We start from the raw sequence: 144,179 nt of genomic DNA, 5'->3' as shown, positions 1-144,179 counted from the left end.
TAAATTTGTATCGGTATACAAAAATCCATACGAATGTAAAATACTTGAGACTAGTGTTTGTTCAAAAGTAGACTCAATAAACTACCCTTTTATCCCATCATTTCTATACTATATTGTTAGAATATTTTCCTAATGTGAGCTCTCCACCATTGCAAATTCCCAATCAAGCCAAATCAAAATAAGCCAAATTAAAAAATATCCAGATTTAATGAGAGTTCTGCACTCTTGGGTGGCCTTGAGGGGAAACCAGGAAGCTGCAGGAATGCGACTACCAGGAGAAAGAAAAGGAGACCACGTGTACCTCTTTTAGAAGTTCACTTAAATATTCTTGGGCGTGGTCCTCACCTTCCCCCCAGGGAGGGGTCAGGATCTGGCCTGCTGGGATTTGGAGTCCAGAGTTCTTACTCTCAGGGTCAGGGGGCTAGGACAGATGCAAGGGGCTGGGGCCTAAGCTCCCAACTTAACATATATCCCCTCTTTTTCCTCTCAGAAAGAGATCCTTGAATCTAATCTCCTTTGTTTAGCTTTTTCCCTGACCATGACAAACAAAAAATTGTAACCAACCCCCCTAAATGATGACAAACATCCATAACCAGCCAAATGGCAAAACCATCCACCTCACCTCCTGGAAATATGGGCATTATGTTCTCTAGACTACTTCCTGTTGTCTATGGACAATGGCATCTTTAGGGAACTTGAAAAAAACTTTGAGATAATGGTTAAGTCCTGGAAAACATAGCCATAATGTTTGTTACCCAGTCTCTGTGCAATGGGAAGGCACAAGGCTTACTTGTAGTCCTGCCTAGAATAGTCTGTGAGGCTGGACCATCTCAGCCAGCACCTTGAAGATGTTATGAGAAAACTGCAACTGATGCCCTCTGAGAGGCTGGATCATCTGGGCCACCCATTTTCATCAATGTCTGGACCCCTTACACTGAAAACACACAAATTTTCAAAGGTAATCTACCTATCTTCTTTATCACAAGTATGGACTATGCATTGTATACAAGCCAGCCAAAAATAATTTTTTTTGTTTTATGTTTGAGAGGGTGAAATATATGTCACATGTCTTAGAGTCTAAATTTATTTCTTTATGTCTGTAACCAGGATTTTCAGTGGGGGGGTCTCCCTAAGTCAAATCTGATCTCCATCCTCCTTGAAGAAATCCACAGCCTTTCGCTTTCTGTGGTAACAAAAGTATAACCACTTCTCCAACACAATGCATTTTTTACTTCCATTTTAAAATAAAAGCATTCCTAAAGTATTTAGGCTGGTTTAATTCATCAGTCCTTGTTACAATCCCATATCTCAGCAACTGTCATTGGCTCATCAACACTCAAAAAATTCAAAGTCAATACAACACCATACAGGATCCAGACTTGTCTTTATGTGGCTTATCCTTTGTATATTATTTTATCCTCTCTTTAAAGACTTTATCTTATTGTTTATAAGCTACTTATTTTTTTCTATGAACTATCTATACCAATTTTCTTTTTAAGTCTATGTACATTTTTAAACATATTGTAACCTGTTTAGAAGTTTTGATTTTTTCCTCTGGATCTGTCTTTACTGAGCACCTGTAGCATTCTTTGACTACATGAGACAAATATTTTTCTTCTTCTTCTTCTTTATTCTTATTCTTGTTGTTGTTGTTGTTTGCGGGGGAGAAACAGGGTTTTTCTGTGTAACAGTCCTGGCTGTCCTGTAACTAGCTTTTGGTATAGGAAGTCATTCTGTTCATGTGTTGCTTTCATTGGTTAATCAATAAAGAAACTGCTTGGCCTGATAGGGCAGAACTTAGGTAGGCAGAGAAGACAGAACTGAATTCTGGGAGGAAGAAAATCAGAGTCAGAGAACAGCCATGGAGCTGCTAGAATCAGACATGCTGAATCTTTCCTGGTGAGCCATGACCTTGTGGTGATAAACAGATTAGTAGAAATGGGTTACATCCCAGATGTGAAAGTTAGCCAATAAGAGGCTAGAGATAATGGGCCAGGCAGTGATTTAATTAATTGGTTTTGTATGGTTATTTTGGGTATAAGCTAGCCAGGTAGCCGAGACGGAACAAGGGCCCTACTCTCCATGCAACAAGCTTTGTAGACCAGGCTGGCCTCAAACTCAGAGATCTGTCTGCCTCTGCCACCCAAGTGCTGGGATTAAAGTTATGTACCACATACCCCATCATGAGACAAATTATAAACTGCTATATGAGTTGCCATGTGGCTCAGCTTAGCACTTGATGCTGGTGGCTGGTTCCAGCCCACAGGTAGCAGCAGCTGGAAGCCTCCTTAGTATGTCACTGAGTACCAGCCCACCTGAGAGACTTCAGAACTAGAAAGCCACATCCAGCCCCTTGTCTAGAACTTTTCTTAGATTTTTAAGGCTCTATATTTGGATAGTTGAGCCCCACATTGGATACCATATGTAGCAGGCTTTCTCTGTACTTCCAGCTCCCAAATAACAACATGGAGGCATCTTGTTAATTATGAAAGCTCAGTCTTAGTTTAGGGTTATTTCTAATTAACTCTTATAACTTAAAGTAATCAATTTCTGCTAATCTACATGCTGCTGTGTGGCTTTTGGTTTTTACCTCTCTTCCTGCATGTCTTGCTTCCTTTCCATCTCCTCCAGCATCTTCCCTATGCTTGGTTTATCTTTTATGTTCTCTCTCCTCAGAAGTTCTGCCTCATCTCTTCCTGTCTAGCTCTTGGCTATTCAGCTCCTTATTACACCAATTGAAATGTGCCTTTCCAAAGACCTATCTTCACAGTGTACAAAAAGAGTATAAGAGTATTTCACTACAGTAATGCATTAATAGTTTTAATATATCTAAAATTGACATTTTCATTGCCTATCTGCTGTGTCTAGGGTCCAGTGGAATTTTACATATCCTCCTAGAATTTTTGTTCAAAAATAGAGGGGAAAATGAAGTTTCATTTTATGCCAATATGTGATAATTATTCTTGATCCTCAACATTATTGGATTGGAAAATGCTCCTCAGAAGGTACTGACAGGAGTGTTTCCTTTTTTTTCTTTCTTTTTTTTTTTTTTTTTGCTTTGTTTTGGTTTGGTTTGGTTGGTTGGTTGGTTGGTTGGTTGGTTGGTTGGTTGGTTTGATCTGGTTTGGTTTTTGTTTTTATTTTCTTTTGTTTTTTGATAAAATGTTTCTCTATGTAGCCCTGACTGTCCTGGAACTCACTCTGTAGACCAGAGATTTGCCTGCCTCTGCCTCCTAAGTACTGGGATTAAAGGTCTGTGCCATCACCTGGCTGTTGACAGGAGAATAAAACAAGGCAGGATGACTTATTGGAATGTGGTAGCCTCATCCCATAGGCTGAGGTTCAGTTGGAATAGCATAGGAAAAGAAGAAAAAACCAGCAGGCTTAAGGGCTTTCTCTGTTTCCCAACAGACATGATGTAAACTGCTGTGTCACACTGTGACCTCCTCACCATGAAACACTATGATCTTTGAAACTAAACCTCCCTTTTAGTTTTGTCAAGCATTCTGGAGTTGCAACACAAAGTATTAAGATCCTCATGTTAAATATAAGGTGTAATTTTATAGATCTCAGCATTCCAAACCTTTGAAGGTAGAGGAGAAGCATGAGCCAGAAACTACCAAGTCTTACAGATTTGTGATAAGGCATTTCTATTATTCTTTAATTTAAAATAGAAAGAAAATTAGACATTTAATGATCATATTGATGGTGTCTTCTCTGTGATAAAGGCTCAATAATTACATTCAAAACCCATTCTGGGGCTGGGAGATGGCTCAGCCGTTAAGAGCGCTGGCTGTTCTTCCAGAGGTCCTGAGTTCAATTCCCAGCAACCACATGGTGGCTTACAACCATCTGTACTGAGATCTGGCGCCTTCTTCTGGCCTGCAGGGACACATTCAAGCAAAACACTTATACATAATAAATAAATAAATCTTTAAAAAAAATGCCTTCTACTTTAAAAATAAATAAATAAAAAGAAAAGAAAATTTCAGTATCACAAATGCAGAATAACTAACCCTCAACTGCATGATTGCTGACATTATCCACATTTGCCAGCATATTTTTCTAGGCTTTAATTTATTTATTCCCTGTGATATTTAATAGAAAATAACTGGATAGATTATATCATTATCAAATACTTCCTTACATGGTTCTCGCAGATAAGGGATTTATTTTTAGAATAATTATACTGTGGTATCTAACAAAATTAACAATTTCTTAATGCTATGGAATATTTTACATTCAATTTGTCTTAATTGTCTTAAGAATATACTTTTACATTTTGTTTATTCTGAATGAGATTATTAAAAAGTCATATCAAGCATTTTGTTGATATATCTCTTAGGTTTCTTGTCTACAATGACTTTCACCTATTTTTTGAGATGCAATTTGTTTTTTTAAAAGTTACAGTTATTTTACCTGTCTTATGTGCCAAAACCATGTTATATTTAGTGCAATAATTATTTATGATCACAAAATATAGTAGAGAAAGCATGGTGTTTAGAATAAAATAATCCTATGTGTATGGTCCAGCTTAGCCACATGATAGTATATTCTTAAATTGATTTTCTCACTTTTCATTGGTAAAACTACTGGTGTTGGACTAGACTTTGCTGTGGGATAATGTACACTGTAAAGATCTGTTACTCACATTCGTTTAATAAAACACTGATTGGCCAGTAGCCAGGCAGGAAATATAGGCAGGGTAACCAAACTAGGAGAATTCTTGGAAGAGAAAAGGTCACCAGCCAGATGCAGAACAAGCAAGATGAGAATGCCTTACTGAGAAAAAGTACCAAGTCACATGGCTAAACACAGAAAAGAATTATGGGTTAATTTAAATTGTAAGAGCTAGTTAATAATAAGCCTGAGCTAATAGACCAAACAGTTTATAATTAATATAAACCTCTGTGTGTTTCTTTGGGAATGAATGGATGGGACAGAGAGTTCATCTACAAGACTTCCTGTGCAGTACCTTTTCATTGTTAAGGAATTCCAGCCCTAAATCCCACTTCTTGTTTTAGAATGGAATTATTAAAAGAAAAAAAAGTGAGGCCTGGAAGTGAAGAACTGTATCCCTAGCTACTTGGGAGGCAGAAGTATTGTCAAACTTGCTTGGATTACAGAGTGAGTTTGGGACTAGCCTGAATTACAAGTCCATTCAAAGTTAGCCTGAGAAATTTAGCAAGACCCCTGCTCAAAAAATAAATAAATAAATAAAAAGGGCAAGGAAGACTGGAGACCTATTATAATGGTGAGTCATTTTTCTAGTATATGGAAGGCCCTAGATTCAGTTCCCATTATGACAAAAATAAATAGATGGTAGATAGAATGATAGATAGATAGATAGATAGATAGATAGATAGATAGATAGATAGATAGATAGATAGATAGACAGACAGTAGGATTACTATAAAGTACAGTAATTCACAGTTCAAGCTTTCCCAACAAATGCTTTAATCCTGGCTGGGTGGTGGTGGTTCATGCCTTTAATCCCAGCACTTGGGAGACAGAGGCAGATGGATCTCTGTGAGTTCGAGGCCAGCCTGGTCTACAAGAGCTAGTTCTAGGACAGGCTCCAAAGCTACAGAGAAACCCTGTCTAGAAAAAACAAAAACAAAAACAACACAGAAACAAATGCTTTAATCCTGATATATTATTTAAAATTTTACCTTTTAACATTTATTATCACTGACTTTTAAGATTGAAGAATTGTTTTCCTAGGTCTCAGTTCTTAAAGAGAACCAGATGCATGTGACAATACCTAAAACTCTTAGAAGAAAATGTAATAACTTTGAGATGTTATTTTTAGCAAGAACCTTAGTAACAAATGTCATTCTCAACATAATCTATTTTCATCCTGTAACTGCATCCACTTCTAAATTGCCTCAATATGAGTCAACATTATAACGCTGAGTGTAGCTAAGGAGACAGGAACAGTTCGGATCAGGCTTTCTTCACAAGCAGCCGTATTAATCAGAATAACAAAGGTTGTTTGCTTTGCTGTGTAAACATTATGGATCTTGCCAGCTTTTTGGGAATCTTGCTTTCATGTGTGTGTTGACAGCTCATTTGAAAAAAAAAGTTCCAACACCCCTTTGAGATGAGTTAAATCATGACCCCCTCCATGGATTCTGCAACTATCTCTGAGAATCTTTTCAAGCTGCTGAGGTCGGAGTAAGCAGATAGTACTGGCACCTTGAAGTGATTATCATCTCTGTTACAGCTGTCCTTTGGAATTAAAACAACCCCTGACAAAACTCACAGTGTATGTATTATTTGTAGCTTTTTTGAACACACTTTTAATGACCTCAAATGGGCATTAATGCTTCAGCTGTTAGCTCGGTCCTGTTAGCTTTAGGAACAGAGCTTTGACCTGATTAATTAGTGCAAGCAAGATAAATTAGGTAATTCCAAATGTTTTATAAATAACAAAATATTTCTCCATCTAAGAAAAAAAGACCTTTAAAGCCTTGCCAGAGAACTTGGTTTTTCAAATGAAACTATGGTATTTGAGGGTTTTTAATTCTCAAGACTTAGGGCTCGTAAAATTAAATTGTATTAGTAGCTGTCTTAAAGCTTTCATTAATGAATGTTTCACAGACCATTCTAAAAATACTGTTATGTTTAAGGTAATATGAGACTATCTGTCAAACCAATCTGAAGTTCCCGGATTACCTGGGTGTAATGTTTCTTTGTTCTAAATGCATTCGTTCCTTTATGGTGCTGATGGGCGGGCTCCTGAGTGTGTTCACTGGACACTGGTGGCCGAGGAGGAGAGAGGCAGGTGTTGCCCTTTTCCTTCTTATCACTCAGAATGGTAGCACCTGCTGAAAAAGCCCAGCCCTTCCCTGAAGACAGGAAAGCCTTCTGTATTTAGTACTCTCGTAGTAGGTACAGGGTGGCTGTAGAGAGGGTTAGCAGCAGAAAAGAGATTGGATTCAAGTCCACATTCATAAAAGAAAAAAAAAAGAGGGCCAATATCTAAACAGATGAGTGGAGTGCACTCTCAGACGGAATATAGCTAAGAAGGCAGGGAAATTCCTTGTTTAACTGACTTAAGATTTTCTGCTGCCGGGCGGTGGTGGCGCACGCCTTTAATCCCAGCACTTGGGAGGCAGAGGCAGGCGATCTCTGTGAGTTCGAGACCAGCCTGGTCTACAAGAGCTAGTTCCAGGACAAGCTCCAAAACCACAGAGAAACCCTGTCTCGAAAAAGAAAAAAAAAAAAAAAAAAAAAAGATTTTCTGCTGAAGAAAGTCATGTGATCAGATACTACCTAGAAGAGAGGGAGTGGAGGGCAAGGAATTTGATTAGATATCGGGGTTGAAAATTCTTGCTACAACTGGCCTCCTAAGGACATGCCCAAAGGTGAGGCCCAGCTGTACTTTGATAAGCTAAACTAGAATTACATTTTTTTTTAAAAAAAGTCTTTATTACATTCTAGCTGAAGACTCAGGCAAGCATATAAGACAATGCTGGGAGGGGGTGCTGCATGGAAAATGGAAGCTGAGTTGATAAACACGAGAGAAGGGGAAGAAAAAGGCCAGGAACACAGCATTTGAGAATCGTGTAGAGGAAGACTTGTGTGAAGGAAGGCACCTCACAGATGTTACGATAAATTCATCTCAGACAGAAGGAACGCCAGGTGCTCAGTACACACGGCCTACCAGAGGGCCAGCAAGAAAACAGGGTGGTGTCTACAACGGAGAGTGTGGAGGAGTTCACACTTGGAAGTGATGCTTCCAGAGACTTTTATAATAGGAGAATGACATGATGAAAATCACCGATGTGGCAGGCGGTGGCGGCGCACACCTTTAATCCCAGCACTCAGAAAGCAGAGGCAGCAGGATCTCTGTGAGTTCGAGGTCAGCCTGGTCTACAGAGGAAGTTTAGGACAGTCAGGGCTACACAGAAAAAGTCAGTCCTTGCTAAGGGAGTGGTGGGGGCACTTTCTGAAAAATAAGAAGGGAATGGAAATCGTTGGATGAGAAATTAATATCTGCTTTGACTGTGGTGAGTTCATAATGCCTAAAGGACTCCAGCAAGCTTTGCCAAGTAAGTGGTTGACCACAAAAGGGTGAACTTGGGGGAAAAGGTCTAGTCTCCAAATCTAAGGTGTGGGCTGCTTTTCTCATTGCCCTGACAAGACACCCGATAATGTCAGCTTAAGGAAGCAAAGGTTGGTTTTGACTCACAGTTGGGGATACAGTCCATGGTGCTGCAGAACTGCGAGGCCATCACACTGCACCCGATCAGGAGATAGAGTGGGGTGAATGCCATCCCCATTTCCCCTTTTTATTCAGTCCGGGACAGCAGTCCATGTGATACCCACATTTAGGGTCAGTCTTCGCACTTCAATTAACAAATAAGCCCAGATGTGTGTCTCCTTGGTGATTCTAGATCCTGTGAAGTAGACAATATTAACCATCCCAGTGAGTGTTCCAGAATCATCCAGATGTATACGCGAGATTGAAGATCAGCCTTGGATTTACTTAGGGAGTGAATATAGAGAGCAAAGAATGAGATAGCAGGACTTACGTATTTCAAATTTAGAGGCATGTAAAAGAAGAGGTACCATCAAAGGTCTCTAAGAAAGGGATACCCACTGAATTAGGCGGAAACTTATGAAGGATTGCCAGTCATTGCAAGACTTTATTATCTACTGCATCCAAAGTTAAGAGGTCAAGGCGAGAAGAGAGATTGTTAATAGGCTTGATGACTTTGACAAATGACTGCATAGAGTAAGATAAAAATGTAAATGAAATTAGTTTCTGGAAAAAAGAAGCGTGAAGAAATGTATCTATTAAGCTTGCTATAAAAGGGAGCAGAAACATATTTGAGGTGTGTGTGTGCGTGTGTGTGTGTGTACATGTTCTCTGTACTCATTTGTGCATGCCATAGTGCATGTGTGGAAGTGTGGAGATCACAGGAGTGTTGATCCTTACCCTCCATCTTGTTTGAGGCAAGGTCTCTGTTGTTTTCCCATCACCTATACCAGGCTGGCTAGTTCATGAGCTTCTGGGGCTTCTTCTCTTATCTCAGCCTTTTGTCTCCCTGCAGCAGTGCTGGGATTACAGATGTTTGTACTTTGCATCTGGCTATTTTTAAAAGGTAGGGTCTGGGACTTCAAACTTTGTACCCAGCGAGCCATCTCCCTAGCCTCACACATTTGAATTTAGCTATGAAGGTAGTAGCAGGAGCAAATGAATACATGGAAATGAAAGTCGTTTTTGTTTTGTTTTGTTTTTAGGATGAAGAAAAAGTTAGCTTGTTGGAACACTGATGGGAATGCCCACATAGAAAAGGAAAATCAGATGGTGTGGAGGAGAAGGAGTAACCTGAGACCTTTTAGCAATCATCTCAATTTGACAGCCCTTCCAGGACTTTATCTATCCACTTTCCAGAAAATTACACTCCCGTGCAAACCGCGTATATTTAGTAAATCTGAAAGCTGTGCACTGAGGGATGTGACAAGTTCATGGGGAGGACTGAGGGCACAGAGCAGAACGGTAAGCTGGAGGCTTTTGTATCCAATCAGGCATCAAATGATAAGGCCCCATAGCACTGGAGGCCCCTATAGCGAAGGAGGTAAGAAGGATGGATTTGAGAAATACACAGAATAAATAGGATCTGATGACTATGAGTTAAGAGAAAAATGACTTTCTGGCACAATCTGGCAGATGCTCACAAGAGGCGCATTTTGAAGCTTATCATTCCCCTCTCTCCCCAACAGTGTTCAAAGAGTTCACATTACCTAATAATTAACATTTAAAGCCAGATAGCCTAGCCTAGGGAACTCTAAAATCAGTCATTGGGGGGTTCTTTACTTTTTTTTTTACATACTCCCTTATAACTCAAAAACAAACAAACAAACAAACAAAACAAAACAAAACAAAAAACAAAACCCATAGTGGCATCCAGTTTGAAAAGAGAATCACTCAATCAGGCAGTGGTGGCACATGCCTTTAATTCCAGCACTTGGGAGGCAGAGGCAGAAGGATCTCAGTGAGTTTAAGGCCAGCCTGGTCTGCAGAGTGAGTTCCAGGACCTCCAGGGTTGTTACACAGAGAGTCCCTGTCTCAAACAAAAACAGAAAAGAAAATCACCACTCTACAAAATAATTTTCAGTTTTAAGTCCGAATTTACGGTTTGTTATGATATATGGTCTCTGTCAACCTAGACTCTTGCCTTGTTTTTCCTTCTCAATAGTTCTAATGTTCTATGTTTTTCATAATTAATAACTGTTTTCTGAGTTTTCTGTCCTGCCCAGTTCCCGCAATCATTCAGTCCCAAAGAAATCACTCAGAGGTCTACATTAGTTATAAACTGATTGGCCTAGTATCTCAGGCTTCTTACTAACTCTTACAACTTATATTAGCCCATTATTCTTATCTATGTCAGCCACATGGCTGGGTACCTAATTTGGCGAGGCAGTCACATCTGGCTTCTTCTGTGGCTGGGACAGGGTTGCGGACTAAGCTTTCCTATTCCCAGAATTCTCCTGTTCTCATTGACCTGCCTTTACTTCCTGTCTGGTTGTTCCACTTATACTTCCTGCCTGGATACTGACCAATCAGCCGGCCTTTCCCCACTCTTGCTCCCACTATAGAATTCCCTTAGTCTAGCCGGGCGGTGGTGGCGCACGCCTTTAATCCCAGCACTCGGGAGGCAGAGGCAGGCAGATCTCTGTGAGCTAGTTCCAGGACAGGCTCCAAAACCACAGAGAAACCCTGTCTTGAAAAACCAAAAAAAAAAAAAAAAAAAAAAAAAAAAAAAAAAAAAAAAAGAAAAGAAAAGAAAAGAAAAAAAGAAAAAGAAAAAGAAAAAAGAATTCCCTTAGTCTTTTGTGCTTGTCACAGCTGGATTCACAGATATCACCATCTCTCTCAAAGCTCACCTCCCTCGTGGATCCTTTTCTTGCACTCCCACACACAGCCAATCAGCCTGTCTCTAACAACACCATCTGCGAGTATAGTTTTAATTAAACCCACCATTGGCTCTGCCTGTTCCAAGTCCAGTCACCATCTGTCAGTCTTTTGAGAGCAAGCACAATAAACGTAGTTAGTCCTTCATCCATAGGAGTTGAATAAATGACTGGCAAATATTAAAATCTCACCTCAGGCATGGCTTTATCTTAATTTTTCTGCCCTTTTCTTCCTTTTTAATCTAGTATTTCAGCAATAAATAGTGCTATAATATTATGTTTATTCTATCATATTCTCCTCCTTGTCTTCTTCCTCCTCCTCCTCTTCTTCTTCTGCTTCAGATATATGTGTCCTCTGCCCAAAATATTCACAGGCATGTCTTGTATCCTGGTTATTTTATGTCTCTGGCATCAAGCTACTCAATAAATGTTCTAACAGTGAGTTGTTTAATAACTAAGGGGTGACTTTACTTTTTTCAGGACATCATGCAATCATGACCATCTTCTCACCCTCACAGAGAACATCTTAATTACTCCTGGCTGAGATTAACCTTGGTCCTGTGGAGAAACATGCATGTCACTTTTGTTATTATCCTTTCCTAGAGCAGTCCTTGATTTAGATTGGCTATAAAAGCCTAATGACACACACAAAAGCAACCTTTCTCATTGTATGCCCGTGCACTTGGCACACGTCTACTCCTTCCCACTGACAGAGCTATAAAAGCTTCACTCTGATGTTTTGATATATTTTTTCTGTCAGACAACGAATAAGCTATTGCATTTACACTACTAATGTTTATAGCAGCCTCTTGTCCTGCTGAGAATGGTGATATTATAATCATTCTTTATTTTCATGCTCAAGTGAAAGGCTGTGCCTCTTATGCAAAATGAGTTCATTCATCTAATTTATCACTGTTCACATCCAAGAATAATTTATTTGTATAGAGTAGTAGATATTGTCCTTCATGAACTAAATTCGAAGTCAAATGATAATTTTATATTTTAAATTATTTTTCTACCTTAAGCCTATGCTAGCTTTGGCAGCAAACAGAAATGTGGCAGGAGCTAGTTTCTCCTGAGGTTTGATGAAGTTCTGCTTTCTCTGCCCTCTGCAGAACCCAGTGACCCCTACTTATCAGCATGCCATGTTTCTTGGGACCACTTGTCCATTTAGCGCCCTCTGTTGGTATCATGAACTTTGATGGACTTGAGGCATTTTCTCTGCCTTGGTGGTACCTGAAACTGTAACAATGAGAAAGGTCACTTTGTTTCTTTATTTTGACAGCCCTTTACAATGCAGAACCTGATACAAATTTTCCAAGCAATGAATTGAGCCACCCTCAAGGTGTCATTTGCATGCAGTGGTATCATCATCATTGCTAGCCAAAGAGTAGCACCAGTCTAGTACATGGTTCTTTTCTTACCACCTGGGACATTTTTATTATCATCCCAGGAAAAAGGGGAACATCTTCCACATTCCTAAGGACTGGAGGGTAATTTTCCTCCTTCCACTTTTCTCGTCACTCGTGTTACCACTCTAGCGCCGGGACAGGGGAGGGGCGAGCATAGGAGGTGGAAGTCCTCATGCAATGTGACATTTTGGTCTTTTCAGCCTTGGTTCTCCTTGAGAAATCTCACTGGATGACATCCCTGCTGCAGCCCTGCTTTGTTTTTGTTTTAAAGTATTTTTTCATTATTGAATCCATTTGATGATTCACAGCTATTACTGGACAAAAATATAGCACTTCTGGCACACCAGATTATAGATAGAGACCAGGAAGATGCTAACAATGACTGTATAGTGAGAAACTCATTGCTGCTTGAGCTTTTTCAAAAACAAACAACAGAGGTCAAAGCTGTCTTCAACAATAGTCTCAAAAACATACCTTCAACATTTCCTCATGAAGACTAGAGAGATCATTCTTAAATATCTTTGTTGTGTTGTTGCTTGGGGTTTTAGTGGTGTGTCTGTGCGTGCGCATGTGCTGTATGTGAGTGTGTGTGCTGTACATGAGAGTGTGTGTGAATGTGTGTGTATGAGTATCTGTGCTATATGTGAGTGTGTGCGTATGTGTGTATGTTAGTGTGTATGTAAGTGTGTCAGTGAATGTGTGTATGAGTGTGTGTGTGCTGTATGTGAGTGTGTGTGTGTGTGAGTGAGTGTGTGTGTGTTTAAAACCTTTGAGATTTTGTTTGGGGAACAATGAAAACAATAGATTTGGAAGGTTCTTACTCCATTTTCTGGTTCATATTCATTTTCATGGAACTTAGGTCTACTTCTTCCGATGCAGTTATTAGAAGACCCATCCCATGACTCACATTCTCAGGACTTCTCCTGAGACACACACCTATGAAGTAATTTTAAAAATGAATTACTAATTCTATCCTTCTTGGCAGATCTCTTTCAGTTATTCAGGAAAGAACTCTCTTGATTTTTACTTCCTAATTTCACTGACTGTGACAAATTCCCTTGATAAACAGACTTGCAAACAATGACTGTCCACAATTCTACTGGATGCTTTCCCATTCTATAATCTAGCAGTAACTTCATGATGCACATAGATAAAAGGCTAAATTGGGTAGTTGCTCAATGAATCAACCTGTAAGACAAAGACTGGTTTTCGAGATAGAACTACCCAAACTTGCCTTGAATGAAGTGTACATATTTAACTGCTTCCCAGCAACCTAACTAATTCCCAACGCTGGGCTGTATTACTCAGATTCAAACTCATCTTCCACTCCGAGTACTTGCCACATGAGTCCTCTGCATTGGTCTCTCTCTCTCTCTCTCTCTCTCTCTCTCTCTCTCTCTCTCTCTCTCTCTCTCTCTCTCCTGTATTTTGCCTATTAGTTAGCTACTGAAGTCCACTTTGCATTTTTGTAGTCTGCCTCTTTCCCATTGCATCTCTATCCAAAATCTAAGACACATCCTGATCATTTCACAAGTGTAAAATTTATTTCACAAAGTTCAGATTCATCTCGAAAATTCCAAGCTTTTCTCATGAAAAGGTTGCCACAGTGACAAAGAAACAGGGAACACACCACTCCGCAACTCCAACCACTGACAGCATTCTTCTCAACACTGAAGAAAGAATGCTCTTTTCTCTACCCATGAGAGAGAGTGGCATAAACATTTAATTGTGGGTTTGCATTAAAGACTTGAAAGTATTGAGAGGTATCAGAGGAGTAGCTGTTCCCACTGGCAGTAGAGAAAATGAGTAGCTTTTATGAATTGGAAAAAATGAATTCCTAGTTTGGTTAAAAGTGCGTTCTACACCTCATTTCCTGTTCAGTCGCTGCAGTATTTTTGTGGAACTAAGCCAAAGCGTTTATGAATACTCCTTTACTTTTCTCCATCTGTTAGGAAAAATTTTTTTCAAATATAAATTAAAAATAAATCCCCTACAAAAATGTGTATGTTCTCACTCTGCTGCTGGGAGCTCAGTGTTCCAGCCTTTTGACGTGTGTCTTAGTTGAGTTTGTCTGTGCTAGAATACTCCTAATAGAGACGATCTACAAACTAAACAACTTGCTCTTATAGTATTGCAAATATTTCTCAGCATTAAACCAATACTTTCCAAGATTTCAACTGTTAGCTACTGGGGAAGGGTTGAGACAGTGTCTTGCTATATAACCCTGGCTAGTCCAGCACTTACTATATTCCAGGCTAGATTTGAATTTAAAGCAATCCACCTGCCTTAGCTTTCTGAGTATTAGGATTATAGCACATACCACCATGCCTGCTGTGGTATGAGATAAGTACCATTAAATATTTTTAATTACTCTGTTTCTCTGATGATATATCTAAGATCCTTAATTAAAATCATCTTGACTGGTAAGGGATGGCTCACTCAATCTGAAGAACCTATGTGAAAAATGCCAGGGATATGGGTTGTTCTTTGATTATAATTCCAGCACCAAGAAAGCAGAGATGAAAGGATCCCTGAGGCTTGATGACCAGCCAGTCTAGGCTAACTGATGAGCTCCAGGCCAAGAGGTCCCCTCTCTTATAAGAGGTAGATAGCAATCCTGAGAATGGTACCCAGGTCGTCTTCATGTCTCCACATGCAACCACATGAATGAACATAGAACACACACAAGAACTCACACACACACCCACACACACACACATCAAAATACTCATCACAAGTTGTTACTTCATGAGACAAGTCATGTGGGTTTTGGATAATTAATTTAGTATACACTGTTATTTTCACAGTTTTGCAAATCAGAAAAACTAAACAGCAACAAATCCTGGACTAAGAGATGACATCCATCTGAATCTTCAAAAGTTAGCATAAACAATTAAGTTTCCTGTATTAAGACAGCACAGCATGTAAAATTCATGAGTGAAATCTGTATTCCTTGAGAGTAGCTACATTAAAATAATATTTGCTGTGTAATCTATCTAAAACCAGCAGCAGAATTGGAAGGCTGTGGCCTAGGAAAGCAAGGGGAATTGCAGAGAGGACGCCTCAATATTATTTCTGGATGACTTGCGAAGATGCAATTTTGTAGAAACTACTTCATTACTTCGCTGTGAAGTTTAAATCATGAAAATGCCCAATTGAGCCAAGCGAGTTCAGCAATCATTTTATAGATATTGAAATGTTTATTATATGTTGAGTGGTAATAGAAACCAGTTTGCAGCCTACCATTTCCATTTTCATTTTTTTTTTTTTTTGGAATTATATCAGCTCTCCCATTCCTTTATATTACTATTTGCTCTTTACCGTGACGGCGCTGCCTTACACAGCCTGTTGGCAATCTTTTTAACAGCGCTACTGGGATAACAGTTCTCCTGATAAGTTCATAAACACACAATGCCGGTCTCCAAAGCCTTCCACCATAAACAAATCACAAAAGATATAAATGTGAGAAGAATCAGCCTCAGAAGTTGATGGTCATCAGCAGAGTAGGAAATGAATAGGGAATATATCGCTGAGATAGTTCCAAATGTAGAAAAACCCTTTTGCGTGGATTGTGCGCTTGCTGTCTCTGCATTTATCTGCAAGAAAATTGTGTATAACAAAGAGAAAAGTGTTTATCTTCACTCGTTTAAAATAAAATAACGTTGCTGATATTATAAAGCTGCTTAACAAGGAGGAGGTTTCCACTTCAGTCCTGGCTTGATTTCTTCAAGTCCTGTGACCAATGTGTACCGTGTCTTCAGCAATAGGGCCTTGACATCCAGTCGATGGGAAATCAAGATAATGACAATAGCCTTCATTGTTCTCATGGATTCCTCCCCCTACCTTGCCTAACCTACATTTTGAGGGCAGGTGTCTTATACCTGGCATCAGGCTTTTTCTTTATTGACCTTTGGTTTCTGGAAAGATCCTTTTCCTACATACAAGGGAACCCCATTTAAACATGTGTGTGTGCGTGCGTGTGTGTGTGTGTGTTTGTAAACAGTGGACTTCCATCAGGATTTTTTTTTTTAATACGTCTTAATGGTAGTTATCCCTTCCTCTTTCCTACCAAGCTGATTGGGGAGAAAAATCCATGAACAGTCTTACTAGTTGTTACCCCTGGTGCTACGGTAACAATTTCATAGGCCCATGGTTGCAATAATGATGCAGGTGTCATGGAGGTGACTGTTAAGAATAAGAGCAGCTCCACCGGTGCAAGAAATCCAATTAGGTCCAATCAAACCAAATCAAAATGTCCATCGTTTTATTAAGGATGACTCTCTCAGGTGGCTGAGTGCATGGCGGGGAGACAGGACAGCAAGGAGCCCATGCAGACCAGAAAACCACGCATTCCTCCTCTAGGAGGCCCCTTAAATACCCTGTGGGACTGGTCCTCACCCCCCACCCCCAGAGAAGGGTCAGGACCTTACATGCTGGGATTTGGAGTCCAGAGCAAAGCAACTCCCAGGCCAGGAACTGGGGCTACGCCCCCAACTTAACAGTAACCAACTACTTTCTGATTGAATTTAAGGCCATTCCACAGGAGGAAGCTCATGCCTTGTATTATAAATCTGGCTAAGAACCCATGGATTAGAAGTTCACAGTATTATTTTGACAGACAGACGTCAAACTCTCTTGTAAATATGTATCTCTACACTCACAGATTAGCCACTCTCAGTCTTCATCAAAGAAGCATGATGATTCAAAGACTCACAACCCATCAAAGCACAGAGGATAAGTATCTCTGATTGCTTAGCCATAAATGAGACATCATTGTCACATCCCACTTTCTCAAGATTCTGAGACTATCAGCAAAGAGGGAGGCATAAAGACTGTAAGAGTCAGAGGTCAGAGAGAGCAGAGATGAAACAGTATCTATCAGACAATGACAGAATTATCACACACAGGAACTCAGTACTGGTGTGATTGCTTGCACAAGACCTCTGTGAGATTAATCTGTCCATGGTTTTGCCATGGAGGGAAGAGAGTCCCAAAAATCCATACCCAAGCTCATGAGCTGTTGACAGTTGATAGCTGCCTGGGGGAAGAGGGGAAAATCAGGGCTTTTTTAGGGATGTAGTGTGCAAAGTCCTTCTGTATATGTGTTGCTTTTATTGGTTAATGAATAAAGCAGCTTTTGGCCAATGGCTTAGCAGAGTAAATCCAGGTGAGAAATCCAAACAAAGAGGTAGAGAGTAGGCTGAGTCAAGGAGTCAGGCAGTCATGTAGCTGCCGCTGAAGGAGACAGACTTCTGAGAACTTTACTGGTAAACCATGAACCTCGTGATAAAATATAAAATAATGGAAATGGGTTAAGATATAAGAACTAGCTAGCAATACACTTATGCTATTGGCCAAATAGTATTGTAATTAATATAGTTTCTGTGGTGATTATTTCTGGTCTGGGACGCCAGGAAATGAATGAGCAGCCTCTGTCTACAGAATCATGCCACTGTCTGGGGAATGGATCCACAAAAGACCTTAAAAAAGCTTTTTTAAAAAATAGGACTTCTAGATCCAGAAAAACAGGAGCCAAGCATGGCTTCTTAATAGCTGAACTTTTTCAGATAGGCTATTTGCTGGCGGTGAGCAGAGGCACTGCAACTCCTTTAAGAGGGGTCTTCCTGATTCAGCATTAGCAACAAAAAACTATGAGGTTTTGAAACAAAGGCTTTCTCAAAATAAATTTTAAATGTATTTGTAAATAACTGAAGGATGTAAAAATATGTAAAGTCTCAGGTAGAAGAAGATAGGGAAGAGAATGGGGAAAAAGTTAGCTTTCCTGTATTACAAGATGAAAATAAACATATTTAACTAAAATACTAATAAATAACACTAAAACATAGCACTATGTTTTGTATTAGTTATTCACAAGCTTATTAAACTGTTTAACAAGCTATTGCTGAGTGCAGAGATTTCATAGGTTCCAAATACATACTCGTAAGAGAAAACAGCTCTATCTTTAGAAATAAATAACCAGAAAGAATAATGACAAATTAAATGGTAGGAGTTATCCCAAGCAGTGAAAGAAGCCTCCAAAAGGATAAAGAAACTTTCATTTTATTTGTTGTTAGGTATAAAATTACTGTATCCAAATTCTTTCTCTAAGCTTCCTGTATGATTCCTTTACAAGGTAATAAAGACGTTTAAAATTTTTCCTTCAATTTATACTTTTATTATTTAATTATTCTTATTAGTTTGGACTATGTAGCCACAATAACTTGTATATTTTTTTCAGCTTTTTACTCTCCTACCCATTTCCCACACCATTTGAGAAACGCATTACTACATTAAAGGAGGGCTTGTCCGTGTGACTTTCTTTGGCCAATAGAATGTGAGTGGACTCTCACATGGATTTGAATATGTGTCCCTGATTTGACTTGATCTAAAACTCCAGGCCTTTGCCCAAAGAAGTTTTTTCCAGACATCCCTTCATTTGGATCTTCTCTTGCTATGTTCACTGCATATAAAATAGATACTTGGCTCTCTCAATGTCGTATCTCTGTTCTACAACTGATTATAATGTTGAAGATGTGCATGCGAGTGGGAAAAATACAACCACGCAAACACCAGTGATGTCACTTTCTGTGTGAGCGGTTTTTACGGTCCCTAAATCATGCAGCCACGAGAATTTGTTGTAAGTTATGAAATGCTTTATAAGCACCATGTGGAATGGGCTTCCCTTCCCCAAAACGCGTCTCTGCTCATCCTTCAACGCTTTGACATTTGTCATTTAAACCAAAATTATTTTTACAGCCAATTTTATGCAATAGTTTTTTTATTGTACCCTGTAGATGTGTTTTATTACATTGACAATTTATTATAAATGATCCCATTCCATGTAAAACTTACTACATTTCTCCCTTAAGAGGAAGTAGGGATTAATTTCAATCAGAGGAAGCATTTATAATAGCCCCTCCAGGAATCCCTTGTAGGTCTTTACTAGCTTGAGCCTGAATACCGGGGGCTGGGAGATACAATCCTCCAAACTATAAACAAAAATATTTTTACAAAGTTTCCTGAAGAAAAAGAAAAATATGTTTGGGACACACTACAGATTTTTTTTTTTTTTTTAATTTCCTGGCCTGTTCCAAGAAAAGCTTCAGCCAGACAAATGCAACTGGCGCTCACGCAGCTGGAGACTCATTGCTTTTTGCTTTATAAAAAAGGAGAGCGCAGGTGACTGAGGCAGTTGGTCTGAATTTGCACTTAGAGTAAACAGGTAATGAATTGCTTCCTCTGCTCTCCCTGGGCGCTGAATAGAGGCATTATCGCGAATCCAGCAAATTCTGAATGTATGAGGCTGAATACCGAAGAAAAAAAATGCCTTTTTGAGAGGTATTTTATCCACCCATGCCATGGCTCATTCCTTTGCCCTTTCCTTCCTTTATTTATTTATTCGGTTAATGATAAATATTTATGGAGCTCTTCCCATGAAGCAGGCCTTATGCTAAGTTCTGGGAGTACAGGGGTAAATAAACAGACACAGGCGGGGCTCCAAAGACAGACCCAGATCCTCCTCAAATCCACTCATCCATTTATTAATGTTTATTTCCAATACAAAGTACAATGGACAGACTGCAGCAGGCATGGACTTAAATCATCCTTCGCAGCTGGGAGATCTGGGGCCAGTTGCTTACACCCTCTGAGCATCAATTTTCACGTCTCCTCTCTATCTCAAAGAACATTAGAGTGCCTTGCAAAGATCCACATCAAGCTTCTCGACGTTTTGTTCTCCCCTACCCCAGCTCATGTCTCGCTTTCCCTGGAGCCCAGAAGTATAGACTGAGTAGGAGACATTTTCTAGCATTCTACTTCGCTGGGACTAAGAATACAGAGAAATAGAAAATATTACCCCTGCCTTCTGGAAAATTAAATTTTGAATGGTAATGGCGAACATTTAATCTCTACCAAGCACTGAGTGTTGTACGGGCGTGAGCTCATCCTCAAAATAATCTTCAAGGCATGAATGACAGCTATCCTCTTGGCTGGTGAAAAAATGGATACAGATGTTTAAATTAGTTTGCCAAAATCAGAGAAAATAGTGAGCAACGAGGTAGAAATCAAACCCATTGATGAGTGTGTGTGTGTGTGTGTGTGTGGCGGGGAGGGGGAGGACCACAACAATTGGTTCTCTCCTGCCACCTAGTCGAGGGTTCCAAGGACCAAACCCATGTCACCAGACTTGTGCAGCAAGTGCTTTTATCTGCTAAGTCATCTCACTGGCTCTGAACCTGTGTCTTTAACCACTCTGTTATACCACCTCTCAAAAAGAGTCTACTACCTGACAAAAGACAGAATTTTTTGCATGCATATATAACAAGATGCCTATTAATTCCCATTTTCAATTCCTCTCAATGCTACAAAATTACCTAAGCTAATCTATATGAAAGTGTCCAGGAAGGTTTGAAGTTGGGTATACACTACCTTAATGTTATCGTCTCTCAGTCCCTTATGCACAGCCTTCTCTGTATGGTAACTCTGCAAATGCTACCTCATCAAATTCTAGCCTGATTTTCAAGATGAAGATTCCCACTTTATTTAAAATTCCCTACTCTGGTCTCCTTTTGGTGCTCTTCATGATCCCTGCATTGCATAATTTTTCTCTCATTTGTCTTGGCTATGATGACAAGCTTCCAAGTGAAGTTCATTTTATGAAATGCATTTTCTGTATGAAAATAGATTCTGTTCAAACTGTCATATAAAAATGCACCAGCTGTTCTAAAGACACTCTGGAGAGAAAAGGGGACTTCAGGAAAGATGTGAGGGGCTTGCTCATCTGTCACGTGACCTGTCACTAAGGCGCCCTAAGCCCTGTTTCCAGGCGTGAACAGGGTCTAGGGGTCAGACTCCCCTGCAGCCGTGGTGGGTGGCTGCTCACGGTTGGGGGGGGGGCAAATGAAAATGTGTAGGAAGAGTAGAGCGGGAAGGGGTAGAACACCCTGAAACCAGGTCTTCACTCCTAAAATCCATTCTGCTACCAGAAACCAGGTAAAGCAGCCCTTCTCAAAATAAAGCATGGAGCACAAGCTATTGGATTAGGAGCAGTTTGTGATATGTTTTTAAAAATAGAACAGCAACACTCAGAGTCCATGACACTCCTTGGCCCTGCTCTAACTTCAAACTTGTTCCACACAGAAGCCTGAACTGTTGCTTTGGCTTGTGGGTGTATGTAGTTTGTCAGCCTAGCGTGGTGGAGGAGAGGCAGATGCCAGTGTCTTTAGATCCTCCTCCAGGGTGCATCTCCTGCCTCTCAGGAAGCTTTGCTGTGTAAAGCCTCCAAGCACCCTGCACTAGAACGATGTCTAGTCCTTCTCCCAGATGCCCCAACAAAGCTCCCATAGTTCTGAGTTGGAATCGTTTCAACTCCCTCCTCTGCCTTCCACCCATCTCCTCCAATCCCAGGGCTTCATTTGTGTCATGCTGCTTTTGAACCATACTAGGTGTGGACACTAAGTCACGTGCAATCCAGAAGCACAGGGGGTCAACGGATTATATTTCGTTTTGTTTGTGAAGCAGGGACCCAGGACATTGGCCAAGCTGGCCTGAAACATGCTTAACATACAACCCTTCTGTCTTAGTCTCCAGAATCACAATGCCCAGTCCTTCCACACTCTCGTAGCTGATGGATGGAATTTTCTCCACCCCCTCCACGCTTAAGCGAACGGTCTTGAGGTGAAGCACATTATGAGGATTAGGAACACCATCTCTGACTCCAGCAAGGTGTCACTTGGCGGCAGCTACCTGTAGCTCTCAGCCGATCCTTCCTGAACCGTCTTGATCCTGAACTCTTCTTCCCTGGGGTTTCTCTCTCCAATAAAGCACAAGCTCTCATCTTTACGCTCTGCTTTCAGGAGTTCCGGCCCAAGACACAAGGAAAGCGGAGAGCTGAAGTCAGCTAATTCGGTCCTATCTCTTTCCGAGATCAATCTGGATTGATTTACAACAGGATGTTAAGTTCATACGCCGCCTGCCTTTCCTCTTCTAGCTCACTTCCCTCCTCCGAGCTATTGATTTCACAGTCTCTTTCCTCACAGGTCCTCCCCCCATCCCTAGCCCCTTCAAATGATGACCTCTCTTCAAAGTTAATTGAGAAAGGAGAAGGCAGCAGGCGGGCCAGCCCTCCCAATCTCACCATGGGATCAACAGATGTACCTGCACCTGCTGAATCCACCCCCGCCCCCAGCTCTCCTATTTCATCTGGCAAGTGTCCCTGGTTATTTATTTATTTCTGTGAGTCATTTAGTTTCTATAACAGGTTGTGGTCTCTAAAGTGCTAACCCAGGGCTAAAGAGACAGCTCAGCAGTTAGAAGCCTTTGCTGCCTGTTCAGTTCCCAGCACCAACCATCAGGTGATTAACAACTCCCTGGGAATTCAGCTCCGCAGGACCTTGTTGCCATCTTTTAGGCTCCTTCAGCAAGCGCATGTGTAGCGCGCATTCACACAGACATACACATAAAGAAAAACAGTAACAATTCTTAAAAATTAAGATGCTTTACATGAGCCAAACAGTTCTACCTTCCTTGTGCTGGAGGAAGCTGCCAGAGCATGGCTGAAGTAGGACGCCCCTAGGGAGGAACAATGAGACTCCTCAGCCAGCTTGGGGACCTCTTCTGGAGAGGTCTCTCAATAGCCCCAATGCACAGGCTGCTCCTCCCCCACCGCTGCTGCTGCTGCTGCTGCTGCTGCTGCTTCTTCTTCTTCTTCTTCTTCTTCTTCTTCTTCTTCTTCTTCTTCTTCTCCTCCTCCTCCTCCTCCTCCTCCTCCTCCTCCTCCTCCTCCTTCTCCTGCTTCTCCTCCTTCTCCTTCTCCTCCTCCTTCTTATACGTATTTACTTATTTTTCATGTATGTATGCATGTGCACACGTGTGCCACAGTGGTGCTTGTGTGAAGCTCAGAGCACAACTTATAGGAAGCAGTCTTCCTTTGCCTTCCTTTGCCTGCTGAGCTATCTCGCCAGCAGAAGCACTGCCTCTTGAAGACTTGAGTGAGTATCTATAGGCCTTGGCGATTCCAAACTGAGCCACTGGCGGGGGCCATGAAGTTGTGTTGTGCACAGTGCTATCTATAGCCTTGTACTGGTGCCGGAAGGCCAGGAAGGCACCATCGAGGATATATTGGGACTGGATATGCAGTACAATGGTCAGATCCCTCGGGTCCTTAAGGATAATGAAATTTGTGTCCCAGTGGATGCCATATGGAAACTCTGTAAGCATCAAGAACGCTAGAGCTGGTAGGGCTTCTAGCTCCACCTTCTGTAACTGTACCAGGCTGCCACTAGTGTATCCAAGAGCATATTCTCCAGGTCCACTTGTGTCTAGACATCAGGGAAGTATCCCAGAAGCAAGATGCCCAGGCTCTGGGGGAGATCTGCATTGCTTCTGGATAGGACCCTTCATCAGCACCATGACCTGGGACTCAGGGGCAGGCCCTTGTGGGGGATCCTCCGGAACACATAAACAGAAAATTGTGTTCTGTCTGCTCCAATGTCACCAGGACGATGTTGCCAGGAGTAGGGTACTGGGGATGAGTTGGGAAAAGCCAGAGATGGAGAAGGGACATCGCTGTGATCCTTGGGCTCTCCTACAGTGTACCAGTAGATCATGACAGAGATGAAGAAAGTGAACTTGAAGCTGACAAAATAGGGTATGTATCCATTGCCTATGGATGTCTGAGCAGCTGCAGCAAGCAGTCCAGGGCTTGGATGTGGCTGCCCTCTTGTCTCTTATAGTAGCACAGGCTCCCAATGGGAACTCGCTGCTGTGCAAGAGAAGAGCACCAGCATCCAGGAAGGCAAACAGGCTGTGGGCAGGCTGGATGCTCAAGAAAGACATGTCCAAAGCCAGAAGCGACAACTTCCCAAAGCCCAGGGGCCCCAAGGCCCAACAGGCTTGGGCTATACCCTAGCCAGCTGGCTGCTCATCTATAAAGCGTCAGCCCTTAGACTACACAGAGCAGGGTTCCTTTCGCTCTCTGTAGCAAACCTCTGGGTGCCCAAAGTCTGGGCCAGTGTCCCCACAGCTGATGACTTGTCGATCCCTTACAAGCACCCTATAGGGGTTAATACTCAGTCTTGGGTTGCAGACCAGGCAGAACCCACACACCGCTCTATCCCACAGCCTATAAACAGGGGTGAGGAACAGCTATGCTCCTGCTGTTACTTCATATGGACTCTACCCTGGGAGGGAGCTGGTATCACGATGCTGTAGGGATATTTCATTTTATTTTAATAAATGAAGCTTGCCTGAAGACCAGAAAGCAAAACAGCCACACTAGTCAGCCGTACAGGCCAGGCAGTGGTGGCACCCACCTTTGATCCCAACAATCACACTAATTAGCCATAGAGGCCGGGAGATGGTGGTGCATGACTTTAATCCCAGCACTAGAGAGGAATATAAGGCGGGAGGAAACAGGAGCTCACTCTCTTTACAATTTGAGGATTTCTTTGAGGTAAGAACTCTCTAGTAGCTTGGCTTCTTTGCTTTCCTGATCTTTGAGTTGAATCCCAGTATCTGCCTCTGGGTTTTTATTATTCATGCTACACGAAGGTTCCTTGTACATCAGAGGAATTTACTGCCATGACCAGAGGGACATTTGCTATTAATAGAAATCCTTGCCTACTGTGTGTGCTAGGCTGCTGCATTCACACACCGCTGGCCCTTGGCCATCCCAGGGGATGGTTGCATTGCTTCTACTTTTAGAGGTCAACTAGGCACAGCTGAGTGCTAAGGGAACTTGAGAGCCGATTTCCTCCCAGGACAGTTGGGGCAGCTGTCCCACAGCAGGGACACCGGGGCTCGAGCCATCTCACTGAACTCTTCTAGGCTGAAAGGCAAAAGACCAGCCTGGGTGGCACATGGCAGAGAGGTGTGATCCAGGCACCCAAGAATCCCCTGGAGAGATGTGGTGGCTCCGCAGCTGGTCCTCTCTTCCAGTAGGAACCATAGCACAAGACCAGCCTGGGTAGCACACGGCAGAGAGGTGTGATCCAGGAGCCCAAGAATTCCCTGGAGAGGAGTCATGGCTCCGCAGCTGGTCCTCTCTGCCAGCAGGAATCTTTTTGTCATGCTCAGGCCTGCCAGCGCATGCTCTGAGAGGGTTTTGCCTATCATGGCAGGGAAGGGATGGTGGAGTTTATGGCCTGTGCTTGCAACTGGAACTACTCACATCTTACTCTAGGAAACCAAGAGGCAGAGAAAGGAGTGTGCCGACATTCTCCGTTCTTGCTTTTATAGCAGCCAGCTTTGCCATGCAGACCTAACTCTCCCAGGCCCTTCCAAGCTGAGCTCCTTGTCATTCTCCCTCTTTCAGCCCAGTCTGTCACTCAACTGTCATTCTATCTGCATGCCAAATACTCTTCCATCTTTAAAAGGCCTGAACCTCACCTCATCCTCCAGAGAGTTCTTCAGCCCAGCTTCCTTTTCCCACCACGCTTCTCTGAGAAGTGTGTCCCCATTCCTCCCCCTTCCCCTGTTCACACGACTGATTATACTCAGGATTTCTTTTTTTTTTTTTTTTTTTGGTTTTTCGAGACAGGGTTTCTCTGTGGCTTTGGAGTCTGTCCTGGAACTAGCTCTTGTAGACCAGGCTGGTCTCAAACTCACAGAGATTCACCTGTCTCTGCCTCCCAAGTGCTGGGATTAAAGGCGTGCGCCACCACCGCCCGGTTTGTACTCAGGATTCATCTCCACTTCTTCACCGGCTCTTTCCTGATTGAAGACTGTTGCCCAGTGTGCTGGCTGATCTTACGTCGACTTGGTACACAGAGTTATCTGAAAGGAGGGAATCTTAATTGAGAAAATGCCTCCATAACTTCTGGCAGTAAGGCATTTTCTTAATGGAAGGGTCAAGTCTATTGTGGGTGGTTCCATTCCTAGGCTGTTGGTCCTGGGTTCTATAAGGAAGCAGGCTAAACAAGCCATGGGAAGCAAGCCAGAAAGCAGCAACCTCTCCATGGCCTCTGCTTCTGCTCCTGCCTCCAGGTCCTGCCCTTTTTGAGTTCCTGTCCTGACTTTCTTCAGTGATGAGCAGTGATATGGAAGTGTAAGCCAAATAAGCCCTTTCCTCCCCAACTTGTTTTTTGGTCACGGTGTTTCATCACTCCAGTGGAACCCCTAATTAAGACTCACAGTTTAAGGGTCATCGTTATGGTTCCCTTTCAACTCAATCTCAAGTAACAACAAACACACAAAAAAAATTCTCTTTCTTCACTACCTTCCCTGCTCTCCTTTGAGCTCCACCCAGAGGCTGCTTCTTCCTGGTTCTGTGCCCTCTTCCTCCTCTGGCTCTGCAGGCTGTCAACCTGACCTCTCCTCCCCTTGTTACATAACGAGGTATTCTCATGTCTGCCCATGATTTCAAGTGAAATCACTTGGAGGTGACTCACACCCACATACCATCAACAGACACCTCTTCTCCGCCCTTGTCTTCCATCTGGTACTAACTTACCTTGGAATTTCAATTATACCTGTGCCTTTAGCCTGACCCCCAGATCGGCACATTGTTTCCACTCGAATCCTCCACACTCTTGAACCAAAAGACTTTCTGTGTTTCCTGTTCCGGGGATTGTAATAATGCCCGTCAATCATAGATGCAGAAGGATGAGAATGGGAACACCCCTGCAATGACCCCTTCATTAGTTACCATCCTAAATATATTTAAATATTTAAGTTTATTACATTTATTTTTTCAACAATTTTATTAGCATTGTTTTCATTGTGGAAAACAGATTTCATAATTTAATATTAAATCTACCTGAGGCTATGTCTTCAGGATACCTGCTTTGCCACATCACTGCTGCCTGAGTGTACCAGCATCCATCTCTCTTGTTCAGACAGCACGTTTTTGTTCACCCTACAGCTAGCATGATGTTTCCCATCCCCTAATCTGCTTGCGTTTTCTTGTTGTTTAGATTCTTCCAGTAGACTCTATACATTTGAATACAAGGAAGAATGCTTACTCTTGCCTTCAAACGCTGCACATTTTAGATTCTTCCTACCGAAACCACTGTTTTCGCATTCTTGTGGAAAAAAAAAAAAACACCCAAGAGAAACAACTTACAGGAAGGACGATCTTTCCTGGCTTGGGATTCGGAAGCATTGCATGGCCCATGCAGCAGGGACGGAGGCAGCTGGCGGTGTCGTGTGGGCAGCAGTCAGGAAACAGAGGTCAGGCCAACACAAAAGAGGCTGCAACCATTCAGCCCAGCTCACAGGGACCCACTTCCTCCAGCTCGGCTCCACTTCTGAAAGACCCCGCAGCCTCCCCAAACAGTGTCACAAGCTGGGGACCAAGTGTTCAAACATGGAGCCAATTAGGGAGTACTTCACTCCTAGCCCAACACCACCTCTGCAGCTTGTTTTCTTTGGCTCGGTGCGCTAAACCCACGGAGTTTTTGTTTTTGTTTTGTTTGGGCTTCTCCCATTCTTCCCACACAACAGAACCTTAGGTTAGCTTTGCCCCTTCTGTAGAATGTTCTTGATCCACTTAGTGTCTCTTCAGCCCTCAGAAACAAACTTAGGAATACTTTTTTTTTTTGCATGAATTTCCAAGACAGGCAAATTTTTATTTCATATTCTTTCCTGTGCGCTAAGACAGTGATAACAAGTGTATGTAAGAAAACACATCCAAAAATGGTTCACGAGGTCGTGACTTAACGTAGCGATTTTAGGAATTAAAAGTCAGAAGTCAATTTGAAATTTAATGAGGAGACAAATGCAGTTATGAGATAAGAGTTATTTTAATTTCATGTCCACATCAGTGGTGGCAGAGAGTAGAAGGAGACCCCTAAGGGTCTAGCAGACGTCCACAGAGGAAGGTGGCAAATGGAAGGAGGGAAGGAAATACATTGACAAGGGCCAGTTCCGGTGAAGACCCACCAAAGTTGCTGAGTTTGACTTAGCAACTATACATTTAAAATAAGCCAGCTGACAGAAGAAGACTGACAAGAATTCGATGTAGTTAACAGCAGATCAGGAGACCACGTTTTCCTACAGTGCATTTGTTTAACAGAATATTAAGCAGTGGGAGGAGGAGATGTAGTAAATGTAGAGGCATTTAGAGTACTGACTGCTCTCGCAGAAAACCTGGCTTCAGGTCCCACTACCCATACGGCATCTCACAATCGTTTGTAGCTCCAGTTCCAGGGACTCCAAAGCCCTCGTCTAGCTTCTGCTGGCACCAGACATGCATACGAAACACATATATACATGCAGACAAGACTCGAATTATTATGTCATAGCTTTCTCTGAGACTGAAACATTCTATCCAGAAAGGAAGCTCCCTAAGTAGGAAAGGAAACAACTCAAAATAGTTTCAGGAAGTCCCTGAAACCGCACAGATTCACTAGGCCCCTCCCTGCAGAGTAAATAATAGATGCCGAGTCTCTCTCCAGTGGAAGGAGACCGAGCTGGAAAAAAAAAGTAATCACAATAAAACTCATTGGTTTACCAAGTTGGACTTTGGTGGTATCCGTACTTTGATCTATCATGGGATTCCTATCTGGGGTGAGTAGATGTGTGTGTTGTGTCTCCCCAGGAAAAGTTTTGTCACAGAGCACTAATACACATAAAATAAATAGAAATTTAAAAAATAATTTTTTGATTGATTCTTTGGAAATTTTATATCATGCACCTCAGTCCCACTCCTTTCTCCATTCTTCCATGCCCACCCTCCACCCTTGTGGCCTCCTCCCCAAGAGAAAAGAAAAGGGAAATCATTTTGCTCCTCCATCTTTCCTGCCTATCCATCATATATTCTTTTGTCGTAGTGACCTTGGGAGCTTCAGTGTGTTGCTTAGTTTAGCTTTTTGCTCAACAGTTTTACTCACAATTGTTCATTGCGATGAGTTGTTGGTTGTGGTCAAGGCATCTGGCTTCTGGAACACCATCAATATTGGACCCTCACCAAAACTTCTCTGGGATATCCCACTGTTACCACAAGTCATGAGGATCTAGCGGTTATGATTCCACAAGACAGGTCCTTTCAAGTGCTCCAGCAGGTCATAGATGGGGTAGACATTGGGGTGGGCCAATTCAGAGCCCTGGATGTGGGCCTGGGAGGTAGCTGAGTTGGTCAGTCCCAGCCTCCACTGGGACTGGGATGGGGCCAGGTCTCCTGTATGCATAGTGAGGGGCAGAGCCAGCTCTCCCTCTAGGCCAGCTCTCCAGCTGGGGGAGGCTGGTGAGGAGCTAAATCAGTTCTCTGGGGTCCAGGCCACTGGGGCCAGCCCTCCCATGGTCCCAGTGCTAACACAGGCCATGAACATCATCACAGACCCTGGATGTAGTTGGGTCATGAACCCAGACATGGCCCTTGGCCTCAACAGAAGCTTGGACATCATATGGCCCCAAGTGGTAGCCTTGGCCACCCATAACAGTCTGTTCCTCGCTGCCATGGAGTCTTTAGCTCTGCCTTTCTCCACAGCATGCACAAACTGCTCCATTTCTCCTTTTCTCCCATTTTCCCACCACACACCTCTTCATCGTAGTGCCGCCTGCCCACCTGGGCTGGGGTGCTGTGCAGTGTTTGTGTGTGTGTGTTTGTGTATGTATACATTTGATATACATTAATGTATATCAAAGAAAGAGAGGTGATAATTCAGATATCAGTACGCATATATTAGTAAGTATATATAATTTTTAAAAAGCAGGTTTACTTCCCACTCTACCAAACAAATAACCATGACAACGACAGTCTAAACAGCAAACCCAAACCACAGAATAACAAGCCAACAGTATTGTTAATGCTTATCAATACAGAGAAGGGATTAGACTACAGTAAGGATCTGAGGATCTTTGGAGCAAAGATTAAAAGTCCCAATTGGACATAAGCGGCCAGATTGTAGTTCACTGAGTCAGTCTGCTCAGGTTAGAGTTCGATATGAATTTGCTGGGCAGGGCACTAACATTCAGTTTGTAACATGCGCTGTTATAGGGGCTGGATTGAGTTTGCCTCAAATAGGCAAAATCTATAATATAAAACCAAAGTGAAGCCGGGCGGTGGTGGCGCACGCCTTTAAATCCCAGCACTCGGGAGGCAGAGGCAGGCGGATCTCTGTGAGTTCGAGACCAGCCTGGTCTACAAGCGCTAGTTCCAGGATAGGCTCCAAAACCACAGAGAAACCCTGTCTCGAAAAACCAAAAAAAAAAACAAAAAACAAAGTGAATCTCAAAAAACTAGAAATGAAGGCTGCCAATTGACTTTCTTCTTTGTAACTGAAGCCGAACCCCAAGTTCTTTCTTGAGTGATGTAGAGGTGCGTCTCTGTGGCATCTCCACTCTTGCCTTTTTCTGTGCAGTTCGTGTCTCTCAGTGAGTATTTCTTCCAGGGTTTAACACCATTGGCACAAGACACCTAATCATGCAATTTTCTTCTACCTCTGTTTTTGCTGGCGCATGATCGCCTGTATGATATTTCCGTCTTATGAGGAACTCGTACTAGAAATGCCAGTTCTCTGACGTGATGGGCCTAACATAGCCCAGGTCGTGATGGACTTGCTGCTGTCATGGGATGGCGATTGGTGGGATTTGCTGTTGTCATGGGATGGCGATTGGTGGGATTTGCTGTTGTCGTGGGATGGCGATTGGGGGTTCAAGCCACAGCGTGCACAGGGGAGTCAGAGGACAGCCTGTGGGTATGGATTTCTCTGTCTATCATGTAGGGTCTGGGGATGGAATTCAGGTTGTCAGTCACTATAGGGGCCATCATGGTGCCAGTGAGTTGGCTCAGTCATTGTCACAAAATCTGATGACCTTTCTCACAGTACTAGAAAACAAACTAGAATGCCTGGAGTTACCATGACACTCACTTCAATATATCTGTATTAAATTCTCAGGAGAACGAATACCAACAGGCTATATGGGGTGTGTGTGTGTGTGTGTGTGCATGTAGAGAGAGAAATTTAAGAGATTGTCCCATGGGATAGCAGAACCTAGCAATTCCAGAGACACCCTGTAAAATGAATACTGTATTTCAAGCCCACAGACAATCTGAAGACCTATCTTTTATATTAAACCCTTTGATTGAGGAGGATAATCTGTGTCACCAAATGCCTACTAATTCTAATTGTATTTCTATCTAACATGCTTCCACAGCGACATCTGGATTGTGGTTTGATCATACACCCAACACACCATAGCCTGACCAAATTGGCATGAAGTTAACCACCCAAGTATGAATGTCAAATGTCAGACTCTGATCCAAGAGTTTTGAAAGCGTGTTGGAATTTGCCTTCTCCAGGAGGTAATTATACATGTGAATGGCCTCTTTGGGACATACCTGGGAATTTGAGTATATTTGCATGATATTTCAGGGTCCTTTTCCCAGGGGAAAGACTGCCTCTTCCTCCAACCATATGCTAGTAATGGATACCTTTGTTACCTTTCAGCTCCAAATGTACCCATCAATACTTTCTGCATGGTGATGTGTGGAATCTCATGACCTATTTCCATAGCAACAAGAGACTGAGCTTTCCCAGGGCAGGATGCTAGAAGAAGGCTCTAAGAGGAAGGAGCCTTTTCTGCTCTAGGTGACTATGCTATTGCTCAGAAATGTGTTCAGTTGTGTTTCACCCCAGCTCAGCCTGATAACCATTACCCCAAGGCCTTTTAGCGCAGGCCTTGGGCCTTCTGGTCCTCTTGTCCATACCAGCACTTTTCTCTGCCCTCTGCCATGAGGTCTGAGCCCTGATCCAGAGATAATGCCTCCTTTACAAATCTGTCTTTCCTTAGGAATCCCCTCACTGCTAGGGTAGTCTTGTATTTTATAGCTACTCTTTATGATAGATTAATTGTTCTTCATATTGAACGTCCCATTTTTATGTCCTTGCATGGCTTCTATGTCCTGATTGGACCTGAACTGGTAGAGAATAGGAATGGTCCCAGAATACTGTTTTGTTGTTTGAACGAGAACTCCATAGGCTTGGTCCTATAGGTGGCGCTGTTAGGGTGGAGATTATGGGACTTTTAGGTCTTGCTGGAAGAAGGATGTCCTTAGAAGCAGGTGTTGAGAGTTTACAGTCTCACTCCACTTCCTGTTCTTTCTCTGTGTAAGCTCCAACTTTGGAGGCCCTGTCCCTGTGCCCGCCAAGCTTTAACCCCTCCCCAGAGAAGGGTCAGGATGAGCCAGCCAAAATCTTAACCACTCCCTGCCCCTCCCCCCATCACGTTTGTGGCTTCCCCGTTTCCCCTCGGGGCCACCCGAGAGCGCAGGAATCCCATTAAACCCGGATATTTTTTAATTTGGCTTGTTGTGATTTGCCTTGATTGGGATTTTTGCATCGGCAGAGAGCTTGGGTTAGGAAAATTTTTAACACTCTCTGCTTCCTGTGCGTGAATGAAATGTAACCAGCCAGCTTCCTGCTCATATTAGCATGGCTTTCTCACAATTATGGACTCTAGTCCTCTGGAACCACAAACTAAATGAAATCTTTCATCCTTAAGTTGCTTTTGGTGATGGTATTTTACGTGCTACAGGAAAATAACTACTATATATGCCTAGAAGTCAAGGTCATGATCTGGATTGGTTTGGCCACATCCCTGGGCTTGCACGCAGTGCTGTGATCCTGCTAGTGGGAAGTAGGATGCTAGAAATCTGTGGCATGTGATGGTGTGATAACTAGTCAGTTTGTACCTGACCATGATAAAGCACAAGGTGAAATACATGTTTTGGAAACACAGTTGTCTGGTGCATTTGACCAGTGTGTCAGAACCATATGTATCCAAACTACTTTCAGGAATAAAGTACGAAAGTGCAACATTCTGATCCATAACTTTCAGTTCTCTTCTCTGTGAAAGTAGCTTTCTTTTATACCCTTTGCATATAAAAATACTTAGTGGCCTGGGTCCCAGATAATTGTCCAGCCCTGGCCTAGACACTAGAGGGTCTCTCTGATAGTCCAGTGGGCTCTGCTATGCTTTCACCAGTGAGGGCTGCAGCCTATCCCTCCGGAGTGCTCGGCCATAGCCCTGTGCAACCGTTTCTTTCTCTGCTCAGATCATTGGTAATTCTGTATCCTGAGCTTTTGTGTTTAAATCACCGCGTGCTTTCTGGGGCCTGGTTGGACTTAGGCTGAAACGAAGCCTCCGTCTGATATTTGGCACAGGGATGGCTATGAAAACCATATAGCAGTGAGAAATGTGGCACTTGTAGTATGTTACGTGAAAAAGGCAGACTATAATGTTTGTATATATATTATGAGAGGATATTAGAAGGGAATGCATAAAAATACAATTGAGCTAATAATAGAAGGTATTGTAGAAAATGAATAATGAGTCCTCTTTTATGTTCAAGATAATTTGTACTTAAATACTTCTTTAAAATGGTCTTAAGAAATATGCTAATAGCTCAGTACTTTTATTGCCTCCTCTGAAAGGTGGAATTTTTTCTAATATTTTTATAACACCTATCTTTATTGTGAGAATAAAATGGTATTTAAGCCTTTAGGCAAACGATGTCTGAACATGGTCAGTGTGTCTGTTATTTTTGTAAGGTGTCACTTATGCGTGATCATTTATTTTCCTGTGCTGCATGATATTCCTGTCTTTAATCAACCCCCGTCACAGCTAGTGACCACCCACGCATACAAACCAATGTACGCATTTACAGACCTTTTGGGTTGAAAACTACATGTGAGGATGAGAAGGACCTGGAGTCGGTGTGCGAAAGCCAAGCTTCCCTTTCCTCACATGTTTGTTGACGCAGAGTCTTTCACGTGAAGACAAAACTGAATATGTGCTATGTTGGAAAGTGGAACAGACTAGGAATGAGATCTGAGATTCCTTTTCTCTACCTTAATCAAACCCCTCAGTTTCTCTGAATGAGTTCCCAGAAACTGGTCCAGGATGTCATCACAGTCTTGACAGTTCTAAGAGTTGATGGGTTTTGTGCATTAAAGGGATAGTGTGGGAGATGACTCAGGAGTTAAGAGCACTGGCCGCTCTTCCAGAGAACCCTGGTTCAGTTCCCGGCACCTACGTGGTCCACACACAACCATCTGTAACTCCAGTCCTACGAAAGCTGGTGCCCTTTTGTGATGTCTGTGGGCACTAGGCACACAAGTGGTACACATGCCTACAAGTAGGCAAAATATTCATCCACGTAAAATAAATAAAGATTTAAAGGAATAATTTTGCTGAGATGTCTTTTTTCCATGCCAAAGGTGGACACTCAGAAGTCTGGATTCTATTTCCTGTCCTTCACTGCAGAGACAATCAAATAATCCAGCATCGAGGTAACACAGCCCCCTAGGGGTTTATATAGCATCATCCTTGGCATCCCTAATGGAGACCATTTTTGTTGTTGTTGGCTGACAATGGACTCTCAATCACATTTTAAACTCTAGACCTTTGTTATGCATATGCTCGCCTGATTTAAAATACTATTGCATGCCTTTCCTCTTTTGTTTATGTCTTAGAAATCTGAGCATTTCAATGATCAAACATGAAGACTACGTCCGTTACAGAACGCAAGTTGCACTGTGATGCCAAAGTACAAGAATGCTTTCCTAATGGTGACATTGACATAGCAGGACCCACTCTTCCGCTTAGTTCAGAGAGAAAACGCGGGAACAAGGGGTGACTTAACCTACCCATGATTACAGCTGTTACCTGTCTCTGAGCTAAAGCAACATCAAGGTGAATCAAATCAGTGACTAAGTTAAGCTAAGGACATGCACTCTCTTCCAAAGAGAACTCAGAAATATGCCCATTAAAAGCTAAGACATATCCTTAAACATGGGCCTGGGGACTTTTTTCCCTATGATTCCTGTTGTTAGTTAGAGAAAGTGGACCACATGCTGGAACCTGAATTATTACTGTTTATTCCTAAAGAACAATCTAGAAAAAAGGGTACAGGGCAGAAATTAACTTTTATATATTAACTTTGGAATATGTATTTTCACTTCCATGCCAGTCTATAGGCTAGGGAATTAGATAAAATATTTTCCATGTGGCCGGGCGATGGTGGCGCACGCCTTTAATCCCAGCACTTGGGAGGCAGAGGCAGGCGGATCTCTGTGAGTTCGAGACCAGCCTGGTCTACAGAGCTAGTTCCAGGACAGGCTCCAAAGCCACAGAGAAACCCTGTCTCGAAAAAACCAAAAAAAAAAAAATATTTTCCATGTGTTCAACTAAAAATAGTCACGTATTGCAGCGACATATAATCAATAAATGAAAAAAATAGATTTACATTTTGTAATAAAGAATCTTTTCTTCCTTCCTCCCTTCCTTTTCTCTCTTTCTATCTTTCTTTCTTTCTTTCTTTTGTTATGGATAAATCAACATTTCATTCTTCTACGAGATTGGAGGACATCTGGGTTGGCCTGTATGACCTTTCTCTTTTATTGCTGTCTTTAATGCTCCCAATCTTTCCCAGTAGAGTCATCAGGCTAACCGAGTGCAGTTTCCCCCATAGTCCTGGACAGAGTCTCTTCCTCGTCCCCTGCTGTTGTTGCTCCATGTGTCCCTTGTTTCTCTGCTCTTGCTGGCCTCTTCTGTCTTTGGTGTCATCCGTTATAACTGATGACAGAAACAGGGTCTTCCTGCGGCTGTCATGCATTTGTTTTGAGTTTCTCCTTCTTCTTCCCTTCTCCTTCTCCCCCTCCTTCTTCCTCTACTGCTGCTGATGCTTTTTTTTGGGGGGGGGGTGTTGAGACAAGGTTTCTCTGTGTAGCCCTGGCTTTTCTAGAACTCACTCTGTAGACCAGGCTGGCCTCTAATTCAGAGATCCACCTGCCTCTTCCTCTCGAGTACTGGGATTAAAGGTGTGTGCCACCACTGCCTGACCTGCTTTCACATGGCGGGAATGAAGCACATTTGACAGTGAATCAATGAACTTGCAACAGTTCCTGTCAGATGACCCATTGAGTCACAAACGGACTCATGTGCCTTCTCATCTCCCCCCTCCAGGCCAGGTGAGAATGACCCTTTGCCTGTCTACCCTTTTGTTTTAAACACCCTTCTGCTATATTTTGCATAATCATATTTAAAGTTGACTTTCTGTTTTGCCTCAGCACTAAGACCCTTAATGAATATCAATGAGTCTTTCACAGAACAGACCTTTGTTCATAAACCTTAATATAGAACACATGTTCAATTATACAAATGAGTGGATCTATCAATGAAACACAATTTTAAAGACCACATGTAATGACTATAATCCCAGCTACTAGGGTGGGTGTCTTAGGTAGCAGGATGACAAGTTCAAGATCTGCACTGGCAATTTAAGAAAACCTAATCTCAAAATTAAAAATTAAAAGAGAACATGGAATGTGCCTTAGTGGTAGAATTCTGGCCCAGCATGCACAGCTCTAGGTCCACTCTTCATTACCATAAAAATATATAATAAATAATGTCAATATTCACTAGTAATTTTTATACTTTATGAGTTATTTGTTGAGATGAATCATTTTTCACTTTATCTGTTTTAAAGTACTCAGGTTAGGGTTAGGTTGTGGGGAGATATGAGATGTCTGTTATTGACAATAAACTGACTTGAACTCTTAGAACTTGTAAAGATGTGTGTGATACAATCACTGGCTTCAGAAAAACACAACCTCAAAGTTCACACATAACCACATCCAGCAGACGGAACATTAGAAATCTCTCGTCAGAAGTATGGATGCCACGTTATGAAGGACTAGGGAAGGAAAACAGTGGCAACATAATATAAATTTTTGTTTACCTCGAATATTTCTTGTGTAATAAGAGGATAAAGAATTCTTTGTTGTTTAAAGAGAATCAGGGATATGTAGCACACTTTCTGTTTTCATGGTTTGGTGAGTTAAGAGAAGACAGAAATCTGTCTAAGCCTAGCAAAAAGCCAAGGAAATGATGCCATCTGGGAAATCTAGTTTCCACTGCAATAAGCCATTCGAAGGATTTTTCAAGACTGTGGGAGGATTTTGGCTACCATTCTGCATGATCCTCCATTTTAAAGTTGAAGAAGCTGAGGCAGAGATGAGCACTATGTGGTGAGTGCCCAGCCTCACCTTATCTGTGGAATAGCCTCCATAACTACACAGCTTTAACCAATGACTGGCAACACACAGAACTCGGCCCAGGGCAAAGGTATTACACGATTCTATGAGATGTCTACATTGGCACCTTATACATAGCAGACAGTCTCTAATGACTCGCTGAATGGGTTAAAAAAAAAACACAGTAGTAAAACTAGCTGTTTGATGTTATCAAGAATAATTAAGTGATATCTGTAATATAGATCCAGTTATCTACTTGGCATCTTGTCACTCAACTGTCTAAGAGATTATTCCAGATTCAGCATGTCCAAACAGTTCCAGCCTTCCCCTCCCCAGACCAGCTCCACTTCAAAGGAATCCTTCCCCTTCTTGTTGACGGCAACACCTTCAACATTCTGATTACTTGGGATAAAATTCTGAGAATTACCTTTGATGTGTTCTGTTGTTTCTACTTTCAAAATATACCCAGAAATTAACCCCCCCACACACACCAACTTGCTCTTCCTCCTTAACTCTATTCACAGCCATCTTCCTCTTCATCCAGAACCCCTGTTTGTGCCTGTGCTTAGATTCTCAAAAAACCAAACAAAGAGTGAGTCTCTTAATGTAAGTCAGAACAACACTCTTTTGGCCCATCTAAAGTAGACCTGCATTTCACATGGAGGAAGGGCTAACAGCATTGTTCAAAATACTCAAGAAGTGGAAAGAAACAATCTAAAAATCTCCATGTGAGTGTATGAACAAAAGCATGTATTTGTTTGGATGAATGCTATATCACGATGAGAAAAAGGAATGTGCTGTCTGTCATATGTGACAACTTGGATGGACAGTGAAAACATTATCCTAATGGAAAGAGGCAATGGTGACAGGCCAGTTATAGGAAGTTGGGAACAGGCAAATCCACACAGAAAGTACGCTAGTGATTACCGAAGACTGGAGGGGAAGACGGAGTGACAGCTAGTTGGCTCAAGTATTAGTTAGAGATGGCAAAAATATTCTAAAATTGACTATGGTATGGTAGACTTCGCTGTGAGCACACTAAAGCCAATCAATTATACATCATAAACAGGTATATTTATAAAATGTGCATTTTCTCTCTCTCTCTCTTCTCTTCTTTCTCTTTCTTTCTTTCTTTCTTTCTTTCTTTCTTTTTCTTTCTTTCTTTTTGAGACAAGGTTTTTTTGTGTAGCTTTGGATCCTGTCCTGGAATTCTGCAGACCAGACTGGCCTCAAATTCATAGAGATCAGCCTGCCTCTTCCTCCTGAGAGTTGGGATTATAGGCAAGCTTTTCTATAAGTCTTTTTTTTTTTTAAGGAAGAGTTGGATAATGGAAAAAGAATAAACAGAGAAAAAAGGAACATAAAGAGAATTTTGAAAAGCCTCAAGTTGGGAAGAAACATTTTTTTAAATTTATTTTTATTTCATGTGCATTGATGTTTTGCCTGCATGTATGTCTGTGTGAGGTGTTAGATCCTCTGGGACTGGAGTTATAGACAGTTGTGAACTGACATGTGGGTGCTGGGAATTGAACCCAGGTCTCCTGGAAGAGCAGCCCGTGCTGTTAACCACTGAACCATCTCTCAACCCTATGGGAAGGAGCTTAATATAAAGAGAAAATTTCATCATGTTTCATAGAGGAAGACTGGGAGGGAATGAAGACAGTGAAATAATGGAATTTCCATCTCAAGGTCATTCTCCCCGGCTGGTTCGTGGATAGTGAACAGTGGGCTAGTCCTGATGCCAGAAAGACAGTTAAGAGCATAGTACAGTGGAGGAGGAGGGAAGGGTGGTTGAGTTTAGGATGGAGCCAGAGATGGGCTTTTGGATCCACTGGACAGAAGTCAATGAATGCCGGTGACTTGGGTGGATGGAGGCTATGAAGGGTGTGGGTAGGTAAACTCTGAACACTGATGCATTTGGCCATGGTATAGTTCTGAAGCTACTGAATTTCTCTCTCTCTCTCTCTCTCTCTCTCTCTCTCTCTCTCTCTCTCTCTCTCTCTCACACACACACACACACACACACACACACATACGGATTTATGAAAATGATGTACAGGTTACAGTTCAGCAATGACTAGCTGTGACTACAAAGTCCAGGAATCCAGTAACTTCTCAGCCCCACAGGCTGGGTGTCTCAGCTGGTCTCCTGTATGTGCTGGAGTCCCGAAGAAGTAGACTCCAATGTCAGGGAAGGAATGGATGTGCTGGCAAGGCAAGGTGAAGGAGAAACACACCCACTTCCTTCTCCCACCATCCTCCCAGCAGAAGGTGTGGCCCAGATTCAAGGTGTGCTTTCCAGCCTCATGGTCTGGATTAAAGGTGTGTGTCATCCAGCCTCAGAATCCGGACTCAAGGTATGTTGTCTTCTTGCCTCAAGGTCTGGATCACAAGCGTGCCCTCCATTTCTGGATAATAGTTTATTCCAGATACAGTGATACAGTCACGTTGACGGCCAAGAATATCATCAAGAATGTGCCCCTGTAATCTTGCATCCCACTTTCTGTCATCCAAGACTGAGGAAATAAAAGAGTGGACTGGGGAAGATAATTATGTTTAGTCACTCAAGAGAAATGTGTGGCCTTGCCTTTCTGGAGGCAAAACATCCTAGATTCCTTCAAGGGTCTTTTAGAAAGATGCAGCTGCTCATCTCTCACAGCTTCCGGTAGTGGATCTACATTACTGACCATATGGCTCCCATCTCTGCCTCTCTTATTGTGAATTTTTGTGTGTGTGTGTGCTTATGTCTTTACTTTGTTATTGCCCCCTCCCACACCATGCCTGGGGATCAAACCCAGGGTCTTGTAAGTCCTAGGTAAGTGTTCCACTACCGAGCTACATCCCTAGCTCCTCCTCTGTCTCTTGCAAAAACACAATCATTGGCTTTAGGGCTCCCTTGGTCAGCGTAGGAAAAATTTAGCACAAGATTCTTAATCCAGTTATGTCTGAAACGATCACGCCTTCTGTCTTGTCTTTTCCAAATAAGGTAATTTCACAGGCTTTGGCTATTAAGAACATTGAACTTACCTTTCTTAGAGGCTACCTTTCCGTGTGTTATAGTCAATTAAAGAATACGAAGTTTGGACCAGAGAGATGGCTCAGCAGTTAACAGCATCTACTGCTCTTGAGGAGGGAGTAGTTTCGGTTCCCAGCACCCATGCAGCAGCTCACTCTTGTGCATAACCTAATTTCAGGGGATTTAACGATCTCTTTGCTGTGGAATAACCCTTCCGTACACTGTGTGAATATATGCCACTATGGTTGGTTTAATAAACGAGCTGATTGGCCAACAGCTGAACAGGATAAAGTTAGGTGGGGAAAGCCAAACTGAGAATGATGGGATGAGCAAGGGTGGAGCCAGAGAAGAGATGCCAGCCAGCCGCCAAGGAAGCAGGGCATGAAGAAAACATGGTAACAAGCCATGAGCCACATGGCAAAGCATAGATAAGAAATATGGGTTAATATAAATGTAAGAGTTAGGTAGTAATAAGCCTGAGCTTTCTGCTGAGCACATAAGAAAATAAATGAATCTTCTAAAATACGGAGTTCTCCTTTGTTTTTTATTAGAAACTTTCTCATACTCATATTTTTTCTTCTAGGTTAAAAGATTTCCTTTTAGAAGTGTGTGTGTGTGTGTGTGTGAGAGAGAGAGAGAGAGAGAGAGAGAGAGAGAGAGAGAGAGAATTCAGGGTCTATATAGAACTAAAGTTACCTAAGGTAGAGATGTTCATGTAACCATAGCAATCATTTGTTGTGGGATAATCTTTTTGCCCACTGTGAAGATGTGTCTCTGTCAAGGCATCTGATTCATTTAATATGTAGCTGAATGGCCAATAGCTAGGCAGGAGAGGACAGGCAGGACTTCTGGGCAGAGATAAGAACTCTGGGAAGAATCTGACAGGAGGGGAATTCACCGTGAGATATGGGGGGTGGGGTGGGGGAGGTGGTCAGACATACAATATGGAAGAGAGGTAATGAGCCATGTGACAGAATGTAGATTAATATAAATGGGTTAGTTTAAGTTTTAAGAGCTAGTTGGGAACAAGCTTAAGCTAATACCAAGCTTTCATACTTAATAAGAAGTCTCTGTGCAATTATTTGGGAACTGGTGGTTCAAAGAAAGTCTGACTATATTTATTAATATGATCCAAGGCCATGATTAGTTTAACATTTATTATGTAATTGCAATGACAAACTAGATTAATTTTCAGAATAATTATTTTCTGTTGAATTGGTACATCAAATTGGCAAATGTAATCAATGCTAACACTCTGGAAAATTGGGAAATTTTTTCCACTTAGCCCTTTTTCCCATACAAATCATATATAGCTCTGTTGCACAACAAGGTTAAATGAGTAGTCGTTGGGTCAAAGACTAGAAGAAATTTGATTCAGCATAAGTGTCATGATATCTTGTTTGCGTTCTAACATAAATAAGCAAAGCTTGCCTGAAGATCAGAGTAGAGCTAAGCCACCAGGTGCCAGGTAGTGGTGGCACACATCTTTAATCCCAAGACTTAGGAGATGTTGACACACAGACCTCTATTAGTTCAAGGCTACCCTGGGTTACATGATTGATCCAGTCTCAAAGAGAAACAGAGCCAGGCAGTGTTGGCCCACACCTTTAATCCCAGTACATAGGAGTCAGATGCCTTTAATCCTAGCACTAAGGAAGACAAGAAGAGATATGGGTGAGTGGAGAGAGAAATATAAAGCAGGGAGAGACAAGAGCTCAAGAGTAGTCTGAGGACAGGATCATCCTTTTGTTCTGAGGATTTGATAGAGGTAAAAGGTCTCTCTAGTGACTGGCTGCCCTGCTTCTCTGATCTCTAAGATTTCACTCCCTAATATCTGACTCTGGATTTTTATTAAGAACAACTAGAGGGGCTGGAGAGATGGCTCAGAGGTTAAGGGCACTGATTGTTCTTCCAGAAGCCCTGACTTCAATTCCCAGCAGCCACATGGTGGCTCACAACCATCTGTAATGAGATCTGGTGCCCTCTTCTGGCCTGCAGGCATACATGCAGACAGAACATTGTAAACAAAACAAATAAATAAATAAAACTTAAAAAGGGGAACAATTAGAATTCATGCTACACATAGGACCATAGGGAAAGGGCCAGAGTGCACACATGTCATAGTTGCAAAAGGTGTGCAATCATTTGAGAATATCAAAACAGAAATACTGATCTCCAATCCACGTGTCACTCAAAACTCAATCCTAGAGGGATCATGGATAGCAACAAAATGGATAAAATACCATTAGCAGGATAAAATGGAGGAGTTATAGTCATTACACTTGCAGTAGGCAGAGATTTCTTATATAGGAACAAAAACATTAATGATAAAAAGAGTTGGATAAATTGGGATTAATTGAAATGAAGAGTTTATGTTTATAAAATATATTGAAGCTTGCCAAGTTATGAACTATCAGCCAAATCGAGCCTGCCGCATTCCATCCAGTAGCTTGGGAAGTAAGAATAGTTTTTCTATTTTTATATAGATGAAAGAACTCAGAAGATAAAATTTTGTAATATGTGAGATATATATGAAATTCAAACTTTAGTATCTATAAATAAATTTGATTGAAACATAGCCAAGTTCACTCATCAGCCTTACTCACTGGTAGATTCTGTAGTTGCTGTGGTAGTACAATGGCAGGGTTGGTTAGTTGCCATGGAGACCACACACCCTGCAAAGCCTAAAGTAGCTACAATATACTGCAGAGTTCTATAATGTAGAATCAAGAAAGTATAAAGAAAAGCTACAGATATAGGAAATATATTTTCTATAGAGAAGACAGATAATCCTGTAAAGACATTTAAGGGAGGGACAAGCACCCTGAACATGTACCCCCACTTAGTAATAGACACCGCAGGTGGAGTTTTCCTGTCCTGGGAGCAGCTCCCAAATAACTGACATGGAGACTTAATACTAATTAGAAATGATTGGCCAGTTGCTCAGGCTTGTCACTAGCTAACTCCTACATTTAAATAAACCTATATTTCTTATCCATGCTTTGCCACGTTCCTTGGTACCTTTTCTCAGTATGGCATACCCAACTTGCTTCTCCCTGTTTCTGCTGGCAACTCTTCTGACTCTTCCCTTCTTCCTCCCAGTATTCTCTCTGTGTCAGGCTGTCTTGTCCAATCTCCTCCTGTCCGGCTATTGGCCAAATGGCTTTTTATTAACAATGAGAGTAATACATATTTACAGTGTACAAAAATTGGTCAATAGTGATATACAAATGTCCAGTAAACACATTACACAGTGCCCATTAAAGAAATGCCTATTAAAACCACATTGAAATACCCATGTATAACCACCAGAATAGCTAAACCCCAAAGGCTTGACAATATCAAGTGTTGAAGGCATGGCCAGTTAGAATGTAGCCTGGTGCCGCTATCCTGGAACACTCTTTTTTCTTTAATATTTATTTATTTATTTATTTATTTATTTATTTATTATACAATATTCTGACTGTGCGTATGTCTGCAGGCCAGAAGAGGGCACCAGACCTCATTACAGATGGTTGTGAGCCACCATGTGGTTGCTGGGAATTGAACTCAGGACCTTTGGAAGAGCCGGCAATGCTCTTAACCACTGAGCCATCTCTCCGGCCCCCTGGAACACTCTTGAAGAGTATTTACTACATGGAAACATAACCACCCTGTGGTTAAGTATGCCTAACAAAATGAGAATATCCCACTGCAAGACCTGTACAAGAGAAGGCTCCCGAGCTGCTTGATCCATGACAGATCACAAACAGAAACAGCACAATTTAGAACAACTAAGTTATGACGTATCAGGAAGTGGGGTGACGTACAGTAAGTGAAAAAGAATGACATATAGGGGCTAGTGAGATGGCTCAGAGGTTAAGAGCATTGCCTGCTCTTTCAAAGGTCCTGAGTTCAATTCTCAGCAACCACATAGTGACTCACAACCATCTGTAATGGGGTCTGGTGCCCTCTTCTGGCCTGCAGGCATACACACAGACAGAATATTGTATACATTTAAAAAAAAAAAGAATGACATATAGCTACACAAGAGAACTTGGACGGTCCCTTCAGACATCATATTGACCAAGGAAACATATGGATGCCGGGGACTTAACCGAAGGCCCCACGCATACTGGATACTGGTTGTAAGAAGTTCAACAATGATTTGGGTATAGTTCGTGGTCAAACACACATTTATATAAAAGTTAATAGTGTAAGGTTAACAAGTGAACACGAAGGTTCACAACTATAACTTGTATAGTATAGTGCATGTGCATTAGTCTACAGCCAAAACCTTAAAAGCGGGAAAAGATGAGCAAGGATGTTTGTGGGGCAGAGACTGGTGCTTTTGCTTCTGGGCACTTACGTTGCCACACACCGTTTCAGCTGTGTTTACAGCCATGCCTTGTATGCGCTGTAGGCCTTTCTCTGGGGCCCTAGGGTGAATCATAAATCTCTTCTAGTCGTGGCTGCTGCTTGAAACCTTGTCCTGTAACATGGGAAGCACACACTTGGACTGGTGTCTGAGATGATAGTCTTTCTGAAAAAAGCAACTAACACTGCTGAAGTAAGCAATCCTAAGCTCTAATTTGGTCATCCCCCAGTCGTAGTGGAAATCCTGGCAGAGCATGTGTGCTCAGAAAAACCAGGTGAGTGATTCAATGTCAAATAAATGCATGTATGTGTATAGCGAGTAATTGTGCACATAGAAATGAAGTGAATGAGTATACAGGACATGTATATTTGTGAATTCATTAAACATATAGGTGCGTGCACGCACACACACACACACACACACACACACACACTGTCCATCACTTCCTCTCGGACAAACACAATTAACCAGCCACTTCAGAAACACTTATCTTTTTCCTCCTGTTAGACAGAGGGCAAAGTTTATTCACTGCTAATTAACGATTAAAATCTTGATGTCTCGGGGCTGGAGAGATGGCTCAGTGGTTAAGAGCATTGCCTGCTCTTCCAAAGGCCCTGAGCTCAATTCCCGGCAACCACATGGTGGCTCACAACCATCTGTAAAGAGGTCTGGTGCCGTCTTCCGGCCTGCAGGCATACACACAGACAGAATATTGTATACCTAATAAATAAATAAAATAAATATTTAAAATCTTGATGTCTCCTCTTATTCTGGGTTCAAGTCTGGAACTTAGCCCTTATCAGCCAGTCACCTCCAACCAGTTTCTTCACCTTCCTGTGCTTAGGAACCTCATCTTTAACGTGGAAAAGACTCACTCCCATGGTTGTTTAGAATTTAAGATGAGCTCATGATTATAATAACTTAAAGACGCTTAAAGGCTTCTGGAGGGGAGGAGTTAGCTTGTTCGTTTGCTTGTTTCGTCTGTTTGTTTCTAGAAGTGTTGGGCGCATACATAGTAGACACCCACTAAAGAGTTGCCAAATAAACGACCAGTATCCTGATCTTCAAAATCTACCTACTCTGCCTATTGTTTTATGCATCACGTAAGAGTTACAGCCATTCCTGAGCCTCCACTTACTCCCTCCGATAGTCGGAGCATTTTTCTGAAGTGTCACAAGGTGGCAGCATGAGCCTTTCCTTTTGAATGAGTGGCGTGCTAATTTTCCTTGTCTAGAGCAGGCCCTGCAGCAGCTTCTCAAGCCTGCCCATTCCCGGGGCTTTTGGGTTTGCCCCATCGGTATTAACTGCACTCTTTGCAGCTCTACCATTGAGCTAAAGAGAAGAGTTATGCTTGTAGAGAGGTTAAAAAAAAAAAAAAAAGCTGATGTGACTACAAGGTTGGCTCCCAGCAGCCCTGTTTAGTATTCCTGAAGCTCTCTTTCTCTAACAAGGCAATCTCTTGTCTCAGAGACATGATGTCAAATGACATTGTCATCTTCCCATCCTGTAAGAAACAACAAACCAATTAAAACTTTGTCTTCTAAGAAAAACAAAGCAAGGCCAGTTCTACAAGGGAGCAGGAAGACCTTCTGGAGGAACCGTGCAAGGCCTTTTGGGGAACCACTGGGAGGACGTGGATGCCTTTGAGTATCTTCCAGAACAAGGCCTTGTGGAATGAAGACAGTCTTGATTTAGAAATGAACAAATCTGGCTTCTAGCAGGGCTTTGGGAATTTCCTCCCCTTCCAACCTAAGCCAAGCTCTCGACTTGGTTTGGGCCTTTCTGAAGTGAGCATAACAATAAGTCTCCTGCGTTCTGGGGGAAGGGGAGAATTGTTCTGTAAATCACCCAGCAGGGCAGACTTTGTGCAGCATGAGCCACTTTAAGAATCCCCTTCACCTTCCCTGTAGGAAACCAGTTCCACCCCGCTGAAGAGGCTTGCCTAGCCAGTCTCCTTGGTGAAAAGGGACTAGTGAATACCGAAGTTGCATGTGTTGTAGGAACAGTAATCATTAATGCATTCTTTTTTTTAATCTTTGCAGCTCTGGGGACCAAATTCAAGACTTCTTAACATTGACCTGTCTATTGTGTCCCAGGTGATTTCAGGTGGTCTTTCATTTTTCAAACCTTTTGAGTCGTCCACAGAAGAAAATGCCAGCCTCCTTCAACAGTTTTGAGGAGAGTGAAGATGGGGCTGATTCCTCAGTTTGCCTCAGGCCAAACAGCAGAGAGCAGAGCTTCTGACCTAAATCCCCCGCTCCATCCTGCAGTGACTAAGGGGGATAAGTGTGGCGTTACCCAGACTATCCCATTCTGTGTTCACAGTAGCAAGTCAGCCAGCTTTGTTAAGTCTGGACCAGAGGGGGAGTGCTTTTAACTAATTAGATGTCTTCTGAATTATCACAACTTTTCACAACATGGGACTCTGACTTTTTGCGTACACAAGTTCATATAGACGGGCTCTGCCGCCTTTTCCCTCAAATGCATGCCTGTTTTTCAAAATAAATAAATAAATAAATAAATAAATAAATAAATACAATGATTAATTACCTATCCGGAGTTAAAAATGGTCAAGTAGATACTAGGGGTTAAAAGAGAAAGATGGACAGGAAGAAAGTTATGGGGAGGTCCTAGAAATGAGGGCTATTAAACCACTTGGGAGGGAGGTTATTTAAGAATGACGCTGTTGTTGCCACGCGTAGTAAGAAACTCTTAAAAAGACATTCAGCCCCGCTGATGTGATAGCTTTTACACAGCCATGCCAGTGAACTGGCTGTCATTTTAATACGTGAGTTTGGGTAAGCTATGTTTACCAGGAATTTTAATTACTTAATGACTTTGAAATGACACCACTGTAAGCTATCATCAAGTTGGTTTCACTGTGTTTTATTTGTGGTGGTGAGATGGTTCAACTGTCAGGTTTAAAGCTGTGGAGACGGAGGACAAGTGGGGGAAGGGATGAAAGAGAATGAGAAAAAAGTAAAGTCCAGAGGCCTTCAGATTTATATATCTGGCTAGGCATATTTGTATCGAATTACCTAAAGAATTAGATTGACACTATATTTTATGACTTGTTCAAGTCAATTTTAATGAGTGTTTCAAAGATTCTGTTCCCCCGAGAGCTATCCAAATAGAATCTTGTTTGCATAGAACTGCACGCATCAATTAGCACCACGATCTTTTAGTTAGGAAAAGTAATGGCTCAAAAGCCCTGTAAATGGAAGTAGAGAGCTTTTACTTAAACACCCATGTATCATCTTTTTCATCTGCTTTTGGGATAACAGATTTTTATCTTTCTTAATAAGTCATCGAGCTTAAGTCAGAGAACCTCAACATGAAATAGGTTCCTTGAACCGAAGCTGGTGTGGACTGAAGTTATCAATCTGAGTAATTTGCAGAAACAGCAATGTTGTCCTAGCAATTATTCCACCGAACAATGAGAGAAGTTTGGCTTTGAAAAGGCGTTTGTTCTCAATGCGACTCATCTTCCAGATGGAGGAGTAGGTCGGGGGTATAAAGGAGGATAACCCGACTTCACTGAGTTCTTAGGAGCGGTGGCTATCAACACTGCTTCTTCAGCTCTTCAAGACAGGCCTCAGGGTCCGGGCCTTGGAGAAGCAAACTGTGCCCCCTCCTGAAAAGTTAAATAAGATAGGCTGCATAATGGGGGCCCAGATCCTTTGGGGGCCCAAGCAGGGGGGGAAGGTTAGAGAAGGCTGCAGAAGGTTTGCAGAAGCGGCCTTTCTTTTCAGATTGGAATTCCCAGGTGTGGCGACTTTGGGTTTCAAGGAGGGCTAAGGCTGTGGGGAGGTTTGAGTGGGCAGGGAAAAGACACTGGTGCCCCGAATTCCTTTTAGAATGCTATAAATTATGACAGCATCATTGCTGCTGTTTTAGCAGGTTAGAGACTATGCTGCTTCATCTGAAAGGGGAGTTAAAAGAACTTTTCTTAGCTGCCAGGGGCTTTTGCCTGCTCTCCTTTGAATGGGGATATTGCCTCTGATTGGCCGCTGACATGTCTGCTCCCAAGGTTCCTTGGTGCAGCTTGCTCTCGCTAGTCTCACAGTTAACCAGTACCAATCTGAGGTTCATTCAGCATGCCTCAAACCTTGGCCACTAAAGAGAGTCAGTGAGGATAGTACTTTATATAAAAGACTAGTTTTTGGTAACAGATGCCAAATTATACTGAGGTGAGTTTTACAAGGTGACCTAAACAAAATATTGATGGTGAAATTAATTCTGTGCAAGAATCAAGCCAGGGCACAGAGAGGAGGTGAAAGGTCAGGGTGCACAGCGGAGGGACAGTTTGTTCGTTAGGGGGGAGGAAGGTCTACAGTGTAGGCAGAGGCATAGGACAGCGGGGCGGTGTGTTGAAAGGAATATTCAAGATGGCTGGAGATGATATATAGATAGGCTTATGGAATGGTTCAGTAAGGTGGTCAACCAACGATTCGTACTATGTATCCAAAAGCTTGAACCCAGAGCTAGAGAGATGGCTCAGTGATTAAGAGCAATGAGTGTTCTTGTTGAGGACCCCAGTTGGGTTCCCAGCCCCCACAGTGCTTCACATTCACCTGTAGCTCCAGTTCTAGGGACACCTCTGATGCCCTCTGTGGGTGCTGCGTGCATGCAGGGAAAACACTAATGCATACAGAATAAATAAATCTTTTTAAAAAGCTAAAACCAACGGCATATGGTTGCCTTTAATCCTAGCTCTCGGGAGGAAGGTGCAGTGAGTTCAAATGACCGGCTCCAGGATAACCAAGGTTATGTGAGGAGACCCTATTTCAAAAGAAAAAAAAAAAAAGCTAGAACCATTTCTATGTGTGAATTATTAAGACCCCTGGAAGAAATGTACATTTGCACACTGTGTGCTATGGAAGACGTAAGGGAAGGCGAAACAATGCACCATCAATATTAGGAGAGCATCCAAGGGAAAACATTAGATTCCTTGAAAGTCAAGGCCAAGAATACCCTTACTGCTCTGGAGTTCCCCAGGATGGGACAGGTACACTAAAGGCTAGCTGGACTAGCAAAGGGGTGCACCGATGGACCTGGATTTGCTATTCCCACATTCAGGTATAAAAGTATCTGCGGCTCAATTTATGGAGCTCTTCTGAGGTACAAGTGCTATTCTAGAAGCGTGTGTGGATTAGTCAATTATATCGCCACCGTGGCTGCTTGGGGAGAGACACTTAGTGTTCGCAGTTTACTCCCCGGGAAACTGAGGCACAGAGATAAAGCGGGGGTCTAGAGCAGGGGGTCTGACTCCGGAGTCTTTTACACCATATTATCTTATGAACCTAGCACAATTATCCGGTGCTGAGTGTTAAAACCAAAACAACAAACCCAGCTTTCCTTGAAAATTGTATTTTTAGGATAATCCCATTCAAGACTGAAACTCGTAAATAAATAAAAATGCATTTTGGTATTATAGACCTCCCACTGCGCCCCCTACCTAATCCAAGGCCAGCAAGAAAATATTTCTTTTTATTTATATATATTTTCCTTTTGTGACACTTTGGAGTTTCTGAACGCTAGGGGCTCCCGGATTCTCTGGTTTGAGAGCAACTTTTTCTTTTGGTTTTTTTTTTTTTTTTGGAAAGGGGGTGGGGGAAATGTGGCCTTAATTATCCTACGTTTTAGGCAGCTTAAGGAAGGGGCTGTGCTTTCAGAATCCTGTCGAAGCCAAGTAAGGAGGTCCTTCTCCCCCCTCCCCCCCCCCCTCGCTTTTTAAAGGAGCTCGTGAAATATAAGCTCAGAAAACAAACCGAGCGATCACAGCGGCAGCCCGGGCGGCGGCAGCAGGAGCAGGAGGAGGAGCAGGAGGAGGAGGCAGAGTTGGAGTTGGGCAGACGCTGCCGAGAGCTGCAGGACGCGGCGGAGTTGCAGGACTCCGCGCCGCTCCATTCATTAAGTAGCTGCGGAGGACGGTGGCGGGACGCCGACGCTGCCCACTCGCAAACTTCAGCACGCAGACGCACGCCAGCCGTGAGCGTCTCGGGCAGCGCAGCGCTGCAAAAGTTCCTGCTCGGGATTTGGCTCTCTTCCCTTTGGACTAGCGAACAGTTTGGGCTTGAGAGGAAAGCAGAGGCGCCCAGAGGGGAAACCTATCCGCGCCTGCAGTTGGAACTACTCGGCCGCCGCGTCCCGAGCCCGCAGTTCCGCTCCTGAGCAGCGGCGGCCCGCAGCGTCCCGGGAGGCTCTCCGCTGCCAGCACCATGCAAAACTACAAGTACGACAAGGCGATCGTCCCCGAGAGTAAGAACGGCGGCAGCCCCGCGCTCAACAACAACCCGAGGAAGGGCGGCAGCAAGCGGGTGTTGCTCATCTGCCTCGACCTTTTCTGCCTCTTCATGGGTGAGCGCAGCCCCACTGGTCACCCCCCCTCCTAGTCCGGGGCCCCGCCGCGCTGTCAGCCCCGGAGGCCCGCAGCCATCCTCCGGGCGCCGTGCTAGCCGCGAGCTCCCCGCCCTCCCGGACCCCCAATCCCAGACCTGCGAACACAAGTTGGGGCGTGCTTGTGCATTCGCGGCAGCTGGAAAGTGCTCCTTAGGGTTAATCTCCAGTTGGGAGCCGGACACAGTCCCTCGGAAGGTGTGAGCTCGAGCTCCACGATCTGGAGGCAGCCTTCGGCTCTCCTCCCTGCATCCGAGTCTGTGCGAGACCTATCTGAGTCTCTAGGCGAGCCGGGCTCCTATGGTAGTGGCACTGCTGGTCCCGGCTGCATGTAAACATCCACCCCTTCCGTCGCTCTGCCTTGCAGGGCCAGTCTCACAAGCTGGCCGTGTCACTCGCTGCTCGCTAGACTGAAAGCCCCCGGGGAGGGAGGGCGTCCGGACTGGGCTCTTCCCAGCCGGGTCTTGGGCACCGAGGAGCGCATCACTTGTTGAACGCCTACTGTATGCCAGGTGGTAGGTAGCTTCGCGGGCATCAGTTTTAAACCAGCTCACTCCCTGATTTGTGCAAGCAGGGGCTAGGAGTCGGGTTCACCCAGAAGGCCACTGAGGGAAAGCTAGCCATGGTCTTGCTTGGGGATTAAAGTTGAACTGCACTCCCTCAAAGTTGAGGCGCTAGCTCAAGTCTGTTTCTGCAGAACAGATGTAAGCTCCAGCTGGAAGGGTGGTGGGATTCAAAGGAGGTGGGGGGGGGATTTATTGAACCAGGCTCGGGGAAAGAGAAACGACGCGAATCCAAGGTTGAAGTAAAAATAAGACTTTCTTTTCTTTTAAGCGAATTTTGATGTAAACCAAAGTGTGCAAAACTTGTCACCAAAACCTTGCCCCTCTGCCTCCAGATGGATGTGCCCCCTTGGCCTCAGTTTTCTCCTTGGTTGAATGAGTGGGTTCAAGTAGATGGTCTGTGAGGCCCCTTCCTGCATTAAGAACTCGGATACCGTCCAGGAGCTGTTCTGCCAACACTGCTAACTGAAGAAACATCTGTGTTCCCCGTCCAGCTCCCCACAAATAGAACTCCTGCTCGGAGGCTCCAGTCCCCTTGGAAGGGGTTATTCCGCAGATTGTGCCACCCTGGGTTTGCTGCCTTGTCTAGGACTCCTAGGCACTGACTTCTTGCTCTTGCCCAACTACCCTCCGAGAATTTTGTGAGCCGGTGGCTTTCTTAGAATTTAAAATTAAGTATGGCCCTCTTCAGACTGAGGCGGTTGAAAGTAAGATTGCAATCCGTGAAAGAGAAGGGAGCTTGTAGTTCCTGTGGATCCCATTCCCCCCTCAGTGATGCTAAGTAAAGTTGCTGTCACGGGCTGGCCTACCTTCCTGGTGGCAAACAGGCTTATTAGCATGCAGAGGGACAGAGATGAGTTGTTGAGTTTTTAGGATCCTCCCAGGTTGGGGGGGGGGCTGTGCCGGGGAGAGGGGATAATATGGCCAAAGTACTGAAAAGGTTGAAGGTGTCTGTGTGCAACCAACTTGTCTGAGTTCCCTCGGGGTTTGAGTGTATCCTTGGTAGGTGGGATTAGCGCTTTCTCTGTTGCAGCAGGAGGAAAGTCCCCTGCCTCTGCTTTAGCATTAGGAAAGCTAGATCCCCTCCCGCCATGTGTTCCTTGCTCTAGCTTCTACACACTCTTCTGGTTGGGGGGGGGGGGTTGCTCTCAGAGATGCTGCATTCTTAGAAAAACCAGTGTTGGGCAATGTGCAGGGAGCAATACCTGTCAACTATAGTGTAAGCAGGGGCAATGACACCCCGATATGTTTTCCTGTGTGTTCAGGGTGGAATGAAAGGGTGTGGTGTATGTGCACGTCTCTCCAGAGAGAAAATCCCAAACCAGTTGTCCAACTTAAGCATACGCACCAACTATATTACAGCATCACTGGTTAAATAGCTCCTAACACCTTTCATTGGAAAAACTATCTAAAAGATTACCACGTATCTTGAGGTGGTTATGCAACATAACTCTGGCTTCCAAAAGAAGACTTAATAATACAACATGTGATTTTAATATTCTACACACTGCAATCCTTAAAAAAAATGTTTCTACTTGGTTCAGTTTTTGCCCAAGACTGTCAGTATGATTTAATTTTTCTACAGCTTATTGATCATATGGTCTGCATTACAGGGTACTAATATATTAGGAAGAAAGACAGTTTTCTGTTTATTCTCCCATAGGAATATTGACCAAGCTTCGTCTCCTAGTATCTGGAAAAACTAAAAGCTGATGTGCTCTGTGCCTGTTGTGCAAGTGGAAATATGCTAGGCGTTTAACTTGCTTCAGATACCTTTTCAGAATGTTAAATTCTGGGTGAAAACCAAAAAGTCCGCTCTTGTTTGAAGGTCAAAGGAATGTGGCAGAGAACCCCTGCCGGGAGCTTACACCCATCAACAGTTACCTTTGTCCATTGATTGCTTTTAAATACAATTGCAAATCTTTGCGTGGTAGATTTTCTAAAGTCTCTTGCTTTTGTTTCAATTAAGCACCCCCTTATCACCTTTTTTTTCTCCTTCACGTTAGTTCTGGTGTATGGAGTTCCATGAGAACCACAGAGATTTCCTGTTGTCTAAGTTTTTTGTTAGTCTCTTTTAAAAACATAAATCATTTAATATGCTTTTCACTGTACCACCTAGAAAGCCATCTCCGTGGTATAGACCAGAAAAAGTTCCTATCACGGTAGGAAGAGCAGATTGTCAAAGATTAGATCGTCCCCGATTCTCAGTTGGCGGAAGTGGAGTCCTTTATCCCATTTGGAGATTGCTGAAATTCAGACCCTATGAAAATCTTCTAGCTCGGTTGCAGAGCAGCCTGCCTCTTATCCTCTTTCTGTTCCCCAGGTATCCTTTTGGACCAAAGCAGGAGGATAAATGATGTCTAACTCTTCGGTCAGCAATACAGAACGGGGTGGTCAACAACCACACCATTCAATCTGGCTATTCTAAAATGTTGACAGTTTTGATTTGCAATAAGAACTTATTGATAAGAACCTTAGAGCTGGTTCCATACGTGGTATACATAGTTTCATTGTTACTGTTCTCATAGTATTCATGATTACTGTTGCACTGTTGATGATGAGAGGGGCAGTGGGGTGTAGAGAACAGAATGGAACCCTGCCACATAGAAGCCAAGGTTTCTTATGTGGTGGCTGGCTGATCCCAAATCTAGTTGCATGTTGGTGGACACATTGATTTTTCATGAACTTTACATTTTTTCCCCCCTGCAAAATGTCTTGTTAAGTGGGATTGTGTCTAAATTCCCAGGTCACCATTGAATAATCTGGGATCCAAATCTCACAGAGAGGAAAAACAGATGGTTTTTCGAGACAGGGTTTCTCTGTGTTGCTCACTTTGTTGCCTGCCCTGGAACTAGCTCTTGTAGACCAGGCTGGCCTTGAACTCAGAGATCCTCCTGTTTCTGCCTCCCGAGTGCTGGGATTAAAGGTGTGTGCCACCACCGCCCGGCTTCACATTTTGGCATTTTCTAAGGACTGTTGCAAAAAATAAAATTTAAAAAATAAATAAAAAAATAAATAAGGAGCCCAGAGGTCTGAGGTTCCGATCTTGTATTAACTTGTCACTGTGTGGTTTGGGCAAATTCACTTGAACTTTCTGTGTAAGGATTTCTTTATATGGCAGCAAAGGAGAGAGGCTAGGTCATCTTAAACTAACTCTTCACAGTTTTGTGAATATGCCGACAGATAGCCTGGAAGACCCTCAGATCTGACCGAAGAAATAATGAAGAAAATTAGCCTAACTTGGTATTAACTGGAAGGTTCCCCTCCTCTTGGCTGCATGGGTCCTTTGACCTGCTTTCTGGAATTCATAGTAATCAAAAGCACACAAGTAAACAAGCCCAGCCCAGGCCTCTCGTGTTCTTGTGGCTCTGTTATTGTGTTTACTGCCGTTTGAAATAACTCAATGAAGCAGTCTTGGTTTTGATAACTTAATGTACCATGGAGCCACAGAATATAGGAACAAATTTTCACGAATCCGCTGTTGAGCCACCTAGCCAACTATCCTGCATGCATTGTAACAAACATGAGGGTAGCCTGCGCTTCGTCAGCTAGACACTGCTGGCTTTTCTAGGACGGTGGAAAACCTATGTCCTTATTGTCCAAAATTGCCGCCCCACTTATAGTTCCTTAAAGTTTTCTTAAGAGACACCTTGGAGGTAGCTGCCTGGGTGGGAGATCTCCAAAATGGGAGTTGGTGGCCCTTCTATTTATAGCCCTTTGCACGCCTGTCAATTTGAGATTTGTCCCTTCCTCTGCAGTTGTCTTGGTTGGCAAAGCCCAGTTGGTCACAGCGTGATGCTGATGACACCGTAGTCAAGGGCTTCCTTTCTGTGTAGGTAAGTAATATTTTGGGAGAAGCCCCACCTCTCTAGTCAGTTTGGCTCTGTACAGTCTCGAGAGGAATCTTTAGTGTGTGGGTAGGGTCCCTTATGTCCATGTTTAATGAACTCACCTGATGTGAGAACCATCTGGTGTGAGATACAAATTCTACATTTCCCCAGGGGCTTTGGGCAGGCCCTGGGATCCTGTATTTTTATAAAATCCTAGGCTGATTTTTATCAGGCCACTTTTAGAATCACTGTGTTGTATAACAACTCGATGTCTTAAGGGCAATTGAATTATGCAGTGGGCTTTTTTGTCCCTGCACTGAATGTTCCAGCACTTTCTGCATTGTTAGGCTGTGTTTGGGGTTTGTTGTTGACCATGCCTCTGTCTGTTCTTAGATGTGGAGTTGGTGAGTGAGGGAAAGGTGAACCAGGCATACATGAGATTGCTAAGTAGAGGCTCAAGTAGAGCCAAGTTAATTTGAAAGAGTCTTGGGAAAACAGTGCAGGTTACAGAGTCCCTGGGATTGGGACTGGGGGGGGGGGCTAAAGCTTACACCCGTAGGTGTGATTTGGACAAATGTCACTTGACCTCCCCAGGCTTCAGGTTCCTCCTGTGTAAAGTCAGCAAAAGGGGGGGGGTGTCAGGCCTGTGTCCTGAAGCTGAGGTGTGCAAAGTTAGAAAGTGTGTTCTTAACTTCAGGGACCCTGCTGCCATGGTCTGTGTTAGTGATGATAGCATTTTCAACTCCTCCTCTTTCCTTATCCCTCCAGGGTTCTGTGGCAAGCCCACCCCACTTCTTGTTTTTGCAAAGTTTCCTGAAACTTATTAAAGGGAAAAGGTCTGAGGAAGAGAAGTTGGCAGAATGGACATGAATGGTTTCCATTAGCTGAAGAAACAGTGGCAGGTTTCTGACCTGTCTGGAAAGGTCAAAGGGCAGGCACCTCAGTCACCTTTGGTGGCTGATATTCTCTTCCTTTGTAAAAGATAACATCTGAGGGAAAAAAAAAAAAACACAACTCTTTTAGGAAGGGCGGAGAGGATGGGAACAAATGACCCATTTGGGGTCTTTTACTTCTTTTTGTCTTGTGGCAGTACAGGGGAAGCTGACTGGAAGTTCCAAGAACCCCAGTCTTTGGGAAATGAATAAATAAAATGCTTGCTCCCTGGGGGGCTCTTTGTTAAGGAAAGGGGTACCAAGCTACTTATCTGGGCCAATCACATGATTAGATAGTGGTGCTAAGCTGGAGAAGCCTCAGGCCAGAGTGGTACCTGCTGCTGGTGGTCACCATACCCTCTTGGAACTTTGTCCTTCCTCACCTCCCACTTTTCAGGACAGCCCAAGGAAGATGTGCTCCAAAGTCCAAATATGTGTGACCTGTTCTACAGGGCTGTGAACAGGCTGCAGGAACCTTAAAGACCTTGACAGTAGAGTTGCTGGCACTCGTACCTAACCGACTGTGTATCTGTTTAAGGCGGACTCAGCCTCTCTATGGCCATGATAATAAACCACTGGGACAGTTCTCCATTTCCTAGATTCACGGAATCTTTAAAATTTTGTTGTCTTGTCAACAATACCAAGATTATTAGTATATTTTTAATCTCAATCATGAAAACACAGGTCTTTCTGGGGGGATGAATGAATGAATGGTGGAGAGCCTGAGAAGAGAAAGCCAAGCTTTATAGTCACAGAGCCCAGGTGCGCCCTTTTTTTGTTTGTTTGTTTTTGTTTGACAGGGTTTCTCTGTGGCTTTGGAGCCTCTCCTGGAACTAGCCTTGTAGACCAGGCTGGCCTCGAACTCACAGAGATCCGCCTGCCTCTGCCAACCGATTCTGGGATTAAAGGCGTGCGCCACCACCGCCTGGCTCTCCAGGTGTGCTCTTAAGCTCGCTCGCTCGCTCGCTCTCTGTCTCTGTCTCTCTCCCTCTCCCCCCTCCCCCCCCCCTCTCAATGACAGCTCCGTTATACTATGTGATTTAACCCCACTGAGGCCTCTTTTCACATGGCAGCACAATGCCCTGCTCACCTGAGGCCTGGACTAGTAATTGCCAAGGGGTTGTGAAGGAGTAGGAGGAGAAACAAGGTCTTGCCTTTCTGATACTCCGGTGTTTGAAATTGGATACCTTTCATGTGGCTCAGCTCTGAGAGTCTTCCATTATTTCCCTTGCTGTGTGTCAGTCAAAAGAGGAACGAGACAAACAGGTTTCACTTTTAGTCCACTTCGCTGTGTGAGGCCGGAGGCTCCTGGGGTGAGTTTGGAGGACTAGGCATTTTTTAATATATTCCTTTTCTTCCAACTGGTACTTGTTCTAGAAGGTGCCTCAGCTCGCTGCTGACTGATTGGAGCTTGAACAGGCACGGCAGTTTTACAATGTATCCCAGGAGAAAAGAAAAGAAGCTCAATGTTTCCAAAGATTGGGCTTTTTAAAATGTTCCTGAACAATTCTTGTGGTAAAACTTATTCTCATCTTCTCAAGGATGAAACTGAGTCTGGAACTAAACAATTTGCTGAAGATCATATGTTGACTGAACATGCTAACATTCAAAAACAAGGGCAGCCTCCTTATCTTTGAATGCATCTTAGTACTCTTTTTTACTTAGGTCCGGGTAAATTTATAAGTTATGATCTGCATTAAAATCTCCAAGCGTCAACCTTACCAAACAATGAGGGCAAGAGCCGTGCCCACGGGCAAGCCTTTGAAAGACCCAGTTGATTTCTGTGTGCTTTCAAAGTCCATATTATAATCAGGGTATTGATGGTTGTGTTTTTGAGGTTTGTCACAAATTAACAAAATTATATGCCTGGAGAGTTTTGCAGAGAAATGCAAATCAGGATAAGTGCCTTGTCATAATAAGCAGTGTGTGCTGGTTCCTGTGTATGTATCCCTGAAGTGCATAATACACAATTACCCTGGCATGAAGGAGCCACGCTTATTGATGTCGTCTTTATACCTCCCCCCACCTCCAATTAGTTTGCGGAGTCAATCTGTATAATTTCTAGAGAGGGATTTGACCAAGTCTGTGTTTGCACCTGCCTTTCAAGTCTTGCCATCTACGGATGTTCCCGGAGTACCTACTGGGGACATGGGGTCCTAGGTTACCCCAAAGGAATTTCCAAGCTAGGGGAGGGAAAACAGCCTTTGGTTGATAATGACAGGGGAGCCTTAAAGGAGAGCCTGCAGAAACACAGCGGGGGATGATGGTGCTGATGTCACCAAACTGGGTGCTGGAGGAGATGGGAGGGAGAGGCTGGGATGTCACATGGTCCATTTGCATGGGAGGACCAGGGAGAGAGTGGGCCTGTGGTGTGGCTAGAAAAGAGGTTAATGACAGACTGAAAAAAGGGGCTGGAAATGACCATCAGCTGGGGACCTTGGTCATTATTTGAGAGGACCAGTAGAGTAATGGGAGTTTTATCTTGGTCATTTGTTTTCTTTTTATTGTGGGAATTTTCCTGCAGTTACCAATGGTAATCTTGCAGCTCTGCTAGGTTCTATAGTAGCTCCACATTTGGGGGAGGAATTTCCATGTTGTTTTGAGGTGACTACAGTGTTCCACAAATCTAAGGTTCCTTTACAGTGGGAGAGGAAGTTAGAAAAGTTTTACAGAGGTCTTTGAAATTAGTATAATTGTGAGCCGGGCGGTGGTGGCGCACGCCTTTAATCCCAGCACTTGGGAGGCAGAGGCAGGCGGATCTCTGTGAGTTTGAGACCAGCCTGGTCTACAGAGCTAGGTCCAGGACAGGCTCCAAAACCACAGAGAAACCCTGTCTCGAAAAACCAAAAAAAAATAAAATAATAATAATAAAAAAATAAAATAAAAAAAAATAAAAAGTATAATTGTGAAAAGTTCTGAAAAGAGGATTAGTCTATCATAATCTAACTCAGGTTGGGGAGACAGATCTCTGGCTTGGAGACTTGGGGGGACTTGAGGCAAGTGAGAGCTGAGCCTAGGGCCGTGGGGACACAAGGGAGAAGGATGTGGCAAAGACAGCACAGGTATCCCCCGGGGCTTCTGGTTGGGAGCCTGGAAACTGAGGTGAGCTCAGCCTCCTGTTCTGCACTCGACCTATGGCACCTACAGAAGAAAGCCTTGTGGTATGACTAGTGGATGTTTCTCTGTGTGTCGCCCCACAGCAGAACTAAGACTGCAAGTCACCTACTTGTTCCGCCCTGGACATCAGATTTTCTCAAACGCCCCTTGACAGGAACAAACCGGAAACCCTCCTGGTTTTGTGGAAGGGTTTTTCTCATGTTATAATGATATTTAAGAAACAGTTTTGTTGAGATGTTATTCACAACACCATGTGATGCAGCCATTTAAGACTTAAGGCACACAATCCATGGGTTTTATTGTCGTCGCCAAATTAGACAGTTATTCCCATAACCAACTGCAGAGTTTATCTCTGTAGAAAGAGATTGATCTTTACTAATCCTTCCCCATTCCTGTGCACCTCTCCCAGGTCTTAACAACCACTAATCACTTTTTTTCTCCCATAGATTTGTTTATTCTGAATATCTCACATAAGTCAACAGTATGCTCTGAGGTCTTCTGTAATTGGCTTCTTTCATTTAATGTTTTATTTATTTATTTTTCATTTAATGTTTTAAAGTCCCATCCATATCATAGCATGTATCAGTAATGCTTCATTTGTTTTTATTGCCAGATAATCATTTATGTACATACCATGTTTAGTTTGTATACTTATTATTTGATGTCTCTACTGGTTATTCCCATTTGGGGTTTTTATGAATAAAAAGAGCAGGCTTATGTTTTCAGTTCTCATAGATCTATAGATTGAAGAGTGGGATTGCTTGATCAGATTATCAGATGTTTAACTTTTTGAGGAACTGCCAAATTACTTCCATCATGTCTGCACCACTTTCGATTAATTAACTTTTGTAAAAAGAAAAAAAAAGAGTTTTACTAGAGCTCTTGGGGATTAGGATAGTTGCGAAATCACACCTCAGCATCGTTTTTGTTCTTGAGGGCATTTTCCCACGAAGAAACAGACTTTTTAATCCTTTAAATTGCTGGGTTTAAGACCAGTGAGCAGAGACCAGTATTCTGACTGAGATATAGAGGGTGGGTGGTCTGACCCACCCCCCTGCTGAGTAACACCTTTAAGTTCAGTTTACCGACTGAACTTTCCAAGTGAAACACAAAACAAAGCAGTAATAACAAAAGGACCCACTCCAGAGTTTCTTGAAAACTGTGTGGAAGTTCAAATATTAAAACCTTTCTATTCCTAGAACGTAGTTGATACAGTCTTCAGACTGCACCGTACAAATCCTTCTGTTTGGCCTAGTTCTTCCCCTCCCCCACTGGATAGACCTATAATCACCATCTCAGAACTGGGTGGCTTCCTATCACTTAGACTCACGTGCTGGATTATCAGGAGATATTGAAGAAGATAAGGCAATCACAAGACCTCAGGAATCCGATGACGTCGCGTCATGGTAAAAAATGCCCTAAGCATCAAGCGTTAAAATGTGGCGCGTGAAAGAGCAGATATTTAAAGAGGGTGAAGGAGAGATAATCTTCGTGATTGTTAGCTGCTTCCCGTGTTTCCACAATCAGAATGAAGCAAATGCTGACCATTGGCTCCTCTTCCCAGAGAGGGCAAGGGACTTGCTGAGGCTCACTCGGCTTGTGTTTACGGGGACTTGAGCTGAAGTCTGACTAAATAATGACAGTTGCTTATGTGTATTGGGTCTTTGCTGTGGGCTTCTTACCAGATCAAGTGCTATGTGTACATCCTGATTTGGTTCTCCAAGGAGCCTATAAAATGCCAATCACGTTTAGCTCCATTTTATAGAAGTTCAGAGAGGTTGAACTAACTCCCCTCTGGTGCAGTCTGAGTGTTTCAGGACCGGGCTGATAAGTCTGACTGGTGAGGCTGTTTTTCACCACTTGGCTTTCCTGCTTATGTTTTCAGAGTGTGTGTGAAGCCCTGGCTTCCCACTTCTACCCCCAGCCTGCTTTTCTATCAGTCTGTGGAGGCCAAATTGTCCAAAAGTGAGTTAAATTTGTGATTCTCACCCTGAGGTTTTTGGACCCATTAAGGTCAGGTTAAGGCAACCATGGGACGTCCTATGACTGGGATAACTCAGAAAGAGCTAATGTACACTGTATTTTACTAACAACTAACTTGCAAAGACTGACTTGGAGAGAGAGTGCCTTGTTTAAGAGCTCTGGCAGCTCTTGTAGAGAACCTAGGTTCAATGTCTAGCACCCACATAATGGCTCACTGACCTCTAGTCTTGGGCAGTGGCGGCAGGGGTGGTGGTGGGTGCTCCAGTGCCCTCTTCTGGCCTCTGTGGGCACTTCACACACATGGTACACAAATACCAAATAAAATAATATAAAATAAGTGTTTTTTTTAAGCCCTAGCATCTGCCTAGACTAGTCCATGCCTCGGCGTTCTAAACGTCATTTGAGTGACACCTGCCAGTTCACTATTCACTATGGGTCTGCTCCTTATTTTTGTCCATGAGGAGATGCAGTTGGTTCCCTTCATGCTTTGCCTAACAAAAGTAGAGAATGATTGACAATATTTCTAGATGTAATGGGGGAGAGGACAAGAAGAAGCTTCCAGGGATCTTCACTGCAGGAAATGCTGGTACCTGGAAAGAAGTAAAAGCTCTGAATTAAGAAGGGAAGCGTACAGGCTCCTGGAGCCCTATGGGAAGGCTTCCTGAGGGGTGGGAGGGCCTTGAACTAGAGCCCCTTTGGAGCTCACACCAGGCAGCAGTAATGGGTCACTCTGCTAGTGACCCTTTTTGTGCCGCGGGTTCTGTCCGCTGTCGCGGTAAGTTTTGAGCTTCTCTGGTTAGTGTCTGCGGATGCAGCTCGCTCATTAAACGGAGTAAATAGAACTTCTCCTCTTGGCCTCTTCCCCACAAATGACCCACATTGTTATAAAGTTAGCAACCACCAACAGGAAGTGGCAGAAATGTTTCTCAGCCGCACAGCCCATTTCATTAGACAGTTGCCCAAAGGGGCTGTTTTGGTCAATTTGGCCTCCATAGGCTTCTAGGGAGGAACAGCCTAACACATCGTTCCTCATCTTAGCATTTTGCTGACATCCCGCCCTCCGTGGCTGTTGTGATTAAAGGCCTAGTGCTTTGTTCTGCAGCAACTGCTTAGTCTGTGCTCCTGAGGGGGAACTTCTAGAAAGCTGAGATTTTAACAATGTTTCCCGAGGTGTAACCAACTTACCAGAGAGTCTTTTGTTCAGGGGCTTCTCATTGAAATCTATTCAGAGAGCAGTTCCACTGGCCTGGCAGGGGGGGGGGGGGATAGTGGGCTCCTCGCTCCTTTGTGACTGGCTCGGAAAGGCCTGAACTTGAGGCATTGTCTGAATGCAGAGCTCCTCCGGACTGACTGGGAAAATAAAATATACATCTCGGGTCAAAGCATTCACAGTCCAGGGCTTTTCACCCCTGGGGGAAATGCGCTGTCATGAATATTAGATGTAATTTTCCTGAATCCGTGGCTGGCGTTGAGAAACTCCGCTGTGAGTTTGCCTTAAACTGATGGTTCGCAGTTGTGCTTGCCCCCACTGTGAAACTGAGGATTTATTATCAATTAATAATCTTTCACTGAAGAATTCTTCCAAATGACGTGCTATACGTCTGAGAGTTTGTTTGGGTTTAGGTATTCTGTCTTGCTTCAATTAGTTTTCCTCACTGTAGATCCCTCTAGCTCCCCCTCCCCCCAGAGCTAACAAACACACACACTCCTCCCCCAACCCCGTCATGACACATGACACCTGGGGTAGCATTGTCTTCAGTCAGCTGGAAAAGGCTGGGAAGTGGATGTTTGAACACTTCCCTGTAGTCAGGTGCATCTCCTCTCATCAGCTCTCACAGCCCTGAAGGACCCACAGTCCTCTAATTGATGCTATGGATGAAGTGGCTGCTGTTCAGGGAGACTGAGTGACAGGTCTCGGGACAGAAAATGGCAGCACTCTCGGGCCTGAACCAACCAACCAATACCTACATTCTTTCTCCAACAGTGAAGAGTGGCATTTGGACTGGCGTTGTCACTAACAAGCATATGACTAAAACGAACTAGTCAGAATGTCTTGAAAGCCTCTGTAATGTATGTAAGTTTGACTTGGGGTTTAAAGCCCTCTGTCCATGTTAGTATTTCCTGTTCCTGTGTAAGTTCTCAAGAGAATAGCGGTGAGACTCTGAACTTCAGACTAGAAGGGCAGGGGCTTCACTGAGTCCCAATTTGTGGCGAGCTGTGCACTAAGACACTTCATGCATTATTAACTTACTTGAATTTCACGACAGCCCTGTGCGGGAGGAGACCAGCATTCATTTCACTTCTTTTTCTTTTTCTTTTTTTTCCCAGAAAGCTGATCAACAGGGTGGGTCTCAGCTCCTATTGGTGGCTGGTGACACACTGCATTAATAATTCAGCTAGTTAATCTCTAGCAGAGGTCATTTACTGAGATTCCCAGGAAAGTGCAGGTTTTGGATCTCCCTTGAGCTGGTCACCGGACCCTATGTCCACTTCCGTTACATGTATACTGAAGAAAACGGGAGCTTCCGATAGATCTGTTTAGAAGAAACGGTGAGAGAGCCCCCACAAGTTTTGTGCAGGAGTGGGGTTACTTTTCTGCCGAGGAATAACAGTTTCTGATTCCAGTGTTGATGCCCCTTCTTATCCATCTTCTCCAGAGGAGTTAAAAAGCCAGGGAGTGGAATGCTTTGACTGAAGCAGCCTGCGCTTTGGAAAAGACCACCGAGTGTTTCCGAGGCTATTGTGGGGCTCCTATTCAGCGGGGATTTCAATGGAGCTCTGATTAGCATGAGACCAAGTGTATAAAGTAGGCCTTTTTACCCTCCTAAAAGAAGTTCTGTGGTATTTCTTTCCGAGGGGGTTGGCAGAGAGCTTTGACAAACACAGACCCATGGAGAAGCTAAACAGGGCCGAGAGCAGTCCCATTTTGCACACATCCCTCACACTTAGAATGCAGAGCAGAATCGCTACAGATGCGCATCTTAGGAACCATAGCGAGGCTCTTCCTGCCCTGCTCATGATGAACAGGAAGTGCCCAGAAGGCAACTGGGAAAGGGGATCCCTGGCTGTCTCTGTGTCCGAAAGCCACCATAGAGAACATTCCCAAGTGTGGCTGGCCAGCTTCTCTTTTCCCTTAGTTTAGTATACAGTGCCTTGGGGAAGACGCAGAGAAGTCCACTAAGGGTGGAGCCTGCTCTGAAGGAGCAAGCGGGAACACGAGAAGATAGTTACACGGCAGTTGGTGAACCCAGCCAGGTGTTTGGATCTGATACTTTAATGAAATGATAAAAGTTAAAGGTCTATGTGGCAGCCTGTTGCTGCCCCGGCTCGATATTTGAGGTCTTCGTTGGGGATCTCGGGCAAATTGCTGCCATTTGGTGAGGGGTAAAATGAGGATGAGCTGTTGAGACAGTGTGCCACGGGAACAGGAAGTGCTTTGAAACTCTAAATTCATATTGGTGACGTGAATGCAGTTCTTTCTGAAATGCGCTCTCTTCTCTGTTGTCCCCTTTTCTGAAAAATGTCCTTGCAGATTGTATTTCTTGGTGGCAATCCATAGTCATCCTTGGGCCAAGGTTGTGCTTCTGGACAGCCATTCTGAACACCCAGGCGCTTCTCCTCGGAGCAGAGTTCCGTGGCTGGAAAGTGCATCTGTCAGTACGCTTGAGAACCTTCAGAACTGGTCTCCACCTTGCCCTCTGTCTGCCACCCCTCCTGCTCCTCCCTTCCTTCTCATCTCTGCCCTCCTTCACTGCACACTTGTGCTTCAGGTGTGTGAATTGGATGGCTTTCCCAGCCTTCCCCGTACCTCCTCATTCTTCGTCCCTATGAGGGAGGAATGTGCTGCCCAGTTCTTGGTAGTCAAGTTCGCAACTGTGTCCTCTGGGCAGACTTCACCTTATTGTGGGTCTTGGTATTCATCTTTCTTTATTTTATTTTATTTGTGTGTGTGTGTGTTGATCTTTCTAATGTAAAAAAAAATAAAATTTAAAGAATGGGTTTGCCTTATACTTTGGTGCCATCTTTCTAAATTTGAAGTTTCTTTTACTAAACAGCTCTCAAATTTTATTGAAAACTATATAAATAAAAGCAGCATTCTAGACAGTAAGGACATAAAGCAGAGGGGACAATACACTTTTTGTTTTCGTATAATTTACAATCTCAAGGTAGCCACCGACACAATACCTGTTTTTCCCCCCATAAAGAGCTACACTATTAAGTGTAATTATAAACTAAGTACTGCTTCATACCTGCTTCCTGTAAGTCACCGTGATGAAATGGAAAGACACGTCACTGGCTAGAGCTGGTGACAGCCTATACTAGCCTAAGGAACTTAAGAGACTGTGAGTGTTCACCTAACTTAAGAAAACTTAGGCTTTTAAATTTAGCTTTTATATTATCGTATGATGTGGTAAATTTGGTCAGCTAAAATGAATTTGTGCTAACCATGATGGCTTCTTTAAGAAAAAAAAAGTTTAACCTACTTCACTCTAGCCTTACCTTGTAGCGGGTTTTGAACAGGAAAAGAAAAATGAGAGAGAATGAATGAGTGAGTGATTGACTTTTTTGTGCTGCCAGGAATGGAACCCAGGTCCTCAAACATGATGGGCCAGCCCTCTACCCTTGAGTTACATTACCGGTTGCCAAAACCACTATTAGAGAAATGATGCCCAAGCTGGAAGCACAAAAATTATCTCCACTTATGTCCTGGCTTTGGCTAACTCACTCACTGGGCTGTGCTCGCCAAATCACTTGCCCTTGCTGCGTGGTGACTCTTGTTCTGTTACTTTAAACAGTGTCCACTTCCTTGCTTTCTTACCTCCTGGAAAGCCATTAAAATGATTGAGAGTACAAGGCCAGCCTGAGCTACACTGAGACACCCTGGATCAAAGAACCCAGGCACCACCACTGCCACCGCGGTGACCGTGGAGGGTGGATCCTCGTCACATTTGCCTTTTAGCTGCTTATCTGCGTCAGTCCTGTGTCTCATGGTTCTGAGGGGGCTGAGATCAAAGAAAGAAGCGTGGACAGTGTCGAGCCTGCACTGCCTTCCAGGGTTTGTTCTTTTGTTCAGGTACATGGTATCCACATGGAAATGGCATGTCTTTCTAGATGCTAAGACAGACAGAAAGATGGCACAAGAGGTCAGGTGTTAGGAATTAACCTTGGATCTGTGCTTCTTGTTCCAAAGCTATTATTCGGTTAGTCCTCCCGCTGCTCTGTCAGCGAGTACACAGCCCGTCCACTTAATTCCCCCATTAATATCAAACTTTCTGTTCAAAAGATCACGTTAATATAAAATCAGTCTTCTTATCGTTTTAACCCAGTACTGTTTGGTACATTGTAGGGAAGTAATTGTTATCATAATATTCATCGTATCAATTTGTGTATAATTTTAAGAATCTTTGTGAATTGTGGTGACTATTCAGGGAGTATGTCTGGACTTACATTAGCTCTGCAGATTTAATGATCTCATGAAGAACAAGACGTGGTCCCTGCCCTGGGTAGGTTTGGTGGCATGAATGTGCCATGTACTTCATGCAGAAGTAGCAGGCTCGAGGGGTTATTAGCCGTATACTGGGAAGGGGGTTGAAGGAAGAATGCTAAAGGCCATAAGTAATATTCCCACTGTTTGTCAAGGGAGGGGTGCACCGGCGAAGCCATCTTGGCAGAGTGTTGCCTCTGATAGCAGTATCAATGACCACTCTTTAATCTTCGAATGCCTAACATAGAGGACTCAAGCATCAACACGTCTCCCATTCAACCCTTATTTTATAGGTGGGAAAACTATACTTGGAGAAATTAGATGTCCCAGAAAATGAGTAGACTCCAGAGGGAAGAAGATCAAATCCATAGAGGAGACCATGTTTAAGCATCTCTGTAACTGCGAGATTTGGTTATTCTGTTAAATTAGCTGTAATCTCGGGTGTCAGTGGTCTACAAAGCCCTGGAAACCTTAATGGCATCCCAAAGCACAGTAATATTGTTAAAGAGAGGAGTGACCCTCATTCACCTTCTCTTCCTGTCATTGTCATCACCACCCCACCCCCAACAGACACGGCTACATTCAGGAGTCCGCTTATCCAGGTTGTCGTCTACGGTCACGGTCAGTCTTAGCTTTTCCAGAGAAACGACACGCACTTCGGTACATCTAGTCTCTGTCCATACACTCCTTCCTCCCCAGCGGGCTGCAGAAGGAGAACCCATTCTGACAGCTGGTTGTTACCCACGCCTGTACCCCATCACTACTCAGCCTGAGCACTTAAACATCATGACGTCAAAGCCACAGCAGCCCCGGTGCCAGTTAGTGCCCTTAAACAAATCATCTGCAATTGTATCGAAATTTCCTGGGCTAATGGTATCCAGTATCTTCAGAAGTCGTCTGGGATAAAAAGGCATGTGCCCACGAGACGTTTGTTCACTGCGGATTTCGATAGTTAAATCATTAGATGTTGTCACTGAGAGGACAGATGACACAATTTCCCATCATAATTCCATACTCAGGAAGTTCTAAACTTTAAGACGCAGTGTGCTACAATAGCATCAGGCTTCTCTGGGTTCAAATTTTGGGTCATTTGCTAACTTTTTTTTTTTTCAAGATGGGTTCTTGGTAGCTTTGGAGCCTGTCACGGAACTCGCTCTGTAGACCAGGCTGGCCTTGAACTCACAGAGATCCGCCTGTCTCTGCCTCTTGAGTGCTGGGATTCGACAACAGACCTCTCCGAACTTTTTGTGTCTGTGGAGTGGGGATGAGAATTTTCACATTGCAGGCTGTCAGGAGATTGGGAGGTGCCTAGCGACGCTAGGTTCTTTGATTATTATTGTGCCCTGGCCCTGGAAATGTTTGGGAACAGCTAGGTCTCCTAGATGATTGGCAAGCTTTAGAAGGAGGGTGCCCACTGAATTTGCAGCAAGGAGGGTGCCCACTGAATTTGCAGCTGGTGTGCTCGAAGTGTGTTTGGACCCAGCCTATCTAACCTTTAAAAAAAAAGTGCCCTGGAGCTTCCCCGGGGGAGTGAACTGGGGCTGTGCAGATGGCGCTCCCCTCCAGCTGCTCTCCTGAAGGTGTGTTCCAGGTGGGGAGGCCGCGGTGAAAATGTGTCTCTGATGCATTCCAGTGTTCTGATGCAAAACCTGCCTGGGAGATTGAGCAGAGCATATTAACCGATATCATTTGAAGTTGATTAAAACTATCTTCTTAATTAAGTATGGGAGAACAAGAAGTTCTCAGTCCTCTGGTAGCAATTAAAGACTGGAGCGTCGATTTGAAGTTGTTTTTGCAGCCCTTAAAATAATACCCCCTCCTCTCCCTCCCCTGAAAAGCATTTCTTAGCTAGAGACATTCCCTCACATTGAGGTTTGTGAAAGCTGTTAAGGACCACAAACCTGCTGGCAAGTTCTGTACCGCCAAGGCTTCGGAGTTCTCAAAAGCTAGGGGTTCAAGCTCAGGATACGCTGATTGGGAAAGAGAGCCTAAACAAAGGGCCCTTTGAGGCAGGAAGCTGAGCTTTGGCTTCAGCACAGAGCACTGTGGGATTGGAATGGTGCCCCGGGACTTGCCGAGAAGAGGGATTCGGGCGATCGAAGGAGGAAGTATAAAGTTTCCCCATACAGTGAGGGGTTCTGCTGGAACCCTGGAAAGTTGGTCTCAGAGGCTACCTGTCATCTGCCAGCCCAGTTGGCACACTCTATAAAACCTTAAAAGTGGACTTGACGCACTCTCTGTCTTTGCCCAGAAAGGGGAGCCATCCATAAAGGTCCGTGGATATTGGCTTTTTAGTAAGGGTATCTCACTAGGAGATCAGAGGTTTCCTTACAAGACCCAAAGCCGTCACTGTAATCAATGCATTCATCCCGCCACGCCACTGGATCACTCGGTCTTTATTGACTGCCCGCTTTATACTAAATAGGCTGCCGTGGCTGCAAAACTCGGGGGCTCAGGATCTCTGTGACTGGGAGGTGAGGACTGGAAGGTGTAAAGACAGATTTCTGGAAGAAAAGTTCCTACTGCACGTATTCCCAGCCACCCACCAGACTCCAGCCTCCTAGCTGGGTTTTGTATTGGATCTTCTCGCAAATAAGACTTGCAATGCTCATCACCACACATATCCTAAAGGACAGCAAGCCAACTAACAGAGAATAGCAGGGACAGTGCATTGAGATAAGGGCCGTTGACATGGGAGATGATTCCCCCTCCCTACCCACCGTGTGTGTGTGTGTGTGTGTGTGTGTGTGTGTGAGAGAGAGAGAGAGAGAGTGCCCACCGTGTGTGTGTGTGTGTGTGTGTGTGAGAGAGAGAGAGAGAGAGAGAGAGAGAGAGAGAGAGAGAGAGAGAGAGAACTTTATGCAGCAGAATCTTCCTTGACCAGAAAGGATCCACTTGCTGTCAACTCTGTGGTAAGATGTTGGGTGAAAGGAGCAAACAATCAGAATAACTAAGGAAACGGATGGGTTTGTCAGAAGCATTGGCAGCAGGACGAACGTACTCCGGGTGGGCTTGGGTCAATGACACCACCGCCCCAAAGAGGAGCAGTGGCTGTCTACATGTACACATTTGAGAACCGATTCTGCTGAACAGATCAAGTTCAACCAGGCAAGATGGTACCAATTTTCGTAAATTAGGAATATCTATCGTGTGCTTCCTCCTTCCCCCAAACGTCTATCCTTGATTCGAGCAAATGTGTACCAGTGATTCGAGAATGGAAACCTCTGAGTCTGGAGGTAGAGGAGCCTAGAGTCTGCAAACAGATGCCCAACATAATCTAGAAGTCACTGTGGGAAGCAGGAGTGGATTGGTCCCCAGTGTGGATTGACACCACAGGAAGCCTTTCGACAGCTGGACCTGGCCAGAGCTACAGCAACTTTCTGGTTAACTGAAGGATGTTTAGCAGAGAATTTTTGGCTGTTATGTTTAGAGGTTATGCACAGAACTTAACTACAATGTTTGCGTGACAGTAAAATTTAGAGAAAATGCTATATTTCTATGTATGCGTGGAGAGGCATTCATGAGAAGCAGGTGTCTGTAGAATCTCGGCAGGAAACTCTGAGGGAGGCAGCCCGTCTACTTACTAAGTCCCTAATACAGTACTGCCATTTTTTTCTTGTCACTAACATGTACTTTTAGCCTTTTGTCTAAAGTTAATTTCCATTATTGATGCTTTAAATTACATCAACCAAAATTTGGAAAAGAAAAATCACACATAATCTGCCATTTAGTACATTACCGGGAAGTTTATTTATGGTCTTGTCAATGGCCATTTCCGTTTCACAGGACCCCTTCTTATATGCCCTGTAATCTTGTTCCAGTGTGCAGATTTCTCATTTCTAAGGACATCGATTTGACTGGATTAGGACTCACTGCTATGATTGTCTAGATTGTCTAGAGAGGCTGTCTGAGTTAGTTCACACTAAGGACTTCCGCGGGAATTCTGGGTGGGGGTATGCTTCAACCTGGAACCTCCCCTCATATACATGGAAGGAAGTTGGGGCCCGAGCTATAACATGCAATTTGACTTTAGGCGTGTCTGCCTCTGCAATGGTATGTTTTCATCATATCCTGTTTCCTACTCAGGAGTTGGAAAGGCCACGAACAGGGGAAAACTGTCTCTTTTGATTCTAATTTGATTGGCAGGAGACAGTGTTTGGTTGTTATTAACTTTACATGCAACTGATTTGGACCTGCACTGTGATGCTATTTAAAAACCAGGTTAAATACAGCATGCCAGGCGTAGCTGAAACTTAAATTACAGTTGTGCACTTGTGAAGCCTGTTGGCGAGCTAGGCCCATTCCTTTGAAAAAGCCAACGAATACAGTGACCAATAGACTTATTTGGCATCCTAATAATTCCCTGGTGATTGGACCACATTCCAAGGAAAAACTGGTATTAGATATTGGTCCTTGTTCTTCCGCCCTTCTTTTCCTCCTCTTGCCCCTCCTCTCCTTCCTGTCCTCAATCTCCTCCTCTTCTCTGCATCCCCCCCCAGATTTTGGTTTCTTTCTCTTGCATAAATGACTTCAATAGACCATATTTATACCTACTGTGTGTACACACAGATATGCTTCAGTAGTCTGAGGGAAGTCTAGGAAGCAAGATGGCAACAAGCAGTGAATGTTCCCAGTCACCCCTGGTCTTCAGGGTGTCGGGTTCACAGGGAGGTGGGCAGAAGCTGTTGATGGTGCCTTCTCAGTCAGCGTCCGCCTGACGGAGCGACAACTGCACCTATCTTATTCAGCCCGACTAAAATTGAAGACTTTTTCTATCGACAGCTCTCCAGCAAATGAGTTAAGATTCCTGTGATTCCTCCTGTGCTTTGTTCATTGCAAGTGCTTGATATTTATTAGAAGTAAGCGCAGGAACGAACAAATTATAGGACAGAGATGGGGCTAGCAGTGTGAAGTAATCTGGGGAACTTCCAAGGACATTCCATTCAAAGCTGCATCGAGCAAGCGTTAGAAAACTTCCCATCTTCCGTTAGCATTGAGATGAGCATTGGAAACCTGTCTTGTTTTATAGAAATTTGTTTATATAATTTTGCATATGCTATCGCTTGCTTTAAAGGGACAAAGGGCCCCCTTGGTCGTCCTCGTCTTCTTTAATGTATTACGTAGTCAAAACCGTGAGAAACAAACAGTCGTTGCCGTGAATCAGTGCTGTTCACGTTCACTTTCACACACACCTTACTTCCCAGGAATCCATACTAGCCTCGGGCAACTCCTGCAGATTACTCCTCCTGGCCCCATTTTACAGATGGTCTAGAAGTTTGTGTAGTTCCCTTACTGGCAGATTAGAACACCAAACTCAAATTGATTTTGTCCCAAAGCCTATACTCTGTTTGGATATTTGCAGTCACTCAAATTTTATAAAAAAGGAAAAATGGCCAAAAAGCTGTGTGTTTCATGTTTAGTTTCTATATGTATCACAATGGATCACCTTTTACACTAAGTAACACTTGTTTGTCTCCCTTATATGGAGGACTCCCCACGTTCTCAGATGTAACAGTTCCTGAGCCGTCTGTGTACCGGGGATTCTCAGAACATCCCCATATCCTCTCTTATTTCTCCCATGTCTCTGGGAGGCCAAGGGACCTGTTAAAGGTGAAGGCCAGACCCCAGGTGCATGACCCCAGAATCCACTCATTCACGGGGACACTGTACCAGTGTTCCGAAATCCCTTGCCGACAAATAGGTTTGTCTATTGACTCTTCAGTTCTAACCTAGACCCAGGGTGGACTGTGGAAGGACTTATCCTTTGTGCTAAGGTCACCTGAAGGTGTCTGTGGAAGGGGACATGAGCCAGCTTCCTATGCTCTTGGAGAGTAGGTGGTGTTTATTTGAGTTGTGCTGTCTAGGATCTGGAGTGGCAGTGCCGTGACAGGGGCCTTAGCTCATCTCATTCCGGGTGGAAGGGGATGGGTGTGGAATGCCCATGCTATCCATGGAAGGTGATTAGTCACACAGCTTGGTTGCCCGGAGCCAGCTGACTCTACCTCCCTTGCTACATACCAATGCCCATACAGCCACCAGAGTGGCCTTTCTCAACCCTGCCTGCCAAGCCACTCCCTTCCAGAGCCTGCTGAGTATCCAGCCTTGGAAAGAGGACACATATTGAACACTGAGCCTGCAGGTAAAAAGCTCAGTCTTGTTTGAAAACTGCAATGGATCAATCCGCTTAGAATGATTAGAGATGACCGGGGCCAGCATTTCTTAGAGAACCTTCAGCTAGTCCCGTATCCTCGTGGGTTGTACAATGTAACCGTGAGCTTTACTGAAGGCTCTGGGTGGCATGCTCCTGTTAAACTCGAGTGGGAATGATCCACAAGTTCACCCTTTCTCTCCACTCCATAAAGAGGCCTAAAGAGGCAAAGGGACTTTTTTAAATCACCAAGGACGTTGGGCCGCCAAGCCCTGGCTCTGGCTCTGGCGCTTTCTGCCACAGAGACCTTCTGCTTCATTCCTGGCCTTCTGTCTGGAGACCAGGCCATCAGAAGTCATGAACTTTCTCAAACTTTCCCTCCTAAAAAGCCTCTGGTGTCTGGCTCCCAGAATCATCCTTTGTCTTTCTGGAAGATATTTTGGCAACGTGTTTGAAAATTTCGCTCCTACCTAGGCAAAAGAGAGAGGGTAGGGAGACTGTGCGTTTGAGTCCCCACAGGGCCTTTGCAGGTGATCTACTGGGGAAGGTTAGCCCTTGGAGGCTACAGCCCTGTTTTAAGTCCTCTCAGTATTTCCCAGCTCCAGTAGCCAACAGCTGCTCAGGAAATATTTGCTATTCAATACAGTTTAAAATTGTGTCTAGCGTATGTATAGGTGAATCACATTATATATAAATATATCCGTACCTATTTTTTGAAGATAGTTTTTCTAGCTCAGGGTAGCATTTTCCAAACAGCTGCTAAGTCACCTTGGTACAATCAATCACCTTAAAAATAAGAATTCTCGGGCTGGAGAAATGGCTCAGAGGTTAAGAGCATTGACTGTTCTTCCAAAGGTCCTGAGTTCAATTCCCAGCAACCACATGGTGGCTCACAACCATCTGTAATGGGGTCTGGTGCCCTCTTCTGGCCTGCAGGCATACACACAGACAGAATATTGTGTACATAATAAATAAATACATATTTAAAAAAAAAAAAAAAGAATTCTCGGTCTGGGGTTGTAGCTCAGTGGTAGAGCGCTTGATTACCTTAATTTATTCCCAAACACTAAGAGGGCTGATGAAAGAGGAGAGGGAGGATATTCATTCATTCCCATCTCCTTGTTGCTATTTTAATTGAGTGCTTGAGTAGGTCTAGGCAGAGCCCGGATTCTTACATTATTTTATGTATGTTTTTAAATGAGTGACCCTGGTAGTGATTGTCTGATTTTGAGAATCAGTACCCAGTGAGAGCCCCGCTCGACTCGATCCCACTTTTGCCATCTAGTGCAGACAGGAGCGTGAGCACTAGCTTTCGGGTCTGGCCTCTTAACACAAACAGAGCCCGGTGTGCACAGGGCTACAGCAAGGATCGATCTAGAACAATGGCCTAGTATGCCTTGTGTCAGATGGAGAGAGGCAATGGAGAGAAATGACTTGCAAGCCTAATTAGGCCCACTCCCCAGTTCTCAAACCTACAACTCTAAGCCCCCTGCTAATTGGCAGTCCCTTAATAGATTAGGGCTTGGCAACAGGCTTGCGTGTTATTATAAACCACACACAGAAAAACCCAGTGGCTGAGGAACTCCTGCCAAGGCCAGGCCTGGGTTTTTGTGAGGCTTTTGAAGTGTACTGGACTTTCAGTATTTTGTATAGTCAGTGTACTGAAAGGGAATCAAACCGTTCCTTTGGACGGGATTTGTGAAAGGCGAGTTGGGTGAATAATTAATTCCCGGAGACCCATTCTGTCATTTTGATGGACAAGCCGCAGCCCATATATGCAGCGTGTTCTCAGCACCAGCAGCCCCTGGCTTATTTCTCACTGACCTGCCCCTTTCCTAGCAATAGATCCCCTCCCCTCTGTGCTTCCAAAGGAGGGGAAGGAAGATGTCTTAGTAACGCACCTGCTCCGGGACTGGCTGCTCAGGAAATCCCCTCTATATATAGCCTTTCAAGACTGCAGGACCTGTTTTGCAGCTGAGGACCCTGAGTCCTAAGAATTCACCTGGTCTGGTGTCAGGATGCCTTGACTTGGCCCAAGTGCGAAGGATTGTGCCTAAGCCTGCTAGTTCCACCAGCACAAAAACAAATCAACACCCCCATACCCCCGCCCCAGACAAGTTTTGATTTTCTTTTTCTAGTGACTTCTTGTGGCTGTGACACAGTATTCTTTGATTAGATGGTACAAAGGGTTACTATAAGATTTCCCCTTCCCACCTCACAGGATAGCACCTTCCTTCTACAGTAGGTGGCTACCCATGGCAGAGTGTAGGGTAGCATTGTGCTGGGGACAGAGAGATGCTGGAGTTTGTGGCTTTGCAAGCATGTTGGCTCCCAGATGCACAATCCCATATCCCCCATCCCTCCCTGATCCTATCACCTCGTACTTTTCTCTTGTCTTACCAATTAGATTCTGCTCGGGGATCCTTCCCTTTCTTTTCAAGTCCATTTCCACAAAGGGAGGAGCAGTAGTGGAGGATGATGTGATAGTCACAAATCCTCCCATGTCTCTGGCAAACATACCAGGCGTCTCTCATGGCAATGCCACGGTGAAGGGGAATAATGTTGTTTGGCATTTTGCCCTCCAAAAAGAAGTGTATGTGTGTGTTTGGGGAAGGGGGTTTGGGTGGGAGGGGGAAGATAGGCAGAAAAGAACAGTGGGGACTTTGTAACTTACTTCAGCCCAGGGTCAGGTGGGTAGGGTCATAAGGAAGGAGGGGGTTAGAGAGTCCTGGAGCCTCCCCTCCCATCCCCTCCCTGGGCTTCGCTATCCCCTTCCCTCTCTGCTTGAGAGAAGTTGTAAGGGAAAAAAATAAGGGAGTTTTTCTGTTTGGATTTGTAAGAAGGATTCTGGACATTGTGTCCCTCCGAGGGATGCTGGCTCCATGCTGCTTTGCAAGGATTAAGGACCTGGCTCCCAGAGCCACTGAAGAAACACCCCAGGAAGAACCCTTTCTCTCCACAGCTGAAAAATGCATCCCAGGTCTTTGGCTTCCTGAAGAGTCTTGGCTGGAGAGCCTTCCCTGGAACAATGGGGTTCCTATAGCAAGCCACCTAGGAGTTAGTGACTACAGCCAGCTCTCCCTAGGGTATGGAAATGCCTGCATTTTGTTGTCCCCATACTGGAGGGGTAGGGAGCCCCCCAACTAAGGGCAGCCCCAGAGCACCTGGATTTCTATTTATGTGAGAGGCACCCCTCACAGCTCCCTAAGACAGACAAGCTTGACAGCTGCCCAGTTCTGGACCCCTGCTGTCCCCTGTTGTGCTGCGGGGGGGGGGGGGGGGCGGGGGGCGGGGGCTTGCCTCTGAGCTTCGGTTCCAGCCCTTGTGAGAAGGATTATTTGAAGAAAGGGCCCAGCCAAAAAGTACTTCCATCTGGCTACACAAGTAAGTACCTTTGCCTTCTGAAACCTGCCTGTCTTCTACCTTCACACACCGAAGAGCAGCAGGAATGTCAGTTTCCTCGGCTGAGGTTGGTCGTTGGGGAAGCCTGCCGTGTGTCCTGTCAAGGGACCCTGGATACAAAGCTTTCTCATTTGGAGAAGACTCCATAGAGAAGTGGTGAGACCCTTAGGGCGAACCCCCACACACACACACTCAGGCTGCACTTGAAGAAAGGGATGGAAGTGAAAGCGAGGTCTGGTGGCTGCACCCTCAAGTTCCCTGAAGAACCAAGACTAAGAAACACAGGTGTCAACGACTGTTATCTACTGGGGATTTTCAAATATCATATTGGCAACAGGAGTTTAGCTAATCCTTCCAAATTCACTTGTGGCATCTTGTGAGCTCCAGGTGTTTCTGAACCAAACATGAGTAGTGAAATATTTTGCCCTCTAGATTGGCTGATCTGATTGGTTCGGACTCCCAAAGCAGGCAAAACACTAATTTGCTCGATCAGCTGCAGAGCCGAATGAATGTCTTAAATGGTTCTATTGGATTTCAATTTATTTCACTGGGTGTTAATCCCAGGGATGATTCAGCTAGAAACCTCTTCCCCCAAATAGGGTGATTCTTCTGGGGTTAAGACATTTTAAGTGGCTGGTTGATCTCCTTACCAGAAGCATCTTTCAGCACCTGGGTTTTAGGAATAGCTAGACTCCCCCACGAACTTCTTTTCTCATGTTTTCTTCGGACGAAAGTTGGGAAGGGGAGGGGTGTGTTAAGGCAGTCCGGATTTAGTCTTTTGTGTTTTGTTTTTGTTTTAATGCAGCCTTGAACACATCCTTGGCATTTAAATGACAGCAAGGAGTCTTTGATGTAGTTTCGGGGTGCTAGTCGGTAAACAGGAATTGCATGTCCCCCATCTGCAGGCATGGGCTGGCAGGTGTCCTCATCCCTCCATTTCAGCAATGCCACCGTTAATGTTCCTGGTTACACATGCATCATACAGGGCAGGGACCACATCTTACTAATTTCTGTGACCCATAATTTTCTCTGTAAAGAGTTTCCTTCTTTAAAACAGGACACACACACACACACACACACACACCGTTTTCTGTCTTCCCAGTGCGATTCTGCAGACTGAGGCATGGGCCAAGCCTTAGATGCCCAGGGAAGAAACTGGGGTTGTATTTTAGTCAGGTGTTTTGTGATACACTTGACCCCCCTGGATGCTTCTAAGATGACTGTGTACCTGTAAAGACAGCACCCAAAGAGGAAATCAACTGCAAATTAAAACGTGATTAGTGAGTGTCTAGGCACAAGGTCAAAGTCATTATTTTGGACTTCAAACTTTTCGCTTTTCGGGACCTGTATTCAGTTACAAAATTACATCCCTGAATTATTTGTGCAGGTGGCCGCTGCCAGATTCGAAGGTTTCTGTGTTTTACAAAAGGAACATTGACAGGCCTGGGAATGGGGAGTGGTCTCCTGGGGTTAGAGGTGTCTTATCCACAGCACCCTGGAACCGCTCCAGTCTTGCTCAGTGCAAGTGGTAGTCCAAGTAGGGGGTGACAGAGCCCCTGTCCAGATTAGGACAGCTAATTTAGGACACCATTCAATCTAGTTGAGTGGCATCTGTGAACAGGGCTGGGGGAAGTGGGGAGGCTAATATTTAATGCCTACCATACCGTCTTTCCTCCTTAGGGTTCTTGAGACTGGTATTGACATCCTCCTTTTATTGGGGAGGCTGGGAGAAGTTAAGCAACTTGCTGAATATCGCATAGATTGTTAACTGGCAGAACTAGTTTCAAGCCCAGGTCTGAGCTACCCTTCTGGGGATCCGTGAGCTTCCTCTCACTTGATTCTCCAAGAGGATCTTAGGGGTACGCTGAAACTGATCCCTTAGCTCTGGGGATAGCAGCGGTGGGGTGGGGGCATAACAGCGCAGTCACTGGGACTCCTCAGCCTTCCCTTAAGGCTCAAAACGTATTTACATTTACAGCAATTTCACTTGGTGGAAAAGCCCGAGGAACCAAAGGTCAAGGAGCTTAGAACGCTGCTGCTGAAACCACACATGCGATTCAAGTTTGCCAAGGAAGTAGGGGACCCCCAAGTCAGAGAATGTATTTCCTGAGGAGTCGGCGCTCCCAAATTTTGGGTTAGCTTCCACTAAATGCTGGAGATTGTTCTTTCTTCCAAGGGAGACGGAAATGGGTTGTTTTCTGAAGCAGTCCTTGGCTAGTACAGGAGAGGAGTTACCATATCGGCATGCTGAGCCTCAGTCTTCCCACCTGCTAAATGGAATAATGCTACGTAAGGTCTCTGTGGAGTGAGACTATTATTGTGGTACCGATATGTGCCTAGCCCCATTTTGAGCATGATCGATGACACCACCATATCTGATAGGCTTTTATCTTCTAAGTCTCTTCTCGTCTGGCATTTCTTATTTAGGATTAGTGAGCTTGGAGCGTACGAAGGTTGTTTTTGTTTTTGTTTCGGATAACTACTGCCTTTAAAAACAGAACTCTATGATGACACCGTTTAGGATCACCTAGACAGGTATAGGGTAGGTTGGCTCATATCTTCTGCTTCATAGCCATGTAATTTATTATGACACACCTTGTTTACCTGCCTAATAAGGGAGGTACTCGTACATGCTACACCACCAGACTTATGGGGGAGACTTGCTGGTGGCTTCAGAGTTCAAGAAGGGTGGCCTTTCACTGGTACTCCGCTTTCCTGCGTCAAAAATGCACAACTACCTGCCGTGTTCCGGGCTCACATGAAAACGTAGGGGGCGCCGGGCGGTGGTGGCGCACGCCTTTAATCCCAGCACTTGGGAGGCAGAGGCAGGCGGATCTCTGTGAGTTCGAGACCAGCCTGGTCTACAAGAGCTAGTTCCAGGACAGGCTCCAGAACCACAGAGAAACCCTGTCTCGAAAAACAAAAAAAAAACGTAGGGGGCTCATTTTGTTTTAATTAAGATTGAGGCGTATACCTATGTACCAGACAGTACATACCTTCGCATGGCTGCTGCGGCCAGTGCTTACTCTCGAAGATGAGGAGCCAAAGCGGTTTCTGTTTGTGTGGGTCCAAGATTATAGGAACACCTTTATTCTGTAATGCAGAGCTAAGAGAGCCAGGCAGGTAACTTAAATCACTAAAGAGAGCAAGTAAGCATAAGGAAATCAGCAGCTCAGCTGGGGTGAATACGGCAGTGAATTCACGGCTGGTATTAGTGTTAGGGACACGGGGCGGACCAGTGTTCCTCTGGAGGGTTCGTTCCTACAGGCTTCATCCGAAGAGATACAGACTATACCCTATGCTATGTGCTGCAGTGCTGGCTTGAGAAGCTGAGAGTCTGGATGTTATGCAAGACTGCCTGTTACTAACCGTGAACACTCATTTCAAACAATTTTAACCACGGGGTGGGCCAAATAGAACATCCCTGCCTGGCAGCTTTGGTGTGGACTGCCCAAGTGTGGCCTTGACCTTAACCTTAGACCTTCTCCCTTGAAGTGCCTGGGAGTCCACTGATGCCTTGAATTGCCAACCAGCACAGCCTTGCTCCTACAGGTATCCAGGGCTGCTTTGACCCTAACCTTCTACCCCCACATTCGCTTGCGGGCTTGCCTTTGGATTATCGAGCTGCCTCCCAGCTGTGTCTGATGTCCTGCCAGTCCATGCTGTTTATTTTGCGTGAACGTGGTGTTCTTGTACACCTGGACAGCAGTGCTTGAATGCGCACGCACATGCTGACCTGTGCATATTTCGCCACTGGATAAACGAGAAAGCGTGTTTTCTCTTCACTTTATTTTGGACTTGCTGCCCTTGAGCCTTGAGTGATCTTCTGAGAAGGTTTGACGTTGCTCCAGCAGTGGCATTTCTTGCTGGCATCAGGGGAGCAGGTCCCGCTAACCGCTGTCAAAGACTGTTTGTCCACTTTTGAGAAGTCCCTAGAATTTTAGGGTTTTACAAGCATGTCTTTCTTTCTCTTGGGGTCAGATGGCTGAATGAGCTCATGACTGCTTGAGTAGAATCTGGACAGAACTCTGATCACATCTTATCCTCCCTAGATGGGTTCCCGACACTTAAGGCTTTCTATTGGTTGGCTCCCTGGCACACACAGGACTAAGAACTAATATTCCCCGAGCCAGGCAATTATACTTTGTATGAGGTGCGTCCTAGCTCTCAATATACAGAACCATTGTACACAGTCCTGTTGTATGATTAACATGGAGAGAAGTAGAGTGATCTACCCAGGGTCATACACAGTCCTGACAGGTGCTGAGAGATGAAATCCCATGTGCCAGAGTTCCTGAATGAGGACTGGAGAGATGGCTCAGCTGTTAAGAGCACTGGCTACTCTTCCCAAGGACTAGGGCTCTATCCCCAGTGCCCACATGCTGGCTCCAAACAGATGGTAACTACAGTTCCAGGGGATCTTGTGCCCTCTTCTGACTTCTGTAGGCACCAGGGATGCATGTTGTACATAGACATACAGGCTGGCAAAGCACATAAGTACAATAAATGACCCCCACAAATAAAAACAAATTTATGAATCAACTGGAAAAGGAAAGAAGTAACTGATCTCCAATGGGGTTTTAATACAGAAGCTTAAAACATGCCTCCTCTGTGGCCAGAGAGATAAGGTGTGGTTGCAAGAGTTCTAAACCACAGTACCTTAGCTCCAGTAGCCAAACCACTGATCCTACTGGAGGCTTAGCCAGAGAGGCTGGGTCTGTGTAGTGCCGGGAGGGGTCCTGGTTTCTGACCTTGGTCAGGTCAAGTGTACTTTCAACAGTTTTGTAACTGTAGTTGACTTTGGAGTGCATGAATGTCTACCTAGACCTTGCTCGTGTATTTAGCAAGAGAGTCTATGTGACCCCATCTTCAAATGGACTTTGGGATGGATGATTCTGTTATGTGTCCTGGTTATTCCTCTCCTCAGCCAGTGGACACAGACAAACTGTAGCCTCTCTGAGCCTTTACTATGACTATATACTAACAACCAAAAGGATTGTTTTGAAATGCAAATCTGTTAATATATCTGAAGCTCCTGGCACATAATAGACACCCAGTGAATGCAGGTTTATTCTCACCCATATTTAAAAGAGGGCCTAAAAGAGAAGAAAGAAGTCTTCAAGTGACTCTGTTTCACCTAAGGTGAACAGATGCTAAGACCTGTAGGCTCTGTTGCCTGCATTTTACTGGAGAGAAAGATCTGCTTGTGGACTATGTAAAATTGGCAGAAGATCACCAGTTCTCAGTGAAAGGTGCAAACTGTGATCTACTGGTTTGTTTTATTTCTAGGTGAATGTGGCAGCTTTTTTTGAAGGGTCTGGTGAGATGGCTCCCTGGGTAAAATTACTGGCCCTCAAAAGCCTGATGACTTGAGTTCTTTCTGTCCGCAGAACCTTCAGTGAAAGGAGAAAACTGACTCATGAAATTTGTCGCATATGCTGTGGCACAGGGATACCTGCTTATGCAACAGGCACATTTAATAATAATAATAATAATAATAATAATAATAATAATAATATTTTTTGCAAAGAATCCAACTAGAAAGGCCAAAACAACCAGAGTTGAAGATTGATATTAATTTTTCTATGGTGCTAGGCTTATAGCTTATTAGTGAGTGCTTGCTTAGCATGTTCAAGGCCTTGAATTCCATCTGGAGTACTGAAAACTAGTAATGTCTTCACTGTCAGCACTTTCAAGTAAGGGCACCCAGAGGTCTTTATAATACCCAGGATTAGGCCACAGACAGGTTTCTCTTTGCCATGGAACTCCAGATTTCCTGAGGCTGAGAAGCTGAAACACAGCAAGCCCTTACTCACTGCTGTGGCCCCAGCACCTAACAGTGCCCAATTCTCGGGGAACTGTCCGTTCTTGTTTGCTTACCTGCGCAAGAGACCTCGGCCTTGGGCTCAGGAAACACAAGCAGCAGGACTCTATCTACCCTGAATTTCTCCATTTAGGCCTGAACTTTCTAGCCCTGAAAACTGAGCGTTTGTCAAGCAAAGCCTCAGTCCGAATACTGCCTGTTCCCGCCCGCCAACGGCAAGTTGTTTTCAATGGAGACTGTTTCAAAGCTGAAGAAACGCCTTCATAGTAAACTTAGATCCTGCTCATCTGGATTCTGTCCAGTCTAAAAATCTGGACAAATATTATAAACCAAAGAAAGTTTGCACACGTCTAAGACCAGTGGCAATTAATTACTTTAAATAGAAATACTGTCACTTACTGGCAACATAAATATTTGTGTTTTGAACCTCTAAGTAGTTGTTGGGTTGACCATTCTGACCTTAAGTGATTTGACTTAGTCATATTTTAACAGGGAATGCATTTATAAAGAAGGGTCAGGTCAGGGAGGAAGAAAATATGAACCAAAAGAAAGACAGAGCTGGGTTCTAGTCCCAGTGACCTATGGATGCACTTGGAGACCTTGAAAAATAGAAAACCTTTGTTGTCAGTGATCTGTTGAGTACAATGAAAATAACAATACACACACACACATTTTCACAGTTATCATAGACACTAAATAAACCGCAAAACAGACTCCAAACCCTTCAGAGGGAACCAGTGCCTTCCAACTGCGGCTCTAATATCTGGTGCAAATGAATGTCCTTTACTCTGCACTTGGGTGAGCTTCTTTGGCTTTTCTGATACTCGGTGTTTTTGTTTGTAAACATTTTGAACAGCACTCACCCAACTCGGTCCTATCGATAAGGCTCACGAAGCTCCTGCCAAGTGAGTCCCGGTAACTGCCTGGCCTCAGCAGCTAGGCTGTGCCTGTGCCTATGCGTGTATTGCGAGTCCTGTGTCATTTTGCCGGTAAGCACGTAGGCGCTCTGAGGATGTCGCTTTAATTATTACTCTCACAGATCTTAGACGCTGTTTATTTGAAGATGCCTCCAACAGCTTCTCACCCAGTTTGACTGAGATCAAGTGAAGATAAGAACAGATGGTTCAAGTGGAAAATTGAGCGAGTCTCGGGAGAGGCATCGCGAGGATTTGTTTTACAGGACAGAGAAGAAGTGCCCTCTCCGACAGTCTGGGTTTTGGCCATGCAGAGAAGTGCAGGCACTTCTGATTTACCCTCCTGCTCCGCTCACCCTATCCCATCAAGGGCTTCTAAAAGGCACTTTGAGAGAAGAGGCTGTGTTTAATTTTGTGCAGATATGAAGCCATGGCTGCGGGGAGTTGGCTTTGGGGCTAGGTCACTCTGGTAACACTTCCCACATGACTTGATCAATGGGTGGGCCATGAAAACTTATCCTGTGTTTTTTTTACACCCCACCCCCAAACCACCCAACCTGCCCAAGTGTTAGTTTTTCAAAGCCAGCAAAGTTTCAAAGGCCTGAACCCAACACAGCGGCCTTTCTTCGTGCTTTGATTTTCTGCCCATTAAGTGTTTGTCACTGCGTTCAGATTTCGCCTCCTCTGCAGCCTACACAGCCCACGAAGCCCCTAGAGGTATAGGAAGTTAATTGATCCTTGATTAAAAGGAGGAGAGAGGCTTGAGCCGGAGTCTAGACACTTTAGATTATTCTCTCTCTTCTCATTTGCAGAGAGCTCATAATCCACATTTTATTATCAATAAATCTGAATTCTATGATACTGGCTTCAGATCTGTGACTGAATTAGACACGTGTGTATCTAATTAGTATGTGTGTGGCATGCAGTGGGTTTTCAGTGAACTTTAACTAGGAGGGCTGCCTTGACTGTTCACTGTTCAAAAAGAGCCCCCCCCCTCCTCCTCCTTCTTCTTCTTCTTCTTTCTCCCTTTCTCTCTCTCTCTCTCTCTGCAGAGGCGTGAGCGTTACTGGGGGAGCTTCAGCTCGTTTCTCCATACTCATGGGTGCTTCTGTTTTAAGTGACTCACTCTAGAAAGCACCCAAGATTTAGTCAGGTCATTTGAACGCCGTCCAGCTTCACCATTAACTGACAGAATGACTTTGCTAAATCGCCTTAATCTCTTTGAAACATAGGGTGGCTTCCCATGCTAGCTCTCTGTGATTGGGCTTTGGACCCCTTGGAGATTGGGACTTAGCCTCTTTCATCTCCATAGCTCAATCAGTAAGTAACTAGGCTGTTAGACCACAGGAGTGTGTGTGGGAATCCTCAAGTGCGGGCACATAATGCTTGCTCAGTAAATGTTAACTACCACTATTAGTCTTTGTGCTGGGTTTCTCTTTCTTCTGTTCACTGTTTAGTTGTCTCTTCCTGACTGCAGCAAAGTTTGAAACTGTATTCTGTAATGGTTGTCCTTTTGTGATTGCCAGGACTGGAATCCTTACTTGCATTGCATCTTCATTGGGTGCACATTACATGGTCCCGGGGGTCCAGAAATTTCTTCTACTCATTCAAGCAAGGGTCAGCTCAAGTCTCCATCCCCTGTAAGCTCCCTCTAGTGCCCCAGGAGAGGAGTTTTGTTCTCTCCGTGCCTTTCTACGCGAGCATCGTCCTTGCATTGGCAATGTTTGTCACTCTTGGGTTAGTGCTTTGTTGTTTTTTGAGACACATTGTCTCTGTGTAGCTCTGGCTGTCCTGGAACTCTGTCTGTAGACCAGGCTGGCCTCAAACTCAGAGATCCACCTGCCTCTGCCTCCTGTGTGCTGTGATTAAAGGTATGTGCCACCGCTGCCAGGCCCTTGGTTTGTGACTTTTTAACAACCACATGAACTTCTCTAGGGCCAAAACTATGTTAAGCATCTCACCCTTGGATGCTGTGAAGTTATTTGTTTGAAGCCAAATAAAGACAGCAGAAGACAGTAAAAGTGCCGGCAGTAATGGGAACAGACACCCTGCTTTGAAAAGGTCCCCTCCTTCCCTTCCTCTGTTGCTCTCCTGAAGCAAAGCCTGCTCTTCTGTCTCGAGAACTAGCTGTCCAGTTGAGGGAGTATTCATTCAGTTTCCATCAACTCTTTCTGGAGGAAAGTCAAAATTTGACTGGCATCACCCTCAGTAAATACCACAAGTTTGTAAAGGAGATAGAAAAGTCCATTGGGTTTTCTAAATGATATCTCCACGCCTTTCAAGAAAATAAACAGAAACTATTTAGATCCAACCTCTTGTCTGTTTGCAGTCATCACCCGTATAATCAGAAGCGGAAACCCTCCCCAAGCCACAGGCAAAGAAAGCATCTGTGTTGTTCTCAGCCAGAGAGGGCAAAGGAACAAACCAGATGGTTTTCCTTTCTGAGCCTTCTCCTTGGGTCCCTCTCGCCTCCTGTTGACATTGATCAAGTGTCCTCGGTGTGTCTTAGACCCTGTGTTATTACTGCCTGTGTGTTGCTTTGGATTTCTTTCAGCCAAGGCTTCCTAGAAAGATGTGCTCCTCTCTCTCTCTCTCTCTCTCTCTCTCTCTCTCTCTCTCTCTCTCTCTCTCTCTCCCTCCTTCCTCCCCCCTCTCCCGTGTGCGTTCCCTGACTAGACTGGAAACTCCTTGAGGGCAGTGTCTGTGTAGCTTTGTATTTCCGCACAGAACAAACATAGTTAAAAAGTCAGTACAAACCTGCTGAGCGAATGGCTGAAGCACCAGTTTATCCCATCATCCCAGGAAAACTGAACTTAGGTTTTAATCTCATTTAGGAGATGAGAAAGGGAATTCTTGAAGATGTGAAATGACCTGCTCAAGTGGAACAGCAACCCCGAGATCATTAGGCTAGCTCTGTCCTAACTCCAGAGTCTTTTATGCATGCCTTATTGTCCTCAGAAACTTGGTTTCCAGGCCGATCATGTGAAACTATTGGGTATGGATGCTGGAGGTCTAAGTGTGAGCCATGAATGGCAGGCACCGGCAGTCTTTTCCTATCCTCAGGCTTTTTCCTTAGCTCCTAAGCACCGGAGGCCGCAGCTCAGCTAAACATCTATCTCATCAAAAAGTATGCTATAGTATCAGTTTCTGGCTTCCCAGTCCCTCCTCAGAGCCAGCTTGGTCCCATTTCAAAATCTCTAGGCCATGGAGTAAAGAAGGGCTGAGCCCGTGTGCTATCCCTCCCAGGCCCCCAATTCCAGACCATCAGCTGACTTCTGTTACTGCGACACCAACATATTTATCCACTGCCTCCCCAGCCCCCTACTCCAGGGCACAGAGAGTTTCTAAAGTTAATGGTTATTGCCTTTCAGGGCCCCTCTGTGTTTACTTTGAGAAGGTCAGGCCCGATACTGCGGTGTGTTGCTTGTGCTTCTTTTCAAAGCGCCAGTATGAATTTGATAAAGTAAATTGTTGTTCTAGCAGGAAGCAGTTAGGGGGTCACAAAATAAATAGCCGTAGAATTCAAATAAATCCAAAGAATAAAACCAAATAAATCCATGTGTGTATGCACCGCGATACATAAATACACTCTTTGGAAAGCCGGTGTTTTTATCGCTGCTGGTCTGGCCGAGAGTAATTGAAAAATTGTGGAGTTCGTGGTACTTTTTTTCAGAGGCGGTCTGGGAGTTTGAGTAACGTGACATGAATTGAATTTAAAAAAGAAAAAAGAAAAGGGAATTTTATCTTTTAAACAATTGCTTATCTTGGGATTTTTCTCCCCACTAATGAATTTCACATTTGAATGAAAGCAATTTGCTGAGTTAAATTAGGGATTTAGGCACTTGAAGGGGTAGGCTTCAAGCCCTACATCAGCTAAAGATTCTGAGTCTCTTGTTTTCCCCCTAGAAGGGAAGGGTAGTGCTGAAATGATGCCCTAAAGTGACCTCTGGGTTACTCTGCTATTCAGTGCATTAACGTGATAAAGTCCTGGACAGTTGTTAGCCTTGGGAATGATGTGAGCCAATCTGTACCTGTTTCCTTGGTGTCCAGAGGAGGAGTGGAAGACTGGAGGCTGAAGGAGAGAGGTTCTTTCCTTGGATGGGGCTAAAGATTTTGTGTTACTCATGCCGTGGCAAACCATTGGTGGCGCTTTAGCAAGGCACTGACATGTTCTTGGTGACAGCCTTCCAAGTCTTTCAACCAGCCAGGACTACTGGCACTCACCTTTAATCTCAGCACTTGGGAGGCAGAGGCAGGTGGATCTCTGTGAGTTCCAGGCTAGCCAGAGCTACATAATGATACCCTGTTTCAAAACAACAACCACAACAAAAAGAAGTGAACTGGTGAATGTGGGCAGGAGGCCTTGTGGGCCAGGCACCCTGGTAGGAGGTGACTGTAGTATTCATGCGAGACTTAATATGGTGGACAGTTGCTTCATGCTTCTGGGCTTTGAGGAACTTCTGGGCCGGTGGTAAAATCTATTCATCGTGACTTTTGAGAGACTGGAAGTCCGTGGCCACCAATAACCAGTCACCTTTAAGAATGACCTGGTACTCCCTGTGTCCTAGAGGGCTGCTATCTGGGATATCAGTGGAAGGGTTGAACTCAACTCTAGTCTAAGCCTCTGAACAGTGAGGGAAAAGACTTGAAAATGCTGACTGCAGAGCCAGACCCTTTGCCAGAGGCTTTATGTACAGGAAAGGACTGCTCACGAAGCACGTTTACGGGGAGGTGACTGAGCTGAGGAAGACGGACTGAGGTTGGGAGCCACGTAGCTAGGAAATGGTGAATCTAGGATTCAGCTTCAAGTTCTCTGACTCTGGTTCCTGCACAACTGTGTGGAACGTGCTTGGCCTTCAGATGAGCTTCTCAGGGTAGAGGTGGTTAGTTAGGGCCCAGGAGACGTTGCCCTGGACACCTAACTGAACACAACAGTCTTGGGTTGTGTTGCTCCTTCTTTAAAACCTGGCTTTAAAAGACTCCTTTCCCAACTCTTCCACTACCTCAAGGAACAAAAAAAGGGGAAGGAAGCCATTTTCCCTGGGGTGATGAATGGGGAGAAGGGGATACAAGTCATGAAGGCTTCTCAGAGGCCGCAGAATCCCACAGATGTAGGAGTTGCTGTAGTATTTCTCTCTGATATTTGGGGCAGTCTCTGCTGTAGGATGTTCCCCTTCGACTCCTTGCACTGATCTTCTCTCTTTTCTCTCCCTTCCCCGCATGTGTGCTCCCCCAGCGGCTCTGCCCTTCCTCATCATTGAGACAAGCACCATTAAGCCTTACCGCCGAGGGTTTTACTGCAACGACGAGAGCATCAAGTACCCCCTGAAAGTCAGTGAGACCATAAACGACGCTGTGCTCTGTGCCGTGGGGATCGTCATCGCCATCCTGGCGGTAAGTGTCCTGCCTCTGTCCTGTGTCACACTGCAGCCTATCTGAGCTCTTGGAGGCTGCGACCAGCCAAAAGAAACTTCCACCAAAGAAAACTTCATCCAGTGTTCTTTTGCCTTGGGCAGCTAATACTGTTTGCTGGGAGATAAACACTTAAACATTTAGAAACACCTTCTAAAAAGTATTTAACGTTCTCTATCCTCATGATGATCTCGTGGAGTTTAAATATTGGTTTTCTTCTCTAATGTCCATAGAGTAAGACTCAGTTGAAATCGGATCTGAGACATCTCTTCCACTCTGAGCCACTGTGTTAGGAGGCTGAGTCCCATCCTTGTCAGCTAGCCAAGGTGTTTTCTGTGCTCTTGCCTCCCCCTTTTGCTGAGCCAAGGTAGTGGGCTGATGCAAATTGCTAGCCTACTGATTAGTTTTCTTACCCCTTGGCTATGGTGGTAAGATAAATAAGCCTTGGAATTCAGAGCACTTGATCCATACCCCACCCCTCGACCAGCAAGCCTGAGGAGGAGCCTGCTGCCTCGAGGCGTCACAATAAACTAAAAAAGACTGAGAATGTCTTAGAATTTTTACCGCTGTGGTAACACCATGGCCAAAAGCAACTTGGGCATAAAGGGTGTATTTCCGTTTAGATTTCCGGGTAGCAGTCCAACACCGGGGGAAGTCAGGGCAGGAACTGGAGATGGAAACTGAAGCAGGGGCCATGGAAGAGTGCTGCTTGTTGACTTGCTCTCCATGGCTTGCTCTGCTTGCTTTCTTATAGCACCCAGGACCCACAGCCCAGGGGTGGTACTGCCTCCAGTGACCCTGGCCCTCCCATATCTGTCATCAATTAGAGATGCCCCACAACAGGCCAGTCTGGTGGAAACATTCTCTCAATAGAGATTTCCTTTTCCCAAATGACTCTAGCTAGTGTCAAGTTAACATAAAACTATCAGCACAATGAGTATTAAAATACTTTGCAAACTCTTAATTGCTAAACAGGTTACTGGGGTGTCTATATAAAGTCCATCCTGATATGTGCTTCCCTTAAAGGACATAGCCCTTGTGAACGATGCTGCAGAAATGTGCCACACAGGGGCTGTGACAAGGTCCCGGATCCTTTGGAGCAGTGCTAGCTTGTGGGCATTTGGGTGTGGTCCACCTAGGCCCTACCTTCTTTTACTGTGTCCATTTGAGACTGGAGAAGGGGAGGGTCATCCTTTGAAAGCCTGTGTTATGATTTGTGAGGTTTACGACGTCTCTCTACCCCTCCAGCATTTTCTAAGTTTGTACTCTGCCCTTGAACTCCTGCCAGGAGACTGAAAAGGAGAGGCAAGGCAGCCACTAGGCCCATAAATCCTGTAGATCCTTGAGCTGCTCTGCTGTGGAACTTAGCTTGGAGGTGGAACTTTGGCCTGCTATCCCCATTATGCAGATGGAAAACCTACAGAGGGATTAGATAAAGGACATAGCTGCAGAGCCTCTAGCTAGTAAAACCTGGGCGTTAAAGCCTATGCCTGGATTGCAGAGCCCCCTTCCCAGCTTTCAGAAATGCATTTCAGGATGGCTAGCCTCTCCCAATGAACTGCATGCTCCAGGGGGTAGGTGGTTAGCTTAACTGGCCTGGTCTGGCTTATGACACTTAACTGTGATTGGCACAAGTTTTTCTTGTGACTTGCCTACTCTGGGGCTTGGTTGTGAACTCCGAAACCTCCTCTTTGTTTTTTAATCAACGGTTTGAATTTGGGCAATGGCAGTGGGAGCGGGGGCTTGTAGAATTCTTTCCAATCTTTAAAAGAAAAACAGTCCACTTGGCAGCCATAGTAGCTTGGGAAGGTCCACTAAGGATCTCGGTTCCAAAGCTGAGAAATGAAAGGTTCTGTTTACTATTGCTCCCAATTGATGGTTGTGGGAAGGAGTTCTCCGGGAAGAATGGCTTTTCCTGAAAGGGGCATTTGTTGCGGAAGGCAGATAATTGTAGAGTATGCCTTGCTGAGGGTTGAACAGGTGTTCTTGATAGACAGGGGATTGGCTAATTAAATACTTCTAAGAGAGCACATTATAATCTCGGAGTCTTGTGATAAGAACAGGTCCGGGACAGGTACGTCACATGCTGTTCAGATGCTCTACCAGGTGTTATTCCCAGTGTGTGCTGGGGGCTGCTCTCAGGCACACAGGAGAAAGTGAATTAGACACCTTTCCCAATTGGAAACCAGTGAAAGATGGGTCTCCATCACCCTCAGTTTCCTCATCTATAAAATTAAAATGATGTTCACAGCTCCTCAAGAGGATTGCCATTGAACTCAAACACTGTGGTCCTACAAACACCCCTAGACAGTGCGCTAGATGAAGTGTCCACAGTCTTGTACATGGGAGCAGCCCCTGGTCTCTCTCAGGCCCCAGGATAGGCAAAGGACGTGTTAAAGCGGCTTCTCCAGAGGCTGTTCTCTCTTTCCTGTCTTTCTTTTCCCAAACAGAAGTCCTGGTCAGCAGGTCTTCTCCCTCGGCACGCCTCCTGCATGGGTCCCACCATTCCTAATTCCTCTTCACACCTATTCCCAGGTGCTTCGTGTTCCTGTCCCTTTACCATTGTCGCCTTGGCGTTTTCACCGAAATGTTCCCTGGGTCCCCAGGTTTCCTTGACACACTCTTGTGCTGGACCCTTCATTATAGGATAAGCAATGATGTCGATAAAATAGGTTTCAATCAAGCCGTGGTATAGTTCAGAGAAACACCAGGCAAGGTACACAGCACACAGCAGGGTCGGTGAGATGGCCCAGTGGGAAGAGGACTTGCTGTGCAAATGAATTCGATTTCTGGGGCCCACCTAAAGGGGGAAAGAGAGAATCAGCCCCCGAAAGTCTTCCTCTGGTTTGACCTCCACATGGTCAATGTGGCACGTGTGCCAGCCCCCTATGCCAATAGTAAAAATTTGTAAAAATAATCTAGAAAAAAATACATACCAATAACCGGTATGCTGGTCAAGAGCTACTGTGTACCAGGGAAACATGGAGACTGTGTTGATAAAGTTGACCCTCAAACACCAAGGGCTAGATAATGGTATGTGCTCTGGTTCATACCTGAAGTCTTCTGTGGTGGGGAATTTTGCAAGTTAATTGAGCTTGACGAGCCTCGGTAGAGTCATATGTTAAGTGGAAAGAGTATGTAAGTAGACGTGTTTTGCTAAAGTTTTGAAATGAGATAAGCACACACACACAGTAATTCAATGCCAGGCATAATGAAGTTTACTCAATAAATGTTAGCTGCCTTCATTGCAAATGAAGATACGATGTCAAAATATGGTGATGCAATGTAGCCAAGACAATGGAGTCTGGAAAAGAATTCCTCGCTTTTGACTGTGGGTCGGCCACTCTTTTCATGTCGTTAGTTAGATCCGAGGTCTCTTGGCTATCATTCCTCTTTGCAATCGGATTTCTACCTCCTGCTCTCACTGCCAAAGCATTTCAGCTAGAGGCGCACGTGACACGTGTGCTCCTATCGCCTGTAGAGGTCTACTAGCCTGCTTACTTGCCATCATGCCAAGAGCGCTCCTGGAGAAAAGTTCAGCGAAGACCTCAGAGGCAGATGAATCACTTGCTTTGGTGTGCTCAGTTCTGGAAAAGCTATCCAAGCTACAGACAGCAGCAGCAGCAGCAACAGCAGGACCCATTTCCCACTCTCCCAGCTTGACTCTCCACGAGCCTGGCTGCCTTCACCCAGAATCGACTTCTGACCAGATAGCCTGAGGGACGGTCAGGCAAGGGAGCAGGTTGCAGAACTGGAAATCTAATCAGCCTGCTATGGACTACCCTGGACCTGGTCAATGTCAGGTTTGTTCCAAAACAGCCAGAGGAGCCTTGACTGATTCGGATGCCCTTGATCCAGTTTGCCCAGTCACCACAACAAAGGCCTGGAATGCTGCTGGAGGAGATCGGGGTGACTTCAAGACGCAAATCATCAGAAGTTATAGAGAAAGCAGACGACACCTTTCGGAGCAGAACCTATGGAAAAAAGTCGTCATTTTGACCTCTTCTGATGTGTATCAAATTCTAGAACTATAGCATAAGAATTCCCTCCAAGTGCACACAGCGGTAGTCCCTACCCTGCCTTGAAAAGCCTTAATGATTCTAGCAGCAGCCAGGCTGGGAGCAGCCCATAGTAAAATCCCACGTCCTGTGTAGCCTTCCGTCAGTGGGGCCTGACGCTGCCCCATCAAGACTATCATGGTCCAAGGTCTTAACATGGCCCCCAAATGGTCATTGTCCTGTTCAATAAACACGGGCTCAGTGCTTGCCGTGATCAGACCCCAAGATGGGCTCACGTAGACTCTTTAGATCTAGGAAATGATGCGTGGGTATGCCATAGGTCAGTCTTCCTCCCTGCTGGCCATGGCCATGGCATGCTACTTCCCCTCGAAGATCCAGCTGTGCAAAAATATTCCTAACTTAGCAACAACAACAAACAAACAAACCCAAAAATAACACCTCAGACTTTTGGCACTCTCTGTCTTAGGTTTGTTTCCCATTGTGTTTCCTGTTCTTCCTTGTTTTCACTGTGCGACCAGTGAGCAAGCCACTGGACCTCTCTGAGCAACACTTTGCTTTTCTGTGAAAGTGGGCTTGACTGGTCATTAACTCCCTGGCCTGATTTTGGATGAGCATTCAAATCAAATGCTCTTCTGTGTGTGATCAGTGAGATCCATGCTTGCTTTTTCTGTAGTCTTGCATAGTTAGGGGAGCAGCACACTTTTGCATGCTCACTCTTGATTGGCCCCTGGTAGTCATCCTGGGAGAAGGAAGGTCAAGAACTGGGGCTCGAGGACAATCAGTGACTTTCCTAGTCTGGCAGGGTAACAGCAACAGTCTTGATCCCGCAGAGTTGAGGCTTTTCAAGTCATGACACTTCTATTGTCCTCGCCAGCCTGCCTCCTTTCCACAGCTGTTTCTCAGGGATGTGCCAGGGTGTGGGACACATGGTGGCGAGGTGCACACTGTTTCATGGCACAACCAACAAGTGCCCCATCTCATGGCACAACCAGCAAGTGCCCCATCTCCAACAAGCCAAGAGTACAGTTAATACTCATTGCCTTGTCCTGGGATCCTGTCTAGGTTTGGTCCCTGCTGCTGGATGACAGGTTCCAGAGAGAGGGAGAGGGAGAGGCAGGCCAGATCTTCTCCTCTGGTGAAACATGATTAGTCACTGAATAAATATCAAGAAGGCATCTCCAGGAAGCATTCCTTGGATACCTCCTCCCCTACCTTCCCAAAATCCCAGATAATTCTGGGCCTGTAGTTGGGGTGCTGACCTCTCGTGTCTGCTTCCAAGATTGTGTCCTGTTAGCTGCACAGGGTGGGGACCATCCAATGTGATCTAATACTGTTTTCAAAATGCAGGCAATGGTACTTTATGTAAGTGCATAAAAATCACCAAGGATGCTTTCAGTCATGGGCAGAAAAATCAAAAGCGTTGGGCCTGCGATACCAGGGGATCCTGTTTGTTTCCCAGAAGCCTTAAATACGCTCTGTGTGGAACATGGGGGCATGCTCGGTGCCACATGCAAATTTCTTACAGAAGAGACAAGAAGAAGAGCTCCAGGGCTTGTTTATTCAGGATCGGACTTCAGTTGGCCCACATCTGGACTTCATTAGTCCCCCCACCCCCAGCCCCATCTCCCTTTATCTGCAAGAGTTCTGCCAAGAAAACAAGGTTCCCCAACATTGCTCCTCATTAAAGGTTAGTTGAGTTTTCAACTGGAAAAAAAGGTGAAGCCGTGCTGCTGGCCCAGCGGCGAGTTAGTGGGACACCCAGTCCCTCAGTTTACAATCCGCTCCATCTGTGCAATTACCCAGACCACCAACAGAGAGAGGTCACATTAATCCTTCGGCTATGCTGTCCCCTGGTCAGATGGCTGCAGAGACCCTCTTATCCCCGGGGGTTTGTGGGAGGGGGCATCTATCCGTGATTTAACAGACGTAGGCATTGCCCAGCTCTGTCTAGGGTTTCGTTTATTCTCTCCAGCACCTGTGCTCACTGCAAGGCCTGGAAAGAAATGAGGCCCGCAGCGGTTCCTGTCCAGTTATGTACGACCCTTAGAGTTCACGACTGTTTGCAAACAGTATCTAATACGAAGGTGACGGGTGTCTCTGTCTTAAGTCACAGTGCTTTATGAGTCCGAGGGATCGAATCTGTGGGAGTCAGAGCATAGTGGGATAGTCAGATCCTTGTATGAGCTGTCTGAGGGACTAGAAACTAATTTGCCTTATCTTAAATGCTCGTCAGCAGCTGTATGAGGTAGGTGTTATTTTCCCCATTTTCTGAGTGAGCGAGGACACTGAAGCCTACAGAGGAAAGTGGGACCTTCCAAAGCTACTTTGCTGGACAAGAGTGGAGGCAAGAATTAAAACTCAGGTCTGACTTGCTTAAAGTCCAAGTATTCTAATGAATAGTCTTTGATGGTTGTTGTTTGGAGTTTTGTTTGGTTTTTTAATCTACAATATGTTTGGTGTGATGTAGAGAGTTCTTTGTCTTTCCTTAGTCAGCTATAAAAGCTTTTAGTTCTTGGTCTTGGAGAGCTACGCGTACGGAGACAAAACATCCAGGCCGCTGGGCGAGTGACCGCTGGTCAGAGTATGCAGCGGTGATTTGTGAGAAACGATTTGAGCGGAGGAGACAAAAGCTAAGTACATGGCCCTAGACTCAGCTCCCAGTATAGGAGAAGAGGAAGAGGAGGAAGGAGGAGGAGGACTATGATGTCCGCCACCTACTGTGTATAGGGAGATGTTCTTTCCCTCATACCACACAGTCCTGGTGGTAGACACTGGACCATCAGCTGATGGGTAAGACGTGATTTTGCCGTTGTAACACGTGGTCAAAAGGGCACGCGAGGCAGGTGTGGGGCCAGCTGTGCTGTTAAAGCATCAAGGAGGGAAACAAATTGGGGGGGGGGACCAAGGTCGTAGGCCCTAGGGACGGGAGTGCTTTAAGGACAATACGTGTCAAAATTTCCTTTTACTTGCGACTAAGAGATAAACAGAAAATTTTATTATTCTCTTCTGCTTTGAGGTCGCCAAGTGTAGACTGGTGTGAGGTGTGAAGGACCCGCCAGTTCAGGGGAAGAGGACTTTGGGCTCTTCACACACACCGACTTGATCATCAGTTTTAACGAGCACGTGTCCTATCTAATTATCAGAAAACGCTCAAGCTGCTGATACCAGCACCACCCTCACATGGATAAGAGCCAGGTTTAGCACGTCTAGTTACTCCTGGTGCAGAGGTGAAAAAAAAAACCCAAACGTGGTGCCAAGACTCACTGGCACTTGAGCGGTACTTTGGAGGGGAAGGGTGGGATTTTTATCAGAGACCTTGACTTGCAGGGAGAAGGGGATTTCTGTAACAGTGCAGGCGATTTTGCAACTCCAGTGCCCTTGCAGGAACTGCAGAGCAGACCTGTTTGGCTGGAGAAACGGGGCCAAGGGTGCTGATGGAGTTCAGGTAGAAAAAGACTGGAGTGAGATTGTCGAGGTCTCTGACTCTTAGGAATTTTCACTCCAGTTAATTGATAGAAATTGACGAGAATATTGTTTGAAGTTAGCTTGGTCAGTTTTCTAACCACGGTCAGAATGAAGCCTGAACCTTTACGGTGGCAATTCAAGGGGAACAAGAGAGAAAAGCCACACGAGGGACCTTGTAATGGCAGGGCAAATAGAAGTCCATGGCAATGGAATAAGGAGAAGGGAGAGGTCTTAAGAATCTGGGTCTTTGCAGTTAGGTTTAGGGACAATGGACCAGAAATACAGGGGTAAGGGAAGTAGTTTGGTGGTGAAGGGCAGGGCTGGGTTTAATCTTGAGCTTGGTTAGTTTGACGTATTGGCATCATGTCCACTTGGGTGAATTGGCAGAAGGCTGGAACAGGTTTGATGGGGCGCATTTGCCCTGTAGGAGATCATCTTCACAGAGTCAGGGAAGCAGCTGAAATCACAGCAGAGGGCTGGGGCTACAACTAGCTGATGACTCGAGTTTATTGAGTAGAAGCCCAATGTGGAAACATTGGGAACAAGGGAACAGCTTAGGAACAGGAAGAAACACACGGTGCTACAATGTTACAGAATCCTGATAGATTCAACACAGAGAAGAGGTGTGCCTTTGGTGTGCATCACTCTCCAGAGAGCTGCCAGCAGACTCTCGTGTGGACTGGCAGAGAGAGGATCTCTTCAAGGAGGCCTTTGGATGCAAGATCCTCCCATTTTGGGAAAATAATGGCACTTGAAGCTATGTTCTTCATGAGGCCTGTGGGGACATGGCGGCCATGCTGATTGCAGCCATATGGGTTCTGAGGTCTCTTCTGTCCTCTTTGTCATCCATGTCTTAGATGTCAGAGTTGTCATACCCATAGAGCCCAGAATCACCACTGGTGGCCTTAGAAATGCCTGTGTCCTCACGGTCTTTAGATAGTGGGAATTTTCCAGTTGTTTGCTTATACTTAAGTAAAGATACGGCAGTTTTTTTTTTTTTTTTTTTTTTTTTTTGTAGATGGAACATTTGGCTTCAGAGAAAGTACAGCTTCGTTCCTGCTCCATCTTGAGAGGCAGAATCCAAGTTTATTATATTTTTCCTTTGCCTCTAGACTGAGAAAGAACTGAGAAAAATGATTTTCCATCATCAAATGTTGGTTGAGTGAATTTTTAATGAGCACAAAGAAATTTGTTAACCCACAAACATGAGCTGTAGGGGTTGGAGTAGGACAAAACAACCCACTCGGGCTGGTGGCTAACAAGGACTTAAACGTACAAGCTTATACTACAGAGTAGAGGATCTTACTGTATATCTCTGTCTTTGGGACATAAGGACCATCTATTTGCTGTGGCTTTTAAAGAAACAGCTTCCTTGGCACCATCAGGAAGAACACAGGAGTGAGAGGGAGGAGGCCAGGTGTCAGGGATGGGACTGCCAAGCTGTGCCCCCTTTTCATTCAGGGTGACTCACTGGCCTCGCTGGCCTTCACCACTCTCTCTTAGAAAGCTTTGGTAGAGCCGGGCGGTGGTGGCGCACGCCTTTAATCCCAGCACTTGGGAGGCAGAGGCAGGCGGATCTCTGTGAGTTCGAGACCAGCCTGGTCTACAAGAGCTAGTTCCAGGACAGGCTCCAAAACCACAGAGAAACCCTGTGTCGAAAAACCAAAAAAAAAAAAAAAAAAAAAAAAAGCATTGGTAGTCACACTGTGACCCGCGGGGTGCCGTGAGAGGCAGACAACAGGGCCGAGGGTGCTTTGTGAGCTGTAAAATGCTGTGTAAATATTATTAAAGCAGAACAGAATATAGGAACATTAGCCCTTCAGAGTCAACGGGGGAAGGGTTCTCAGTCTCTAGAAGGAGAATTGTTAGGACATAATGTGTAAAAATATTACTTTTGGGGGGTAATTTATAAATAGAGCACAGTGTTTAAAATAACACAGAGCAGCTGAGGGGGGTCGAGGGGGTCCTTCTGCAATGGGTTTCTTTTCTTCTGCTTTGTTGCCTGGAAAGGATCAAAACCAACATCACCACACACGCATTTCCTGCCTCTCCCCCCTGGCAAGTTATGCTCTCTGCATCCAGTCTGAAATGTTCTTTTTAAAAGAACTCTTGGGAACGATATTCTTAAATAGTGCTTTGATTTTTTTAAAAAAATTTTATTGTATTGCCCAACCCTTCCTAATCATGGAAGGAGAAGGAGGAGGAGGAGGAGGAAGAAGAAGGAGGAGGAGGAAGAAGAAAGAAGAAGAATGAAAATGAAGCTTTGAAGGTGCCAGGCATATGGTACCATCTATTGAATCCCCTACCAGTCTCACAGGGTGGATGTGAATGCTGTTTTCTTTCTTTCTTTTTTTTTTTTTTTGGTTTTTCGAGACAGGGTTTCTCTGTGGCTTTGGAGCCTGTCCTGGAACTAGCTCTTGTAGACCAGGCTGGTCTCGAACTCACAGAGATCCTCCTGCCTCTGCCTCCCGAGTGCTGGGATTAAAGGCGTGCGCCACCACCGCCCGGCGTGAATGCTGTTTTCTGTAAGGGGACACCTAAGCCCAGATAGGTGAAGTCATCTGGCTGGAAAGTAATAGATAGGATCACACTGAGTCTTACTGGCTCCCAGTTTGTTCTCCATAGCATACCCTGTCCTTCCCACTATGGCTGGCCTAATGTGCCCCTCCCTTTCCTCTCCAGAAACCTGAAAAGACATGGGTGTCTGGGCTCTTCTTCCCCACAGAAGGCAGGAAGAGGCTCTCTCTTACCGTTGAAGACAACTTCCCAAGCACTGGCTTGCTGGCCAGGACCCGTCCCTTTCTGTCCCCTCGTAGCTTAATTGCCCTGCTTTCCTCTGTATGAGTTTCCAGACTCTGGGCCAACGGCCTTAAAAGGCAGGTAGGGGAGAGCGCTCTGCCGGGCTGGCAGCCGGCCATCAACCCCAGATCTGCTGCTAGCCACTTCAGAAAGAGATCAACATGGAAGGAAGGCGGATTTTTTTTTTCTCCAAAGTGAAATTTACATATCAGAACCTTGCTGACTGAGGCAGAAATGAGGGCCTGGGGGTGGGGAACCAAGCCTTTGGAGGGGAGGGGGTGCTCATTTTATGACCCAGGAATGAAAACATTGTGAATAATGAATAAAGTCCGAAAGCAGTAAATCTGGGGCTCCAGAGGAGGTGAGTAACGTGTCAGGGAACGGTTTAAGTCCTCGCCTCCCCTGCAGAGGTGCAGCCCGAGTTTCATTAAATAGCTTTTAAAGGTTAGGATTACAAGAAGCCGAGTCCCCCTGGTTCATAATGATGATTTATGACTGTGTTGTCGACTCCTCGACCCTTCTGTACGAGGGGATGGAGAAAATACATAATTTGCTGCTCATTAACTGTGCAATCTGTCAGGGCGGCTCCAGGAGCCATGTGGTCCCAGATCCTTGTGTCTGCTAAGTGGCTTCAGCCCGGCTGTCCTGGGGGCACACGACGGCTTCTTCACCAGAGAAAATGGTTTTGATAACAATAGAACTAACAAGTTAATCTCTGGGCAGCCCACACCACATCTTTGAACTGAGAGGCCGTGTGGGCTTTCCTCCTCTGTCACTTACCAACATCCATCCTTCCGAGCTCCAGAATTCCCATCTGTATAGCCAACCGGCTTGCCTTCTGGACAGGGTGTGGGCCAAATGAAACAATAGTTTAAAGGAACTGAGAAACGGCTGCTGGAACCAGCACTGTCAGGAGTGTGAGGTAGCATACGGTCTATTATTTTCCCCTCTTGATCTTCCCTTTCTGTCAGGATCTTCACTTGTAGCTCTCCAAGATGGCCCCACCATAGGGATTTTAGAATGTTGAGAGGTAGGGGCTGAAGACAGTCCTGGAGCTGTAATAAAAGCCTGTCTCCAGAAAGTGTCCTGAATAGGAGCAACACTTGCCTAAAACTAACCGGTTAGTCCTGTAAACGATGCTTATCCGCAGTAGAAACCCACGTGTTCCTTCTTACCATGGAATGGTGCTTGAGCCAGGATTTCCTTGTCTAAGACAGGGGCCTGGTCCTGGAAACACACATCAATGCAAGGGCAGGCATTGTGCCCAGGGCCTTGGTGCACAACCTTGCTTGTAGGTGTGTTTCACAAGTAACCTTCTGCTGTTGTCTCTTACGTGTTGCCGCTGCTTGGTTAAGAAGTTATTTTGAAAGCTAGCACAGCAGAGAGGAGGGCGAATGGCATTACTCTCCTGAAGTTCTAAACCATGATTCTGCAAGTAGAGAACGTGTTCTAGATTCCTCCAGCCATAGCTACTTGATCCTCCTTCAGTGTCCATACCCCCTCCAGGTAAACACACCTGAGTGTGATTTGTGAGTAAAGAATCAGAAGTCAGCCAGCGAGTCTGTGGTCATGGACATCTGGAACGTGTTAGCCTGTGAGATTCCGTAGGGTAGAAGCCTGCACAGGTTGGAAAAGGAATTAGATCAGGAGCAGTAGGAAAAAACATTGGGCAGGGGAGGAGCGCGTCTGGGTCCAATCTTTGGGCGCAAGTTAATTTGGGCTCTAGTCTCACCAGCGTAGAATGGCTGCTTTCACACGTGACTTGCCATACCGCTCCAACTTTAATCCCTGTGGCATGTTATCAGAGGGACATTGATTGGCAAGGGTCAGGGGGACATTTCCAGTTGGGCAGCTCTGAGGATTGACTCTTCTCCTGCCCTCTGACATCTTGTCTGTTCCTCCAGTGACCGTTTCTGAGCACCTCCGGGGAGTTAAAAATTAGTTCTGTTTTCTCAGGGAATAGCTAGGCAGGTGCGCTGACTGGGCCAGCCTAGAACCATCCCTCTCTGGGAGAATCATCCTCAATGTGCTGTGGGGAAAGTGTGGCACTGACGGATACAGTGCATTTGTCAACCAGGGCTCTTGTGTCAGCATTGTTCCCACTCCTGTGCCTGCTTGTCGCTGGGCCCTGCTGGCGTGTCTGTTCTCTATACCCTCCTTCCTATACTTGGAGGCCTTTGAGGACCTGGATTAAACTCAGCCCGTGATGCCTTACCCCACCATAAAGGAATAACGGAACCTCTGCAAAGGAGGGCCCCGGATGTGCCTATCGATTGCTTCCCTTGTGGTTGTGAGTGTCTCTGCTCTCTGAAAGGGCAAGTGCGGTTCGGTTCATCCTGCTCCGTGGGAGGAAGTGTGAAAGGGAATGTTGTGGTGAGCGATGAGCTGGCCGTCACCGTCCCTGGCCTGGGCTTGCAACCAGGAAGTGGCCACAGCTGTGCTGTGGAGTTAAGACAAGCGCTGCAGGCTGCACGGTTGTTCATCACCCAAGGCAGTTTGGTCCAGTGACGAAGAAACACCATCCACGTGTGCATCGCCAAAGGCAATTTGGCCAAATGACAGACGTTGTCCACAATCACCTTTATAGAGTGACAGCTGGCCCATGCTTAGGGGATAGAGCACATTGTGGAAGAGCGTGTGCACTGGCCTCTCTTCGACTTTCAAACCTAAGGAGACAATATAGTCTGACTGAGGAATTCAGACACCTAAACGCACTGTATTGAATGTTGACTTTCATTTCAATGTTATGAAAGCTTTTGCTTGTTTGTGAAACAGTCTCCCTGTGGAGCCCAGGCTGGCCTTGATCGTCCTGCCTGAGCTTCCCAGTGCTGGCATTATAGGTGTATGCCACTGTGCCCAGGTTAGACTGGTGCTGGCATTGTAGGTGTATGCCACTGTGCCCGGGTTAGACCGGTGCTGGCATTGTAGGTGTATGCCACTGTGCCCGGGTTAGACCGGTGCTGGCATTGTAGGTGTATGCCACTGTGCCCGGGTTAGACCGGTGCTGGCATTGTAGGTGTATGCCACTGTGCCCGGGTTAGACCGGTGCTGGCATTGTGGGTGTATGCCACTGTGCCCGGGTTAGACCGGTGCTGGCATTGTGGGTGTATGCCACTGTGCCCGGGTTAGACCGGTGCTGGCATTGTGGGTGTATGCCACTGTGCCCGGGTTAGACTGGCGGTTTTGCTCTTGTTGTTTTCATGATGCTATATGTGTAAGAAGTAAAAGAGGGCTAGAGATGCCACTCAGTGCTGGGGCCTTGGGTTCACTTCTCAGTATAGAAAATTAAATAGGTAAGTGTTAAATAATGAAAGTAAATTAAGTCTCTCTTCCCATGACTCAGCACATTTCCCGCCAGAGCTGTCTCATACACCAGCGACTCTGCATAGGCCAGCAACCTCCGTCTATGGGGAAGTAAGTGAAGCCTGAGAGGTTTTAGTCCTGAAGTGGGTGGGGAACGGGACAGAGCCTGGATTTACTCAGGAACTGACTGCCGTATTCACTGTGGACTGTGGAAATGCCCGTCAACGCTAGCACCAGGGCCAAACTAGTATTAATACACATCCCAGAACCCTAAGATTCGATCACATGGGTCTCTGACATGTAGCCACTCTTTTTTTGTTTGTTTGTTTGTTTTTGAGACAGGGTTTCTATGTGTAACAGCCCTGCCTCCTGGAACTAGCTCTTTTAGACCAGGTGGGCCTCGAACTCAAAAAGATCCGCCTGTCTTAGCCTCCCGAGTGCTGGGTTTGAAGGTGTGCAACACCACTGCCCAGTATGTAGCCACTCTAAACTGTGCCTTTGAGTCTTTATTTTCTTTAGTTTTCTATAGATGAGTCTTTTTTTTATGTACATACACACACACACACACACAAACATATATATATATATATACATTAGTCTCAAACACACATGTATATACATATTTATACTTGGTGAATTTTATTGTTGTTACAGAGATTATAACAATGTCAGAATCTTTTTAAAGAAGGAAATAACAGCCATGTCGTTCACACTTTGGTTGTTCCTCTTGTGTTTATTTAAATATACATATTTAAGTAGGTCATTAAGATTCTGTACCTTTTAGTTAAATAGTGACTATATTCTCCTATTGTCACAAAATGTGGTCTGCAATGTCACTTTAAGGATGTCTCAGCTCTCCCTAACTTCCTTATTGGTTTCTTTTCAGATCATCACAGGGGAATTCTACCGGATCTATTACCTCAAGGAGAAGTCCCGATCCACCATTCAGAACCCTTATGTGGCCGCTCTGTATAAGCAAGTGGGCTGCTTCCTCTTTGGCTGTGCCATTAGCCAGTCCTTCACAGACATCGCCAAAGTGTCCATCGGGCGCCTGCGGCCTCACTTCCTGAGCGTCTGTAACCCTGATTTCAGTCAGATCAACTGCTCTGAGGGCTACATTCAGAACTACAGGTGCAGAGGAGAAGACAGCAAAGTACAGGAGGCCAGGTAAGATGTCACCCGCACACAGACTCTTGACACAGTGTCCTTTGGAGAGCATCTACTGAACACCCCAGGGGCTGGGCTCTGGTTTAGATGAGGGAGAAAGTGTGGTACCTACGCTGGAAGAACTCATAGCCTAATGATTGAGACAGATGTCTAAATACATCGATGTGATATAGCATCGGTAAATCCATTCCTTCATTTATTCCTTCTCTTGCTCGTTTATGCATGCCTGCTAAGTTCCAGGCATGTTTCCAAAGTACTACCAAGAATGCAGAAATGAACAAGATTGGTGTCTGCTGTCAAGGTCAGAGACTAGGAAGGGAAGACAGGAGAACATTGGGGATGTGACTATGGTCCTTTCATGGCCCCCTCTTGTTCTTGCAGGAAGTCCTTCTTCTCGGGCCACGCCTCCTTCTCCATGTTTACTATGCTGTATCTGGTGGTAAGTTTCTGTTCTCTGACAGGAGCAGACCCAACCATAGCTTACCCCCTTGGTATCCGTGAGGACATAGTTCATATGAAATCCTTGAGGAAAAGACCTGGGCACGTTAAATCTCATTGGAGCGCAACACTGCCGTAGCAGAAGTCCTGTTAATGTCTAGACTTTTTCTAGATAAAAGTCTGTTCACCCTGCTGCTAGATAGGGACTCTGTGTCCATTTTGGAATTATAGCGTGATAGAAAGTACTTGCCTAGTAGTTTATGGTACAGTCGCTGCTTATGCAATCATAACCTTGTTACCGACATTGTTCTGGAGTAGGAAAAGATGATTAGACCCAGAGAATCCAAGTAAACTGTCAAATCTGCAAAAGCACCAGCAGTGACTTTCAAACCCAAGGCTTCTGCTCTGGTTCTTACATCACACACCGTCTGGGTTTGTTCCCATAGTGTACCTCAAATGTTTTAAGTCATTGATATGGGAGGAGGCACACACACGCTCTGGCGTGTCTAAGACAGTCAGATTCGATTCTGTCTTCCACCCTCCCCTGGCTTCCAGGGACTGAACTTGGGTAATCAGGCTCCCTTGCATTGTCCAGTAGCAAGTGCCTTTACCTTCTGAGCTGTCTCTCTGGCCTTCACTATCTCAGTCACTGAGAATGATCTTGGCTGTTACAAAGTACTTCTTTATTTTTTTTTAAGATTTTTTTTTTTTTTTTTTGGTTTTTCGAGACAGGGTTTCTCTGTGGTTTTGGAGCCTGTCCTGGAACTAGCTCTTGTAGACCAGGCTGGACTTGAACTCACAGAGATTCGCCTGCCTCTGCCTCCCGAGTGCTGGGATTAAAGGCGTGTGCCACCAACGCCCGGCAAGATTTGTTTATTTATTTAATGTACACTGGTGTTTTGCCTGTATATATCTGTGTAAGGGTGTCAGAATTTCTGGAGCTGGAGTTACAGACAGGTGTGAGCTGTCATGTGGGTGTGGGAATTGAACCCGGGTCCTCTGGAAGGACAGCCGGTGCTCTCCAGCCCCTACAAAGTACTTTTAGTACACATTCCTGTTTCCTGGATCCAGGAGCAGTAAGAAGTGTGTCTGAGTTCATTTGCCTTGGAGGGTGGAGATGCGATTTGGATTCGCACGTCCTTCCCCGGCTGACTTCCTCAGACATGCTCAGACCGTGCAGGTGGACAGGCTCCCAACACTCTAGCTGCCCGGTGGCCAGCAGGCCGCTCTGCTTTCCTTTGCCAGTCTTTTCCCACCTTTCCTCCCGCCTTGAGTGAGGTCCCCAGCCAAGGCACTTCCTGCTTTCTTCAGCTGCTCCAGTGGAGTTCAGAGCGAATAGGTGCCGGGAGGTCAGACATAGCTCCAAAAGTGGAAGCCGTTTGGAAAAAGAACATTTTGATTTCAACTTATTTAAAAAACATAATTAGGAATCGGAAAAAAACAGAGTTTGTTTTGTTTTGCTTTTTCCCCACTGCTTTCCAAGTTCAGAGGCCTCTGGCTTCCCATTACCCAGGATGCAATGCTGAAAGGTAGGCCCCAGCCTATAAAAACATTCGAACCTGGGCCTTATTTATTCACGAATGGCACCCCCCTCCATTCTTCATTTGCTTGTTTTTGTTTTGCTCTTAAAAAGGATAATTTAGCAGATATTTAGGTTTCTGTTCCATGTGTGTATTTTACCAGGGCTGGAAGCAATTTCACAAACGTAATTTCAGTATTTTGTAAAAGTGCTTAGGAGAATTGTATGTGTTCATCCCCTCCACCCCCACCCCACGTCCCTTCATTCTATTCCAAGAGAAAAATACTGAATTCTTTTGAAGTCAGCACTGGGCAGGATGGCCTTTGCAGCTGTCCAGGTGTGTGTTGACATGTTTGGGGTGCAAGTTTGGGGGCCCTGCTGTGTGCCAGGCACTATGCTATGGGTCACAACAAGGCATGTGCTTCTCCGTAGCTTGTGGGCTTGGCTTTGATTATCTTGTTTGTGGAAATAGACTTGAATCTGAGACGTTAATACCGACTCACAGAACCAGGAGAACAGAAGGACACTTGAAGGGTGGTCCTCCCTCTTCTCTTTATATTGGCTACAAAATAAATAAATAAATAAACAAATAAATAAATAAAACCTCAGAAAAAAACCGAAAGGAATGTGAGCTCTTGACCTAATTTCAGCCACACCTGAAGGAGAAGAGGTCTGACCTGCCCTTCTTCCCATCTGCTTTCACAGTTGAGGTGGTTCCACACCCTCGCCTGGCCTGCCTCCACTCCAGCCTTTCACTAGCTGTGGCCACAGAAAGGAGTTGGTACAAAGGATGACTGAGCGAGGCGTGCGTTGTCATCGGAGATTTATTTGTATCCCTTTGAGGGAGGGAAATACGTAGTGCCTTCTTCCTGGTGAAAGAAAGGAGGGAGAGAGAGAGGAGGGGAGGGGGCATGCTTAGCCCTTGTCTCTTGGTATATTCGCTTTCTCTCTCTCACACACACACACCCAGACCCTTTGATTACACACAGCCGCAGGATCTTGGGAACTTGTGCAGAGATGCGTATATGCACTGTCCATTTTTGAAGACACCCACACGTACAGATCCAGACAGACAGACACACACACACACACACACACACACACACACACCTCTCCTCCCGCCCCACCCCACCCCGCCCCGCCCCAAGGTTATCTGCCTTAAAGTAATGTCAAAAGGCGGGCAATACGAGCAGTGTTCCTTCCCAGCCCTTGGCTTTGTATGATATTCCACACAAATCCCAGTCCTTCCCAGGCTCCACTTGCAAAACTTCCCTCAAGAAGGTTTGAAGCTCCCTGCCTGGGAGTGGAAATCTTGCCATCAGTGAGACAAGCCCTTTATCCCACCCCCAGGGCTTTTATGTTGGACCCCAGGAAGTGCTACAGTTGGACCTGGATCCTGGCCTACCCTCCACGTACCCTGAGCTTTCTCTGACAGCCTGAGATCCACGGCTTCCCTGGAGCATCAGGGAGGATCATATGGGAACCAGCTGAGCGTGGTGCACTCGCACCCAGTTTGCTTTTGCCCCTAGAGTCAGACAGATACTGACTCTGCTATTAGTTAGCTGTGAGCTATGAGTGAGAGACTCAGCAGCCTCTGTCTACTCATCTGTAAAATGGACACTGTCACGTCTATCTGAGAGAGTGGTTACCACTAATCTGGCCCTACACTCTCCATCTGTCAAGTGAAAGAAGAAGGAGTGGGGGTTGGTGCTGTTTATCGCCCGGTCTGCATTCTATTTGGAAGAAGTTTAAAGTCCTCTGTGTGATGAAAGAGGAAGGGAAGTCATGAGGGCCAAACTTCTGGCCATGTAAGCCTGGAGTTCAAAGACGGGCTGACTAAAAACACCAGGCATCCCCATTGCAGGCCTGTCAGCTTCAGCCATCAGCAGCAGCAGCAGCAGCAGCAGCTTCCAGAGCTTTGAAAGGCGCTCCAGACTGGGTTTGGATTTGCAAAATGGGTGGCTTGGAAAAACCATGCACGAAACACCAAATTATCTCTGGGCATGGAAGCTTAAGGATGAGGTTAAGGTTTGTTAGAGATTGCTACAGCACAAAGAAGCATACACTATGCCTCCCACCTCGGGGCCTTGGCCTCCATCCCTGAGGACCACATCTGGATTGGTCCTTTGCCTCCATGGTCAGGGCACGAGGACGGTGTAGTTAGCTGGATAAACACCAACACTAAGGCAGACACCCACTTATGCCGCACACCTGGTGTCTCCACTGTGTACCAGATTCTCAGATACCATCCAGGGCTCCTGGGATGCCCCGGACCTGGGATCATCCACAAGAAAACCACCCATTCAGCATTTGGCAAGTATGTGGTGAACAGCTGATAGGTACCAAGTGCCGTGATAGGAGTGGGAAGATGGAATTTGGTAAGGCATGGTCACGGTGCTTCAAGTGTTCAGACAGAGACCCCAGGAAGACAATGACGATAGTGTGGCACCTTGTGCCCAAGCGATCGGGAGATGAGTAGGGTATTATGGCTTTTTGGAACTGTGGTCTGCTGGAGCAGATACGTGAAGACAAGTCTTGTGAAAACGGGAGGGAGCCACAGCACATAGAAGCACACTCTGTGCCTCTTGCCTCCAGAGTGTCAGCTGTACAGTTCCGTCCTGCTTGGTGGCCAGAAGGCAGCAGGAAATGATATTGATCATTATCCTCCGCGGTGGGGAACACTGCATTCACCGTTTCCTTCTGCCTTGCTCATTAGGCTACAGTGGGTTTACGTCCAGGCTCCTCCTTCCTTGGAAGGCAGCACCTTGCCCAAGTTTGACTTTTTTCAGGTCTCCTTCTCAGAGAAGCCCTCCCCGACAGCCCTGTATAAAATAGATAGTCTCATCCTCCATCATAGGTCCTTCCTGCTCTCCTCACACCCTTAACGAGTGTGCAGTGGGTGTTTGATGGGTGAAATGAGTGTTGGGTGAGCCTTGGGTCACTAGACGGTCGTAGGTCAATGGTCCTTTTCAGTCCAATAAGTTGCTTTTCATTCCATTCACGGACTTGTTAGATTACTAAGAGCCCTGTGGTCTAGGAGCAAGGCTTTTTAACCTCTTTACTGAACCCTTTCCCCATTGGCTTCTGCTGTGTTGTCCAGTGAGATCTGTTTATGTGTCACAGGATGTGTTGGGTACCAAGGAAACAGGGAAGTGGCTGACCTCCGACGGCCACATTCTCCAGGCTGTGGTTGTTAGTCATTGAGGTTTTGTTCAATAAGTTTGAAACCCCAGAGCATAGGGTCTGGGGTGCCCATGAGGCATTCCCACAGATCCTGGAAGAACGTGTTCCAACCTCTCATAGGGACATAATTGCTGTCTCTAGGGGGAGAGAAGCATAAACTGCTGTACCAGATGTTTTTCTGCTTCATTCTGTCTGTCTATCCATCCACCCATTTGTAGGCACTTGTTGTGAGCCAGAACCTATGGTAGCACCTGGAAACCCCAAAGGTGCTCTCAGAATTTGTGGAGAAACCCATAAAAGCATATAGTTGTGACTGAGTCCGAGACTCTCCCTGATTCAGGATGGGAGCAGTGGAGCCTAGAGGAAGGGCTGTTAGCTCTACCAACTAAGTCAGCTCAGAGACTCCCAGGCCAGTGCCTTCCACTCACTTATACAAGCCGGATGTCTACCGTTGAGATGTGGGTGTTTATTAAGTATGTCAGACGGGTGCGGTAGAGGAACCTGACGCTCCAAATATTACGGAGCTTGTCCCAGATGACAGCTACATTGCTCCCTGGGATGACTTCTTTTCTCCCAAGACTAGAGAGAGAAGTTCTGAAAACCAGGACTCGGTGTGAAGCAGTAATTTCCTACCGAGACCAGCAGCCCTTGAGTTAGACCGTAGACTCAGAAAGACAATTCTTCCATGTAATCCAGAGCGCCCTGTTTCCTTGAGCAACACAGCCTCTTCTGTCTGGATCTCTTCATCTGTGCCATGGGTACCCCAGTGTCCACCTAGCGTGATGCTGGTGGCAGTTGCCGGTAACTCAGCTTCTAGGCCAGTGTCTAACTCAGTGCTCGACAGAATCATCATTTCCTTTCCTTCTCTTGATAGTGATGGAAAAATGAGGTTTGATTTTTTTTCTGGAAAGGAAGAGAGTGTCAGGTTAAAAAAAAATCTTTTGTCTTCAAAGCAGTTTAATAACTCTACAGAGGGAAGCTGGTTTACATCATGTGGCCTTCTGCCAAGCCCATGAACCCGGGTCAGGTAGGGTGCCCAGGAGGAGACTGGAGAGCGAGAAAGTGTCTCACTCTGGGTGTGGGTGACCTGTGCTGCCTCTCAGAAAGCTTCCTTTCCACTCTCAACCCACCTGTCCCAAGAGCAATGGCAGCAGGGGAGAAGACTGTGCAGGCCTGTTTCTCCAGTATGCAAATCACTGCATGAAACACAAATGACTTAGCAAGAATTAGGGAGCCTTGGAGCATGGCTCACACACCAGGCTCAGCCCCGGGTAGACAGCACCAGGCTGGAACTCACTATAAGGAGATCTAATTGGAAGTCCCATTCCATAGAACCTCAGATTTGAAGCTAGGGCCAGGGAGGAAGTTCCATTTATGGATGCAATGTGGATGCCAAGGTCCCATGTGCATTCCTCTGGAGAGGGGAAGCAGATGCGCACCTTTGAGTGTAATCCTTCTCACACCCCAACCGGCAGGTCTGTGTTAGCAGCTGGAAGCACAGCCTCAGCACCAGCAAAGCAAACTGTCGGGACACAGGAGCGTTATTACCGTAGTGCTAAAAATTTCTACTGCTAAAAATGTGTGTGTCCTTCCAGTTTTTGAACACAGTACACGTTTGCAACATTTTTAAAAGTGAGCACATCTTAGGGGCTGGAGAGATGGCTCAGTGGTTAAAAGCACTGCCTGCACTTCCAGAGGACCTGGGTTCAATTCCCAGCACCCACATTGGCAGTTCACTAATGTCTATAACGCCAGCTCCAGGAATTCTGACACCTTCACACAGATACACATGCAGGCAAAAACATCTCTGCACATAAAATAAGTAAATTTTTGAGAGTGAGCATGTCTAGGGCTATCTACAAGAGCAGAGAACTTCAGCAAAGTAGAATGACTTAGCTGGGGCCCTCATGTGCAAGCAAGTAGTGAGTTCCTCAGCCCAGAGCCGTTCACAGAGAGCAACAGACACAGGCAGGACAGGATTTCGGGAGTGGCCCAGATGTGGTCAGGGTAACTCACTCTGAGGACTTAGCTGAAGCTCCTGCAGGCCCTCTCTGATACAGGGAAAGTCTGTTTTAGTTTTAATGTCCTATTCTTGAGTGACCTGAACCAGTACCAGGAACTAGGAATGAGTGGAGCCTCTAGAGTTGCTGCCCGGAGCTCCAGATTATATGTAGAGAACCTTTTGAGGCCCGAACCACAGTCTTAAGTTAGCTCTTGTGAACTGGACTGGGCACCAGAAGATCCCACCCATTTGGTGGGATCCTACTGTCAGCCACAAAACCTATTGCCATTACCTAACTAACTTCGAATCAAACGCATCCATTAAGTGGAAGATCATTGCACAAGGTCTTCCTTTAGTAATTTATTTGTTTTGGAAAGCCCGTCACAGTCACTGAATAACTCCTATGTCAAGGCAAAGGGCCATCTCCATTGTAAACATCAGGGTCATTCCTGACCGTGAGGCTGTTGTTCCACGGTGTTCTAATTCCTGATCGATACGGAGGCACAAGTCTCATCTGCTGGCTGTCACTCCCAGTCCGTGTGAGGAATTCTTTTCCCATGGCCCGTACTCTGCTCTCATTCACGAGCACTCCCTTCCTCTCTTCCTGGAGCTATTCTGATGCCTGTCTCCTCCCCAGTTCCGCTCCTGTAGGAGATTTTTTTCTCTTCTGGAGCCCCAGCCTGAAGCCTCTGAGTCAGTGGCAGGGGAGATGTAGCCTTGTCCGGTGGGGAGTCCGCCCTTCCTCTACCCCACCCTGGCTTCCAAGACCTGTGACCTAAGTCTGCAGGCAGTGAGCAAGGGAAGGGTGGGATTCTGCGTGAGTGCTCTCTGAGACCTATGACTTTTCAGTGAAGGAAACAGAAAACCCTTAGAGGTGCTTAAAGAAAAGTGATTAAAGATTAAAATCTGGTACTAATTGGGGTGTGTGTGCTGTGCTACATCCTCTCTCTCTGTGGCCCACCGATCCATACCACGGCCTCTGACACCGGTTATTACTCCTTCACCTGAAAGGAAGCTGAGGCACGAGGGCGTTCTGATTAAAACCTGTGCTCTTTCTGTTGTCCATCCGTCTGTCTGTCAGTCCACTGCCAAGAGTAGCTGGAGGAAGGCAAGCCTGAGTGGGCACTTAGAATGTCAGCTTGTTTTGGCTCATAGTGAGGCCAACATAATTTCCATCCCTGCTCCCATAGTGAGACACTATGTAATTCAAGCAGGTCTCAAACTTGCTGCCTGCTCACCTGTGCTTCCTGTTTGGAGTATAGGCACCATGCGAGGCTAAAGGCAAGATCTTTTGGTTCATGATTCATCAGAGCATTGCACAATGAAGGAGGGAGAGGTCAATGACCTGATGCCTTAGAATTACCGTGATTATTTACCCTGCCTATGGTAACCCATTATTGCCTATACTCCTTCCAAAGTATCTAGATTTTCAACCTTGGTACCTTGCTTAGAGCCAATTTTCAAATTTCCAATGCCTTTCCCCCCAATAGGTAGATATTCTCTAAAATAAGTAATTTCCAACTAATGGGTCTTTTCTCCTGAAGGATTCAACACCTTTAATAATGTTATAAGCATTGTGACAGAATTAAGGACTTAGTATAGAGTATTTACCAGTCTGTGTTGTCAGACCCTTAGTATTTCATGGAATATAGTTTGAGAGAAATTGGTCTGCCCAACAAAGGGCAGATTTCCTGGCTTGGTGCCCAAGGCCCTCTGCAACCTTATTTCTCCCTATACCTCATCCACTCTCCTCTCCAGCTAGGCTGGACTATTGGAAGTACCGCCCTCAACAGCCTCCCAATTCTCCCTTACCTTCCATCAAAGTAGTCTTCCATCTCGATGGTTCAAGTCCATCATCCTTTGCACTTGGCAATGACACTAACTGCCTTCCACCTTCTTTCGTGGTGTCTCTGAGACACATTAGTACACTTACTGAACCCATCACTGTATACCGAGTGGAGTTAACATCTCAGCTCTTTGCCCTTAGCGTCTACCAGTGTATGGTTCCGTCCTGTAGGGTGTTTTCCTTGAGAATGAACTTTCCAGTTTTATTCTCCAGGTGTTCTAGAATGTGCATCGTGTTCTAATTAAATGTATACATTTATTCTTATAAATGAAGATTCTAGATCTCTATTGAAAGTGGCCTTATGTCCCTTACTTCACAAAGGAAGTTTTGGATGCATTAATTTGTATTCATTGTCTTAGCCTTTGGGATGGTGATTTTGCTGCTGCTTCTAGGTTTTGACTGATTATTGCTGATATATGAGAAACCCATTGGTTTTCCTTGAGAATGAACTTTCCAGTTTTATTCTCCAGATGTTCTAGAATGTGCATCATGTTCTAATTAAATGTATACATTTATTCTTATAAATGAAGATTCTAGATCTCTATTGAAAGTGGCCTTATGTCCCTTACTTCACAAAGGAAGTTTTGGATGCATTAATTTGTATTCATTTGTCTTCGCCTTTGGGATGGTGATTTTGCTGCTGCTTCTAGGTTTTGACTGATTATTGCTGATATATGAGAAACCCATTGATTTTCCTTAAATTTGCTTAGCGGCCAACAGCAGTATACCCTCTTATTAGTTTTCCTCTCAGTGTGTTTAGATTTTCTAACATTAGAGTCACTGTGTCACGGTGATGGTAGGCCACCTGTTTCCTATGGGTGGCTTTGTATTTTCCGAGTGAGAATTCCGTCCTAGACAAGGCTCCTGCCTCTGGGATCTTCCATTCTCTCTCTGTCCCCTAGGCCTGGCCTCCTGGCCCTTGGCATGCTCCTTCCTGGCCACCAAAAGGAAAGTGCCCCATTGTCTCTGGAAGGGAGGTCTGGCCTTTGCCCCTGCCTCAGGTCTGTCATGTGGCTAGCAGCCCCTCCCTCTGCTCTTCCCTTTTCTTGGCCTCTCCCCTGCTTTGATTTGTAGTCGGAAGTTCCCCCTTGTTCCTCTTGCTTCTTCCCCCTCATTTCCCAAGTTCCCACAGGAACCTGGGAAGTAGGTTGTGCCCAGAGGTTAAAGCGGAAACTCTAGCAAGATAACTCCGGAGGGGACAATACCCAGTTGACGTCATTTCAACTTTCCTTGGGCCAGAGGTAGTATTTGGGGTGGTTTTTTTTTTTTCTTCTCTTTTCTTGTCTTTTTCTTACATTTTTCTTCAGGTTACTCTTCCACCCCACCCAGCACAGTATCTGTCAACATCCCCTTGAAAGTTCTCTGGCATTGTCTGGCTGGTTTATGTTTCCTCCTTTGCTGATTCAGAATCCAGGTTCCTACTGGTGACTTGGAAACTTCTCTTGGATGGAGCTGCTTTCTTTCAAAGCAGAAACATCCCCTTGCTGGGCCTGTCAAAGCAACTCACTCAAAGCTTCATGGGTGTTCCATCGCTGCGGCAGGGGATTGCTGGTCTCCCTAGAGACTATGCAACTGTAATCCCCAAGAAAACTCCCAGATGTGTTGTTAGTAAATCGTTATCAGTCCTGCAACAAAGCCTTTGCAGGCCTTGGTTACTCTTCTCTAAGTAGTGTAGATCCAGAGGATCAGAGGAAAGTCACGTTTATTGAATGCTTGCTGTGTGCGCAGCAGTACGTAAAAACCATTCATTTGTACTATCTTACTCGGGTCTCTTTAGCTGATCCCTCTAAATAAACTTAGCATTTTTTAGGCTATAAAAATAAAGATCAGTGACTGGCGTCATGTTGAAATTAAATACTCTATCAGCAGCATAGCACATCAAGTCTAGCTGGCTCCATTTAGCATAAATGTAGAGCATGCTGGTCTGGTGTTCTGGTGCCTATGAATGAGAAGTCATTGAGCATCTCTTTTATCTCTTTCCTTCAGCTCTACCTTCAGGCCCGCTTCACCTGGCGAGGGGCCCGCCTGCTGCGGCCCCTCCTGCAGTTCACTTTGCTCATGATGGCCTTCTACACGGGATTGTCACGTGTATCTGACCACAAACACCATCCCAGCGACGTCCTGGCAGGATTTGCCCAAGGAGCTCTAGTGGCCTGCTGCATAGTAAGTAGCCCTTTGTCCTTTGCATGCAAATAGAAGCCCTAAACGGGTGCTTGTTAAATGTTTCCAGCTCAGTGATTAAAGCTGTGGAGACTTCATTCCTGTTCCCTTCTTAGTGAACCAAGAGCGGCTGGCTCCAGCACCCCATCGGTAGGTGAGACTCGATTGATAGGGTCTCTGAATCCTCTTCTCCGTGAGCACCAAATTTGGACTTGTAGAATGCTGTGATTAGAAGACAGCTTAGATATTGTCCAGCCGACCCAGTATCCAACCACAATAAACTGAAGTTGCCCAAGCACACACGTGAGGAACAGATAGAATGGCAGTCTCCTGACATAGCCTATTCATACACAGCTTTGGTGGACGCTAGTTAGTCAGCGGCTCTTCTCGGCTTCTTGGAAAATCCCTACACCTTACTATGAATGATCTCCAGGGACCTTGGTCTGTGTTGACTAGGGAACCAGAGGTTTGCTGAAGGAGAAACCCTTCCTTGGCCAAGGACCTTGCATATTATCAGAACGTCATCCACACTGAACTTGGGGTTGGCCACATGTTGGTTCCCCTAATACAGATGGATTTCGTTTTTTTTCCCCGTGTTTCATCCTGATTCTCAGTGAAGGTGGGAATTGGTTTTCTACCTCCCTGAGCCACTGTCTCCCTGCCCCTCCTGCCTCTTTCCTACATCCCAGATGCTGAGTGTGCACAAACTTTAGTATTAAGGTTTCTGGGACCCTTCTTAGAGGTCTTCACCCCGGTCCCATAGGATCCTAGTCCTGAGTTCTTCAGTAGGACTGCAATAGTCACGTGGATGGGGCCTCAGCAGGCCGGCAAAGGCCCCGCACAGTGTGGTCAGCCCACGGTGTCAGTGTTAGGGTGCTCAAAGTAGACACAATAGACATGATGACCCATCTGCCAGCTTAGATGTCGGAGGTGTGGCTAGGAGACTAGTGTCTTGATGGCTGGTCTTTAGTATGTGTGCTCTCTCTGTCTCTCTGCATGACTGTGCGTGCGTGCGTGCGTGCGTGCGTGCGTGCGTGCGTGTGTGTGTGTGTGTGTCTTTCTCTCCAGAAGAGAAAGCAAATTAGGGGAGCCAATTGTTACCCAGAGCAGCTGTCACCCTCTAGCTTGTCCCCTGGTGCCTGGCCCTTTAATATGTGATGACAGTGGGGGATGGGTAACTCTTTGCTGCCTGCACCCTCCTGACCTTTGCTCTCAGCGGGAGGGCAGGCCATGGAGCCTGCTGCTCTGCTTCTTTCTGCTTGGACCTGCTGCCCTGATTGGTCTCCCTTACCCCCAATTAAAAAAAAATTAAAAGGTGTGGGGATCATTCCTAACCTTCCATGAACAATTAGACAAAACTTGGGAGAAGGAGGGCTTGTTTTCCAGAAGGAAACCTGGGAGTTTGACTTTTATCCTGTTTGACTCTGAGTGACTGTAACGTGGGCTGAGAGTTTGAACCGGGGTTTGGAAAACCACCTACTGTTGGTTGGCACCTCTCTGGGTACTTTGCCCTGTGACTTCCTTGAGGCCCATGTGGTCAGTGCACTGATGGGACAACTCAGACTTGGCCAAGTGACTTAGGTCACTCAAGGCCAAAGAGCTACTCCAAGAATGACTCAAAGCCATGCCCTCTGTGCTCGCAGCGGAGGAGGGGCGCCAGATACCGGGCCAACCAGAGGTACCCTGAGCAGAAATCATGGAGAGAGCTGTCTAAAGAGGGTCATCTAAGTGTGTTGTAGGGACCTTCCCAAGCCTTGGGCTGATCCGGTTAGCCTTTTGAGTCTGGAAGTTTCTTTTCACCTAGATAGTTTGAAAAGAGGTGACCTCTTTTTCACCTCTTGCCCTTTTACCTGTCTGCCTGGTGTGACAGGCACTAGGCCTCGTTGATCATTTTTCTTTCGATTCCTAACTCCACCTGGCACAGAGCCAGGACCTCCTGGTCCCACTGGCTTGGAAGTGCAGCACCGAGAGATTTGATTTGCTTAAGTCATCTGACAGGCCAGGGCAGAGAAGTCTCTGGAAGCTGTGGCTGGTTGCTCAGCGGAAGAGGTTGGGAAAACTCAGCAGGGAAAAAAGAAGCCAGTGTGTCCTTCCCCACAGAGAGCCGGGCAATAGTATGGCCCTGTCTTGGATTACAAGGAAAGACAGACACAAAACTCCCCAGCTGCTGCACCGAGTCAGAGATGCTGGCCCTCTGGGTATCTATCTAGTCTAGGACCGCTAGAGTATAGAGGACATTTATTTGCCTTTGTAGGGTCTCAGCTCCATCAGCTCCCACCTGCAAGGCCGTAGTCTCTGACCTCCACTCTGCTTACACACCATGTGACAGAAGTGTCCCTTAAGATCAGGGAGTCCTGGGAAAAACAAGTGCTCTTCTCACTTATAGACAGGATAGACCATAGCAGGCTTTCTTCTCGGACTATTTATAGATCACTAGACCTCAAAAAATGACACGAAGATTTATTAATTGTGAAAGCTTGGCCTTTAGTTTAGGCTTGTTTCCAACCAGTTCTTATAACTTAATTAACCCAAATTTTTAGATCTGCGTCCTGGCACATGGCTCTCTTTGCCTTTCCTTAGTATGGACGCCCAACTTGCTCTGAGTCTGCTGGTGTCTCTCCAACTCTCCTCTTCCCAGAGTTCTCTCTCCTCCACCCAGAAGTCCTGCCTAGCGATTGGTCATTCAGCTCTTTATTAAACCAATCAGAAGGGGCCTTGGCAAAGACACATCTTCCCAGTATTACAAGTATTCCACAGCAGTGTATCTGTGATATTTGTTGTTGTTGTTGTTGTTAAGACAGGATCCCACAATGTAATTCTGGAACTCATTATGTAGACCAGGCTGGCCTCAAACTCATGGAGATCTGCCTGCCCCTGTCTCCCAAGTGCTGAGCATAAAGGTGCGTCCCACCATGGATCCAAGTTTCTTGACCTACTGAGACATCTCCCAGAGTCAGAAGGTTCCAGCACTGCACAAACCACAGGGTGCCGTGATGCTCAGCATCTATTTCCTCCTCTGCCGGAAAACCTCTACTGCCCAGCCTCTGAGGCCCCTTGGGGTGTGGGCAGAGGTGTGAGTTTGCTGATGCTCGTGGCGAGCTCACTGTTTGTGGCAACTGTTTTTCATTTAAAATGAGAATGCAGGAGTCAAGAAGGATTAAGGCGCACAGAGAAAATGTAGAGAAACCAGAGCTGACACACTCCTGCAATCTGACACAAAGCCAGCTCTCTAAGACCTCCATCGCACCCCCACACTCCTTCACCTGCTGGCAAGCCACACCTCATGAGCTCTTACCCTTGATAGCTGCCCACTCCTTTCGACCGAGCACCGTCCACTTCCGCTTCATCTCTGGAAGAACCTCTTGTATGAGCCCCACCACAGCTGCTGTTACAAGTAAGCCCAGTCTCAATCTAGCTGTTACAACAGCACAGATTCTTTCTTAAGCCCCCGAGAACCACAGGAACCAAAAATGAGTCTCGCTGAGCTATAATCAAGGTGTGGAAAGGCTGTGTTTCATGGGAAGGCTGAAGGGAGAGTCAGTTTTCCTTGCCTTTTATAGCTACCTGTGTTCCTTGATGTATGGCCACTTCCCCTGCCTGCCCGTCCTCAGGGATGCTGGTACATCAGTAGCCCAGGGTCAAATGTCCATTTCCACGGCCTTACCTTAATCTCACCTGCTCAGTCTTCTTAGGCGATGTGAGGTAGTATCATTACAGGTCTGGAGAGTGGGTTCCGGATATCTCTGAGGAACCAGTGTTCAGCTCTCCTCACCTTCCCCAATCCCTGAAGCTAGAACTACCCAACTGTCAATTACCTGCTCATATGTCTGTCTCCTCAACTAGATTGTGTTTTAATAGCAGAATCCATGGCTTAATCGTGTGGTTGTTGTGGTAGCTGACATATATCAGTTGTTTGATCAGCATTGCAGAAATCATGATTGATGAATGAGCTATGGCCTTAGATAAGATTTCCCCTCTGATACTAGTTTCTTTATCTGTGAATTAAACTTTGAGGTCTTAGCCAGGCGGTTGTGGCACAGGTTTTTAATTCGAGCACTTGAGAAACAGAAGCAGGTGAGTCTCTGTGAGCTTGAGGCCAGCCTGGTCTACAACATGAATTCCAGGACAGCCAGAACTGTTACAGAGAGAAACCCTGTCTTAAAAAACCAACCAAACAAACAGACAAACTAAAACTTTGAGGCCTGTAGCTCTCCATCTTTTATTCGGTGGGACAGTGTTTATATAACTAAGCTGAGCCTGCTCTTTCAGGTGGAGAAATCTCCTCCATGACCATGCCTTAAATTTGGTGATCACCCTTAAGCCTCCCAGTGGTTTACCATGTTGCCCTGGTCATGGTTCAGTCCCTTCAGAGCCTTGGGCAGCAGTCTGGCAGTTCAAGTCTCTGAAGGTCAGTTTTGTCACAGCAAGCAGACTTACTTATCTAGACAAACACGATGCGCCCACAGAGAAGTGGTTTAGTTTGCTCGCCAACTGGATACTTTGCAAAAAGAGAAGACTATGGAACCTGATGAGACTGAGCCTTCACGGTGCCTGGGACTCAGTGCAGATGCTGGAATTCAGTCAGAAAGGACAGCACACCAAGGCACACCTTTGCCAGATGGGGACAGAGGAACAAGGCAGAAGGCCACAGAAGAGGAGACATTCCCTGACAAACAGACATGTATTATCTTTCATTTCATTTGGCTAGCCCTACAGGTGCACAGAACAGATGGACAAACAGAGCCAAAGGCTGCTCCACTGATTCCCCCTGCTCTTCCTAACTGCACACCTCTGCAGCTCCCCCTACCAAAGATTCAAATACCTGGATTCAAGCAGGCAGTGGGACAGAGGGGCGGACATCAGTTCATTTCCTGTCTAGTGACAACTTGCATATCTGGTCACCTTCTTACTGACCCTCTAACAGATGGTAAATTAGGGGGGCATTGGGAGAGGGGTCAGGAGAGGGCAAGCCTCCATGGCTGTGGGTTCAGTAGAGGAAGCAGCTGCTCCCAAGTTTAATAAACACACAGCGGTCTTTCCTGGTTTTCTCTTCCTGGGGGTGTGGCCCCCACCAGCAGTTGCTCTTTTGTGCCTGCTATCTTCCTCCAGGATGCTGGGAAGGGCCAGGGCATTCTTTGTCTCTGCCCCAGAGCAGTGACCTTGGGAAGAGCCTGGGCAAGAATGCTTGTGTGAGGAAAAGTTCAGCCTTGGTAGCCTTGTGAGAGGAAGCTCCTTGCAGAGAACCCAGCACACGCCCAAGTCCACACAGCATCAGAATTCATCCAGGTTCCTTGTTTTGTTTCAGGGGCTCACACAGCAGCACCAAGCCTGCTTTCTACCCCAGGAATTTGTAAGTCTTCCTCCTCTAGTAGGAGATGCTCACCTGTTCCCTCTGGATGTAGTCCAGTGTTGCCTGGGTCCAGAGGAGCGGAAGAAATAATGCCCGCGCCCTCTTAGCTAATACCGCACACAATGCGAAAGTCTGACCATGGTGCCCAAAGTTCCCCTTGCTCCCTAGTCCCCCGCTGTCAGGTAGGCAGGAATGTGGATGTGGCTGAGAAAGGAAGCCAGAGCATAACTCATTTTGAGCCTCCGAGAGATGATCAGAGTATCTTTACAGCACTCAACAGTTTCCAAAGTACATCAAGAATCTCTTTTCTTTGTCCCTTTGTGGAGAGGGATGAAGAAGAAGCCCAGAGCTGCTGTCTTGCCACTTGCTAGTTGGCCTGTTGGCAGGTCATGTCTAACAATTTCTGTTGGGTGTTTACTATGTGGCACGGCAGGGAAGGATGCGAACCATATGCAGAAGGAGTATGGCTAAGCCAAGGAGCTGAATGAGACAGCACAGTGTGGCTTCTGACCCTGGAGTTGCACACCCAGGAAACTTATGGAATGGTAGGAAGCCGAGCTTGGTGATCCTCACTCCTGCTTTTTTTTTTTTTTTTTTTTTTTTCAGAATCAGGGACCGTTCTTCTAGACAGGGAAGACTGGTCCCTGCCTTTGTCAGGTCTCTGTCACCCAGTGGTGGCCTGTTCCTGGACCCCAGCTCTGGTTAGATCCAACATTCACTGCTCATCAGTAGCCTTCTGGGCTGACCCTTACAGACTCTGGCTTTATGATAACCTGAGGACTCTTCCTAGATTTCTCAGCAAGGCAGAGCCTTGTTCTCCTTCAGAAGGGTCCTGGCTCTCCACACCTTCTTCATTCCTTTTGTAGGACTAATTTCCTTCATGGTCTTGGTCCATAATCACAGGAACGAGAGAAGGGTTTGAACAGTCCATCACAGCCACCAAGTGTTTTCTCCTTTCTTATTCCATTCAAGGCTTATACGGATTCTGGGAAGGCAGTTTAGTTTTGAGCTTTGTTTTTTTTTAGATTTATTTTTATTACTTTTAGCTATGAGTATGTGCAGGGTAAGAGGAGATACACATGGGATGCCAGTGTTTGAGCTGTTGGATCCCCCTGAAGCTGAAGTTACAGTAAGTTGTGACCACCCCACCCCCACCATGTGGGTGTCAAGAACCAACCTCTGGTCCTTTGCATGAACAGCAAATACTCTTTTTTTTTTTTTCTTAATTTTTAAATTTTAATGTCTATGTATGCGTATTTTGCCTGCGTGTACATAGGTGTGTTGCTTGGGTGTCTGGTGCCCTTAGAGGCCAGAAGAAGGTGTCAGATCCCCTGGAACTGGAGGGCATTGGTAAGCTGCCATTGTGGGTACTGAGCACTGCACCTAGGTCCTCAGAAAAACAGCACGTGCTCTTAATTGCTGAGCCATCTCTCCAGCCCTAGTGGCTGTAATTTTTTTTTTTTTATTTAAGTAACAGTTGTACATAAATACAAGGCAAGTAGATGATCAGATAAGATCTTCACTCAGTTCTGGACCACACAGGAGTGTGACATAGTCTCAGTCAATGGCGCAACAAAGAGAAACACAGTGGCAAGACCCCTGCTGCGTGACTTTCTCCCCCCACCCCCATCAGGTCCCCTCTCTGATGCATCAGGGTAACACTCAACACAGACAGACACTGGCAAATTCCCGGTGCCAGCAGCCACTGAAAGCCTTTTATTGAGGTTAAAAGGCAATGACTACAATTGAGTAACTCCCCTGTAGTCAAAAGACTAGGCTGCCAAGGATAATTTTTCCTGAGACAGCGTTACTGTACCAGGCCATGGGGGTGAGTCAGTTCCCAGGGCTTGCTTCTCTAAAGGAGCTTCTCCTCTTAAGCTGAGAGATTTTTCTGTATGGTATACTAGAAACCTGGAAGGGAACCTCTAGGCCAAGCCTACTTCTCAAAGTGTACTTGAAGAAGAGGAGACGCAGCCGTGGTGTCTGTACTTACCTGGGAGGTGGCCAGCTTCTCTCGAGGGCTGCAATTTCTGGGCTCTGATGACTCAACATAATCCTTGCCCCGGAGGAGCTCACAGTCTAGAAAAGAGAAGCATGATGCAGCATTTAAAAGATCATATACATCAAAGCCTGTGTTGTAACAGCGAAATGGAAGGTTATTAACAATGTAGTAGGGGAAACAAATGGGAGGTAAGGGCAGCTCTGGCGGGAGAGCTTGTGGTGGTTTTCAGGGTGCAGATGCAGGAGCTGCTGTCAAGGATACAAGCTGTGAGGCACCGGGCAGTGTGATGGCCTGCAGAGGGTTCAAGCCCCTCCATTCCCTCTTGCACTGTCCACCACTGTTCTCTTTGCACAACTTTTGGTAACATGCACATTCCAGGCCACGCCTAGATGCGCTCAGGCATCTGCTCTCTTGAGAAACTTCCAGGTGATTCTGAAACTGATGGTTGCAGAACTGCGCTTGGCGAAAATACCAGACCAGACCGACAACTCTTGTTTCCATCTGCATCTGAGATCCTAAAATTCTCTTGGTTTTATGTTATCTGTTCCGTGTTGGTATGGAGATTCGGCGGGGGCTCCTGAAAGTCTCGGCGTGTGTTGGTTGGTGTGATTCCTATCTTCAAGGGGCTTCCTTGCATAGTTTCAGGAGTGGAAACCCTCAAGGATTTCTGAACATTGCCAGGCGGGTCTGCTGTCACGATGTGCTCTGAGCCCAATGCCTTGGTGCTGCTTGGTGACTCAGCCACCCGCTGCCGTGGGGGCAGAAGCCGGGCTGCTGACTGACTTCCCTTTTCTGATCTTCGCGGGTCTCCGTGGTCTTGTGCTGGGCAACATCCCAGCAGGATGGGGCTGTGTGCCCTAGGGGTGGCTGGCCTCTCCATTAGCAGGTGAAGCTTGGTGATGAGACATCAAAAAACAGCCTTCTGCCAGTGTGCTGACTCACTCGTCTAAGCAGCCTTAGAAATTGTAGGTCTTTGCAAGTCGATCCTATCTGCCGTGTGGAAAACTCCCATCCACTCAGCTCGGTAATGAGTCTGTATCTGGCTTACACACGTGCTCTCTTTCTGTTTCTCTCTCTCTCTCTCTCATCATTGTTTTATTACACACATAGCAGAATATGGATCCTCTCGCATCAAACTTGTGAGTATTGGAATTATAGACATTCACCTCTGCGTCCACCATTCTTCTTTTTCTAGTTCTTTCCTGTCCTTCCATGTTAGGAACAGAGAAAATACGTAATATTTATAAAACAAGGCATTGAATACATCAGCCAGTAATGACGGCTGCCACTTACTAATTTCTCTCTGGGTATCAGAGACTATCCCACGAGGTAGGTATTGTGTTCCAAGTAATGGCAAGACTTGCATTTGAGAAATAAGTCTGTCTACTTTGAAAAGCAAAGCCCTTTACCAGCCATTCCCCCAACCCGGTTGGATGGGGAGAGCAGTACCTTGAGCAGGGGCCTCACACTGTGAGCTTCTTATCTCACGTGGGGTTTCTAGAGCTACCTTGTTTGTGTGTAGTCCTGCTGCTGGAGGAAGAGCGACATTGTCCAGAGTGTTTGGGTAAAGCTGATCATCTTCCGCCCTTGCATCCGCCCTTGCATCCGATCACAGAAGAGCCAAGCGTTCAAACTCAGCAGGAGGTCAGAATCACTTCCCCAAGGCAATACCTTAGGGCAGCAAGTATTAGAAGGCTAAAGAAAGCAGTCTACTGGAATCACTGAGATTTTCAGAAATTTTGTTGTGACCAGTGCCAAGGTTTGTGGTGTTGAAAACAGAACTAGAAGAAAATGGCTGCTTCCCCCTGTGTCCCGCCCCCATCTCTGTGAGCTGTAGACCCCCTGACATCTCAGAATCCGTCTCCATGTCCTCACTGCCTCTCACCTTCAGTCACACTGTGCCCTCTGGCTCCTTCTCCAGTTTAAGTGCCCATCCTTCCAATGGGATGTTCCCCCTTCACAGTGATTTCTAGAGTTGAAAGATATCTCACTATGACCAAAGGTGGGGCTCTCTTCTCTCCAGCATCACCGACCTCTCTGCTCTAGCCCTACTGAGCTTCCTTCAATTCCTGAAAATGCTGTCTTTTCACTCCTGAGTCTTTGCTGCCTGTGATTTCTGCCATTCACCACCTGGCCAACTCTTCTTGGGGCCAGCCTTCTAAGGCCCATTCTCAGCCCTTCAGTCCAGGTTAAATGTGTCGTTCTCTGTGCTTCCTTCTATCATGGTCCTTAAAACAGAGCATGATTGGAGCCAGTGAGGTCCTCAGCTGATAAAGGCACCTGCCACCTAGCTGACAGGCTGAGCTTGGTACCCAGGACCCACGAATAGGAGAGAACCGACTCCTGCAAGTTGGGTTGTTCATTGGCCTCAACATGTATGCTGTAGCATGCACATGTTCACACACGTGGACACAAAATAAATAAATAAACTAATTGAATCTTTCTAAAGCACAGTGTTATGGGTGGCTGCTTCCCTGGCTATCTCTTGCATTACTTCTAAGCTCCTGCAGAGCAAAGATCTCTGTCTTTATGTACGTTGGCTTTTATGTTCTGGGGCTTAGCATAATAGGTGTTTATTGTTGGCCTTCATTCTTTTTTCTCAAAATTGGTAGTTTATAAAATTCCAAGAATCAGAATGAAATCAAAGGCAAGTGTTCTGGGCGGTGTCACTAGGGCGGTGTTGGGAGCTGGCTATTTGGGGGCAGGAGAGCCGGTCTTAGTTACTCGCTTGTTGAGATGTTATTTCTCATTTATTCTTTCAGGCAGCACAGTGGGGCTGTTGGTTGGAATTGGGTGTTTCCTGTGGTCCAGCCACAGCTCTGAATCTGGGTAGAGCCTTCCCAAGCTGGACCTTTGACTTCCCTTTCTGGGTAGGAAATCATCCCCTGTAGGGGATAAGACATCTCCAAGCCAAGGCCTTTTTACATCTAATGGCTCTCTTTGGTTCTGCTGTTCAAGCATCAGGAAGACTGAACCCTGTTTGAGTCTGACAGGGTTGTGTTTCCTGATGCCCAATAGTGTTTGTGTGGCCCAAAGCCACAGTGCTTAATTCCCAGAAAGTAGAGGGCATTTGATAAATTCAGCAGCCAACACGTCCAGTGCCTGATGTCTACACAGACGGACTACGTGCTGTAGGTAATGCAAGGAGCTGAACTAATCTCATGAAGCGCATCTTTGCAGACATGGGAATGGGTGGCTTAGTCTAGGTCCAGTAACCATGCTCCAGTCCAGAGCACTAAGACAAGACACATCTTAATGAACTTAATTGCAGACAGGCTAGGCCTTCTTGAGCCTATTCAGGAAACAGAAATGCTCATGTGTAGTGCACATGAGCCCATCGTAGGAGACCGGGAGATGAGTGTGTGTGGTTGGAGGAGCTGTTCTTGTCTGTATTTGCCCATGGTGAGTGGAAGGAATCTCGGTGAAGGTCTCCCAGGCAGGGCTTTGAGAATAATCTCACTGTGAAGCTCAGGAAGTGAAGGTGAGAGCCAGTGCTGGAGACATTGTTCTCTCTTCCGGGGCTACAAAGCTAAGATGAAAGGAGGCTAATTTTCAGGTAGAGAATTGTCTACTGTTTCTGCACCTGCCAGGAGATAGCATCATCCTAAAGCAGCATGAGATATGGAGAGGAGTGGGGAGGGCTTGGGGATGAAAAGCTTAGGCACTGAACAGACTGACCTTTAGCGGGGTTTGTTAATGTCTACTGGGGGCACTTGTTCCTTTCCCACATGTGTAAAGGACCCCCAGGAGGGGAGCCTCAAGCCTCCAGCAGGCGGTAAACAGGTGCACACATCCCAGCTTGACTCTGTCTAGAAGACAACACTTTTCTTCCTACCACAGTTTAGGAAAGGAAGGGGGTAAAGGTTTAGCTTTTGCCTTGACTCGTTCAGTGATACTCAAGCTGTAAGTTTATTAAGGGGTTCACATTTTGGGGGCTAATACCTCATTTTCTTCTAGTATCATAGATACAGCCTGGCTCTCTACCCCTTCCCTCAACAACAAAAACAAACAAAACAACAAAAACAAAACAATAGGAATGGTTGAGTTGGTAAAATGGGCTAAATTAAATGGTACAAAGGACTTGGCCGTGACCCGCAGGACCCTTGCACATGTATCCCGTAGCCGCTCCATCTTCTCTTTCGAGTGGCAAGCACATCCACTTCTTCTTAGGATTTTTACATCTCCTTGGTGATTTCTGTGCTACCGCAGAATGGACACTGGAAATCAGTTCAGCAGATAGTCCAAGGCCTGAGTAGCCAGAGCCTGGCTGCTAGAGACTGTTGGTTGAATTCTAATTAAGAACTTCATCTTCATATTATTAAGTGATCAGAATGACGTCACAGTGCTATGTGGGCATCAAAACTGTCTCAGTTCTGAAAGCTGAGAAAACTCTGTGTGTGTGTGTGTGTGTGTGTCTGTGTGTCTGTGTGTCTGCCTGTCTGTGCGTTTGTCTGTGTGTGCATGTGTGTTCATGTGTGTGTGTGTATCAGTGTGTACATCTGTCTGTGTGTGCATATGTGTGTTCATGTGTGTGTGTGTGTGTGTGTATGCTACAGATCAGACCTGTTAGGCTTTGTGTCTGCTGGGTGAGCACCACGGAGCTATGTCCCCAACCAGGATCTTTATGTATTTCATCCCTGGTACGAACTCAGTTGTGTCCTTCCTACTAAATTACGTGGCTGACAGCTGACACTTGGATTGGATTGTTTAACACAAACTCCTGTTGCTGAATATCTCAGTCTGATTCTGTGTGTTTACTTTTGCTCCCTGGGAAGCAACTTTGCTCCTTTGTCAGGTTCCTCACTCTTTCATCAGGAGCTCACTCAGACAGCAACCGTGTCTGAGCCATCTTGCAAGTGGGTGTTTTGTAAATGTTTCCCAATCATTATGAGAAAGATTCAGGAAGGTCACATGCTGGGGAGGAGGAAGAATGCTGGGAATGAGAGCAGGAGGTTTGTCCCCTGACCTTTCTTCCCAGTGACTTGCTGACTTTCAGTGTCAAGACCTGGGTCTCTCAGCCTCTCCCCGCTCAGATCAGATGGTTGGTGTCGTGGGGCTTTCAGGAAAATGTGGTCACCACCGTTTTCTTGGTACAGCACCTGCTGGTCAGAGTTTGTATTGGCTGATGTCTTTTGGTCCCAGTCTGGATTCCTTTGTAAGAAAGAGGAAAGTAGTGTGGGTTAATAACTGAAGAATTATGAGCGCTTCCCTTGTTGGGAACGTAACCTTTCATAACACATTTGCCTTGAGAAGCCCGAAATGTTAAATTCCAGATTCAAAGCACTGACTCCAAAGTCCATATAAGTAGGGTTTTCTCTCTCACAGCCAAGGTAGTCACTGCCTCAGTTTCCTGTCTGCATAGTAATTGCTGGAAGGTGGGACCTTTCCGCCCCCTCCCCGGATTAAAGAGCTTTTCCAACTGCCTGTGTTTCCCAAACCCCCTTTTGGCCCGTTCCCAGCCCGCACTAGGCGTTTGCTGATTCGCACCTCTGGTTTGTGCCCTAGGTGTTCTTCGTGTCTGATCTCTTCAAGACTAAGGCCACCCTCTCGCTGCCGGCCCCTGCTCTCAGGAAGGAGATCCTGTCACCTGTGGACATTATCGACAGGAACAACCACCACAACATGGTGTAGGTGCTGCGGCTACAGAGCGCTTGGTTTCTCTGAAGTGACTGCTGACAGCATGTTCCTGCTGCTCTCCCATCTCATCTGACAGTAGAATGTAGGGAAAAGCTTTTTGCCCGATGGATTTTGAAAACATTTAAAGAAAAGAAAAAACAAAAAAAAACAACAACAAAAAAAACGCCTTATCTTGTGGCCTTCCCGAATAGGTTGTTTGCCTGTGTGGAGACAACAGGGCCGGCGTCTTGAGTCCTGGCTGTGCAGCTGGCTGAGTGTTCATGTTCTAGTGAGCACAGGCCTGTCAGGAGCAAAACACTAGAATGATTGAGCAGAGGCTGTGGTCACCTTCGGTGACCCGAGAAATCCCAGGCCAGTGAGAACAGCTTGAGCTCCTGTGTTGCACACAAGGCCCAGACCAGCACCAAATCAACCCCTCTGCCTGCCCCACTTCTACTGTGACTTTGGTTCAAGGAAGTTTTGCGTTTTGAGATACCAGGAATGAGTGCATTGGCTCAGAGTGGTCAGAACCCTAATCCAAATTCCTGGCGCTGAGGCCTCTGTCATCTCCCCCATCCCCAGGCTAACAACCACAGGCCCTCACTTTTAGAGATTAGGAGACCCTTTGTGGAAGAGTGAACTTCACAAATAGCACAAGTTCAGAGGACCCAGAGGGTGTCTTCTGATGCACCGTACTGTGACGCGGAACTGCCACTGCAGGATCAATCACCGGGCACTTGCACATGTACAAACGGTTAGACTTCGGTTACTGCCGTCCCCTTGAGGTCCTTGCGGGGTGCGTACCGGGATCTCAGGTAGGGGCCAAGGATGAGCACAGGTGTGGTTGGCCTCTGGCTGACCAAAGGAGCCTCGGTAAAGAGACAGGAAGGGGAGGGAAAGGGCAGAATGAAAAAAAAAAAAAAAAGAACCAACTTTTTGGCTCCTTGGGATCAGAGCGGGCCAGAGTAGCAGACAGTCTCATGCCCAAAAGGTTACCCTTCACCATAAGGGAGCCCAGAGGGTTTTTGCAGGAGCTGGTCTTGCTGTGTAAAGCACTATTGTCTCCGGGTTGATCCCTGGGACAGTCGTTTGGTGGGTTCTGCTGGGCAGAACACATGGGTTAAATCTGCATAGAGAGTTTTTTCCTTATCCTCTATCCACAAGTGTCCTTCCAAGCAAGGTCCCATTCTAGACAGTAGACAGAGACCCTTCTACTGAACCTCCAAGGAAAGGAAGAAGGGAAAAAAAAAGACAAAAACAAGTGCTTTTCAAATCTTTCAAAGGGCTACACGTAACCATATGGATCAACCACATGCACATCCATCCACAGACTCCGTCCTTTCATTTCAACATATAGCAAGCTATGATTTTATATATAAATATTATATAAATAATGTATAAAACATTAAAAGTTAACTATGTAAGATATTATTTCTGAAACAACTTTAGCTATATCCACTATGACTATAAACTGTGTCTCGACCTGTGTTATTTACTTTAGCTGCTTAAAGGAGCATTGAGTTATTTTTTTTTTAATTCTCAACTAAAACTATCGTAGTTCTGTGGTAGCTGTCGTTCTACAATGAGAGAAATAACTGCAACTAGAGAAAAAACTGTATAAAAACATTAAATCGTCAGTATTTTTGTAAGGTTCCGTTTTGTAAAGAGAATAATATTCAAAGATTTTTTTTTTGTGGCATACAAAGTGAAAACGTGTATCTGCAAAACTAAACGTGTATTAAATGTGCTTTTTAAATAAAAGCTCATAACATGACTAACCAAGGCTCTGCTGCCTGAACTGTTTCAGAAATGTCTCTTTGGGAGGGAGGAGGCGGTATTGCAGGCTGGCCTCTGGGTGGGCTTGCCTCTGATTGTCTCAGTGGGAAACAGTCATGGCCACTGCAGAGGCAGGATGCGGAAGCTGTTCTTTCATCTCCCAAGCCTGTTTGCAGAGGGAGGCTGGGGGCTGCTTCTCATCTCCAGCCTCTTAAAAGGGCTTTTGTGCTCTAAAGGGTTTTCATGTGGGAGGTGGGGAGCTGTGGGTCCCCCGAAGATAGATATGGAGACTTCCCTAGATAATGTGGGCTTGGGGAGCTTAAGGAAAAGTCTTTCCCACAGCCCGTATCAAAGGAAGAAGATGCTCTATTGACAAGGGCACTGGGTTCCCATTCTCCTGCCTTATGTGCCCCCCCCAACCCAGAAGGAAAAAGGTGTGTTGTGCACCTGTGTGCCAGCCAGTTCTCCCTGGTTGTCCCTTTACACCTCAAAGCCGAACCTAGCTTGAGAAAGGAGGAAGAATGCTTTGGAACGCAGATGATGGAAATTGCCTAAGAGCCCGCCAGCAGGTTGTAGGACAGGCTTTAGGTTAGTTTGTTTTTGCTCCTGTAAAAAAAATTACAAATTACAACAGCTTGGTGAGTTGAAATAACACAAATTTGTTACCTTCCTGGGCAGGAGGCTTTAGAGAAACTCCTGCCTTTTGTAGCTTCCTGAGTCCTCCTGTGTATCTTGACTGTGGGCCTCATCCTCCTCACTTTGCCTTGTTTTTTTTTTTTTTTTTTTTTTTGTTCCTCTTCCATATGTAGCGTCCTGGTGATTGCCTGGACCCTTGGATAATCTAAAATCATCTCCCCATGTTAAAGTCTACTAATTCAAAACCTTAATTCCATCTGCTACTAAATTCCCCATGCTGTGCAACACAACCTTCAGATTCTAGGGACCTGAGCAATCTGTGACCTGATAAACTCAAGCTGTGTGCTCCCAAAACTCCACGATGGGACCATGCACAGTATAACAGTACAGACATTTATATTAAAGGGAGAGAGAGGGCTAAGGATGGCTCAGGGTACAGTCCTTATCTAGAAAAGGACTTGGGTTCGATCCATGGTGACACACACACACACACACCATGCTGCTCCTAACTTCCTTTGCCTCTGAAATCAGCTTGCTACTTGCTGCTCTCAGACCCCACCCACCACTGCCCCCCTCCAGCCAGCAATATTTTGACATTTTTGTAGCCTTATATCCAGGCTCAGCGGTTAAAAGCACAGCCTGCTCTTCCAAAGGTCCTGAGTTCAATTCCCAGCAACCACATGGTGGCTCACAACCATCTGTAATGAGATTTGGTGCCCTCTTGAGGAAGTGGTCCTCATCAACTTAGACCATGAAACCCAATATTTTTGACAATATCCAGCATGCAGTACAAATTTTCACTTCAAATCCGAAGAACAAAGGTTCAGAGAGGCAAAAGGACTTCCTGGTGTCAGGAAGGGAGAGCTAGTGCTTCTAGAATCTAAGACACCTCATTCATCTCTTCTCCAAAAGTGCTGAACTGTCCTCAAGAAGTAACTTCACTTCAAGGTCTTTGACCCTGATTCTAAAAATATGGTCCACAGAGCAACAAGTAATATCTGCATCCCTGAGGAATGTGGTAGAAACATTGAAGTAGAAGACCCTCCTCAACCTGAACCTACAGAATAGGACCCTTCCTATTGGTAAAACCCCCAGGGGACTCTTCTATATAATAAGCTTTGTCCCATAAACCTTCAGATTCTGCTGAGGTGTGCACTGTCTCCACCGTGTCTTCACGGGGCTCACTTCAGTATATACTGGGTCAGACATCAGTAACCTCAAAGCTTTGTGAACCAGAATTACACAAAGAACTCTCTAGCAAGTCTGAGACACTCTCTGGGTCAAAAGCATGCCTCACCCTGCTTGCATCCTACCTTCCCATACAGGACAGCACAGTCCCCATTGGACCAGTTAGCCTGCAGCCAGGTGACAAAGCCCTGTGACCATCAGTAACACCAACTAAGCAGGCTTCAGATTCATAAAAGCTCAAAATGCTGTCCTTCACTTTAGGGATGACTGAAGATACCACGTTGTTCTGAAGTGGGGGCAAACAGACTAAGTAAAGAATCTTTTCTTAATTGACACCTCTAACATGAGATAACACTGGGATTCAGTCTTAAACAATTTCAGTTATTCATTGACTAAGTATTTACTAATTACTTCCTAAATCCTAGATAAATACATCAGTACAACCCAGCAGCAATAAAGGCCCCTTAGGAAAAATTAGTTCCTTCCAGTCAAGAGGATGAACTTCTGGCCTGAGTGGAGAACTAACACTCCAAGCTACTCAAACCAGAAAAGAGTTAATCCAGTCGGGCTGGTCAATCCACCTGGCTAAGGGATCACCCCATGGAAGGCTGGCTTCCCTTAAGCCTTGCTAAAGAGATGGGCGGAATGGTTATCCCCAGAATGAGATACTGTACTTTCCCCAAACTCAATCCCCCAAGCCCCCTACCTAGCACCATCCCAACAAGCTGTCCCGAGGCTCAGCTTGTTCTGTCTGCCTTTCTAGTCCTAACTCAGACACGTATTTCTCCTCCTCCTCCTTCTCTTTTTTTTTTTTTTTTTTTTTTTGGTCTTTTATGTCTCTTTCTTTTAGGTACTGGTGGAACTAAAGTATGATTTTTCTCATATTTCAGACTTCCTTATTCTTCCTTTAAAGCCCCCGTGGCTGGCTTCTATGCTAGCTTACCTTAAACTGCATGCCTTTTACCTTTTCTTCTCCATTCTTTTTTTGCAGACAGGTGCTAAGATTCATCTGTCTTGAGGAGAAGAAGGTTAGGTGGCTTCTCTGCCTCCTTTGTCTCTAGTGGGCTACTAACCTGTCTATCACCTCATCTATTGACGGTGAACGTCCTAGAGAGTGATGCCAATTCTTTTTCTTCAGATAGAGCCACAGTTGTTATTTGATGAATGCTGATTAAATGGAGAACGAGGACACCCCTAGTCTAGTTGGTACGTTAAATCATGTATGTCCACATATATATGTATATAGGTTTATGTATTTTCACATATATGATTGAATGTGTGGTTGGAGATGTGGGTGACATCTGTAAGGATGCTTCCGTGTTTGCAGTGAGATGAGACCGGAGAAAGAAAGGACAAACAACTAGTGCTTTGGTGACCAAATTGTGGAACACCTGGTCCAGGCAACTCTCAGTCAAGCAATTGCTAGGGAAGTTGCCGGTTATAGGGGTAGAATCCATTGTATTTAAACAGTAAATGGCAAGCTTCTTATGGATTCAGAGTGTTGGGAGGAGGTGGATGTGTCTCACATTACAAGGGCAGCCTCAGTGGACACTGGTTCCCATAGATATGGCTTGCATGCCAAGGGTCATGTTCCTTTTTCTTTGTCCTCCTTTGAGGATGGTTCTTACCATGCGCAGTCCACCAGGCATCAGTCCTGCGCCTGAGGTACCATTCCGCTCATTCTCCAGCACACATATGCAAGCAGAGGCTTTCTGTTGGCACTCTCAGTCTTGTTCTCTCTGTGCTTGCTCCAGGGGACGCTGTCTGGGGCCTATATTTATTGGCAGAGGAGTTTCAGGACCATGATATCACCTGCTCAGTTGGGAAACCCCAGCATGAATGGAGACATCAGAGGAAATGAGTGGCAGTCCCCAAGGAGACTGGATCGTGAAGTCAGCGCCAGCCGCGGGAGAGGAAATGAGGGGAAACTGAGGTCAGAATTGTGAAAGCACTACCCGTGTTTGCTTCGTCATTCACCATCCAGTCAGCAGGCAAATTTCTCTCCTACGCTGAGAGTTAAGCATAGTTCCAGCAGCCAGGGAACTGCAGTTAAAACAGCAGACAAAGAAAATGTCAAAGGACAGGATGTTTCAGAAAACCCGAAGAGGAGGAATCCAAAGGAAAGGAAGATTATATAGGAAGCAGATAATACTAATAAAGAATGTGGACTTAGAGTTAAAACAAAACAAGACAAAAATTTCTTTGCCTTAAATCTCCACTTGGCCATGCATCATGGAAGCTACTCATTATTTGCATTTATTTCTTCAACTGGGTATCAGATATGGCATGGCTGATGTAGAAATTCTGATTAAAGTGACATGGTTTTTTAAACCAAGTCTGATTCCCAACAGACACCAAAAGGGAAGACATATTGTATGTTTTACATAAAGGATGCTTGCTGTTAAATTTCAAAGCAAATAAAGTCAGCCAGATTGTGGAAAAGGAAGCACAGATTTCTAGGCAAACAACTGGGCCCAAAAGCTCTGGCTCAGCCTATGGGTTTTTTTATCTGATGTGGTTGAGGAAGAGTCTCATATGCAGGAACAGGAGCCAAAGTCAGAGAGGTAAACTGAGGATAAGTCTGCAGAATACCCCACCTCAGGAGTCTGAACTATTGTCCACAATTCATCTTTAGGTTTTTTTTATTTTTTAAAGGAGAATAGCATGATTTGATTTGTATCTTGGCAAGTACATCAAGAATCCTATATAGCATGAAGTAATAATTTTAAGTGTAGAAAATTTTAGAAGGGATAATCAGAGACAAAAGTATGTATATATAAGGATATACATTGAAATCTACTCATAATAAAAAAACCGCATGCTAAGTAATTGAAAAGGATCAGATAAACTATGATTATGCTCAGCTGATATATTTTAAAGTAGATGTATTTAAAGATACAGGGATGGGAAGAGGGCTCAGTCCTTAAAAGTGCTTGCCTTGCAACTCTGACTACCCAAGTTCAATCCTAGAGCCCAGAAGATGCAATGGTCCTTTTCTGGACCCCAGCACTCTTATAGTGAGATGAGAGACAGAAGCAGAATTGCCCATAAGTTCATGGACCGACTAACCTGGAGCCCATAGCACGGCAGCAGAAATGAAAAAGACCCTGCTGCCTCAACCAAGTGGAAGAACCAACTCTCAAAAGTTGTCCTCAGCGGGGCGGTGGTAGCGCACGCCTTTAATCCCAGCACTTGGGAGGCAGAGGCAGGCGGATCTCTGTGAGTTCGAGACCAGCCTGGTCTACAAGAGCTAGTGCCAGGAAAGGCTCCAAAACCACAGAGAAACCCTGTCTCGAAAAAAAAAAAAAAGTTGTCCTCAGACCTTCACACACAGGCTATGGTTCCCGCCACCCCACCCCAATAAATATGTTTTTTTCAAAGTATCTTTAAAGATACACAACAGCATTCATGATAAAGTTTAACTACAAAAGAATTCAAACTTTAAACACAGTGATTTGCCTGGACATGGTGGTGCATGCCTGCAATTCCAGGACTTGAGAGATAGAGGCAAGACGATCAGGAGATCAAGACCAGCCTTAACTATGTACTTGGAGGCCAGCATGAGCTATATGAGATTCTGTCTCAACATTTTAAAAACCCATAAATAGCAACACAGTGAATTGATTTTATTTTAAAGGCAAGAGGGAGCTATTCAGATTCATAGTAGCAGAAATTGAACCCCGAGCTCCCGAATTTGGACAGTACTGACTTTTGCATAACGGGCATTAGTAATTTCATTTTTGTCAAGTTCTTTATTTCTCAATGATACGGTAGTTTGTAAAATTTTACCAAATTTCTGGATGTGAGCTTTATCACGCCTAATTTACTAAGTCATAGAAAAGACTTGAGACGAAGCTTACAAGTGTGTCAGAGTTCGTCTTAACAGCTTTTCCATTGTTTGCTTTAGATTTGTTTTTTATTTTTGAGTCAGTGTCTCAGCCCCACCCAGCTTCAAATTTACTGTATAGCTGGGGCAGGCTCTCCTCATTTTTTAAAATTTATTTTTTATAGCCTCCATAACTGTAGAATGAACCGTCGCTGTGCTAGCTAGTTTTGTCAACTTGACACAAGCTCGAGTCATCTGAAAAGGGGGAGCAGCAATTTAGAAAAATACCCCCAGAGCCGGGCGGTGGTGGCGCACGCCTTTAATCCCAGCACTCGGGAGGCAGAGGCAGGCGGATCTCTGTGAGTTCGAGACCAGCCTGGTCTACAAGAGCTAGTTCCAGGACAGGCTCCAAAACCACAGAGAAACCTTGTCTCGGAAAACCAAAAAAAAAAAAAAAAAAAAAAAAAAACCAAGAAAAATACCCCCATAATATCCAGCTGTAGGACATTTTCTTAGTTAGTGATTGATGGGGGAGGGCCCAGTCCACTGTGGGTAGGGCCATCCCTGGGCTGGTGGTCCTGAGTTTTATAGGAAAGCAGTCTGAGCAAGCTATGAGGAGCAAGCAGGGAGCAGTGCCCCTCCATGGCCTCTGCATCAGCTCCTGCCATTTGGTTCCAGCCCAGCTTGAGTTCCTGTTCTGACTTCCATCAGTGATGGCCTACCACGTGGAAGTGTGAGCCAGATAAACCCTTTCCTCCTTCCTCCCCAGTTTGTTCTGGTCATAGTGTTTTATTAGAACAATAGTGACCCCAACTAGGACAATAGCTTTGATAGTTTAGAAAGTTTTTAAATGATCACTCTGGGAAGCATCATGAAAAATAGATTGAAAAGAGTCTTAGGTGAGAGGGAGAGAAATAAGTGAGATGATTATATGACCTTTGCCCAAATGAAAGGTGGGTGACTTCAAACATGACACAGGACTACAGAGCAGAGACAGAGCGTAGAAATGGGCCAAAGTAGAACTGGACCTCTTCTTCTGTGGGTGTGGGGGAACCCAGAGGCAAGCACGGTGCCCACTCTTCTGACCTTATTAGTTTTCAAGAATGTGTCCCACTCTTAGTGTGAGGGAACACGGGGTCAGGGCAGTTTGGATGAAAGCGAGGAAAGCGAGGGCTTAAGTTCTGCTTTGGGCAGGAATTTGAGCTACTCGTGGGGCATGAGGGTAGACAAGTCCAGTAGATGAAAAGCTGCATATGCAGTTGTATAATTCACTGATTCAATACCTATTTATTGAACATCTATAGTGTTCTCCCAAAATATCTAGCCTGGACACAGTCACACATACAACAGACAGAATTCTTGTTCTAGCAGGTGGTTAGGCGCTCTCGCTCCGCATAAACATCTGGACTGGAGGCAGACTTCCAGAGTCAACAGGCAGGAGAGGGTTACAATAGACATCTGTGCCGGAGATAAACAGCAGGGCTCAACACCTGGAGATGGTGGGTGGAAACCCGCGTGATGTGGGAGAGACACACAGTTGAGGCAGGCAGTGAAGGGTGAGGCGGGTGGGCTTGTTTAGGGGTCTCGTTCGGTAAGGTCATTGCTTTTCTGTAGGTCAGAGGACCTTACTGCTCTGTTATGTGTTAGAAAATTCCCTCTACACGTTAACTTCTTTCTTACTCTGTTCAACCCCAACCTAACTCCCTGCCTGGGAGACTTGGCAAATCCCTGCATCTCTCCTGGACTTGGTTTGCCAAAGTAGTAATGATGAAACCTTAAGCTGCTTTGATCTACCGTCCCTTCCTCAGGGCTTGGAACGTTCCTCTACTAGCAATGCTCTTCCCGGTGTCCTTCCAGCCTTTGCTCCTTCTCATCACGAGGCTCTCTGCTCACCTCACCCTTCTGCTAGGGCGATTCTTTGACCCTCTGGTAAAAAGCGGTGCTAGTTTTCCGTCAACTTGACACAAGGTAGGGTCACCTAAGAAGCAGGAACTTCATTCAATTAAGAAAACACCTCCATCAGATTACTCTGTAGGCAAGTCTGTGATAGCATTATCTTGATTAATGTTTGATGTGCATTTCTGGGAAGGGGCGCAGCTCACTGTGGGCAGTGCTATCCCTGGGCAAGTGATACTCGGTTGTGTAAGAAACACAGCAAGAAGCTGAGCAAGCCACGGAGAGCAAGCCAATAGGCATGGTTCCTCCTCCATGACATTCGCTTCAGTCCTGCCTCCAGGTTCCTAGCCTGCTTGAGTTTCTGATGGTGTCCTCTGATGGTGGACTATAAAAAAAAATGTAAGATGAAATAAACCCTGTCCTCCCCAAGTTGCTTTTGGTTTTGTTTGTTTGTTTGTTTTCCACAGCAACAGGAAGCAAACTAGATAAGGCCCCGAGTTCAAATCTCCAATATTGACGCGAAAAGCCAGGTACAGCGGTATCTGTAGCCTCAGTGCTGACGTGCGGAGACAGGATACCTGGATCTCTCCGGCCTTCCAGCCTAGTCAATCACTCAGCTTGAGTGAGAGACTCTGCATCAAAAAATATAGTGGAAAGCTGGGCAGTGGTGGCACACGCCTTTAATCTCAGCACTCGGGAGGCAGGGGCAGGCGGACTTTTGTGAGTTCGAGGCCAGCCTTGTCTACAAGAGCTACAGAGAAACCCTGTCTTAAACGCCCCCCCCCAAAAAAAATATAGTGAACTACTACGACCAAATATTGTAATGGAGGAAAATATTGAACGTCTGAATCTGATCTCTACATGTATGAGGGCATATGTGCACCCCAAACTGATCTGACTTAGCCTGTCAAACCTTTCCTCCTCAATCTAGATGGATCATATGCCATACTCTGAAAGGAGAAGTGTTGCATGAAGCCAAGAGGATTGTTCAAGGAGCCAGGCCTTGCTTGATCTACCTGCTCTGCTTTTGAATGTAAGATGGTGTCCTTCATGTCCAGTTACATTTGGACTGGGTCGTCTGTTTCTGTCACACGGTGCCATAGGGCCTCCATAAAATATCAAAGGATGTGCCTTGAGGGCCTTCAGATTTTCTGAACACTGGAGGCTCGTGGAGGGCAGCATGCCCAAAGAAGGCTGTAAGTATTCCAAGCTCTGTGAGCCACCTGACAAGTTAATCAACCAGAGGAGGTTGCTGTGGGAATGTGATCATATATAACTTGTCCATCAGGAGGTCTGGAAGCCCGGAGCTGGGCCTGGGGCTTTAGGCAGACAATCTTGGGTCCTGAACCCTCTACCTGTGGTATGTGGCACTGTGCACTGGAAGACAGTGGCCACACTGAATTTGGTTAGAGGACCCCCAATGGTGCCTCAGAGCTGCTTGCTCTGAGGAACTCCTGCAGGGTTCTCTAGTCACCCATCCATCTCTCTAGTCACCCCTCCATCTCTCTATGACCCCTCCATCTCTCTATGACCTCTCCATCTCTATGACCCCTCCATCTCTATGACCACTCCATCTCTATGACCCTCCATCTCTATGACCCCTCCATCACTATGACCCCTCCATCTCTATGACCCCTCCATCTCTCTAGTCACCCCTCATCTCTCTATGACCCCTTCATCTCTATGACCCTTCCATCATCTCCCTAGTCACCCCTCCATCTCTCCTACTGGTTTTTATTTACTGTTGTTTCTCTTACTCCCTAGATAAGTCACTCAGAAACACAGACCAAGTTTCTTTCATTATTTGTTACTGCCTCATATCCTAGAATGGAGCTAGCCACGTTGTGTGCAAGCAATGTTTTGAAATGCTAATGTTCACAGTTCGCGTTAATTGCATTCTTTGCAGCCACTTAATCTAATAGTGAAGGTTTTAGACGATTTAAGAATGTGTTGAGTACACCGTTTTTGCAGATTTTTTTCCCTCTGCAGGTAGATGGATATCATTGACATGGACAGTTCTGTGTGGTTGTGGTTGTTAGGAACATGGAAATTGAGAATGTGTATGGGGGGGGGGTGTCAAAGAACAAGAGCTCAAGAGCCAAAAGAGGTGTTTTGGTTTGGTTTTGTTGTTTTAATTTACTTTTAAAGAGTGAAGAAAAGAGAGAATATCTGTTTGTTGAGCAAAAGAATCCAGAGATACTTAAGAACCAACCCTATGATATCCCAGACATGAAAAGAATGCCTAGATTTCTCTAGAGGAAGGGGGAGTGGTTGCTGGAGCCTAGGTGGGGTGTGGGGTGGGAGGGCAGGTGTAGGTTGAGTGGAGAAGACGTTCGGAAGTTCTGGCCTGATTGTATCTATTCTGCAGAAAAACAGGAGCAAGATGAGCAATGGGGATGAGGATTTTGGAGGTTGAGAATAAAGAGGATCGTGTCATGCAGTAGAGCAAGAGAGAGAACCCACTGGAAAGCTGCACTATTGGGCAGGTTAGGATCCACTCCTCTGTGGGGTGGAGAATGTATTGGTAATAATCAGCACATCTGTGTCATGTCGCCCTTCAGGTTCAGGTGTGTAGCGCCTGCACTACCTGTCTGTACGCGAGCCGGGAAAGGGGCTGGAGATTTAAACACACATGCACACAGACAGAGACACGGGGACACGGATCATCCTTGATACAAGAATGCCAACTTTATTGTGCTCCAGGGAAGCTGATATAGGGATCCTTAACTGATAGCCACGCCTCAGCCCCTGGGATTTTCACCTGTAAAACCCATCAGGAACCACTCCCCTCCCATCAGGAACTCATGAGGGTCTCGTGCTCAGAGCAGCTGCAGGCACAGGAAAATGAATTTGTTTACTCCGTTCACTCCAGCAGGCAAAGGGTCTGAGGCAGGCAAAGAATGTCAAGGGGGCAAGGGTCTGCAGCCCCCAACACAGGTGAGGGTGGACAGAGGAACTGGACTGGCTAGCTTTGCGTGTGACAGGTACCTATACCCATTGGATTGTGAGCGAGGGTGTGCCTAATGCTGCAAAAGAAGAAAGAAAGAGTGGGGCGGAGACAGGGCCGTTTCTGAGGCCCTGGGGAAAATACTAATTTCTCTAGTGTCAATTCCAACAAACACATAGTCCCCCAAGAGCATCGTCTGACTTTTCCTTTTCTCCTAGGGTGAAACAGCCCTAGGGTGGCGCTTATTGTGCAAAGGACCCCACGCGGTGGGTAGCTCCTGACGCCTTGGCTTTCTTAGTGCTTCCACTGGGTTAACGGGGGGTAGGGGGGGATATCCCCCACCCCGCCAGGAGAGCCGCAGGGATCCCTGGGCGGCGGGGCTCCTCCCCTGACTCAGACCTCTCTGTCCTAAGCCTGCGTCCCGCCAAACTTCCTAGGAGGGAGGGTGAGAGGAGGAAGCCGAGAAGCTTTAGTTGTCCTCAACTGCTTTGACCTCATTCTGGGTTTCTCAGTCCGGGCTACGTGACTTTAGAAGGGACATGCAGACTGCTTTTGTAGCCGTGTCTTTATCCGGGGTGCGATCACAGCTGAGGGAGTTTGGCACCGGATCCCCAGCTCCTCCTTTCTGCGGGTTGAGGAAGGCTGGTCGTAGAGACCGCCCCGTTTGTGGGCGGAACAGACTCCGCCCAATGCAATGGGAACAACTGGTGGCTCCCGTCAGTCCTGGCTTCCAGGGAGGTGGCGCAACCTTTAGTACCTTTGTGTTTATCCGTAGGGCAGGTTTGGTCCATGGAGTCTGGCATTTCCAGGCGGATCGCCCCCATCGCAGTCACTCCACCAACACTGTATTTCCTTCTTCCTTTCAGTCACACCTTACGTTTCCGGAAAGACAGGCAAACCTCCAGCCCTTTCCTGTTTCTGTTCCAGCAACTGGATGAATATTCATCCTCACAGCCATGTGATTCAGATGCTGCTGTTTCTTTTTAGAGTAAACAATCGAGACTTAGAGGCTCCTTTTCCAACATCACCAAAATAGTAGGGGGCAGAGTTCAAAATGGACCCCATCTGCCTTCCTAACTCTTAACATTTTATATCAATCCTTCCATGCCGTGCCCTTTAGAAATGGCCCAGTGTGGTGGGTAGGGAGACAGCAAGACAAACTAAGGATAGCTCAGAGTAGGAAGGCGTGTGTCTATATGATTCAGAGAAATACCCTAGGAAAATAAAATTTCCCTGGTCATAAAAAATGGCCGAGACACAATTGGTTCAGCCCCGGCAGGAACAGGTGCAAAAGGCAGAGATCCTGGAACCTACAGAATGTAAGAACTAGAAGGCCCGTGGGGAGTGTGCACCCCTTTATTTCACTAAGAAATAACTGGAGACACAGTAAGGGTAGCTAATTATTTAGGACCACCACAGAAGAGAGTCATGAGACAGGGCTGGAGCTCAGGTCTCAGGTACACTGCCCTTTCACCTGAGGTCAGGTGGATTTTTGCTGCTTCGTTAAGACTTTACTTTAGTATTTTTAAAGCTGCCTTCGCTTAAGTAAATAATCCCCTTCCACTCATGCTGAAAACTATAATTAAACACCACGGCAGTCTCTCTCTCTCTCTATCTCTCTCTCTCTCTCTCTCTCTCTCTCTCTCTCTCTCTCTCACACAGAGAGAGAGAGAGAGAGAGAACTTGTGGAGGAGTTGGAAAAGGGTAAGAGAGGAAAATATGGATGAATATAACCAAACTCCATTCTATGTACACACATGTGAAACTGAAAGAATATAGTTTCTTTTCTTTTTTCTTTCTTTCTTTCTTTTTTTTTCTCCCACCAATGTCACTCCTATGAAAGCAAGCCCATTTTTTTTTCCTACTTAACAATGGGCCTTGCTAGTACTTTAGATTCCTTTGCGGTACCAAGTCATCTAAACAGACACTCTTTACGGAGGAGAAATGGAGACATGGAGAAGCAACTTTCCCAGGATCAAGCAGCATGTTTGGTCTTGTGCTTTCCTGCTCGCTATAGTGCTAAGGACACAGTGAAGAAAGGAGGGGCCCCAGAGAATGTTTAGGATGTAAGATCACAGAGTAAGGGATGGTTAAACACTCAGTGCAGAAACCTGGATTCTCATATTCACTTGAGGAACTGGGGTATAGATGCCCAGCGATTTGTTGACGTCAAAGTAAGAGAATGGTAGGATTGACACTGAAGACCGTGTTTCTCTGCTGAACATAGCTCCTATTTTAGGTGAATAAGCAAATATACAGAGAGAGAGACACATACAGACCATACACATACAGAGACCACATATACCCCCCACCCCTTCATACACATACACACACATACCACCAAGCACATATCACACCCCATCACATACACACACACCTTACACCACACATACAACACACCACACACACCACCGAGCACATATCACACCCCAACATATACACATACCCCCATACCACACATACACACAGACAGCCCGCTATACCATACACACAACACACAACACACACACACACTCCTTGACAGCCTTTCAAATATTCCAAACACAGGTAGGCCTATCTTTAGAGTCTTGGCCTGCACAGGTTAAGTCCGGTGTTGATCAGACCTCATTTCTGCACTAAGGAATTGCCTGCCTGCTACATGCCTGCCTGAGTGTGTAGCAAGGCAGGGGCCAGAACATGGGTCTCCTTTTTGCCCATGTGGTCATTCCCTACCCTTCCTCATTTTCTCCTGGGGAGCACCTCATGAGGGGCTCTGGATATCATCTCAACAGGTCACAGTGTAAATGACTTTAAAGAGAAGCTGCTTGGTAAAGCTACTGCAGGTTTGCAGGGGCGGAGTGGAAGGGGTGACCCTGGGTCGAGAGCTTCTGTGAGGACCTGGGGCTTCATAAGCCTGGTTAACACCTCTTAAATCTCATGGAGAGTGGTGAGCAGGCAGAATTAGGAATCAGAGGGGCAAAAATGAATCTCCCCAAATATTTCTGTGTGCCAGAAACCCTCAGGGACCTGGCAAATAAGATGCAAGAGAGTGAGCAAAATGAACGAGATTCATCTGACTTGTTGTCTTCACCACGGACAAGTTGTTTCTGAGGGCTTGGCTTCTAGAAGGAACATTTTGGAGGAGACCTACCGCTGAGGATGGGTGACATTCCATGAGTTCAGGGGTTCAAGCCTGGCTTGTTGCTTACTGGCTATGTGACTCTGGGAAAGTTACTTTTCTCTGGGATTCAGCCTTCATCTGGTCACTGTCACTCAGGGAACATTTTTTTTTAACTCTTGTGAGCCTGTGGGATGAGACACTTCTGACAGCAGGGCCCCTACTGTGGAAGAACTCAGCCTCCTCAGGGAAGCAGTCAGACCAAAGGATTGGGTGTAGACATCAGACTATGCTGGGCTCAGAACAAAGGTTCCCCCGCCATAGCCTTTAGAGAGTCCTTACAAACACTTCAAAAGTTACTCGTAGATTGAGCATGGTGGTGTCCACCTTTAATCACGGCACTGAGAAGTCAGAGGCAGGTGGATCCCTGTGAGTTTGAGGACAACCAGGGCTACATGACAACTTTCAGGCCAACCAGGGTGATTCTGGCTGGAAGACCCTGTTTAGAAAAAACAAATCAGTTACTACTTTTTCTGTACCAACTGCAGCCACAGAGACTTCAGTTGCTAAGCTGAGCACAGGTGAATTCTTTTCACCTTTAGCTCTCCTCTGAGAGAGAGAGAGAGCTATTCCTGTCTACGGGATAGGCTGTAGCCCTGAGTGTCAAGACTGAGATATGAAGGGTCAGCAGAAGGCCAAAGGGGAAGAATACACCCTTGGCTACAGGAAGAGGACGTACAGGCTTCACAGGACTAGGTAAAGTTTCTTACACATGCGCACTTGTGTTTGCTCCAACATGACCAGAATGCAGACTGAGTACACTAAGGACTTGAATAAAGGTGATGCTCTGGTTTCAGTGCATCCCATAAAGGTTCCTAGGCTGTGAAAACAACCCCCAGGTTTATGTTAGTGTCATTAGAAGGTGGAGCCTTTGAGGGCTTGATGAAGTCTTGAAGAAGGAGGAACTGCTGGGCTGGAGAGATGGCTCAGAGGTTAAGAGCGTTGCCTGCTCTTCCAAAGGTCCTGAGTTCAATTCCCAGCAACCACATGGTGGCTCACAACCATCTGTAATGAGGTCTGGTGCCCTCTTCTGGCCAGCAGGCATACACACAGAATATTGTATACATAATAAGTAAATAAATATAAAAAAAAAAAAAAGAAGGAGGAACCGCTATGGCGGTATTAACGGTTTTGAAGTAAAGGAACAGAGCCTTGAGCTGACAGGCTCACCCTGTCTCACCATGCGA

The 144,179-nt window shown here is 45.4% G+C and overlaps 1 protein-coding gene across 1 annotated transcript; it reads left to right on the top strand.

Annotated features, from left to right (window-relative positions):
• The first annotated feature begins 50,465 nt into the window (after nucleotides 1–50,465).
• Plpp3 (phospholipid phosphatase 3) lies at nucleotides 50,466–129,349 on the top strand. Its single transcript, XM_057785179.1, has 6 exons — nucleotides 50,466–51,048; nucleotides 88,522–88,679; nucleotides 103,170–103,450; nucleotides 103,832–103,889; nucleotides 114,425–114,601; nucleotides 127,456–129,349. The coding sequence occupies exons 1-6, from the start codon at nucleotides 50,910–50,912 to the stop codon at nucleotides 127,579–127,581; spliced, it is 939 nt and encodes a 312-aa protein (XP_057641162.1). The 5' UTR covers nucleotides 50,466–50,909; the 3' UTR covers nucleotides 127,582–129,349.
• Nucleotides 129,350–144,179: the final 14,830 nt, after the last annotated feature.

The sequence above is a fragment of the Chionomys nivalis genome, chromosome 11, assembly GCF_950005125.1.
Source record: "Chionomys nivalis chromosome 11, mChiNiv1.1, whole genome shotgun sequence".
Lineage (NCBI taxonomy): Eukaryota > Metazoa > Chordata > Mammalia > Rodentia > Cricetidae > Chionomys > Chionomys nivalis.
The sequence above is the reverse complement of the archived record's forward strand: the minus strand, read 5'-3'. Positions and strand labels throughout refer to the sequence as shown.

What these genes read in the sequence shown, in the direction of transcription:
- Plpp3 (XM_057785179.1), top strand. Translation starts at nt 50,910, where the DNA reads ATGCAAAACTACAAGTACGACAAGGCGATCGTCCCCGAGAGTAAGAAC. An exon ending in TCGTCATCGCCATCCTGGCG is followed by an intron (nt 88,680 to 103,169) that starts GTAAGTGTCCTG and finishes GTTTCTTTTCAG; the next exon opens with ATCATCACAGGGGAATTCTA. An exon ending in CTCTAGTGGCCTGCTGCATA is followed by an intron (nt 114,602 to 127,455) that starts GTAAGTAGCCCT and finishes TTTGTGCCCTAG; the next exon opens with GTGTTCTTCGTGTCTGATCT.